General features: G+C 37.0%; 4 protein-coding genes and 1 non-coding gene across 6 annotated transcripts; 2 read left to right on the forward strand and 3 right to left on the reverse strand.

Moving 5' to 3' along the window:
- Positions 1–2694: 2694 nt before the first annotated feature.
- LOC140160353 (uncharacterized) lies at positions 2695–7074 on the forward strand. The gene is made up of 3 exons (XM_072183600.1): positions 2695–2768; positions 4223–5007; positions 6135–7074. The coding sequence occupies exons 1-3, from the start codon at positions 2752–2754 to the stop codon at positions 6935–6937; spliced, it is 1605 nt and encodes a 534-aa protein (XP_072039701.1). The 5' UTR covers positions 2695–2751; the 3' UTR covers positions 6938–7074.
- A 3567-nt stretch (positions 7075–10641) lies between these two features.
- LOC140161121 (uncharacterized) lies at positions 10642–24642 on the reverse strand. Its single transcript, XM_072184529.1, has 6 exons — positions 24250–24642; positions 22400–22625; positions 20293–20510; positions 14994–15164; positions 12193–12338; positions 10642–11080 (listed from the first exon to the last, which is right to left on the reverse strand). Exons 1-6 carry the CDS (start codon positions 24511–24513, stop codon positions 10726–10728), a joined length of 1380 nt encoding a protein of 459 aa, XP_072040630.1. The 5' UTR covers positions 24514–24642; the 3' UTR covers positions 10642–10725.
- Positions 24643–25748: 1106 nt separating this feature from the next.
- On the reverse strand, positions 25749–65283 carry LOC140161122 (uncharacterized). Of its 2 annotated transcripts, none has more exons than XM_072184530.1 (5): positions 64060–65283; positions 43200–43395; positions 36282–36520; positions 32379–32656; positions 25749–31816 (listed from the first exon to the last, which is right to left on the reverse strand). In XM_072184530.1, the coding sequence occupies exons 1-5, from the start codon at positions 64558–64560 to the stop codon at positions 31726–31728; spliced, it is 1305 nt and encodes a 434-aa protein (XP_072040631.1). In that variant the 5' UTR covers positions 64561–65283; the 3' UTR covers positions 25749–31725. The 2 variants fall into 2 exon arrangements, with proteins under 2 accessions (XP_072040631.1, XP_072040632.1); XM_072184531.1 differs by having other exon boundaries at positions 43209–43395; positions 64060–65281.
- Positions 65284–77088: 11805 nt separating this feature from the next.
- On the forward strand, positions 77089–77162 carry Trnaa-cgc (transfer RNA alanine (anticodon CGC)). Its single transcript has one exon. It is a non-coding gene; the product is annotated as a tRNA-Ala (tRNA).
- A 39697-nt stretch (positions 77163–116859) lies between these two features.
- On the reverse strand, positions 116860–117651 carry LOC140160130 (uncharacterized). Its single transcript, XM_072183408.1, has one exon. The coding sequence runs from the start codon at positions 117649–117651 to the stop codon at positions 116860–116862; it is 792 nt and encodes a 263-aa protein (XP_072039509.1).
- Between the last annotated feature and the right edge of the window lie 26528 nt (positions 117652–144179).

The raw sequence follows: 144179 nt of genomic DNA on the forward strand, positions 1-144179 counted from the left end.
GATCTTAAGGTGGTTCTGGGCCATTATTGGCATAACCACAACCGTATTAATCAACCTTCTTTTGATCTTCTTCTGTTATGACTTTCGGAACATCATGTAATGTTTTGAACTTTTGAATTCATAGTATGGCCGTCACATCTCTAATTTGTTTTGGTTTTTTTTTCATTTCTTCGATAATTTTTTTCATTTCTTCATTCATCGATAAAGAAGAAATGTTTTTATCTAGGCCTAGGTGCAATTTTTTTCGTTTTAACGAATAACCGCGGAACGACATTGACATGTAAAACAGACGTAGGCCTATCATGTAAACATTAATCATGATGATGGGGGCATAATTATGCGCATTATTATAGCATATAACATTCAGCGGACACTAATGAAATGTTCTCAATAAGTGCAAATACTACCCTGTCAGCTTTTAAATAGAAAAATTAATTATGCAAAGTAGAGCAGCTAACTAATTAATTATCTGGAAGTCATTAGGAACACGTTGACCAAGTTTGAAACCAGTATTCTATTAAAGAAAAATGTTATTGAATATTAATGAGCACTTTCGAGTCAGTCATATTGGTTCATTGATTATTGATAAAAATAATACAATGCAAAGAAATAATTGTGTGTATTATAAAAACCGTCCATACACTGTACAGTCTCATTGCAAGGTCATTATGATCGATGCGAATTATAGAAACAGTTCAAACAATAAAATTACTACACCTTTATCTTGACACTTCCTCATTTGCTCGCCCTGTTCCTTTTTAAAGGAATTTTTATTTTAAACCTCATTGGCATGGAAATATTTAAAAATGGAGCACTCAAAATGTTATTGCCCTTGGTCTTGTTTAAGGGATCTAAAATGAGCGTTTATTGCGTTTCGACAGTATTTTTGTGGGACATGAGAGAGCACCTCAGACCTATCGAATTGCATTCTGAATACGAAGCATGTCTTTCTGATATCAAATAATTTTCATTTTTTAAAATCACAATATAATACAAATTTTATGACAAATTATAAAAATTTGATATTTTCAAATTTTGATATATAACAGTCCTCGAAGTAAATTATATAAATCTAATGATATATTCTTAAAGTGTATGTAGCAGGGAGGAAAAGCCGACGGTCAATTGAAAATGTTGACCTTTCATATTGAAGATATGGATTTTTTTCCCAAAAGACCTAATTTTTTTGGTGTTTTGGGGAAAAATCCATATCTTCAATACGAAAGGTCAAAATTTTCAATTGAACGTCGGCTATTCCTCCCAGCTATATACACTTTAAGTATAAATCATCAGATTTATAAAGTTTACTTCAAGTACTGTTAAATATCAAAATATCAATTTTAATCATTTGCCATAAAATGTGTATTAAATTGCGAATTTCAAAAATCAAAATTATTTGATATCAGAATGACATTCTTCGAATTCAGAATGCAATTCGATATGTCTGATGTGCTCTAATGTCCCAAAATAAATACTGTCCAAACGTTCATACCCCAGCCCTTAAGGAGAAGAAACATTATTTGTTGTTATTTTCATTTCCCCTTTACTTTAAAGATGTTTATTCTCTATCAAAAACACTGATATAAATTTGTAGGCGGGTTGAAATGAAATGCGCGCAAAGTGGAGTGAATTACAAAATATCCAGTAAGTTGGACATATTGGGATTAAAAAAACTGGAGTTGGAGTCGACTGTATGAAGGACTTAAAGTAATGTTAGAAAGTTTGTTTGAACAGAAAAAAGAGATTAAAATAACGCAAATATCAACCTTATTTAAGTTAAAGTCAGTTTCAGAACTGGTGCCTTTATCGTGCATTGTGTGCGCTCATTCATGTCATTCAAAATACATGGTACCTCGCACAGTGTCATCGACCCTATATCTTCATGGGAGGAATCGCCATGGTAGGTTGAATCCACAGCCACGATTAGCCATTTGGTTCAAACCTTTAAAGCTCTTTAGAACTAATAATTAGTCGAGGGACATAACTAAGGCTACTCAAATAGCCGGGTAATTGATCTTGGTTGTGCGTGAATAAGCTTGTATACCCCATTGAGGTCAATGGTCATCGACTTTTATACTGCCTACAGTGAGTGCAGCTGTACTACACGCTGTAGTCCATACATGGTATTACAGGACCAACGCAATATAAAATGGTCAGATTTTGAATTCAAAGCGCACGGCCAATTTTCAAAGCGCATTCTAGCGACTATCATATCTGTTCAACATGTATTTTCAAGTTTATGAGACTACATCTGGTTTCTTGAGAAAAATTCATTTGCGGGAGATATTCATCAATTTCTAACCCAGTATTCGAAGATTTTCGTCTGATATCAAAATCGTGCATAGCAATTCACGTGTATCGATCCCGTGTATTCATTTTAGTGACCCTGCTCCACCAAATAATTATTAGCCAGGCGGTGTCGGTGTGCCTCGTGGACAAATAATGAAATTGGGCATCGCAGCAAAAGGACTCATAAAAATTAAACGGTTGTAGCGAGTCACTTCATTTTTTCACAGAAGGTGACTATTGAGTGTGGCATTTATAGAAACTTTCAATAATGGGAAAGCTTAACTTGGTTCTTACATAAATATCGATTCTTTGCACTATTGCACTTTTTTGACTCACCCTGTATGTAGAGATGATCTATTTTTAGCAGCATGGTTTTTCAAATAGCGGAAACATTCACCGCCATATACTGAATACAATGTAGAGCATATGAACAGGTAGATAATTATTAACAGAGTCAGCACCATGGCTACGAGTAGTCGGTAAGTATAATTATATTGTCAACAATTGTGATTTGTGTGGGGTGCAAATTATGTGCCTAATGAATAAAATGTCGTTGAGGCGCACGTTGAGGTATTAATGTTGTTGCGATAAATTAATTTCAGAATTATACCTGTTTAGAAAGATGGCGGATAACATGAACAAGCACATTAATTAAAACATCGTGTGTAGACAGATGTACAATTGATTCAATACAATGCCGAAGCTGTATAGAATTATGGTGCTTTATGGAAAATGATGATACATAAATCGCACATGGTAACCCGTACGGCCAGTATTTTCAAGCCTGATGAAAATAGACTGAAAATGATGTGCGAATATATGCGTGTATCCATTTCGTATATCATGCAATGTGGTCTTTTATTTGTTTTAATTATGAAAACGACACCGAGACAGTAGAGCACAGGAAACAATCTCTTTTCCTATTAATGTATCATTGTATCATCGTAACCGCCGCATCTTTAATATGCACTTTTCAGCAAATAGATTATTTCAAATGTACATGGACGCATACTTTATGAAAATATTATCACAGCTTTAGGATTTATTCTGAAAGGCATTACATTTTAAGCTGTTTACAATCCGGGTGAAAGACATCCACCTGTGTGAGGGTCACGGTGATTGATTTTGGTAATATTGATGATGATGATGATGATACCGTGATGATAATGATGATAATGATGATAATGATGATATTGATGATGATGATGATGATGATGATACCGTGATGATAATGATGATATTGATGATAATGATGATGATGATGATGATGATGATGATGATGATGATAATAATAATAATGAAAAACATGATCTTGGTACTATAATACTCCTCTTTTCGCCAAACGCCAAGAGTTTCTAGAGTAGAATGCTGTTAAAATACGAAAATTTTAATGCTAATTTATTGCACATTCTAGGGAAGCGTGGTTACCTTTTTTAAAATAGCCGAGTGAGAGGGTTTTCAATTAAATGTTTTTTTTGGCAAAAGCATCCTCTGTATAAAAGAAAAATGAATATTAACTGCACATCATAATACACATTAATGTTTTTAAGCAAATAAAATTCCAAAATATGGTACGTTTTCTGTCTTTGCTTGTCGTAAGCCTATGTTGAAGTTGCGATTATATGTTCAAATAAGTTCCAAGATGGAAACCAACAACTCAGGTGGCCGAGTGGTCTAAGGCGCTAGGCTAATTCAGAATCCATGATAGCGGTGCGGCGTAGGTTCGAACCCCAACTCTGCCGATCTTAATTTACTTTTTTTTTAATTTTTAAATTACGATTATTTATAGGGAAAATGTGGCTGGGAGAATTTATGTATGGCGTAGAGAGGAGTGATCTTGGTAGTTGATCAAGATTACAACGATAATAATGAAATTGACGATGGCACCATCATTATAAACATTTATTATGATTTATTTATTGTTCTAAACAAGGTACTCTTCACCAATCCATGATCTCAAGTTTGCGGACTTAAATTTCCACGAAACAATTGGTGAGGGAGGCTGTTCAACAGTATCAAGGGTCACGTTCAAAAAGAAATACCACGGAATCAAAGAAGCAGCTGCTAAAAACGTTCTCAATTTACGTAAAGACGAAGTACTAATATTTGAGCAATTAAATCACGAAAACATTGTAAAACTGCTAGCATTCATTGAAGAAGGGCCGATACATTTAATTCTCCTGGAATATACTCCATTTGGATCGCTTTATGATTATTTTTCAAAAGATCCTTCTAAGGCTATTTCAAAGAAGCTGGCAAAGAAGTGGGCAACAGAGGCTGGTCTTGCGCTTCATTATCTCCACCAACGAAACGTAATCCACAGGGATATCAAATCCTCCAACTGTCTGATATTCCCTGTTGATTTACTGAAAATATCTGACTTTGGTCTTGCAAGAGAGATAGAAGGATCGCATGCAACATCTAGCGAGAAGGGAACGTGGAGATACATGGCACCAGAGATTCATAACGCATCTAGGTTTTCAAAACCATCAGATATATATGCCTTTGGAATGTTGCTTTTGGAAATTCAATCTAGAGAGTTACCGTTTGGAGAAAAAAACGAATGGCAGTTTATTGTATACAAAGTTGTGAGTGAAGGACTCCGACCTGATATTCCACATTCTTGCCCCAAACGACTGGCTCGTCTTATTCATCTGTGTTGGAAGGCAGATCCGAAAAAGAGACCAGACATTGAAACAGTGTTGATGCATATTGAAGGTAATGAAAATAAAGCAATAGTAAGTTTCAGTTTTGGTTTAATATCACCAACTTTTAGTTATATATACTGCGCCAAAAAGTAATGGAAAAAATCCTAATTTTAAAACTAAACCATATTTGGGTAAATTTATTTATTTTTAAATAGATGCACTTTTTATATAGATGCACTGTCTAATCATGCACATTATGACACCCCCATTGAATCCAATGTGACCTCAAGAATTAAGGTTACACGCACTTGATTAGGCGAAAGTCCACTTTTAAGCTATAAGCTTATCAAGCTTTATCTGAAGCAGTACGTTTTTATTTCAATTCTTTCATCTCTGTAATTTTCACAACTTCTTTTGTTTTAAATTTAAATTTAACCAGGGTGTGCATAAATTAGCCATCCACCACTCTCAAACCAGAAGTCTATATGCCGTGGATATTTGAATTCGCCTAATCATATGCTTGTAACTTTACTTCTTGATGTCACATTGGATTCAATGGTGTCATAATGTGCAGGATTAGATAGTGCATCTATTTAAAACAATAAATTTACCCAAATATGGTTTAGTTTAAAAATTGAACCAATTCTAGTTTTATTATTTGAGATGCAAGGACATTGGTACCACACTATGTTAAGAAACACACACCATAATAAGTGTTTGTGATATCTATCATACGATATGAGTATGCTTTCCGAATTAGACTGGCTTTGAGTTGAATACGTCCAGCCAGTGGCGTAGATTTATTTTTGACATTGGGGGGATGGAGTTGGAAAAAAAATTCTTGAAGTAAAGTGAATCCAGCAGCTTTTGGCGAAAGAATTAGTTTATTGTACAAATGCGCGTGAAGCTATTTTGCTATTGCTATTTTGAAGGTAAACTGATGAAATATGGTGCAAAAGTGGAATAAATTTGCACTTTTGGACCTAAAATGGACAAATATGATGTTAATTTGGTCAGAAACCCATATTTCAGGCGTCAACATGGGGGAATGCTTGTATGGGCCATCCCCCTGGCAAAATATTGGGGGGGGGGGGATAAATTCCCCATCCCCCCGGGATCTACGCCTATGCGTCCAGCGTTCCGCTTCAATGTAGGTTGACAAGACACTAACGAATATTATTCTTTCTTCATTTTTAGGAACATTTCCTCTGCATATCAAACCTGATCAGAGGCCGCAAGCCTTGTGTGCATTGGATCACTATCTTGCTGTTTGCATGAAACATAACGTAGCCGTCTACGACACCCAAAAAGAAGATCTGTCTCGTCCCGAATTTCTTCTACAATCACCAAATTGGATAGATCACAACCCACGCGATATAGCATCTGTGTTAAACACTTTTTGCGTCGTAGCTACGAGCACATGTGGCCGTTATCTGTATCAGTTTCCATGTGCGATGTCCACCCAGGAGACTCGGCGAATTCCTATCCAAGACTGCTGGACAGACGCATACTGCGTAACGGCAAATGACAAAGTTGTAGTTGTAGGAACCGTTGATAAAGAGCTCATCATCTTAAACCTGCCGGATTTCACTTTTCTGAATAAGATCAAACTTCAGTCATGGCTGCAAGGCATTGATATGGGTCCACACTTCTGTCTTCTCAATGATCAGGATAAGCTTATCCTACGGCATCAAAGTGATCTTAACAAAACTGTGACAGAGGTGCCACTGCCTACTGGCTGGTACTGTCGTGCGGTGTTATTTCAACCCACTTCAAATGACGAGGAGATGTTTGCACCAATTGTTGCAGTCTGTGGGAAGTACGATGCTGAGGAAGGTCGTATCGATAAGTATGAATGGGATGATAAGAAGAATATGTACATTCTGTCAGAGTGTATACAGGATGGCTTTCCTGACCCTGCATACAGAGGCTTAGCGATAACATCAGATGGATGCATTGCAATTTCATTTGATGTCGATTCAGTCATTAGACTGTACTGAGGTGCTACTTTGGGGTCGTCCGCTTTATCAGTGTACTTCGGTTTATCTATAAATGCGCTTTTATAAATACGCACGTGACCCATGGGCACGACATACCAAGACCAGCAAGCGTGATCAAATCCTCATGCATTGACCACTACATAGAAAGGGATAGGAACTCTGTAGATAAATATCATTTAAGTATTAATTGAATTGCAAAATTATTACACATTTTGCAATTCCGAATTTGTAATATGTTATCAAAACTCACGTTTTGAAAGTATTTTGACGACGGAAAAAATATTCAACGACGGAAACGTTTACACTATAATCACAAAGTTGACCAAAATAGACAATTTTGCTGCACAGCAGTCTCATGTTGTTCCGCCTTTGCATTCAAATGTATAGAAAGACCACGTGCTATGTAGAAGGTCACTTCGAGACTTACTGTCTATAAGCTGTTATGGCAGCGCGGAGGTGGCCACGTGACTTTTATAAAAGCGCATTTATATATAACCGAAGTACACTGTTTATGTGTGTGTGAATGAATGTGTGTGAAAAGATAAATGGGTCTTATTCGATGTCATGCAGTGTTTTGTGTGGGGTGGGTGTGTGGGTGTGTTTTACGGCATAGTCCAAATATCATGTGAAAACCTCTATTCAACAATGTTATGATGTTTATGATCATGATGTGGATAAAACCTATTACCAAGTCTTGTTAGGCATGTTAGGGATGAAATAAAAACTAGACCAGTGGGCGGTGCCGTCCGGTTGGAGCCGGTTTCTATTGTTCTAAAAATGGAACGCGGTTCAACAGCCGATAACCACCGGCCAACCGACGGTCGAGTTTTGATTCATCCCTCAAATGGTACAGAGTATTTTAAGTCTTGAATACCGCCACAATATGCGACATGATTTCATCCAATCAGACCAAAAGAAGCCATTTTGAACAATTGTTATCAAAAATCACTTGTTATCACTTTAAATACTGACATCCATAAGTTATATGGTTGCCAAGATAAGATTTGATTCTGGGCTATTGGTAATTTTGTGGTTTGTTGTTGCTCCGTATTTTTGCCTGTATTTCATATTCATAATTGCCACTATTTGGTCTGATTGGTCACATATCATCACCCTGCTACAACAATTACCTATAAGTATTTTTTGTAATTTTGAGAACAAACCACAAAATATAGTTCAAGCATGCATCAGTTACGTAATCACCCTAATTATTTCTGATTATTCCCTTTAATTTGTCTCATTATCATTTTTTCTTGTGCAATAAATAGGTGTATAAATAGGTTTAAATGCATGCTTGAACCATATTTTGTACTTTGTTCTCAAAATTACAAAAAAAATGACTTGGGCAATTATCGTAACAGGCTGACGATATTCTGTTTCTTCACATGCTCTCTCAAGACAACTTTCTGTTAACTGTGCAAATACACGTTGCGGTCTTCTGAGTGTCTAACCCTCATTCCAAATACAAGACTAACATTTTCAGTTCAAAATATTTCTTTAATCGCATTCGCATTTGTAATGACATCACTGATTATACACGGGCAATGGTCAACATAATTTCTTTACGTGTGCAATAATATCAATCCAGGGAAAAAATAGTTGGCACACTTGCACTAAACAATGGAAATGTGTGCCCTATCAAAATTGGAGAGGCGAGTGAAACATGCATGCAATATAATTATGTGAAGTACAGACTCCCCCCTATATCTCACCCTTCCCCACTCCCCATCTTTCAATGTTGGAGGGTCTCACGGACCTGTTGACAACATGGCTTGGTCCAACATTGAATGGGGGAGCGGGGGAAGAGATATACCAAAAGACAGGCTAAGTGTGCCAACCTTTTTTTCCTGGATTGTAGTCTATTCTTTGGGACCCTCAAAATACCCACCTACAATGCCTGCTACAGAAAATAGGTTGAGGAGATTGGTAGCGGTGACTTCATGTCATTGTGACCATTTTCATCAGCCTGCCATTCACCTGTGTCGAAGGAAAGGTGGGCTATGCTGCCATTGGCATGTGGAAAGTTAAATAAATTAATCAACTGGATCAGCTTGAATTTTATTGGGAAATAGGACATGGCGTATATAGACATATAGTTAGTGAGGCAAGATGCAAAGGGGGATCCTTTAACCCACATAGTAGACTACCCCGTAGTCCACTTGCCCATTGTGCCCCGGGCATTGTGCATACTCTGGATATTGTATTTAAGCTTAAAACTCTGATTTAATTAATGTGTGCACAATTGATAGATTTTCACATCTGATCTTTTCAGTCACCCTACTCCCTCTGTTTGTTAGCTTCCCAAGTGGACTACAGACTTTGACTTGCGGTTAAAATTCCTAACACGGGACTCTATGGAGAGTTAGGCCAATTTCTGGCCTAACCTAGAATTTCGCGATTAATAAACTGGCAGATTCTAAAATCAGAATTGTTCAGTATTGAAGTGCCAATACAATTATGACATTATGATATGTTGCATTCAATAATATAAGCCTACGTACACTTTATTTTTACTGTCACTAATATAATTATATAAATTTTTCATAACAATTTTATATTATAGTATTTTGATGTAATAAATATCAGTATAATTTCGAGTTCAACTGAATGCTTTCATCATGATTAACATTAATAACATAAAATCGACTATGGCATAGTCTACCCACATAGCAGCATAACTGTAATCCACTCTGGTAAAGTAAAGAATATGGAAAGAATGAAAATGGAATCAGAAGTAAAGCACATTATACACTTTATGCCTACACACCAGTATTGGGTTGTTGTGGTTACGCTCCCACATCATTTCATGAGGAGGACACCATGAACAATCCCATGACCAGCTACAGAAAACAAGGACAAAGGTTTAGAAATAAATATTATACGATCTGTATCTTTTCCATAATTATGTTAATAATTTTAAATACTTTTGTGATTGGAGTTCCAATTTATATGATAAAACTATGAAAAGATGTTGTTTCTTACTTTTAACATGCTTGATATATTTACATAATATTTGATGTATACACATTATTAATATGTGGGGTACACATACCCATCAAACACACACACATGGTATATATTTCCATTTTGTGTCCAATTCGAAACAAGTATAATTTGTACACATCATGTCAGTCGATATTTTAAGTGTGACTTTCCAACATAAATAACTATAATAATCTTACAAATAATGCACATGTAGACAAATAAACTGCCCATTTATAGGCAGTTTATTTAAAAATCTCTTCATACAAAGTTTAAAATAAGATACAGTAGCAAAGTTATATTAAATAATGTAGCTGAGAAAAGCAATCGCATACAGCTGTCTTATATGTCTTTTATACATATGATACAAACATTGGGCTATTCCAGAAAATAGGTGCACACCCCCTATAGAGGAGTAAATTTTCAATCAAAGAAATGTCCGGATTTCCAAGTTTTCTTTCTGAAAACGACTGGATTTCCAGTTGCCAATGTTACTGGAAAAAGCTTGGAAATCCAATCAAATGAAGGAAAAATCACGGAAATGTTGAAAATGAGCTCTCATATTGAGGATTTCTGATTTTAAACTATTTTTCTGCCGGATTTTTTTGCCCTTTGGGCATTTTAAAAGTCTGGATTTCCAACAGTCACGACTGTACAAAAAGTCCGGATATCCGAACTCCTCTATAGGGGGTGTGCATCTATTTTCTGGAATAGCCCATTACCGACCAAAGTTCAAAATGGATACACAGAATTGCTACAATACGTTTCTCCAAATATAAACAGAAATTCCTTATTCATTGTAAGGTTCACGGAATCTTCCCACTCGCTTCATTCTTATCCTCATCGGAATCATGTTCCAGTGCATCCGTTAGTGCCCCTAAGCTTTCATCCTTACATGATATATCAGTCCTAACAACGCTTTCAACACTACTACCGTCTGGCAGTTCCTCTAGGGTTTCAGTATCACACTTAAGGCCAATGTAATCCGTCGTTTCTTCGCTATCTGCCAGGTCTCTGCTGTTGGATGTTTTTCCTGTTGTTGTTCCATGGTTGTTTCTGCCTTCATTCTGTCGACTCTTCAAATCACATCGACACAAGTGTTCATGGAAGACGTACCCTTTCTTACACGGTGGTGTATAACACTTACCCCTGGTAACACAACTGTAGATGGAAACAGGAATAAAAGTGAAACTCTTTGATATTAAATGTCAGCCTTGATAATACAGACTTGATAATGATGCCAATGGCGAAAGTGAACAAACTCGTTTTCTTCACGAGTCAAGTGTAATTTTGGATATGGATATAACTTTAAATTGATGCGCTCGTTAATCTATATAAAAAGAAAAGTCTGTCTGGTTAGGGTTCTGCGCCTGTATATCTTCAGAGTTACATCCCTCAATGATCCTAAATGGTTTATAAGGTGTGTGGTCAGCGATTTCTGTAAAGCGAAATGGTGTAATTGCGCTATATAAATCTGTGACTTACAACGGGAATAAACATAACAAACATATGTGACGTGGTATATCAAAAAGAGACACTTTTGGGCAGGTTATCAATTTTGAGTGTTTTACATATCTTAAATATAGGCCTAGAGATATTTTGCTCCACATGCCGTTTTCCACAATGAAATCAGACATTCCTAAGCGAAGATATTGAGTTTGTAAGTTATGGTATTATAAAATTGGAAATTGAGATATCGGCCTTTAAAAATATTATTGACAATGTTGAGAGTAGGAATGACCTTGACAAATGTCTGAAAAATACAAGATGCCAGTTATATTCCGGTCTGAAACTATCAGACAATATTTCAAACATTGTTAACACACAGATTCTCAACATCACAAATTTGCAACAAACTCAAATTGTGAAAAAAATCACCCCGGGCAGATTTTTTACTATCTCTCCGTTTACGATCCTGTCCAAAAGTGTCTCCTTTCGATATAGACGAATCCAACGAGCCAAGTCATGGTCAGGATTTGGTGGTCGGCCATGACGGGTCCCCGCATGCACCAAACTGGTGTAGTGACTGCCCAATTGGGTAGATTAAAGCCGCTTAAAAATCGATGTTAGATTCTTTTGTGTTGTACACTGTCATTATTCTTTTGTCTACGTGTAACACAGGTGATAGAATGCAGTTTAAAATACCCTCCAAGGCCGCATCATTTCACATTTTAGGTGAGATGGAGCCGACGGGGACCCAACTTTGGCAGCCATTGAGGAGTATGTGTGAAATTGGATTCGTCATACCACGTCACATTTATACAAGTGCTTACCTGCAGTCTGTGTCAGAGAGAGACTTTTTTCCTCTTTTCGTCTTTTTGCAAGTCATATCATCGTCATGACAGTCACATGCACACGTATCGTCATCTTGTACAAAAGGATATGGGCACTTCTTGACACATTCACAACGGCAGTATCTCTGCATGGTCAAAACATTCCATGATTAGAAGTTGTTATTCCCGTTTTTGTTTGGGAAACAGATATTTTGAATCGGCAACAAATGACAGAATATGTCATTAGGATTTAATCATAAGGATTCAGTACTTCAATCACATAATAAAGTACGTCACGGCGTCTCAAGCTAGTCCTCAAAAATAAAATTACATTCAAGAAGTAAGCTTCGAGACGCACTGGTATATACGGAGATATTAATTAATGAAGATATTAACAGGCAGTGTGTTTTTCAATCAGTGTTGTCACATAATTTTTGTTTGTCTCATATCCCTGGTAAGACTAGGTTCCTGTGACTAGTCATTGTCCTTAATGACATTGCACATCCCAGTTCCAGCAGTGCAAACTCTGCTCAGCCGACTCTAGCCCAAGGGTCTGCTGGGTAACATGGGGCATTGACTTGGAACATCTGGTTTACGCCATTCATACCAGCTGTTCCTAGCCTGAAAGTAGGATGGAGTGCCCAATCTCTGATGATGATTTAATTACATCTATATCTGAGGGAAGCGAGACGGTTGGGATCCCTTAAAACCAGTTTAACCCACCAGAGGCTGGTCCTAAGTCCAGAGAGCTCAGAGAATTGTTTGATGCCTACCCAAGACACGGAGATATGCAGTTCAAGAAATACTTCCCAAGACACCTTCAAAGAGGCATTATAATGGAGTGCTCATCTATAGAAGGGTGAAATAAGGCTCCGAAGGTGACTGCGCAGGTGCTCTACCAATGAATTACTTCTCTTATCCATTTTTCATTCATGTATCGCTAGTTATTTATTTATTAATTCATCTTCATCTTAAATGTCCATTTGCAATTAATTGCCGTCAAATTGTAACAGAAACGATCCACTTTTTATTATTGTATACGTGTTGAAAATGTCACAGATTGGAAAACAGTCTGCCTGTTATCTTCAAGTTAAAGGCTCATTCAGTGATTTTCTCATCGGGAGGATCGTAATAATCATGAAAATTCAGGTTTTGGCACCTTTGTTACTGTCATAGATATGCTAACATAACCTGCTAGTGACAACAGAGCACATTTTATACGAATTTCTCTACTTACTTAGAGAAATTAGCTACATGTATTTGAATGGGGTTTCAACTTTTTCAATACTGCTGTTTTCTTGGTTTTTTGCCTTTCAAAAATACGTAATGACAATTTGAATGAATTTCCTTACCTTTTAGACAATTTATAAATAATTACATGAATGGGCCTTTAAACTCCCTATATACCAGTGCGTCTCGGAGCTACATCCTGAATGTAATTTTATTTTTGAGGACTAGCTTGAGACGCCGAGACGTACTTAATTCTCTTGATTAAATCCAAAGTATATGCTGTATGAATTATTCTTAAACACTTGAGAATGTTCCTGCAATCTTATTGGTTCTTACCCGTGTGATATGACACGATATCACACCCTTTAGCGCGTGCGTGTCGACGCGATACTCGGACTCGCTATTTGAACCAATCGGAGGTGCATAGTAACAACCGGACTGATCGATTCTAAGCCCTAGGTAATTCCTTGTAAATTTAGGATTTAATTTGATTGAAATTTGGTATATTTATGATTAATATATTATTTTATTTGAATTGAAGTGTTTAAGAATGAGAATAAAGGTATTGTTTTAGCCGCTGTCGTGCATCTATCGTCTCATATAACACGCGACATCATTATTTTCGGCGTGAAACAACTCGGCTTCGCCTCGTTATTTTACTTAAAATAATGATATCACCCGTGTTATATGAGACGATAAATGCACTCCAGTGGCTACAAACAATACCTTTATTCTCTAAATGACAGATACTGTCATTTACTGCCGATTCGAACTTTCTGTTGTTGACTGCATTTTACTAAGGGAGTAGAAAGATTCAAACACACCCAAGACAGATACTGTGTTTTTCCTTACTTGGGAAGGTGGAATTATAATGAGCAATATTGGGCTTTCCACTTGAAATTCATACACCCTCCACCTATGTTTCTGATGGACATTTTATTTTGAATACCAGTGACATAGGCCTACAGCCCTACAATACACTAAAAATATATCGTATAGCCTCCTCTCGAAAACTTGTGCATTGCATTACGTACTTGCTCAATTAGCATTTTTGTGCAAATTTGGTTACACAATTTGATGCCATTCTTTTTTATGGACCTTATGGAGATTAACATTAGTGAAGGCTGGAAAGGGCACTCATTTTAGGTACTAAAGCCCCCAGCATACTTTCTTGCCGCTGCCGCAAACGGCAGGGCGTTTCAACCAATGACAAGCCTTGATTGTGTCCGTTTGTCTGCAATGCGCGTGCACCACGCCGCTCAGCGGCAAGCGGCAGGGTAGTATGAAACCAGCATTAAATGCTCATAAAAGAGAACCGCATCGAATTGTGTAACAAAAATTCGCATCGAATGCTACTTGAGCAAGTACAAATATAATTGAATACTTCTGGACAGGGGGCTATAGCTAAACCAAAAAATGTCCTATACCTTAGTGGCTATGAAACAAAGGTGCTTTTTAATTTCCCCACACAGGGGTTTAGATTTCAAATGGAGTCATCCGTTTTGGAGTCACTCGTGCATGTCTTCCATAGGGTGTGTATGGATTTAAACTGGAATATTTCATTGTTTTACCTGGTTTAGTCTTTTATTGTCATCCTCATCACATGTAATATCACAAATTGGTAGTCGTGGTGGACCTAAACAGTCACAAATCGTGTCTTCTTCAAATGTGTAATTGAGGAGTCGTATACTTGGTGATGGCTCCAACACATCGTTATAACTGAAGAGCTCAGTTATCAAGAACTGTAAAAAATTCAGGATTAACATATTTATTGCATAGCTCTAAACACGATGATTCTTGCACCATTCCAAAAGAAAGGAAAACTTCCAATTCTTGGGAGTGGTGGGTGGGACAATTTGACGGTCGTTTTGGACCGCTTTCTGACTGTGCTATTTACAACCTAGCATCTGTACGAGATTCAAGTTGGAAGTCATCTAGGGTGGCCTTATGCATGTTATGTGCGTAGATTATTCAAGAGCTCGCTTTCCTTTTGGCAGTAGCTATGTGTTGTAACTTCAAGTCTGACTACTAACAGTTCTACACCGTTGCAGTCTTAGTGGTCTGGCAATATTTCCTGGAAAAGCAGCCCTCAGATTGTATTTCCTCACAGGGCCTCAAAGTAGAGTACTAGTAAGCTTTTCTGGCGTCCTTTGCTGCCTTGTGGTAGCAGGAAATGGTAACCTGGTTGGTTCAGTCAGATGCTTCAGGCATGCACTCTGCTCGTTGTCTCTATAGCAGCTGCACAGATTTCGTTGAAGCAGGCGGTAATAATAATAATAATAATAATAACAAGAATTTATATAGCGCATAAAGCATGGCATCGATGCGCTTTACATATTAAAATCTAAAGAACATTAACAACATCTTAAAATACAAACTACATATAAGCAGAATCAAACGTTATAAAAACCATACAGCAAGCCTGCAAAAGCAGAATATCAAATAAACACAAGCTAAAAAAGACCCTATTATACAACCACATATCATATAAGGTAAAATTTACAAAATAGTATACACAATCAATTTCAGATAAAAACAGTTTAAAATTCCGATGAGCAAATGTACAGAACACGGAACATGAGAATGCTCAGTTGTTAAATGCTTCATTAAAAAGATGTGTTTTTAGACGCGATTTGAATTGAGATGTTGTCTGCGAATTGCGAATGGCAAGAGGAAGCCGGTTCCAAAGTCTTGGTGCAGCCACTGAGAAACTCCTGCCGTATGTTTTTGATTTCGCGGGAGCTTCCTGAAGTAAGTATTGTGAGGCCGATCTGAGAGTCCGAGATGGCTGATATGTTGTTATAAGGTCCGAAATGTAAACAGGGGCCTCGCCGTTCAATGCCTTGTATGTTAAAAGCATGAGCTTGAAAACGATCCTCTGTCGGATCGGCAGCCAGTGTAATTGAACCATTACAGGTGTGATATGATCGCGCTTTCTGCTTAAGGTGACAACTCTAGCAGCGGTGTTTTGGATTCTTTGCAGTTTATTGAGTTCTTTGTCAGGGAGTCTATATAGGATGCTATTGCAATTATCAATCCTGGATGTGACAAACGAGTGAATGAGTTTCTCAGTGTTCTCCGCGTCCAAGTAGCGTCTCAATTTGCCGATTCTATAGATGGCATAAGAAGCATTTTTGCAAACAGCGTTAATATGAGCACTCATTGTAAGACCTTTGTCGAGTATTACACCGAGGTCGCGGACTTCCTTAGAAGGAGTGATGGTGCTATTACCAATAGTGATGCCAACATTGGGGACATTCCTTGCAAACCTTGAGGTGACATGTAATAGCTCAGTCTTTGAGTTGTTTAACATCAACTTGTTCTCGGTCATCCATAGTCGTATGTCCTCGATACAGTTCGCGAGCTTATCAAGTGCACTGTCACGATTGGAAGGCTTAATCAACACATAAAGCTGCGTGTCGTCAGCATAAGATATACTTGACAGGCCATGTTCTTTTATTATGTCCTCGATAGGAGCAGAGTAGATAACAAACATCTCTGGTCCCACGACGGAACCTTGCGGCAAGCCCCAGTCGAGATCAGTCGGATTAGATCTCTCACTTTCAATGACCACAGACTGTTGTCGTTTCTCCAAATATGATGCGAACCATTGATGAGCTGTTCCTTTGACACCGTACCGCGTTTTTAGTCTATGGAGCAAGATGTTATGGTCCACGGTGTCAAACGCCGCGGACAAATCCAGTAGAATCAAGATTGCTTCACCATGGGCGTCGACGGCATTAAGAAGATCATTGGTTACACGAACAATAGCGGTTTCAACACTGTGGAATTGACGATATGCCGATTGCGTTTGATTGTACAAGTTGTTATTCTTGATGTAACCTTGAAGTTGGGATACGGCAGCACGCTCTATAGTCTTTCCGAGAAAAGGGAGGTTAGAGACGGGACGAAAGTTCTTCAAGTCCTCAACATCAAGGTTTGCCTTTTTTCGGCAGGGGGGTAACAAGAGCTTGCTTCAAAGGAGTTGGAAACGTCCCTGAATTCAGAGAAGCATTCACTATGGCCGTGATTGACGGTAACAAACACTGCAAGTGATCTTTAATGAGACATGCTGGCAAGGGGTCAAGCGGACATGTTTTCACACGAGATTTCTTGATTATGTCCAGGACATCATCACAAGTCAATAGATTGAAGCTGTCAAAACTGCTGTCGCACGATTTTTCAGTTCTCTGGGATGTTTCAATAGTCGTACCGACAGACAAGTCCAGCGCGACGCGAATGTTGCGAATTTTCTCATCAAAATACTTGCTGAAACGGTTTGCCAGATCCTGCTTAGAATTATGAGAAGGAAGAACCTTACATGGCTTATGGACAGAAAGTTTATTGACCAGTTGGAACATTTGCCGTGTATCACATGCTGCAATTTGAGCGCAGTGGTATTCAGTCTTTGAAGTGTCTAATGCGTTCTTGTATTCACGACAATGATCACGAAATGAGTCTTCATCAACAGCAAGTTTAGACTTTTTCCATTTGCGTTCTGCTTTCCTTTTAGCTCTTTTTGATGCTCGAACGGCTTCAGTATACCAAGGAGCTTGTGGTCTGAGCGAAATCTCCCGGGATTTAATTGGAGCATGTTCGTTGATAATACTGCTCAGGGTAGAGTTAAATGACTCCACCATACCATTAACTTCGTCACAGTCATCCACTTTCAGATGGCTAATAAGGTCCTCAGAGAAAGCACTTGAGTCAATGGTACGTAGTTGTCGTGATCTAATAAGACGTTTCGTAGGTTGAGGACGAGATATCAACACACTACATTCGACTGCAAAATGATCTGATGGAAGACCGTGAACTACAGAGATGTTGGAGACGAAGTCATGGGATTCACGCGTAATCAATAAATCCAACGTGTGACCACGTATGTGGGTGGGTTCATTAATATGCTGTTTTATGCCAGCAGAGGACAAGATGTCTAACATTGTCTTTCTTCCGCTGTCATCTAAGACATCCATATGTATATTGAAATCACCTGTTATCAATAATTGTCCTGTAGCAAGTGTAGCTGATTCAAGCAGACGAGAAAATTCGTCGAAAAATTGCCTGTTAAGTGTTAATGAGCTGGGTCTATAAACAACAAACAGCTGCAGAATATCTCTTTGACTACTAGATATGGAGAGTTCCAAGCATTCATAGGTATTGAACTTGTGAGTAACATACTTGACATCGTATCCTTTCCTCAAAATAACACAGATACCACCTCCTCTTTTCCCTACCCTAGGTAGTTGATGAATGACAAAGTCAGGGAGGGTAGTGGATATATCGGCTAGCACATGATCATCGCGGACATCGCCTTTAAACCATGCCTCGGTAATTGCTAAGATATCTAAATTGTGATCAACAATATAGTCGCATATATCCGCAGATTTGGTCGACATAGATTGTGCGTTCCATGCTGCAATTTTGCTCTTTAAAATAACTTTATCGGTAGAAGCGTCTTTATGAAGTTTGATATTAATCAAGTTTTTTGAAAGTTTTTGTTTTTCAGTCGCAATGTTGGATTGACTACGATTTGATACACAAACTTGTATAGGCCGGCGTTTGTTTTTGCCAGCTCTACATCCTCTACGAGTCTTTTTTGCTATACTTAATTCTTTCAACTGCTGATGTTTTGACGGCTGTAACTTATAGTTTTTGTTCTTAATCACTTTGTTACGCAACAGATATAACGATTCTCTTCCATATAGAAAAGGTCGCATGATAGCAATTGACGACTAATGGTTCGATATAGCGGATTATAGGTTTACATGGGCACCAATTGCCGTTATACAGTACGTGATGCATAGAGTCTAGTACGAAGAGAGTTATTCCGTAAAAAAATCACCAAAACAGCTAACGATTACAAATTATTCTCAGTTCATCAGCTTCTGTGTGTACTTACAGTTCATGTACAAAGCAGTTCAAACAAGTATAAATATCCAGAACACATAAAATTAATGACGAAAAGATAGACGATGTAAACAAGCCTGCAGCACTTTATGAGGGCGCTTCGGTAGTGATTACAGATGTTTTTGTCAGCATGATGGAGGATATTATCATTGATGGAGTCCCATGCTGTGAAGACATCACCTGTTGCGATCTTGGTGACCAAGGTCCTCTTGCAGTTGGTAATGCATGGTTCCAAACAGCTTTGCCATACATGTAGATAGTGCGTCTCGGTAAAGGGTATCTTAAGGCAAAAATGGAGACGTGGTCTGTTTTTTCTATGCCACTGGTAACTTTGACTGAGTTTATCAGATGCGAACAGTTGTGCACATGAAATTAATCACTGACACTAGCCTTGGATGTCCGAGAGTTGCTGATAAGTAGTACGAGTCCGTTAGTGGTTACTTATTGTGCCGCACTTTGTCCAAGACTGTCCGTACAATCGTCCTTCCAATCTGCGAGGTATATGTTTTGAAGTCACCTTGGAATACAAAAAACAGCAAACGGATGCATTTGTTGAAAATGGGTGATGGTCTATGAAGACCATCACCCGAGGGACCATAACCCATGTATTTGCAAGCCAAATGGAATTTGTACATTTTCTAACCTGTAGAAAAAACCAGTCCGTTGTCTTAAACTTATCAAGTCAAAGTATTTTGGGAGGGGTATTCTCTCCTTTAACAATGGTGAATAAGAGTATTTATCTGTCTTTCGATGGGCATCTTCATTTCTTCAGCAGTGTTGGTATATGCCTGATCTGCAAATAAGATGGCCATACTTTGATAAAAATCACTAGCATGTAACTCATTAATAATGATGAGGCTCATTTGGGGGGGAAGTTGGTTTGGAGATGCCTTTTTAGATTAAGCATGCACATACAAAACAAAATGGTTCTAGGACCCTCATGTTATTGGCATTGATACTTACTGTTTTTGTTACTGTTTCCCTGGTTCCTTCTCTCGGAATACAAGGCTTAACTCGGGCACAGCAATCATCATTTTGGCACCTCAACACCGTTGTACATTCAGGTACGATGTAGACTGGACGACTGCGGGTAATATTAAGTTCATCATACATGTCAATTGTGACATGTTTGGGACGACTACATGACATTTGTTGCATGTGGTTCGTTAGTTCTTCTTTTACTGCAGACGAGGAAGAGAATGAAACAACGGGAAAAGTACATTGTATTTCTGGCTTACAATAAACATTTACGACTATAACCAAAACGAATGACAACATGAACAACACAAATACTATGTATCATGAGTAGCCTATACAGAAAATGCTTTTTCCATGGGGGGATGCCACTCCCTCCCCCTAAAATTTATAATAAGAGAAAAAATAAAACAATAATTGCCTCATGTATCTTCCTCTTTAGCCCAAAAAACACCGCATTATCCAACATGGTCTCTCTAATAATCAGTCTATATCGCACTGAACCCACATTCATAATCAGTCTATGAAACTGAATATTGAGTCGAAATTACCCCCTCTGCTGGTCAATGTTACATTAAGGTTACTGTTGGTCAATGTTACATTAAGGTTACCATTGGTCAATGTCACATTAAGGTTACTGTTGGTCAATGTTACATTAAGGTTACAGTTGGTCAATGTTACATTAAGGTTACTGTTGGTCAATGTTACATTAAGGTTACTGTTGGTCAATGTTACATTAAGGTTACCATTGGTCAATGTTACATTAAGGTTACTGTTGGTCAATGTTACATTAAGGTTACTGTTGGTCAATGTTACATTAAGGTTAGGCCTACTGTTGGTCAATGTCACATTAAGGTTACTGTTGGTCAATGTTACATTAAGGTTACAGTTGGTCAATGTTACATTAAGGTTACTGTTGGTCAATGTTACATTAAGGTTACAGTTGGTCAATGTTACATTAAGGTTACCATTGGTCAATGTCACATTAAGGTTACTGTTGGTCAATGTTACATTAAGGTTACTGTTGGTCAATGTTACATTAAGGTTACTGTTGGTCAATGTTACATTAAGGTTACTGTTGGTCAATGTTACATTAAGGTTACTGTTGGTCAATGTTACATTAAGGTTACTGTTGGTCAATGTTACATTAAGGTTACTGTTGGTCAATGTTACATTAAAGTTACTGTTGGTCAATGTTACATTAAGGTTGTTGTTGGTCAATGTTACATTAAGGTTACTGTTGGTCAATGTTACATTAAGGTTACTGTTGGTCAATGTTACATTAAGGTTACTGTTGGTCAATGTTACATTAAGGTTACTGTTGGTCAATATTACATTAAGGTTACCATGGGTCAATGTTACATTAAGGTTACTGTTGATCAATATTACATTAAGGTTCCTGTTGGTCAATGTTACATTACGGTTCCTGTTGGTCAATGTTACATTAAGGTTACTCTTGCTTTCTTGCCCTGCGTGGTCATTATTATATTGGTACTCCATTAGTTGCAAGTCCTTACTATGGGACTTTCCGGCCTCAGCCCTGCCGGGCTTGCGGCCTTGATGTTTATTTTTGATACTTGGAAAGCAAGGTGAATGCGTAACCTTAAGTTATTGTTTTTGTGCAATATTGGATTTTACGGGGCGAAATAAGTGACATCAATAAGGCAGGTTATAATAACAGAATTCTCACGTATAAACACACTGCATATGTAGATTTTCCTTTTCTGGGTGAACAAGGACCGTGGAGCTTATCTACATAGCTGTGTTTGCACTCAAACATTGAGACAAATAAAGCTGATTCACAAAATGGAATGGTATGGGTTCTATATAAAAGGAAGCAAACACGCAAATCTTTTTAACACGTTATAAACGGTCAAACGTTTTATGAAAAACGTATAAAAGGCCATGAAAACCCCTTTAAAACCTTTTAATATGAAATAATTACTACAATATGATTTTTAAAATGTTGTCAAAATATTATTGTAATATATATTTTAAAAAGGTTTTGCAATTGAAAGTTATTAAAACGTTTTATACCGTTTATATATAACCCGACATGTAAACGTTTTCTATGTGCTTGTCATTGTTCACTTACTTTGAGCATTAACTTTGATCTGTAGATCTGCGTATTGTGTTTGTCCTCTGGCTCTGTCTATCTGTATACGTTGATCAGATGGTCGCTGATTAAAGGATGAGTTGACGATGTTCTTCCATACCGTGTCGACATCACCATGCGGAAAGAATATCTCCAGGTAATCATCTGGGTTATCTACCGTCTGTATTTTGGTTTCAATTTCAGATCGATAAGCCTGCGAATAAGCCTTTAAAAAACACCATCAACGTGATCAACGTATTTCTAAATACAATACAATTGCCATACAATTTTGTATTATACCGCGAATTTAAACAAAAATCTAAATTATTTGATATCATCAGGACATTCCTCGTATTCAGAATGCAATTTCACGTATCTGATGTGCTCTTATGTCCCACAAAAAATACTGTACAGACGTTGCTATCCGATCCCTTAAGGGAGTTTCAGACCGGGGGCACTCAACTTAAATTTTGGTATATGGTGTGCAGCGCGGAGCGCCGAATTTGGGGGATCAAGAACTGATTTTGGGGCAAAATGGGGGCTTGATGAACTGACATTTCAACATAGGGGGTATCGAGTGAACTAAAATTGGGCAAATTATAGGCTGTAGTAGTGGAAGCTAAAAATTCCAAATTTAAAATGCTAGTACAATTGAGTTTGAGGCTCAAAGAACTGCAGTCAGGAATTGTTAAAATATGTGCTGTAAAAATAATGGAATAGCCCCCTCATCATGCTCATGTAAAGCATGAGCCAATATGCTTAACAAGTTTTAAATGAATGCTTTAGAAACTTAAAAAATCTCCAAGTTTTATGGTGGAGAATTAAAGGGACCGTTCAATATTTACCCGGTGGTGGGAATAGGAGATTTGAGGGGGGATCCGAACAATTTTGGTCAGACGTCTTGAGGGGGGAATCTAAATTTTGTATTTCAATGAGCCAAGGAGGGAATAAATCCGAAAATTTTGAGCAGACGCGAGGGGTGAACACGAAATTTGTTATCGATCTTTTTAAATTTCTATCATCCCCCTGGTGTAGATATTGACACGGTCCCTAGACAAGATGAAGACCAAAAAATATCTGAAATTAAGGCAGGATTTGTAGTAGTTCACGTGCGCATTGATAAACTACTGGATATCAACAGTGGTAGATAAGAGCATTGATAAACTACTGATATCAGCAGTAGATGTAGGCATTGATAAACTACCCGATGCTGCCGCGCGGATGTACAGTGTAGTGAGCACTGATAAAATACCTGATATCAGCAGTAGATATGCAAGCACTAGATACACTCTTAAAACGACCTACACATTCATAGAAACTTATTAAATTTGATAAGGGAAACTATTCTGATACAGATAACAGATTTTCTCTTCAAAATGACTAGGATTAATCAGATGCCTTGTCAATTATTATGGAATGAATAGATTCTTGTCAAAAATGACCCAACTTATCAAATTTAAATAGCTTGTCTTGTCATGCTTGTCAGAGGGAGACTTAACAGAATCTGGTCCAAATGAAATGGATAATCTTGTCAAATAATGAGTTGGCGATCTTGTCAGTTAGGCCTACTTGTTAAAATAAAACGGAAACTATTCATTTTGATCAAAATGTTGGTTCAAAATGGTAATTAACCTAATCAACCTGGGGAATCTAATAACCAGTTATAAATCTGGGCATTTATAAACTACCGAGGCTTCCCCGCGTAGGCCGCGTTTAAGGCTGACGAATTTGGGAACCATGATTAACCTACGTAGGTTATGATATTTTGCCGATATGCAATTTATTGGTGCAGTTAGATATTAATATCTAATTGCACAGAAAATAAATATGATCCATATGCCTATTCCTACCTCATAACGTCCCATCGTCCTTCTTATTCCTATAGCATCCCTCAGCAGAGCCGACAATCCAGCAGTGCCACTAGCTTCTGTATCTGCTCCACTAGTAATACTGCTATCATCGTCACTCCTGCCATCACCACTAATGTCGCTAGCAGGTACGGGATCGAAGGCTCGATATCTTGGGAATATTGCACCAAGTCTGTTACCCCCAGCAAAATTAACAATAACCACAGATATTGAAGAGAAAGTTAACCAAAAATTGATCCAATTCATGTTGTTTAATTCAACCACAAATATCCAACCAAGGCCTATAGGTCGTCAGAATAACAGAACTCACTGCGTGTTTCTTTATGTACATACGTGAACATTCACCAACTGTTCACCTAACACTTGTGTCCCGGAATTGCCAGTGCGAACTAGCCAAAAGATAATAGAAGGAGGAAATAAAAGTATCACCAACGGATAGCATTGGTATTAAATAGTTCCTACCATCATCGTTTCAATAACAAACATAAATTCCCCACTTAAAATAGGAACGGATTTTGTTTTTTCATTTGATATAGATATGCTTATAAAAAAAGATCGCGTCAACATTCGGTGCTATGCAATAAGTTGGCATGGTTGGTCCAGGCATGTAAGATGCTTTTGGGTGTTTATTGTGGAAATAAACAAACTTGTCTTCGTTAGCTATTCTTGAACTTGCCTCCGGTTTAGCAAGAATTCGTGACATCAGGCAGACATTAGAATGTTATTTGAATTCACTATGATATTCAATCACAAACTAAATGTATGAGATTATGAGGGCCCGATTGAGGGGGGAGGGGTCATAAGGCAACATTAATTTCAGAGATCCTGAATTCGCAAAACAATGCCTTAGTAATGCCTTAGTCCAAATGGGGCAAATAAATATGTAGCGTCTTTTGTTTTGTTTGTTTTTATAATTACTGGAGCAAGGGGGGAAACCTTGGAGAAAATCAATCCTCTCGTGTCCAATTTCGGCTGTCGTTAAAGGAAAGGGCTTCCTTTTGCAGGCCAATTTTTTTCATGCGAGAGAAGAAGAGAAAGACCTTTTCAGCTGCTGTATGAAAACACGTCTTTTGAGACTTTACAACATTTGAACGCTAAAATAGACACACAGTACAACCATAATTATTTCCAATTCATTGTGATGTTATATTTGTATTTTATTGAGAAACATAATAAGTTCAGACAGCATCGCTTCACAGTATACATAAATAAGATTTAACTCAAATTATAGCAGAAACTTTGTTTTTCATAATTTATCTTGCAAGATGAAGTAACTATTTTAACATTGAGATCGCGATTGTGAAAATATGTGCAGATTATTTGAGATACGAGTATATCTATGACGCAATCAAAGACGCAATCAAACATATTTTGTCTCCTATATTTTCACCCACAATCCAAGACAGAACTTCACGCTGTATGTAGAACACGAAAAAGATTCTAAAAATATCTTAACGAACCTTTTTGTCTTCTATATAGCCTATAGAACCCTCAAGAAAAAGGTTATTAAAACTGAAAGAACCTTTTAGGTTCTATAAAGTGTTTTTAACCCTTTGTAGAACAATTTTGGGCCTTTGTAGAACCTTTTTGGTTCTTTACAGAACCATTGAGGGTTCCATATAGGGACATATTTAGAACCATTTTTGCTGAGAGTGTGTTCAGAATCCATACGAAAGTATCCAGTACGTTGGAGAATATAACCCCTTATCCTGCTCCTGAACCATATTCGCAGCTATTCAATTTCTTATGGTCCAGGAGCCGGTTAAGGGCCAGAATCTCCAATTAGCAAAGTATATATCTTCCCGTATTCCCTAAATAACTGTTAGATTGTTAATATGCGTGTGATTCTGTACTCCAAAAGACATAATAACCAGCATCTCGTGTTTATTACCATGTGATATATTGTATCAGGTCATTCAGGTGCAAGAGCAATTCTATACTGTATATAGCAATTTTCAAAACGAAACAGACTCGGAAATGACATCATTAAAATGTGATGTAATTCAAAGAGCTTCTGATTAACGTGAAAAAAGTTCGCAAAGCTTATCGTTATGAAAAGTCTTTGCTAAGCTTTGGAGTTAAAACAACAAAGTAAACATAAAACGATTCTCTCCTGACGGAACAGTAACTTTGGACTTCCGAAGAATATACGGAGAACCGTATATATTTAGCTCTACAAATAATCATGCACATATTTTTGTAAATTCGCGAACAAATTATGAGATTTTAAATTTTATTTGAGCAAACTTGCAAGAATCTTCCCCTTATATAAGTTGAAACAATACAACAACAAATTATTTTATATTTTGTAGATCGTTTAAGAATATGAAATATATTATTATATTAAAATAAGGTCCTATTAGATGTAGCAGTTACAGCAATGTTGAAACATTGCAACATAGGCATAATCATATATACCTTATGCCCTCCTTACATGCCTTAGTAACAAACAAAAATATCTGATTTGTTAAGTACTAACATTCAAACATGTATCTTACACTCTCAGAAAAAAGTTCTGCAAAGACCAGAAAGAACCATTTTAGATATGAAAAATGTTTAGGCTTATGTAAAAGCCAAAAAGAACCATGATGGTGGTTCTTGCAATTGCATAGAACCATGTTTATTGAGCTGTCTTGTATGTAGAAGCCCTAGAACCTTTTTTCTAAGAGTGCAGTAAAAGGCCAGTACCTGCTACATATTAAACGTATTTAAGGATTCGGCTTTTTAAATTTCAGGAGTGCTACTGAATTTATATAAAAAAAATACATCCAAATTCAAAAGGCAGCTTAGTTTTATTATACTGCATTTTGACTTCGGAGATCAACTCTATAATAGATGGGTGCCTTAATCTCCCACACAGGGGGTGTAGATTTCAAATGGAGTCACCCAATCAGGTAACCCCATTTGAAATTAACGCTCCTGTGTGGACGATTAAGGCCAAGTTTTCCATAGGTTGTGTATGGATTTTAACTGGAATGCCCCAATACAGCCATGTACCACCTGAATAAAAAGCAGTGTCTTCATCGGAACACGCATATGCATACTTCATTATAATTACTTGTCTTTTTATAATTTTATTGTAGGGTTTTCATTTTTATACGGTTACAATTGAACTAAGTCAGTAAAATAAAACAAGATACGTCCAGTTTAATAATTTTCTTCCACCGTAAATGTATTATAGTGTACCGAATACACACCGTCGATATAAAACCAAAATTGTTTCTAATAGATATGGAAAGAAGAAATCGTAGAACTAAATAGGTGTAAGATAACATCTTGTTTCGTAACTACATCATATCGTCTTGGTTTTCACATAATGACGAAACCAGTATAACTATCTGCCGTCACCATCGTATTATACTAACCGGAGAGAGCGACTTTCAATACAAAGTCGTTTTGCCATGGTCGCTATCCCGCTAGGTACAATCTTCTAAAAGGAACTTTTTCCCTCTGATGAGAAACCTGGAAGGTTCTTAGGAGAACTATAAAAGGCGCCGAGGACACTCTGAAGAAGCAATAAAATTTCTATAGTTTTCGGAAAACTAAAAAAATGTTATTCAGAGTGTCCTAAGATCATTTTATGGTTCTTTTAAGAGCCATCAAGGGTGCTTTTGAGAGGATAAATTAAGTTCATGTTGGAGCTTTCTTTTCTACGAATGTGATAGATCGTACATAGACACTTCACCATGTCACGGTTTTAATGTATAAGGCCAGTTTATGGTAGCCTAATCTGGTTTAGGTCAGCATGCGGAAATCGTGGCGATTCTTCTTGTCTGTCAAAGTTCAAATGTTACCACATTAAATAAATTCACGATAATGTAGCAATATCTATATAGCTTGCAAAAGAGTCGTAGACCTGTTACACAGTATACTTTGATTACGCTAATTTCTATACTTTTTTCAAACAAGAATGCCAAAGACCTTGCCAAAACCAGTGCGTCAAACATGCAATTTGCATTTAGGTAACTACAAGTATGAAATTTACCCAAGGAACCGTTCAATATTTACGCCAGGGGGAGGGAGTGAGAGTTTTAAATTTTTTTGGGGGTGGGGGTGGGCTTTGAGGGGAATCTGATTTTTTTTACTTGAACCATGAGGGTGAATGTTAAGTTTTGGAGACAAAGGGGGAATCAAGAGGGAAATCCGAAAGTTTTGAGCGAGGGGGAGGGGACGTGATTTTTTGTCAGAACTCCCACTCCCCCTTGGCGTAAATATTGAGCGGTTCCCCGAAAGTATGAGTAGAGTAATCAAACTATCGAGACAAACTTTCAATACAAGACCAAAACGAACATCAGTTATCAATGTCAACTAAGGTGATATCAGTGTTAAGGCTATAGTTCCTACCCTAACCGTGATATCACCTGAGGTGATATTTTGGATGAGCATTTCCAAATCTGCATAATACATATTCTCACATCCAAGTATTTCGGTAGGATCTTTGACTTATTTTAAGACAGAAATAGATAAATAAATAACATATATAACACTTAACCGATGCACATATTGAAAAGTTATTCTTTTAAACTTACACAGTTATAAGGTAAATGCTTATTTGTTTGCGCAAAACAATTTGGACAGTTCAGTGATATGCAAATGCTAAAAATTTTAGGCCATTTTCTTATCACAAATTGAAACACTTTCCATATAATTGACACAATTCTATTGTTATATGATAACACCAAAATTGTTCATACAAAAGTAAATAAAGACAAACATACCATTTAAAATATCACATTTTTGTACTCATCATATTCATATAATATCATAATAGCCGGGCATTAATATTTCTTCTAATATACAGTATATACAGGCTACAATACAATAATAGTAATAATAATAATAATTAATAATAATAACGACTCACATGTTGTGATGCCCTATATACATTGTAATAAAACGTTTTTGTACTGTTCGCATTAAACATTACTGCTTCTTTGCAAATAAAAATTACAATCATTATCGTCATTAAATTCTAATTACAATTATTTATATCTTTTGTTGATGATAAATATTATAATTCATCCAGACCTTCACCTTCAAAGCTAGGTCATTGAATACAATAAGGTATAGAGAATTCAGTGTAGACATACCCGGTAATAATCGTTCATTTTGTGTAAATTAATGTTAACATGTATAATGTCAATGGAAGATTTTGTTATACCATTTAGTAATTCATAAAGTCAGAAATGTGAGTCCTGAAGGAACAGAATTTCATGATAATTCAAACTTAAAATTCAAAAAAAATATTGAAATTTTGGTAAACTTTTTCCCCCTTTAAAAGTATAGGTTTAATCGTGTGTTTGGCATTGCCATGCAGTAAGCAGGCGATATAGGTTTGATGGTGCATGTATTTGACATTTCCATGTAGTAGCAGGTGATCTCTACATTTCCGTATACCGACGAACTGCCATATCTATAAATCGTCCCTTTGTATTCAACTGATTCTAGAGGGCGATATTATCCAAATGAAAAGCCGGTTTTACCATGGCCAGATAGTCACTACCCGCGTAAGATAGGCTACATAACCGGTTATATTAACTAAGGATGGTTTATAATTATTAGACCTGGTATTCGCTGCATGCCATAATTATCACATTACCTGGATCATTGATATATTAGATACCTTTCGGGTTATGGACCAAAGGAAACTTGTTTAATATCTAAAATATTACTTTAATATCTAAAATGCTAACATTTTATAACATAAACATTAAAACTTCTCACCGCATAACAGTAAGGCAGAAAAAAGTATACCACCGATCGAATTGGGTTTATATGTAATCCTCGGTTTACTTGGCTGGTGCGCTGTACAGCAAATGAGCCAATTGAATACAATTTTCCCTTGGTATTATGTAGTGAGAACGAAATTTGTTTACTTAATTAATGTGTTTAGTTGTACATTCCACACTCAAGTGTATACTTTATCCAATCAGATAATGTTTTACTGTATAAAACTATATCTAAAAGGACTTAAAAAAGGGTCCGCTGGTATTTTTCCATATGTTGCTATTTTGAAATACGAATAATGGTCCGGATCTGCACGTAATCTCGTGTCATTTTCGGAAAAGCGGACACCTGAATAAGCCTTTTTGAAATATAGCGGACACAAAAGGAGAGGGCGTACTTCGAAGTGAGTAATCTTTTGTATGCTGAGCATACAAAAGATTACTCACTTCAAAGTACGCCCTCTCCTTTTATGCCCGCCATAATTCAAGAAGGCTTATGTGGATGTTGTCAAATATATCCTTATTTTTGTCATGATAGTTTTTAAAATACGTTATTCGACTTAAAAAATATGTAAAAGTCACAATCTTTGGAATACATGTAAAATAATGGAATCCATATTTAGTTGAATACTGTTGAATTTAAATTGTCTGAATTGAGTGGCTCTACTCATGACAAAGCATTTTGAATCAAATGCTAAGCACGAATATAGGTCAACATTATAATGATACACCAATGTGAATAATGATTATTAGAATTGTTGATTCACAATGCTTTATCATAAATACAGATTCTTTGCAAGGCCCCTGTTCTGGGCAATTAATGAAGCAATTAATGTTGAATCAACATTTTCCATAATCAACATCATAATAGATTATCATTTCAATGATTTTATAAATAATAGCAAAATAAACCTATTTATTACACATTAATACACATAATATTTTATCAGTTCCCGGATTTTATTTTTTTTTAAATTGGGATTTCGGGAAATATAAAGCAATTATTTGCTACGTTTTTACTAAACATAATTGTCTAGCATAACGCTTAGTCAAGATTATGATACTACATTAAGAGTCATTTCTTATACAAAAATGACGTTGCAATAAAGTTCAGTACAAGGCTGACATTGAGGTATAGTATGACAGTTTTCAATGTAAAATATGGTATGTACATAAGCATTTATGAGTACCAATAGTGAACAGTAATCTTTAAAAAATATATTGTTATTGATTAGAATGGATACGGGATTAAGGATGAACCTCCATCACCAACTTAAAATGGATCCACCTATTTGAGTATAGTACTTGTGATCCCAGTACATTGTATAGGATAAAAATATCGGAAGAGTTTTGCTTGGCTCGGCACTCTTGAATCCTGCCTGCATCCACCGTCTTGTCCACTGATAGTGCGCCATCTAGAGTTCAGTTTCCACTCCAATCTTCTACAATACCATAAATAAGTCTAGTTCTTTTCAGTTGCTTGTTTTAAATACAAAATACAATATTGCCGATTAAGACACATTATTCCCTTTCAGTCTCATGTTTGCAGTCTCGTTCGTTCTCAATAAATAATACAAAATAACAAAATTTGTTGTGTATTTCAATTGTTGTTGCCACTGAAGTTAACATATATCGTTCTCTCATTGTCTCACAACGAGCCTTAATTGCCTTTGCCATGATGTTTCTGCAGCAGTCTCTTGGAAAAGTATAAAATGATTGTAATGTGCGGGTATCAACTCCATGATTGTACGCATGTGCAGGCACTAATTGAAAACCGTCCGTTTAGGCATGGTGGTGTGGCACAAAGTCCTCTTCGTACGCAACTGAAAACGAAACAAGAAGGAAAAGAAAACTGATTAAAACAAAACGCTTTTTAACTGGTCATTTTTATTTGTCATTTCCATATTAACAACAATAATTTCTATTAACATGATTAAACAAACCTGGTATGTGAATAACTGAAGTTTTACCTAAATAAACCAAATCGTACAATTATATAATAGTTTGACAAGTTTTGCGTGCGTTATCCGTTGCAATAAATAGAGCTGGCCGTTATCCGCTGTGATTTTCCGATCAAAATGTTTGTTTGGGCTTTTGTTCTTTTTCTCAGCATTGCAGCATTGGCTGCGGCACTTTGCACACTGCAACACTTTTGCGATTGTGACAGACGTCACCTTCTTTCTTTTTGTTCTATCCGCTCAAATGATGAACTTTGTTCGAGACTTTGTTCATCTTGTCGACAATGGGCGACATCTTGTCGATATCTTGTCGACAATGGTCGATATCTTGTCGACAATTGTCGATATCTTGTCGACAATGGTCGTTATCTTGTCGACAATGTTTTAAGTTTGAGACACTTATGTAGACAAGGGAACGTGTACTTACTCGCACTCCTCGTTTGATAGTTTCCTGTTTTTGCGCCCTCTGCTGATGTTTTTGCATTCTCTGTTGGACATGAGGCAATCGCACTCACAACTGTCTTCGTCTTGTAGGAAAGGTTTGGGACATCGATATCTGCATGTACATTTGCATTCCGAGTAGCTCCATACTTTGCCATTGGGACAGTCGACTTGAGGTGGTGGACAGAAGGCTGGTTTCGGTCGACATTCGCACGCTGTGTCTTGAATGATCGTCTTCTCGATTGCAACTTGGTTGATCAAGAACTGCAAAATGTCAAACAAATACAAGAAATGTATTTACAACTAGTTTTCTAAATTATAAATAAATTGTATGAGCGTTTGCAAGAACTTCTTGACAAGATATATCCTATCAAAATATGAGGGCGCTCATTCTGTATGCCACGTAAATTTTGGGTATAATCCACCACTATCGACCATATACAATTCCAGTACCAATCTTATTAACCAAACATTAATTTTATATTCTAGTCTTTTTGGATGAAACAAATTTGCTAGCAGACAACCATAGCTCATGAACAATGCATGCAGCCAACAAAGTCAAATACTGGAATGCCATCCAAACGTGACGGTTTTAGGTCAATTTTTGACAAAAGACATTCTCTCTTTCTTTCTTTACTGGCAGATTTTCACTTGAGGCGAAACTCCCCAAATATTAGTTCCATGGAGTGTCATCTTCGTCCGGCCATCAACCTCAACCTAGGAAACCCCAGATTACATTCGATACATATTCAGTCGCTCCAAGTACCTGGGATGACCGCCCAGTAAAACAAAACTAACAATACACACAAACTATTGCACCCCTCGGTTTGCCACGGTCATATCGGTAATACAATAGAAAAATACAGTACCATTTTCTGTCTGGTATTTCATGAATTTATCTTTGACAAAACTTTTTTCAGTTAATATTGTTATATGCTAACGAACTAGAACCACTATTGACGTTCACCATATCAAACTCTTTATAGGTTCATAAAGCAACTTTTTTGCATAAAGGATGATTCTGACGTCTACTGACCTAGGTAATATTTTTTAGAAAATTAATTGCACCGAATATTGTCACCGTTTGGTGGGTGCACAAAAGCAAATCTAAAGAAAAGGCCCGGTAAAAGGAGGGTCCTTTTTGCACGATATGTGTTAAAGGCTCTCTTCTGGTATGTTTGTTGTCGGCGAGTGGTCTAAATAAGTACCGTGAAAGTACCGTAGTCAATTAACCAGTTAAGATGGTTAAACGCACGCGTACGACCCAATGGGTCTTGGAGTGATGAGATTCAACTGCGTCAAACGCTTTCCAAAAACCAGTATAATTTCCATGATAAGGGCTCTGTGCAACAATTAATAAACATTATTTATGATTGTGCATCAATGCTGAGGCTGGTATTTACAAGTAAATTTAAATTATCTTACTCTTGCACGTTTTACATGATCAACTTTGACAACTATACTCATCTTGATCAGGTTATATAGATTCAATGTACTAGTACTGAAATCGCATGGGTACACGTTTTAATATACATGATATACATGTATATCATGTATATTAAAACGTGTACCCATGCGATTTCGTTTACCCTCGGAATGCCTTCTACTATAATGCGGCCATGACAAAATAGAAAGCGCATTATAAATAGCTCATATACTGTATCAAATATTTATATCTTAATTGAGATAAAAAAATATATATCCATATTTCCTAGAATATGGATATTATATGCCAACTTTTGTATAGAAGACTTATCAAAATAATGTTTAATTTTAAGCCATGTAATTTGGAACGTGGTCTAGATTTCTCACATTAAAGGCCCAATCATTGATTTGTTCATCCGGAGGATCGTAAAAATCATCAAAATTCAGATTTTGGCACCTTTATTAATGTGTTAACATAGCCTGCTAGTGGTTAACACGAAAGTCGTGTAGCCATTAGCCTATACAAACTAAGACAATTAAAATTCATCTGTAATTTCTCTAAGTAGAGAAATAAGCTACATGTATTTCAATGGGGCTTCAACTACTAAGTATGTCAATAATGTTGTTTACTTGTTGTTGTTGTTGGGTTTTTTGGTTTTTGGTGGGGTTTTTTGGGCCAAATTTTTCATTGCAGAAATACCTCATGACATCCAACTGACCTATCCTTCACTATTCACTTTTAAATAATTTATACACAATTTTTAATTTTTACATGCACTTAATTTCGCTGGGATAACTGAATGGGACTTTAATACACATGAGAAGATTACATCTCCGATTATACACTGTCACACGTCCTATTGTACAATGATGCAATATTAGCATTATGGCCATGATTACAATCGAGTCATTCAATTTTGTCTATGCATAAATGGCCGACGATAGACCATGAAAGAATAGATAAATCGAGGTCCATGAAGAAATGTATTTTAATAAGTTTTCTGATACTTTATCCTTTCAAAGAGGATTTTCCGATCATTCGAGCAAAAGCATAATGATGGTTTGCAACAAAGAAGTTGTACGTGCAGATTGTTGAAATGGTTCAGTTATAAATTCAGCGTATTAAACGTGCTAATATCAGTTATAAGAATCATACGCATTCCAGTCCGCAAAAATAATTGAGTTGTCCAACTTGAGTTTATAAAAGTTAACATTACGAATTTGGTCTGTGTTTTTTATTTTATTTTTTGCTTTACAAATGTGCATGTATAGTATGTACCATTTTTCCTATCAATACATGTATCTCATCATTAGTGATTAGGTTCGACAAATTCCCTTACAGCACACAGATCAAGGATCTGTGCTTGCAGTACGACTCTGCGCGCTGCAAGTAAACCACACATAAGTCTTGGTGCATTGGTAGCTGCAAACAACATGAACAAGAGATAACTTGCCCACATGATAATGATCACAGTAATCTGCATCATCTTAACCATGTTAACCACAGCCTGTATGCCACCATCACCTATCAGATTAGAAACACTCCACCACCTTCGTTAGTTCTATAACATTAAAGACATATTTGACATTGGACATGCATGGCTCGTATACCACCTTAATCAGTTCCTGTCCTACAAAATTTCATTGCATCCCTTATCACCTTCACCAAGCAGTAGGCCTATAAGCTATAACCATCCAACCTCTACCATCTTTGCCAGCAATGAGACCCATTTTAATACCACACCACCTAAAGCCGTCCCTTCACCACGGCGCAAACAGATTGCACACAGCAGAGACACGACAGACAGAACAACGTCCTCAGATACGGCTGAATGTCCTCACAATACCTTCTCCATACCACAACAAAACGTGTTGCCTTATAACCATCCACAGTGGCATTGTGTTTCTATACGAACTGAACATCTTGACAAATTTGTGATTAATTCAATGGAACCGTCAACAAATTCATATTAAGATATTATCCAGACCGTTGTTTCGAAGCGGACGAGGAGACAGCTACATCGGAATTTCCAGAATAAAAGTCATCTTCACTGGACTTCGCAGGAGAAATGGTAAAGCCCCTCTACCATTGCTTGAGAATGCCAGATGTTCTTGCCGCAAACATGTGTTACGAACACCTTTGTTTACATGGTTAAGCAGTGATTTCCAGCAGCATCGCCAGAATCCCGAAAGCAAGCATGCCACCAAGGCGACATGCAACAGGCATGACGTCAATATGATAGGAATAAATGAAAGACAACGCGAGTGATCCAGGAGTGATAAGAATCGATTGGAGCACATTGCGGGATAACCATAAATCCACCGTTTCTTGCGTGCAATGCCTGTATGGTTTGTTCTCAGCTTTCTGTACTCGCCAAACGAATTCTTGTCAGGTATTTAAGCTTAGATCACCATCGTTGCTTCATTGAACGTCTGATCTGACTGAAGAGCCTTAAATACTTACCAGCATGGAGACTTCTTCTCTGGTGTGTTCTGCTGCTACACATTCCTCGTCGTCTCGACAACACCCTCCGTTTTTACACCTCTTCACCACGACACAATCGGGAAAGATGAACGTACTGTAACCTTTAGGTATGCCAATTTCTTCGTAAGCGTCTAACACTGTGTCTCTGGGCTGACACTCCGCGGCTTCTCTTTCTGCGTTGATTCTCTTCATGACTTCCGCTGAAGAAAATGCTAGTGCTGCAAAGATGAATGAAAAAAAAGAAGCGAAATATGTTACTCGTATAATAATGAAACAAAGAGGTTTATAGTGCGTACAAACAACATGAGTAAAGTTGGCTGGTATAGGCCTTTTCAGAATGATCATGGTGATTTTTATTTAACCAGCAATAGCTCTGCATTAGATGAGAAAATTAAACGGCGATGGTGCATACTTTCGTCCTCAGGAAGATCCTTCTGTTCACGATGTCCTATGGTCTTGTGGTATTATCATCAGGGAAGTGCACTTCCCCGATACAATGTAGTATGCATTCAGGATCTCCGAGCAGCATACCGCTACCATAAGCAAATAGTTTACAAGCTGGGATTTCACCATGCACCATCGCCACACCACCCACAGGCAGCCCCATCACCAATTTGTACACAGAAAGCAACCACTTTCACCATGCACCATCAACACCATTAATACCATCACCATCAAAGATCATGAAAATGGAGAAAGTGATCACATTACTATTCGTTTTACATTTAACATTTTGTTTTACTCTTATGCGTTAACTAATTGTCATCATTGTTTTAAAGATTCCCAAATCTCTTTACACATGCGAGAAGAAATAATGAATTTGGACATGTTGGATATATTGGTTGAATGTCTTATATACGAACATTTTATTTATCATTTCATGATTATAAATTAGAGGTACCAAAACAACAACATAAACAATACAACTGTTACAGATTGGCACTCTCAAAACAAATTACGGTTGCCTATCAATAGATATAAATGTCTAAAAACAGACCAACATAGATTTAAAGCGTTGACACTTTGTGTTCACCAGCCACCCATTCAATTAGCAAACATAATGAGCCGGGTATTCCTGTAATTATATCGTTATCTCCACGATTAATTCTGTACATTCACTTAATTTTTCCACTTGGTTGTTCTTTCTTCTTTTAATTTTTCCTCATTATTTTTGAAAACTTCTGAAATTGTTGACTATTGGTGCCCTACAGTCTGCTAATTTAGCAATCATGATCCTAGTGACCAATTAAGGAATAAGTCCACGAGGTGTGAAGTCGACCTCAAACCATTATATTTTACCCGCCATTGGATGTGTTCAAATCAGGCGACCCCACCCTCTTGTCACACTCACACTATACTGTAAGGTGTTTGCAGTTGTCTTGGGATATGATGCTTGTACCAAATAACCACCGTGTTCCTGGAATGAGGCTAGCTCCTTGGCATATAGTAAAACACACTGAGCTACACATAGAGCTAACCATGCTAACAGCCCTTTAAATCAAGGTGCCACAAATCCCTTTAAGACGTTTTAAGACAAAACCTGTGATTTCAAACAACATGGTTTGAACGGCGTAACGCTGTGCTGTTTGGCACAGCGGAACTAGAGATACATCCAAACCTCGCTCACCTCATCTCGTTCAGCACGACCCAACCCCGAGGACTTTCTTCAAATACTATTACCAACACATTATATAATACGCCCAATTGTGCTACATTTTTACAATATTTGCCATGAATTCTACGAACTTGAAGTTGGCCACAAAGGAAACGTGCTTAATTTGAAAGTCAAGTTGAGATGCATTGTTGCCATTATACATGCTGTATCAAAATGATTGGTACCCATCAGTTTCATTGTCTGACACAAAAATTCAACATGAAATCCAACTAATTTGTATGGATTTATTGTATAACACGGCATACTAAGTCAAACTGGGCGCTTTGTGTCGCCAGAGCCAACGCTTTTGAATTGTAGGTGTTAGCAACACCTGAAAACAGTATAGATGTCACCCACCAGTGAGAGATTCACTTCGGGGCTGACACTGGCAAATTCTTCTGGAAATCCACACTGCCCCACCTATTATCACATTGTCCACGACATAAATTCCATTGTAGGGGAGAAGTGCTTCCAATTCCTTTCGGTATCATCTATCTATCCATTATGATTGAGGTGATCTGTTTATCTAGAAGTTTAGTTTGCCGGTGGGAACGAAAGAAATAAGCCTGAAATATCAAAAGGGCGATTGACCTACACCCGATGACTAAACTTCCATGGGTAACGTTTTAACTTTGACATTATTGACCTGATTATAAATACGATTACTTTACAAACATTGATCAGAACATTGCTATTGAATGCTCTATAGAGTCTCTATTACATATTTTCTCATATGCAATCAAAGATAGGCACTCGAGATCCAACCATTTATACAATTAAGTTTTGAGAACCGAATCTTTGTGAAACGCTCAAACTATCTAAACTGCGTCCATTAGCTTACGCATTGAACCGTCAATCTGTGAACTCAAAGGCAGGCCGCCATTGGTTTGTCGCCCGTGTTGACAATAAGATGCTACGCTAATCTTTGAAAACTGACAATTTTTTGGACCTTCTTTAGGTACAGGTCGGGTATGGGGGTCAGGTCAGGTCACATTCCATTCCCAAAATGCTTTTGTTTTCTAGTCAGATGTTTTTTTCCTTATCAGCTTAATTTGAATTAATTTGTTCATATTCATTATTGTTTTGTGTAACTCTGAGAGTGATATTGTAATCATTACTCGCTCGGTTCTCAGAGATCTTTCCATGACCAAACAAATTGTACAATTTCCCGAAATCGCATACAAATGTTGATAAATCGGGGAAATATCCTTAGCCCATACATTTTTGACAAAATAATGAGAAAACTGAAAGGATGTGTTTGAGATCGCACCCACTATTGGATTTGTCCGGAATTGCTTAATGCCTGATGGGCATAACACATACAATATAATTATGGTTACTGCATTTAACCATAAAAATCGTTAACTGCACAAGAAATGACATGCACGGGGAACAGTGTAGATTGGGATTGGCAGATTTCTGAATGTAACTAAATAAATGTTGCAATTTCATATACATGTACACGTTTCTAATTCATTTTTGAAATTTTCATATAACCGTGTTTCCTCTCTAACGTGGGAACATGGTAAATCACATGGAGGACAGCAAGATAGATGGTCTGTCATGACAACCATGGTCCAATCGTTCAACCTTCCATCGTGTTATATCAAAAGCCTTACTTTTATCCAATTAAATTCCAATATATAATTCTGATATTATTATCAATTATAGGGAGAGGAAATGTCTATTGACCATAACCACCCATAATCAACCATTGGTAGATGACTTCTGTAACAAATACATCGTAACTTTGTCCCTGATTCAATAACTGATGATAATTATCTGTCAAATTCAACACATTTTGAAGCTCAAAATTATGGGTAAAACGGAAATTTGAAAATATTTGTCAAAAACAATCCTTGAGCATATACAATTAAATAACAGTTAAAATTGTTACAATATGTGGGAACAGAATACAACGCAAGTAAATTCTAGTTTGCACAATAACATAATTTCATCTTTATTTCACGATTTAAAAATGCATAATCTTATGACCAGTTTCGGGATGCAATCATAAAAATAATTTTATCTTTATTTTAAGATTTAAAAATGCATACTCTTATGGCCAGTTTCGAGATGACAAAGTTAATGCTCAAATTTCAATTTTGACAATTTGTTGCACTTTTACACAGAATGTAGGGCAAATAAACCATGCACATTTTTTTAATTTGAGGGTCATTCTCATTTCTGTCACAATTATGTGGCCCTGTGCATTATGAGAACTTTAATTACCAGGTCAGTTTTTTTAGGTAATTACGGTTCCTTTGTACTCCTGATTTCTTGAAGCAAATAGAACTTCGGAAAAACTTATTTTATGTGATAATTATTAAAATCACAGGGCTTGTCGTTCGTTATTACCCAAATGACCACACACGCTTATTATCTCAAAATAGGGTGTTTTTCTGTTAGAATAGATGGAGTTGAAATTGACAGAAAAAGAGTTGGGCAATGCCATTGATGCAAGAAATCAAACAATTCCATTCAGAATCAGAATTGGAAGTCACATCATTGATATGTTCTCATAGCTTGTGATTATTATCATCTTGACATAATGCATATACCGTTATTGTCAATATCACAGAAAAACATTCCAGCGTAAACCAACAAATTTTGAACTTCACATTTACATCGAACAAAATTCTTTTACTATCCGTGTTTTCAAATAGCCAGATTTTACTATTATATGCATATTTGTGGATAAAATGTGATTGTGAACTATGATTTCCGTCAAAAGTTTCAGTCATGAATCGTTCAACAATAATTGTATCATTGATATATATACATATTCAACAAGGTACGCGTATGATTGTTCAATAATTAGATATATCATAGTGTACAAACCGGATTTATCAGACATGTTGTATGCAAAAACCCGTAACATATCTTGTAGATAAGATTCCCGGGAACATTTTGACCTACCATGATCTTTGTCATGCTTCTACGCGTATATTCCTTAGACCATGTCTAACAAGGAGAAGGCCAGCAAGGTTACACATGCTATGACAACGATACATATAGAATTGTATTCATAAAGCATGTCAAGTAGTGTTTCTTATTATTAATTGAACATGACGATGATAGCGACAACAGCAATAATTGGCCTCAGTTAACAATACTTTTGGTACACTTCTTTCTTACTTCCCATAACATAATATTTATCATAATCCCGCGCGAGAACTGAGATATATAACTACGGAATGCGTTTTTACTGCATTTCCAATTCCAGTGTACGTTTTCCGTTACCCGGACCGCCATGCACAAGCGTCCGTCTTATCTACTATTTCCATGGTTCAAGTCAAATCTTTATGTCCTTTACATGATTTATGGTACTGTATGCTTGGTTTAGAGGTGCTTATTAAAACTGTAGTGTTTGTCAACTTATTTGTCGGTTTGCTTACTTGCTGTTTCGCATTTTGGCTATGCATTTATGCAGTATATGCAATACATGTAATTCTTCAAGTTTAATTAATCTTCTCCAAACCGACATTCTGACCCATGCCAGAAATAACTTGGTATGGTAATTACTATATCATAATGCAACTGTAATAACTGTTGAAAATTTTCACTCATACTGACCGGTCAGTGACATTTAAAAGATAATATTTCTTACTTCAATCAACTAAAAAGAAAGACCATTATATAGCCTACAAAGAAAAGAATAACCCACCGGTATCACGCTTACAATAAATTTATATAGGCCTACATAAAAAAACACCATATTATCTTTTTTGTTGAACTCCATATAATCAGGTCAATATAATTACAAACAGGCATTATTAATTTTCTATAAAAAAACTGAGCTCACTGAATTATATTAACGCACTGTTCCAAAGGTATGCTCGTGTCAGGTCAATTAAGTACCAACATTTCTCAACAAACATATACAAGTATTTTTGGTGTTGACGAGTGTTCAACTTCACCAGCAGTGCATGCATATTATGTGAAGAAGTCCAGGCACGCCAATATGCACCAGTCAAATATAAACGTTGAAAAACAATGGACAAATATCAAAGTTGGCATTCTGCGCCAAATTAGAAGTACTGGCCTAATATTTTTCGCACCATTTCTTTTAATAACTTGACTGGTTTCTTTGAAATGCTTGTAATTGTGTGCATATCGCTATTTTTGTCTTATTTTGCGCTACTTCATTGCACATCAGCCAAGAAAACAAATTTTTACTTACGTCATAGATAGGGAATTATTGGTACTATAATTATATATACATACACTTATATGGCTATAAAAATAACTAAAAATCCAAAACAATCTGATTTCATAGTCAAACAACCGTTATAAATAGGCTCGATTATTTTATAAAATTTGGAATACAACAAAATCATACATTTATTTAATCAGTAAATTGTTATTATTATTCACTTGTTTTGGTATATTATTTGCTATCCGCCTGTGAACGGACGTGAGTCAGTGACCAGTTAGATTAAAGAAAACCAACCAGTGGAAATATTTGCTTTGTCGCTATATTAACGCTACTTTGTGTCTTTTTCTACGTTTTGTTTTATTTTTTCCGCGTGTATGCATAAGTTAAATTCTTTATAGAACAATAAATCAACATTTGTGTTGAATATGAATAAATCCTACAAAATGTTGAAATGACCGGCAAGTTGTTGACCTCTGTGGTAGGTATTCATTTGCAACTTGATAATTAATAATTCCTAATTAATGATACGGAATGGTTGGATAGGCTGTCGGGAAATATATTGGTGGGAAAGCTGATCAAATTGAAGGGAGTTCTTTATCAAACTTTCACCACACAATATTAAGCCAAAATAATAAGACATTTCAACATTTAGGCCTATTCCATATTATGTACAATGTATGTACACTCTAGTCTAGGTTATGTAAATTGGATTTGGCTTAGCAACAAACATAAACATATCCCATTCCAGAATAATTTAATCCAGAATTACTCAAATTTGATCCATTTCAGATCAAATCTGGAATCAGATATTTGAACTGGATCCGAGCAAACCATTTTGAATCGGGCTATTTTTCATGATTAATCTTGATTTCAGAATTGAAAAACAAAATATTAAAAAATAGTGTTAGTCACAGGGGGTGCTTTGAGCACCATTTACATCAGCAGCGTCAAAGAGTAAGTCCTTATTCATTTGATAGAATTAGTGTTTCGTACGTAGATAATGACGTCACGTGATCATGTACCACGTCCTCGTACGAATATCTAATCCTGTCAACTGTTTTCTAGACACCATCCCATCACCTACCATGCCTACCTGATCTTGATTTACCGCTGGCTCTTCTGCCCGTTCTCTTTTTGCCTGTGTTGAGATATGAACTATTCCGGACTATTTTGGACCACACTCTGTTTGTATCATTTTGAGAAGGATATAAGAATCTTAAATATTCGTCGACTCGATGAAAATTCGTATTGCCTGCATCGTCTTCAGTTGTGGATGATATCTGTAAAATAAGGGGAAAAATAAATGGTAAACACATGAGCTAAAAAACACCCCAACATATATAGCAAAAATGGATTTATATAGTGAAAGCCGTTGAAAATAGTGACACATCTTAATATAGATAATTATTATAGCAACAACATTTCTATACAAGGGTAGTACCCTATTCAACCTATACAAAATAGAATAACCATCGAAGCCAGGACCAAAATACCGCATTGGGGCTTACATGCACATATTGCACAAGATTTCGGAACTACGGTATAATTATGGTATAAATGAGTTCTCTATCACTCATGCTCTCTTACACCATGGATTTACTAGGCCTATATTCTTTATGTGTTTATGATTTCGTGGTGTTTGCTATAGCATCTAAAATATAATGGATGATTAAACTTATCACAGTGTGCATGTGGCAAACTGGCTAAGAACTGTCAGCTGCCGTTGATTCAAGTACGTGATGAGGTTAAAACTAGGGATTTTGACGAGCCATTAAAACTGAGACAAAATACATTATCCCTGCAGTAGCAAATTAAGTGCAAATTGAACCAATAAAAAACATCAGAAGGTAACACACTTAACATGTTTCCGGAATGCACTGCAGCAAATTTTGCACTTGTCCACACCTCTGCAAATGGATTGAACAACCCTATTTAGACACTTTCAGTCGTGATTTTGAGGAGGTACACAAATGACGGGTCCTACCCTCCGCGATGCTATTAAAACTCCATAGCAAATATTTCGCTTGGGGACAAGTTGTTGGAAAGCTTAACACGAATTTGTTCTCCAAAATACACTGTATCAATCGTTTGTGGGTGTTGTGCCATACATTTGCACTGACCCTGAAATATGGGCAATACATGATATAGGCAGCTAACTCATGGGTGACAGATATTTCAATTACCGTCTATACTGTGTCTAGCAATATATAGTGCCAAAAGCTGGGTTAGTTTAGGTCGCTACTCCAGTTTACGACTACATGTATATATATATACCATTCAAAAAGTCAATAAAAAATTGTTAATTTGATAATTATCATTTCCATGAGAAGTAATATTTATTTTAAATACGATGCTTCGTCGTCAATTCCTGTTTATCCCCCTCTTTGTATTTACAATTAGCGTCTAAAGAAATAGATTGTTCAACGTTTAGTATTTGGGTGGAAGTAACAAGAAATATTAATGCAGGCAGACATCGTTGCCACATTACGTAACGTGCACATGGCGAAAAATACCGACAATGTAGTGAAATTGTGCTATCTACTGAAGATAGCACAGCCTTAACAATTGACGCAGACCGTACCTGCGCTGCAGACCCAACCCGTGGACCCAATAAACATCAGTCTGACAATTATCAAAGGTAATAAGCAGTGATGGCGATTCAAATTATAAAATTAATGCCTTAGAGTCCATACTATATACCAAACCACCAAACTTTAAGTCAAAATCACTAAACTCTGTCAAAAAATCAAGTGTCCTGATTGGGATTTTAATTAAAGCAATTATACGTATACAGAGACAACACTAGTCTCATTTGTTGCTCCCCAATACTTATTGGTTTTCACGCGCCACGGTATATGCCTATCACTCTAAGGGAAAAAAGTAACAAAAACAATTTAGAAAATATGGTTTTGACAATTTGGATATTTTCAATAGTCCACGTAAACCACAGAATATTGATTTTTTTTATATTTCCTGTGTCTCTAATTATTCGAATCCATTGCTTATTAGGTGTTTTGGCTAAACTTTCCGGTGTCTGCGGATTGCTGCCATACAATGGGATGGTCAACACCTGCTGATATTATGGTGAAGAAAATCCACATAAAACAAATGTTTGGTCACCGATCCTTTTTACTGAATTCTGATATGTTGAGCATACAGAAACTTTGAAATTCATTGCATGCGATTATGAGAAGAAACCACACCCAACTGATAACAACGCTGTCAAAAGCATTGCGTTCTATAAGGCATATTCTTATAATTTTAAGATTTTTTACTTTCTCAATGATTGCCACTTTGTATGATTAATTTTTTATCGATGCAAATTATGATCAACTGAGCAAGTGATTCGGCAATTTTGACCAAGTGTTAAATCACAATATCTGTACTGAGTGTAGTGAAAAAAAGTTCAAAATCTTTGATAATATAAAACTAATGACGTGTCACGTGTGCATTCATTTAAAATGAATATTTATAGTTTAAAAGTCGTAAAACCGTACCAGATTCGCTGATCAATGATATCAATTCATTGACTCAAAAATTAACAATTATATAGGCCTACAATGTACGATGAACAAAGTTAACGTGGAGAAATATCCGGTTTGAGGTTTGGAAACTTTCATTGACAAGATCATAAGATAAGTTTTTAACGTATACGAAGATGGTGATTTTCGCTTAAGCACAAATTATTCTTTAATTTAGTTGTGGGCTTAAATTGAGAATTGGTGGACGATTGTCATCGGTGGCTTCACTGGATTGACAGATAAGCAAAATAGTTTAAAATGAAAACATTTGTTACTAGGTGCTTGAGCAACAGTTCTCAAGCTTTATACTGATTATCGTTGCACTTTTAGTTCGAAAATGGAAAACATGGCTCTGTTAGTTGTTTCAAGATGCCAAATGTAATGAAATGCTATTTTAATGGTGAACGCACTATGTTGAATTGAACATTGAACCAGAATAGCATATTGTTTTAATAGTTCAAGAGACAATGCAATGTTATTGTTAATTTAGTAGTAATAAAATGGAAGCTATGTTCTGTCTAATGATGTTGTTTGTACGACTCGATGCTTTTTTTGCTATGGGGTGTGATGCCTGACGATTGCAATCAAGATTTGAATCACAAGCTTAAAGAGCACATTCGTGTGGTTGTTACGCTTGCTGATAACTTGTGTAACTTGTTTGTGAAAATAATTTGTCAACATTGTGACTACCACGCCCGCGGCCGTGGAAGTAACTAGCCCTATTTTCTTATTGCTTAAACAGAAGTACTATATTTAAACAGTAGAACAGTCAAAGATCAAAATGTCATACCGAAAAAAACAGCGAAGTAGGAAATCCCACCAGGGCATACTTTCCACAAATCGGAATATACAAGCTTGGGATTGTTATAAACTATGTAATTAAGCAACGGGAGATGAATAAATATCTTCCAAAAATATCTAAAAGGAATGAAATGCTGTTTTCAGAAACAACATGATGGTCTATTCAGCATCTATTATCTGGGTTGTAAATCGCAGCCGTTTTATATAATAATTGTTATTGCTATGTCAATTTCAATACATTAAAATATGTATTTTATCGTAATGTTTTCATGGTTGAATAGAACGACGGCTGAAATATGATATATTTTAAACTGGCAAAAATAAAGAACCCATAATCATCAATCATTTTTCATGCTTTGAAACATTTCTTTTATCGTGTTTACCCAGCTAAAGTGGATTCAATAACTTCAATTGTTTACTCTTTCCCAACATTTTTGTTGTCATTATTACAAAAATTACAACCATTGTGTGTGGCGTCAAAAATATCGTCTGCAAAAAACGACACTGTTTGATGAGAAAATTTGCCACAAAACTCGTTGCAAAAAGCCCATTCAAACCTCAAAATTCTTGTTGCTCAACCAGTAAAAGCGATAGCCAAAATAGTACTAATTAGAAACAACGAATAACTAAGCAATTGTCCAATTTGAATGCTGAATTTATTGATTCCTTTTAATTTAGGAGATCGGCAATTAAAGTTAGAACAAAAGCGGTGAGCAAGTTCAAAGTACAGCGTCAGAAATCAAAACGTCTCACTGTCTCCCCTTCTGACGATTAAAAAGTTTAATTGCGGGAAAAATTGGACGGACATTGTAGCGGTGTGGACTTATTAGAGAGTGGGGGTAGTGGTCAGTAAATCGGAAAGACAAAAACAAGTCTGGACAATGCGTAGGATTCTTGAATATAGGCGCTGACTGGACAATGGACTTTGGCGACATATACCTGAGTGACTATCAAGTAAGTGAAATTGATACTGAATAGTGATTTTTAGCGAAGGGTTTTTGAATGTTTTATCCGATAATTTGATTATCATAAAATCTATGGTAGTTTTATGTCTAGAGTTTAGAACTTAGGCTAAATCAAACAACACAATATGACGTATAACTTAGGGAATTGATTTATTTATATTTCAGACCATAATATTAGAATGGGGTTTGCCGCTTGCTTTGGCAAGGCATTGGCAAAGCATTGACAATGCATTGGCAAGGCATTGGCAAGACATTGACAAGGAATTAGCAAGGCATTGGTGAGGCATTGGAAAGGCATTGGCAAGGCATTGACAAGGCATTGGCGAGGCATTGGCGGGGCATTGGCAAGGCATTGGTGAGGCATTGGCAAGGCATTGGTGAAGCATTGGTGAGGCATTGGTGAGGCATTGGAAAGGCATTGGCAAGGCATTGGCAAGGTTGGAGTGGAGTATATCTGAGGAAGCTGTCATATTTGTGGTAACAAAAGAAACAATTTACATGGTGTTGATGTCCATTTAGTGCTTTACATGCAACAAGTGAAATAATTTACGCACCGTGAACCAAAAAGGAGCTACACCTTTATACAGACAATTTGAGTTGTTTACACAACAACTCCGTCGTGTAACCAATAAACAACTTTAATTTAATTAATCTTTTCATACCGTAATTGGCATATGTTTAAAAAAAAATTAAAAATGCAATTAAAAGTGTATTTTAAAATGCTGCAAAAATAAATGCATAAAACATATTTCATATCACGTATCGTCAATGTGAACATGGTGAAATTTAATATAAACCTTAGAAAACTCATCATATTTTGACAGCGTTCGTTTCATGCACGAATGCAATAACAATTATCCATGACATAATTGCGTTATTTTTTTACCAAATTTGAAATTATTGTATTGTATACGGAGGATACGCATGGTTATATATATATATTCCTGAGAAAACCGCGGTCCATAACAACAAAAGTATACAAGAATTTATTTTGTAAACACGCTTTTGAATTTCGATATACTTGTTTTATCGTTCTGACCGACCACCAAAGTCAGTCGACCGGCGGTGTATTGGCAGGACAAGTACAAGTCATCGGCCTTGTCTACTGAAGATAGCAGAATACAATATACCATGATACGCGTATAATAATTCCCGGCAATTTCTCGCATTTAGGCCTACACGACTTCAGTATCCAGCCCTTCTACTTATTTTGTCATAACAAAACTGACAGGTATCATCACAATTACAACAAAAATTGGTTGTCAATGATTTAAAACAGCTGAAAAAACTCTCTTGTCAAGAATATAGCTATATTGTATTGTATACACTAAAATGACACCATGACCATGATATTGAATCCCATGAAACAATAGTCAATAATATTCTATTGTTGTATCTGGCAACATGATATTTAACTTAGATGTTAAGATAAATTATGTACCCATACCTGAGACGAATAAACAAGTCTACATTCGTCTCAGCCCATACTTTCAAAAACCTGAAATATACAAGGGGTGCATGGATTTCATTTTTAGAACATCTGATCAATTTCATATAACCCTGATATAAACAGATTGTTTACATTAGCCTAAATATGTTGTTGTTCGTGTTAACTAAACGCAGTGATTTTCTTGGGATTTTTTTGTTTCGAACGTAAATGTGTGCATCAGTCAATCAGTAGGATAGCGTCTATGACGAAGGCATAACAATTACGTTTAAAATTTCACCCGCTGAAAGGGAATTGCACAATACATTAATGAGTATGATATGGTCATGATCATAGAGTATGTGTTCTATTTCATTTTTCACATTTTGAAAATTGCAATATGAAGAGTCAACAAGCAAGTGTAGACTTGAGAAATCAATAGAATTAACGGCGATTTGGGTGGGTGGGTCTGTATAACAAAAGCCTGGGTTAGATTATGTTCACCTAGGCATGAGAAAAAGAAGCGAATGGAATAGGACAAAATACTGATCGACTTGCAGGTTGAGCTGTGATTTTCCTCGGGGCATTTTTAGACCAGAAAGTGTCAAATTTTGCAACCTTCGAGGCAGGGTATTAAATACTATAAATAATGGTCATTGCCATGATATTCTATTTTGTACTCCTTACAAGGGTTTTATAAAAGATCTTTTTTATTCTATAGCATATAACATTCCATATTCCATATTCTTAAATTAATCTCTTCATTAATCCATATAGCCTCGATTTTACAAAGAATATTTCCAACTAATTCACAAATATAGGCGGCAAAGTAACGCTCATGTTTTAAAGGCTCAATCGTAAATTCGCGTATTATCAGCGATTATTGTATGTTGTAAGCCTATCTATAATCATGGTAATCATGGTAATCGCAAGAATAGTAATTTTAAGCAAAATTATGAAAGGATTTTATAATTTAATACGCCCTGTAAAAGGTATGATTAAAATATGAGCTTTATTGGGATTTTTAAACCAAATTTCTTCTTTGAAATAGCTACATTGCATAATGCGCTGTATGCATTTTATTATGGACTGTTCGAAGAAACACGTACTTCACAGCGAATAGCAATTTTGGCAAATAAAAAAAAAATACAATAATCATACATTACCGGTACAATGCACATTCCATTATTGAGATATGTATCAAAAAGTTGGTGTTTTTTTGTGTGTGTCAACATTTCTGTTCAAAAATAACAATACAAAACAACAACTGAAAGAAAAAAAAATCGCATTCTTGCAGATTGTAGGCCTAATCGATAAAATAATAATCTGTGTTTCCTACTATTATCATGTGTGGAAAAAAACCCATAAGAGACCATATATGTAATATGTTTGTTCCATTTATCTAAGGTTCATGAACTATATTTTGCCCCTGTAAACTACTTACATGACACTGTTAACTATTTCATGTACTTAGTACAATATTTTTCTTGTGATTATAGTACTTTTGTCACCATAAACTACATGTTCTCCAGATTGCTAAGTCTTTTAGTGTGGAGTGATTGGCGCTTTTAACGCTGATTTGTACCATTCGTCGTATTTTAATGACAGTTCGTGCGACTTTCGTCACTTTGTGAGTATACTTTTCATATCAAAGACCCTTGTATAGCACGCCACACCGGACATTAACGCCGAGTTTTAAAAAATAACGTCCAGTTTAAAAAAAAAAATGACGCCGAAAATGAATAAAATATCATTTTATTCTCGACGTTATTTGTTCAATCTCGGTGTCATTTTTTTTTCAAACGGGACATTATTTTTTAAAACTCGGTGTTTAATGTCCAGTATGGCGTACCATACCCTTGCTCATGCTTCCAATATATTTGCGTGTCTCTCGTCGGGAGAACTGAGCTAATAATTATGTATAGGCCAAGTTGATGAGCGGACTTGATTTCAGTAATGGCGTAGACAGCAGGAGGCGAGGGGGGCAGAGTGCACTCCCTGAAAAAATCAAAAGAGAAAATCGGGAACGCAAAGAAAAAGACACTGGAAAAATGAAAAAGAAGGGGAAGGAAAAGAAAAGGACAGAAGCGCTCATAAACTACCCGGCGGTGCCATGTATCTTCTGTTTTTCTCGTTTGGCGCCAATGATGGACCAAACTTCGTGTCAAATCTCACATTTTCGAGAGCTACGCGCGACATTTTTAGGCTATTTTTCCCAATAAGGCCCTTTTGGGAAGCACTAGGAAGGCTTCTTTTTACAAAGTCTTTGTAAAATGATACCCGGTATATATATATATTGCAGTACCGGTACTGTTTGCATCGGAAATAAACATATCAAGTGCATAATAAGCCTATACGTGATGTGATTTAAGGTGATACGATGAACCAAAATAATGTATCTTTCCTCATGCTTGCATATCCCATTATCATGAATAAATTTGTATGTTTTTTTTATGCTTCTTGGTGGTCTCATACCAGTCAGTAATAATGCCGTGATTTTATGGTTTGCCATTCAGGTTCAGTGATCTTCGAAACCTCTTCGCATATTTTTGAACATTATGTTTTCAAAGAATGCGAACTGATGATAGACCTAGAAACATTTAATGTACAGAAATAATGAAAAATAGGCAAATATTTGTATTTAATGGGTATTGTAAAAGACCCCCTTTTTTTTTTTTTTTTAATTAAAGGTTAGGACTGCGGGTTACGGGGGTACGTGCATATTAAGGCTTCATGGGCTAGGATCTATAGCAATCCTGCATCATAGTTCTTTTATTTCTATATATGAGCCATAAAGCTCTCATCTCCATGGCATAGTTCAATAACCTCCCGCTCCGTCAAACATAGCTCAAACTCTGACCTCATTCAAATGTCATTCTCTGGGTATACTAACATATGGGGTTAACATGGTTAAGACCTGCTGTCCTGATGAGAATGCTGGAGATCCCTGTCAGAGGTTGTGGTGTGAATGGGTCAGGGGTGTTATAGAATCCAAACTACTATGCCAGGCACTACACAACATATATTCAGTGGGACATTGGAAACGATTTCAATTGTGTGATTTACATTTAAACATGTTTAAAGCAAAACGTTTCATCGCGAGATATGTAAATAATGTCGGCATACTTTGTGTTGTGGTCATCTCTCATTCACTTCCCTACTTGAACTTCAATAGCTCTGTATTGATACTCAAAGTTTATCTGTGAAGTTCATCGTCACTTTGTGGTCCTATTTAAACTATACATACGGCCTACTACCAAGTTTCGCCTCATGCAACCCCAAGGGCATTCGCTGTCCCTTCATTGACCGCAAACCTCACGTTAATTGAACTTGCCAAATAGCCGACTGGCCGCCCAGGCGATCAGAGTAGCACAGTAGCAATATAGCATGGTCAAGTTGAAGAACTTCAGACAGGCTATGGCTCTGGCTTGGTACATTGATTTCTGTAGTAAATTGTCACATCAGCGACATTTAGGCAGCCATGAAGTTTAAGAACAGCATAATATAAATAGCAAACAACTCAATATTGGCTTCAACATGATCAACAACCACGTTGGTATGCTGAAAGGTTTTAACTTGACTAACTTCATTAATTTGGAATGCTATTTTCCCTCTCCTTGCATGTACATGTATGTATAGGGGTATAGTTAGTAAGTTTGTTCTAGGTTCAAAAAATTGTTAGTGTATATATTGCATAAATTTCTGTAATGTGCGTAGCAAGGCGCAAAATATAGTTTTTGTAAAATACTTTGCTTTGGTTTTAAAAGCATAGGCCTATATGCTACAACTTGAAGTGCATAATTATCCCTGCTGCTGCTGAAACTGTTTCATATACTATGCAAACAAAATATACCCTAAAGGATAAGGAGCTATCACGGTCAATCACATTGGTAATTACAAGGGCATTAGTGTGTATGGCGAAAATCATTTAGTCTCAGGCCACCATATCCTAACCACGTTTGAAACTCTTTAAGACGTACACCAAAGCAAATCACTTCAAGCTATATTAAAACGGGCTTCTTTGCTATAATATTGCACACAACAAGCAAATGCCCACGTGTTCTTCGTATTAAAAGATTTTGGACTATACCAGAAAAAAGATCTTTTTCAGAGTAAACAGCTTAACCAAAAGTATCCTTATCTGACCTGGCAGCTATGTGCTTAACATCAAAAAGGCGAAATATCAAACAATGGCACCACCATGAAAAACTTCTGTGGTTTTTGTAGTTCAAAGGCAAAAGAAGAATAAAACTACATATTCTATTGAGTCTAATCCGCCAAAGTTTGGCTTCGTCCCGTGTAGCAATTCTTTAACACACGTACCAAGTCAATTCCTAGGTTCATATAGGCGGGCTATTTACCTTTCGATACACTATCTACTTTTGCAGCCTCGGGCTAGGGTTCCATTTTCAAAAGTATGCTTTCAAAGTTTATTTTCTTTATTTGATTACTAAAATTCGTCTACTGATGATAGTGTTGTGTATTTAAACGATACATGAACGGCATAGCCCTCTGACTGAGCCTGTATACTTGTGGCATATACTTTAAAAATTTGTTTTAAAAATATATACATGCTGTGGTTCATGTATCGTATGGTATTTTAAAAGGAATTGGTAGTTAACAAATTCCGTTAGCTTTCTTCTCCATGTATTATACACTAATGCTGTGGGTCGCTGGGCGGAGAAAATATCAAATATAGGCATTTTCATTTTTGTTTAGGTCCTAACTATTTTGGCAAATAAATAGGCAACACTAACAGTGACAAATTGCAGTGGACACAAAAACTGCATGTTCAACAATAGTGGGTTTTTTAGATAAATATTAGTATGTTTTATGTCCCTGCAACAAATAAACATAGGACCTATCGTCTGATCGGGCTTTGTTTGGTTGGTTGGATATCCCGCCTTTTATCAGGCGCACCGCATAAATAATATTATAATAGACCCTAGCAGAATTCATACATTAAGTCCCTCCACTGATGTATACAAAACAATCACCATTAGAGTTCCACACGTAATATCATACATCAAAAAAAATATTGCTGTTACTTTGTAGGTAATAGTGAAAAGACAGGAAGTTTTTCTAGCGACGATATAATTCAACCACTTTGAAAGTCATGTACCTGTGACGCGTAACGTTCAGCTCAAATCACGATATGTTGATGATATCATGCCAGAAATATTTCAAATGCAGGACACCCTATCATAAGATGACACATACATGCATAATTGAAACGTATCGATTTATTAAAGTGTTGCTCATCTGAACTGACAAAACCCACCAAAGATAAATTACAAATTGCACAATCATTTAAAAAAAACGATTTGAGAGTGGGAAAATAGATGATTTCCGGCTTCACTTCGTCATATTTGAAAACATGGGTATAAGACAATTGGACTATATCTGATGACACATGTTACGTGGGTAGTACATGTAGTACCGTATCATCCGAACAAGAAAGTTGTGCATGGATTTCATCATATTTCAGATAGAAAATGCCATGAGCTTTATTTCGTTAATTGTTTATTTTCTGATCGTGCATGCTGAGATTATTGTTGCTATGTTGTTTTACTAAACTAACAAAAACAATGGTCGAGAAATTTGGGTGTGGTTCGAGTCAAGCCTCAGAAATATAAGAATCCTATATTGAAAGCATAGTACATTATATTTGAAATTTGTATGTACATGTAGGCCTATTGTAAGAGTAAGAGTACCTCTTACCAAGCTTAATGCCTGGTATATCAACTAATACCGTACGTCAAGCATATGGATGTAAGATGTTATTAGAACAGTAACCTGTCCATCCCTAGGATGGCATCATCATCATCATCATTATCCAGGCATCATCAGGGACAGCGCCCTGGAGGGCTGCTCGGTTGACTAATCGCTTGAAATCGCGCGCGCGTTATGCATTAGTCAATGCAGCGTCAACATCTTCTGAAGTTTTAGTGTCAAACATTTATTATATAGGGTGGTGGTACATGGGGCTAGGATTTCTTCTCGTTAGATTTTGAAAAAGCTGAAAATAATGTGCATGGTGTGCTGAATTACATCATCTTTCATAATGTATAGGCCTATGTATAATATTATTATGTAATGAATATAACTAGGTCACTATATTTCTTCATTTTTCATTTTTCACAAACAGTTTGCTATCTACTGAAGATAACAACATTCTCAATATCAGAAAATATACTAAAATGTCAAATGAATTTTCACAGGAAAGTAAAGAAATAAGAACTTGCACATTCAAGTGACCTGAACTACTTTCTACGCCTTTAAAACTATCCGTCCCATCAACATGTCCTAAAGTTCGTTTGGGTTTTTAAAACATGTTTAGACCTATATATTAGGCATAGAATATCCCTTTAAATGACCGTGCTCAGCTGATTTAGAATTTGCGACTATGAAATCACCCTGTACAATTACTTAACTCCAGAAAAATCCCACCCACCCCCTCGCAGGTCACCTTTCTCCCCTCCAGCGTATACCAGCGTAACGACTCGATACAACACCAAGGTATAGAATTATGCCGAATCAGAAATGGCAATCAGATTCAAAAGCGCATGGATATAAAAGGCACGCGATGATGATACGTGTTTGGTCTGTTTGTATGTATGTATGTATGTCCGTCTGTCTGTGTGTTTGTTAGTTATCTGCTCAAGTTGTTCGCTTTTACCAAGTTTTGTTTTAATAATTATGTAAGAATATTAATGACTTGATACGGCTACTGCATATTTGGTGTGTTTCCACAAATTCACATTTTCAGCGGTATAGTCTCAGGATGGAGCTTTACAAAAAATAATCTATACGGCGTACAACGTGATATTGCAATATTTATTATTATCAGTGAATATCACCTTCGACAAATCAAATATGCTTTATTCTGTTATGAAAGCTTAATATGCAAGAATTCACGACATCAGAAATATTTTAATAGAGACGTTACTTATTGATTCGTCTGAAGAGGCAAGATGTGACCTACATGTACATACGTGATAATAAAACCCTTACTGTAGGCATGGTAGGCCTACCCTGGGAGCTTACCAAGAAAAGGACACTGATCTTTTATTCTTGTCGTCTCAAATTTAATTGTAAGGCATCTAATTTAAGTTTTGTTGATACCCTTGCTTTAATAGATGCACAATATAGCAATAATCATGATAAAGTCGTGGTCGTACATCTTGCATTAAATATTATCCTTGAATTGATGCATCTTAAAATCCATGTTAAGGTTAAAGGTCATGCAGGGTGTACCAAAGGTTGCATGTAAGCCTGCATTTAAGGTCGGTATTAATTATGCTTCATCTTACCCAAAAGATCATCCTAGACATAGGCCTTCATGTATATCATTCTTAATTCCTGGAAATACCTTAATAATACTATACATATCTTAAGGCGGGTCGGAGGGAAGCATGACCTAAATAGCGGTTTTCTCTCAAATAATTGGGACAAATAAAGCTGATACACAAACGAATGGTGGGCTCTATATGTAATCCAAGTTTGATATATATGAGGTTATATCATTTCCACCCAATGTGCATGATTTTTCTCGGTTTTTTTTTCTTCTTCGTTTTGATGTATTATTGGCCTCGAACCGCCAAATCTATATGGAAATATCGCTCTCAGTAAGAGTTATTTGAGGAGTAACATGAATGAATTCATCTTATCCTAAAAAAAGAAAGGATCTATGTGAAGCGTAACAGAAATTAAAGAATTTGCGTTCAGCTATGTGATCCTTTTATATCGGTTATGGAACTCTTGCTATATCCAATAGGGCTAATCCTCGTGTGATGTTACACTGTAAAAACTGTGTTTAGCGATCAATTTTTAAACATATGCATGCATGTGTTGCTGTTGCTGAACACTTTATGAATGTTATGCATAATACATGCATGAAGCATTTTATCGGGATTACGAGTAACATGTTAAGTTGCGGCATTACATGTAGTACAGTATTGTGGACATTTGTGGCGAAGTTGACGCAACCCGTTCCAAAACAATAAACATTAAAAAAAAAAAAAAAAAGGTTTACTGAAATCTAATAAACCATGATTTTAAAAAATGATACCAAGCACTGAACATTCGATTCTTGTTCGCCGGGTCTCTAATCATTTTTGATCGAAGGTATGACAAAGGAGTCAGTTAACCACCCAAATCGAACGCACTAACAAACAGGTCGAAACAACCGGTAAAGTGGATAAACAAGTTAAATGGCCTTCGATTATTTTGCACCTCTAACTACAATAAAGTTACAGTAACAAACACAAGTTGTGTCGCAAAACACACCAAAAGGTATGCCTTGTAAAACCAAACGCATATAACTCTATTTCACAGCACGTTAAACTATAAAAATGGAAAAATTGACAGGCATTGTACTTACTCTACGGCGTGTTTCAATGCAAAAAAGAATATAACTTTGAATATTATACTTATTTAATCGAATCACAAAAGTTTGATGTCGGCATGTGTTTGACAGTTTTGCCTATTATTACAGTCACGTACAGCACCAAAATGGTGTCATTTAACATAAGACTCTTTTATTATATATTTTTAACTTTATGCGTACATAATTGTCTAGACAAGGCGATTTTAATTGAATTTTAATTTAGTCTAAGTGAAAAATGGTAGACTTTAGTTATAGCCCAAATTGTGCTGTTTGAATCGGAATGACATTGTTACATTAGCACAAAAGATCACAACTTACATGACAGAAAGTGAAATCATTTATGGATCGGAGAGAATGTTACATAATCATGTGTACGAAGGGAATGATTTCAACTTCACAAAACGACTGTACGTTTTTGTGTTATTGAGTATTTTATGATCCGTTGCTGCCCACCCTATGAAGGATGAATGTGTCTCATATCATAGTAAAATACAGGTATTTCCTTTTCACATTTATTACGGTACTTGAGCAAGAAATGTGATATTTTTTTCCTCACACGCGATAAGGTTTACAATGTATTGTTAACCAAATATATTTAACTAAATTGTAAAAGCACTTTTGGTCGTCTAAATGCATGATAGGCCTACTACCGGTTTACTTCAATTTTTCTGCATTTTTTTTCTTTTCTTTGCTGGAGGTCATTACAATTGATTTTGTCTTCTGAATGATGTTCAAATATTCATCACAACGTTCTTGAATACATTTTAATGCACCGCCCAACCGTGAATAATCTACATGTACTTCAGTGTTAATATAATGACATGAATGAAAGTGTCATTTCTTTTTAATCTTCTATCTTTTGTTTGCGATTATGATATTTAAACGAAAGTGACGGGTTCCCTTTCAGAATCAATCAAATGTAATGAATAACACTTATACACTCAGTATATTATAATAATGTTTGGGTTAGTGTATGGAACGGGGACCTTTTTGTGAGACATATTGTACAATCTGTTTTACATTAATTTAAATGGACAATACTAGGCCTAATTTTGATGTCGCAAACAGTAACGTTTAAATCTACTGGTAGAAATTTTATTTGATTCATTGTCTACATTGTGAGAAGACTATTTGATTGACCGCCAAGAATGTAAACCTTCTCGTCACAAAATAGTAATAAGTCGGCATATCGAGGGTTGAGAACCAAAAAGCCGTAACTCACAATGAAAACCATTTTGAGTTAAGGCTTTCTGGTTCTCAACCCTCTATATGGAAAATGGCGCGTTGTTTAAACTTAAATATTGAGGCATGTTCTGAATCGATAAACATGTATATAAATGGGATCATAACCCTTTTAAAAATCATTAACCTTTCCAAAAAAGAATCTGCGATTTGATTTACATAAACTGAACCTGTATCTGTAGGTCCGAGGCCTGTGTGTATCATGAGGGCTAGGCCTGATAGAAAATTCGTCAATGTCTTTGGGTTGGTTGATAGCTTTGAAGGCATATGATATAGGAACACTTGGTAAACTTACGAATCGTCAGCGACAGCGATTATGTCGCATGGCGAAAGTAATAATGGACGAATCATGAACTTGCAGTATAGACCGTCACCAAACTCGTCCGTCTAAACCAGGGTTAAGGTGGTGCAGAGTGCATGTTATTTGTCTTGAACATTCAACATATTTTTATGCATTGATGCTATAGCTTCTTGATGGGGGGCTCCAACATTGATTTTTGATATTTATAAGTTATCGATCCGTGGACGAGAAAAGTCAACACATGCATTGTTGATTATGAAATAATATGTATTTTATGGTTTTTGATCCGGTGACAGTTATTTTATTTATTTGTTACAAAATCTTTGTCATATTAATAGATTGGGCATACGTCTGAACTCTGAATAAAATTTTGTGATGGACAATTCCTGAGGGACAATGTCATCGTCTTCCAAAATATTTTAGGCACGTGAATATCTTTTTATCCGAATAGGGCCTACCTACCATCAGCGTTCCCGCCGAGACAAGACACGGAATGACACGAAGAATGTGTTGAAAATTAAGATAAGAATAGCACAAAAATCCTTTGAATTTGGTCACTGGGCCGAAATATTTTTGCTCAATTGTCTCAAGTACATCTTTATCTTATTTATAGAGGGAACATTGCGTAATGATACCATACTATTTTAAAAGACAGGAAATTTTAACTTGCGAATTATGGAATATAACCTGACTCTGCATGGCTCTGACATCATTTTTACTATAAGAGGAACACTCAAATCATATAATAATAATAATTAAATACTCATCAAGTATCTAAAATAGAAAATGTCAAACATGTTTTGATTGCATTCTTATTCCAAATCTATATCAACATTGATTTCGCACATTCTCAAATTGAATATAAAATATGCTTCCGTGGTTTTGTAAAATAAAGAACATCCTCTTTTCATTGATTCTGGTTTGAAGCTATGCAAAACCAGACTACGGCATGTTATTGGCCCCATATTATTATAATCACTTAGACATTTTTATAGTTCAATCAATGCGAAATAAAGACAGATGAACCAAAACAGATAGTTGTGATGTTGAAAACAACATTTTAAGTGTTTCATCACATAGCTGTGGTTAATTCACTTGTAACATATTTGTTGCAGAAAAATGTTGTGGTGACCATGTTCTTTAACACGACAGTTGACCAATAAGTAGCTGTCATACACTGATTTCTTAATTTTATTTAAAAAAATCTATATTCAAGTACTTTTTACATGGTAAAATGTCCGCACTAAAATACATTTTAGTATCATTTTGGTAGCATGACCTCTTTTGTAAAGCATTTCCAACGCCCTCTTTTTTGTGCGAATATATAAAAAGTGATGACAGTTATGTGCCTCTGGCGCTGGTTTGTAATGGGCACTGAAAATCCTCCTGCAAGAGGGAAACCCGTCAAAGCAATTTCAATTTTGGGATAACAAGAACCTGCGATTTCTTTTTATCGCCAAAATCACCTAAGCTAGTTAAGTGGTTTTTGAAAGTATTCAAATTGCCTTTACGTACTTGACAACGGTAGGTTTATTTTATTAATATGTCTCTACTTAATTACCCATATAACCAATCCAATATTGTCGAAATGTGCTAATTTGCGCTCCATTTATATGAGAAGCTCTGAGACTAGAATACCAAAACCCAAGAACGTGACAAGACGATTTGAAGACAAGTGCGTGTTTATAGTAAACTGTAACTTCACCTAACGCGTTACACAAAACATGTAACTCTAGATGAAGGTGTAAAATACCAAAATGTACTGGCAACGTCGTGGTCAATGACTTCGGTAGCTCTTCTCCCATATCAGGTGGGAACTTGATGTTGAAATTTCTCGCTTTGAGCAGTAAAGTAAGCCATGATTTTGGCATACTGAACTAGAATCACCACCACACTCATTGCCAAGAGTGGACAGGCGTATTTAATGTCTTAACAAAATAAAATATATATTTGTATTTGACTTTTGATTTGTAGATTAAATCGCCTTTGGTGCTTTTGGCGTACAAGCTGCTGTGGGTTTTATACAGACCTCTAGGTTTATTTGACGAGTCCGATGCGTCCTGTGTGCGTCAACATGGTCAAATGCTTTATCAAGTGCAGGATCCTTGGAACATGTGGAAGGGGCATACCTGTATTAGAGTCTTGTTTATATGTTTTTAACCCGGAATTGAACCCGGGGGTTACCGTCTACTTGCATAATACTAAATGATTCATGCTGTTCAAACCATTACGTGAATGCATGATGTATTAGATTTTTCGGGCGATTTATAGGTAAACCAGGGTACAATTGCCCCTGTCAATGACCCCATAACTTCAGTGACCGTTTTCTCCAGTTAATGGAAAATATCGCTTGATGTAGAACGTAGAAATTCGTTCCTTTGAGCAAGTCACTTCAATTGAAGCATTTCTGACCAAAACATGTTGAGTGATTATGTTAGTTGTTACCGAATGGTGTGGTGCAATGCCCGAGTTTATAAGTTAGACTAGGGTATTTTATAATAAGCCTAGACATAACGATTCTATTATGTCCATTCTGTTTATTAATAAAGCAAAATTGATATCTAATCATGTAATGTACAGTATCACATGGAATGGTAAGAACGCAGGTTTTCAGAATGGAGACAGGGAAAGTTGAGTCCTCGTTCGATCCCTGTAAATGTTATATTTAATCATGTCTGCGAGTTATCAGTTCCATGGATAGAATAGATCTTTTTACAACTATACAATATGCAATATTTACTTAATTCTATTCATAATCATGGGAATTCTTTATTGGTGTAACTATAGAAATGACAAGACTGACAAAGACAGAAAGGGCGTCCGCGAGGCCATGTTAGCTTAATATATCGTAATCCAGGATTACCATCATGATGTAGATACATTGTATAACATTCGCAAGATTGATCATTATTATATTAAATTAAAAGGCAATAAATCTGATCAAAAATATTTAACACAAATTTTAAATGCGAGAACCATTCAAAAGAAACGTGTGAACGATTTAGAAGTCATTTGAAAATTACTTATCGCTGAATTTGCATTATAAACCATGATATAACTGACTCTAATTTTGTATGCTATTGCAAGACGTAATGTCAGAAATAAATGACCCATAGTACAGTAGTACCAAATAATTTAGCATTCCCAAATTCATGATATCGAGCTACAGGATCGTATATAAGAGATTTACATACCTCCCACGAAATACATGTACATGTAAATGCATGAAAACTATATAGACTTACAATGCAACAAACAAAACAATTACCGTAAAGTTTCGCATTACGAGGTTTAACCTCTACCGGTGCCACATTCGAGACTCAAAAATGTACCTGGCCTTGTCCTCAAAGCTTCTAATATCCCCCGTGCATTCAGGCACAAAATAAATACAATTATCCGCATCATTCTGAATGATATGGAATCATTAAAATGTTGATATATTGGCTGAACGACTGACCGGTGAAATTATTTGATACACTAACTTTTCCATTTTTAGACCCTCCTCCCACATATCAGATCAAGGATCTGAAATACAATTAGAGAATTAAAGCGCACTATTCATGCTCTTGTGAATAGCCCGCTTACATGGCTCTTGACATATTCTATTTATTCCTATACCATAGATCTATGTGTGCTTATACTTCTGAATATCTGCTACAGTGCTACATAACAATTGCATTAAGCAAACACATATTGACTGGGTTTTGAACAACCACTTAACATGACTAACATTTACTTTGATGCTTTAAGCCTCTTCATCCTTCAAAAGTCACAAGAGTGACCACTGAATTACTGATCAACTTTTTCTCAAGGTAGTTTTAGTTATCGTATGCATAGGAGGCGTGGAAGCCAGGAAATAAATACATTTTTTTCTTCCGAAATTGACGATTAATAGGCTTTTAAAAATTTGTCTCATGTTGGCCTACGTACAAATATGTCGGGCTTAGATGAAAGCGTGTCTGGATTTCTTTGTACCGTTGCACACCTTTTGCAAGAAACCAGAAACATAGCTGAGCATAAGTAGTGCAGAAGAGAAAGTTTTAGGAGGTGACAATGAAGGTTTAAAATACTTTTATGAAGATCATTTCTTGAAGGCAGGTGAAAACTGTCTGTCTACAACTCTTAGTTGAGTTGATTTATTGGTAAGGTATGTTTTACGCACCTATCGAATCCTCAACCTATCAATTCAACCTTGCTGAGACGTATTCCCTAAGCTTACATCCCGAGGACCAACACAAAATGTCAAAGTCAACAACTTCATGTACCTACTACTTTTCATTGTCATAAATCTTGCAAGGTAATAATATAAATGTGGTTAAGCCATAATGTTATTTATGAAAACACATCATATTTCGCTTGTGTGTGTGGCCCACTGGCCGACCCGTTCGTTAAACCGTGTTTAGTGTGTGGTGGAATGCTATTACAACTTGCAAGAGACATCTTTAGCACATGTGGTACATAGCTAGGGCTCAGGATGACATTGACTAAGGTCATCTGAGGTAAAACCCAGTCTGCTCCATGCAATGCAGGAGATATATGGCACTAGGAAGTAGTGTTATGTCACAGTGTTTTTGTAGTATGCTAATCGCGTTAATGATATCTGCAGAACAAGCAGCAGTCAAGGAGAATACCAACATGACCTTAGTAAGGTCATGTCCTCCCCTGTCATTATTGGTATTATTAGGAAAAGTCCCCTTCTTGTATTTGATCATATTGCTTGGTTGCATGGGAAGGATGTGCTACACTTGAACTAAAATACAAGAAGTGATTATTAATTCATGTAGATCTGAAACAAACATAGTCCTTCATTTTGCAGTTACGAAAATGTAGAACCTGCATGCCTCATAAATGATGTGGTCAAAGTATTAACATGGTCAAAAAATCATATTCCCAGGGATCATAATTCCAGCTTGGGTAATCATAATCTGACATGGTCTACCATGCCGTGTAATGCTAAATTTGCATGCGTCTCTCAACTGATGACACAGTAAATAGGCCTAGATAGGTCATATATAATTAATACAAAGGTGAAAGGTCTTCCGATTCGGAAGACCTTTCACCAAGTTCCGATGACAATGGATGAGATGAGCCCTTGCCGAATTTTCAGACTAGAAATTATCCTGCTCTAAATGAGGCAACACTCCGCTGAAAACAAAATGGCTATTATCATTGGACATGTAATGCTAGTGGCCTGCCATGCCATATGCTAACTTTGGCGAAGTTGGACGAAAGATTAGGCTATAATTGCTAGACCAAGTCCATCGTCCGACAGACAATAAAGAATATGTTTTATACTTACTCTTTCTGGTGGATTTATTGCGAGTGCACTGCAAGGACTCCAATTCAAACTAAGAAGAAGAATGTAAATAAAGAGAAAAATACTCCAATGATACATAGAATATGTTCCACACAAGTTCTTAAGCTGACGAAGACAATGTCCCGAAATGTTTAAGATTCCGTATGAGTCCGTCGTCGTCGTCGTTGTCGCTGTCGACGTAGATCGATGCGGATGTCCTGTTGCAGACGTATTTCTTCTATGTGGTCCCAATGCTCCACTCTGTACAACACCTTCGCCGTCAGCAGGAAGCCTCTGACTAGTTGACTCATTTATCTGATGATGGTAATGGTGGCTGAATTCGGCGGTGCGGCGCTTGACGCTTTGCGTTCTACAGACGCACTTACACACCGTGCCACGACTATTGGTGTCTTGTGAAGTTGACGAATACATTTGCTGGTATTTCTCAGGATTTGCTAAAGAATATTTGGTCCTCAAATGATCTGAATTTAACGTTTGGTCCATCGTGCTGAAAAAATGTCACCTCATCCGCTCAAAGTCAGCACTAAAACTGAATTCTGCAGCCCCTTAGACAAAAGTAGCAATGGTAGAAATAGCCCCTGGATTTTTATGACTTTTCTTTTCTTTCAAAGTATAGGATTCGGTTGGCTGGGCGCAATGCAAATCTACATAACCCGACAAACGGTAAATCCTAGGCATAAGGCAGTGAAAATTCTGGAACGACGACCATTTTCTTTATTATAAAGGGTAAAACAGTTGTTTCCGTGTCTTCCTGTTCCTTCTATTCGGTGGAAATAAACATTGAAGAATTATTTATACATCCACAAAGTTGAGCAATTTTGGTAACATGGCAAACCATACGTGGCAGTAAACACGGAAGTTGTAGAAACAAATAATCTCCAATGAATATATAAAATGGTATGTATTATTCCAACTAGTGAAGAAGCGTTTTGATCAACAACGATCCTAAGCAGTATTACATGTAGAAACCAAGGCAAACTCCAACGCTTTTCATACGGTGAAATGTTGACGGTATTAATGTTCTACCACTGATGTTATCAGCACCCGAATTATCCGCTACCGTAACCTTTATCCTTTTTTCCTTTTATTTCAGCTAAACGAATAACCAGGGATAATATCACGAAGAGTTTGCCCTCTCTGCACTGCTCTGTAGACATGAGCGGAATGGAAAGTAACTTTCCGATACCAGATGCTGAAAAACACTCCTTCTGCTGAACCTTTATTCATGCCATTGTACCGTAAGCGAAGCCAATAGGTTGGACGAGCGGTGGGCGTGACCTAAAATGGTGGTGACACGGTGAAATTGAGAACTAATAGACCGGTAACATTTTAAGCAACACTCGCTATTGAAATATGATTGGTTGACTGAATTCTCATCAAATTCAATATTCATAAATTATCGTTAAATATTCATACATCTATAGATTATCAGCCATCTATTTTGATTCGATTCATCAATCATTCTACATACCAAAAGTGTGCACGAGTTTAACACTTGAAAAAATTGAAATACAAGTTCATACTTTTTCAGGGACACACAGTATTTAGCACTGCAATTTACAAAATAGATATTGGAGAGCTCTCGGACACATAGTTTTTAGCAATGCAATTTACAAAATAATCTATTGCAGAGCTCAAAGTGTAAGTTAAATTATAATGTGTAATTTGTTTTTAATACAATCTTGATTTCCAAGGAAAAGTATATTTCATTTTAATAACGACCTATTTAACGAAATATTTACATATAATCACACCCACGTCAAAATAAGTCTAAATGGCATAGAAATAGGAATGTTTGAAATGATAATTTTGTATTTTCAATTTGGAGCCACAGATCTGATTTTATGTGTCTCCAAATGAAAAACGTATCTTTACAGAATGACCCAGCACGTCATTTACCCATGTAAATATACATGTATGATACAAGCCAATACAATTTAATTTTGTTCACAAATCCATTTGGACTTGTATAATTCGAAAGTAATTCCACAATCGATGACAATTATCTACAATATCTACTGTGTGATTACCTATGAATATTTCTCATATGTCAATACCAAACATTGTGAATTGCATTTACCCACGTGGATTATTCAATTTCAGCGGCTGGGATTGGGTGGGGGGGTGAAGAGAAGACGCCCGGATATTTTAATAGTACAGCTAAAACAAAAAAATATAAATGTGTTGATAAGACTATATAGCCTGTGCAGAACATGTCCAAGGGTCCACATATCATTGTCCCTGGGGTCATCACAGGGGGGGGGGGCACCGACCATGATGGGGGGGGCACCGGATCTGATTAGGGGCACAAGCCGTTTTTCGGCAATTTTCCTGTGTGATTTTTTGAAATTTCAGATCGATTGGGGCCCCCCCCCCGTACCCCTATGACGCTACGCCACTACCTGGCGCGGCATTCAAATCAAAAAGTATCTGTGTGACATTTCTCAACAAGTTAAGACTATACAGTGCCTTACAGAACATGCCCAAATACTTTTTGATCCAAATTAAACTGTAATTTTCAAATATGTCAACAGTCACAAGACAAACTTTGCTGACTGTGCATGTGGCTGAACATGTCCAAATATCTTATCATGATCTCTTTTCATCCCATCCCCAGGCGAGAGAAAAGGCAGCACATCCCATTTAACTAAACCTCTCATTGGCTGTGAATGACAAATTCAATCCATTAGGCCTCATTGTCTTACTATTTATTCCTCATTACATGACTACCCCAGGCTATCATGTCAATTTCAAGTACGGCGATACAACATCAACTTCACCAACAGACCTATGGTTTTTAAACCCGCATGATGACATAGCTATCTCTTACAAGAACATAATACATGTAATAGGCACCAGGTATTGTAAATAGGTTTTAATAAATGGCACATGTGATTGAAGTACTTTGACCTAAGCAAATGGGCAGGCAGGTAAACTTTAAGTGTTGCCACGTGCTATACATGTTTACTCTAACAACTTTTAACCAATAAACTTTCAAGTTGAGGGGTAATCAGCCGTACTTGACGTTGCCAACCCACAAACATGATGGTCTGAAACATTCGAAGACTGATGACGATGTCTTGGAGAGTGCGGTTACTATAGCGGAATTGTAATAGGTAGCATATAATGGATATAAATGTTTTTAATAATTTAAATATATGAAAGTACATGCATTCTCTCCTCTCCTGATTACAAGACTGAAAATTTTATAATTGGACATTGGGTTACCAAAATATGGCCTGTCAAAATGGCACGAAACTAAGAAGTTGATAACAACGTTCTTCTGAAATATCAAGTAAGTCAAATATTTGTTGAGAGAACTGTTTAAAATCTCTGTTTATCAACTTTCTTCTTATTTTCTATATTTTTAGCGTTATGCATGAATTATTCGAAGTAAAGTTTTTTTAGAAGAGGTATGTGGTACTGAGAGGGAGAGGACATGACCTTACTAAGGTCATGTTGGTATTCTCCTTGACTGCTGCTTGTTCTGCAGATATCATTAACGCGATTAGCATATACTACAAAAACACTGTGACATAATACTACTTCCTAGTGCCATATATCTCCCGCATTACATGAGTAGTACACATCATAAAATGCATGCAACACTACGGTTGCGTTTGGAAAATTCTCATTTGCATAATTAGGGCCCTAATCCACGTTTCTAATTACTGGCACAAATTAATTATGCCAATTGAAATTTTTCCAAACACAGCCGTGATTTTGCATGTATGATCCTACCCATGTACCATGCTTTGCATAATTATTACTTTGCAAAATTCGTGCATGAATATTAGAAAAATTACCTAGCAGCTGGACTTGTCAAAAATCTTATTTTTTGCCTTAAAAGATATTGAGCTTTAACATTAGGCCTATGTATTACTCTAATTTTTAGATGAGAACATTTCTATAATACGGTTAGAAAAAATGGTGCATTATAAAACTGCTCCACGAAAATACAATCAATGAATACTCCTGTAATCACAATACTAATGCAATTATGGACCTTTCTCATCAATTTTGTTGAACTTTGACCGAAGAAGTTTACGGTTAATGTATAAAGAACTGAACAACGTTTTACAGCGTTCGTTTGATATTTATTGCCATATGAAAGATAACTTGATAATTATATTGGTAAAATAAGAGTGTAAGAAAGCACAGATCCTCAAGAAAGACATTCAGCTATAATATTGCAGACAATAACAGCATGTTTATCACCCAACTTGGAACTATTGTAACAGATTTTTTTACAGAGCATTCCAATGAGGTTCCCAGAACACCATACTAAAAGTCCTACAAAATACCTACGGACATGGAAGAGCGGGAAAGAAGTCTAATTTGCAAAACCAAAATGGCCGTTTTGCAGCTAGATAATATCCTTGGGTAAATGTCAAAGTCCAGAAAAAAACATAAAGTTTAACCCAACAGTTAGGGCCTAGTAAATAGGTAAAAGATAAACGGTCAATTTTGGGGTTCCATAGTTAGGGGTCAAACTATACTATTTCTAAAATTTGAAATTTGACCCCCAGATGCATAAGCGGCCATCTTGGTTTTATGCATATTCCACTTTTGCACCTGCATATTTCATCAGTTTAGCTTCATTTAATATGGCAAATTTTTCACGCGCTTCGCGCGCATTTGTACCGTATACTTATTTTGTCCCCAAAAGGTGCTGGATTCACTATACTTCAACAAATTTTTACATTCTTACTTTGCCAATAATTATACAAAGTTATCAATCACGTGACAATAAATATAAAAACAAACACAATAAAACCCCTGTTCAGTAATTAATTTTAAACAACTTTAAAACGTCTTCGGTCAATGTTGAACAAAACAACATTAGCTCCTTGCCTATATAGTTATAGAATACAAGTCTTTTCCATTATTTGTATAAGGGAACTCCGATTCCTTTTTGTTGACATGGTTGGTGCGAGATCATTTTCTGCATGCATATTTTCTTGCATTAGAAGTTTTTTATGAAAATAACCATTCTGCATATTATTTTGCTAAGCGAGAGGTGGTTAAGTTTGTTGCAAATTCGACCAGTTTAAGGGGGTACTACACCCCTGACCAATTTTGTGCCTATTTTTGCATTTTCCTCAAAAGTTATAGTAGGGCCCTACATTGGTGACAAGTAAGATATGTATATTATAGGGGCAATGACTATAACTACTGTACTGAAAATTCAGCAACTCAAAGCAAGTAGTTATTGATTTATTGATCAAATATTGGTTTTCCCTCATTTTTGACTGTAACTCCACAACTGTTGTCTGTGCTGAAATAAATTTTCCAGTCAGTAGTTGTAGTCCTTGCCCCTATAATATACATATCTTACTTGTCCCCAATACGCTATAATTTTCAAGAAAAATGCAAAATTAGGCACAAATTTGGGCAGGGTTGTAGTACCCCCTTAACTTAATCACATCTGTTGATTTTGCTTTATATTGTATGCTACCAACATAAAGGCATACTGTTCATTGCCCCCTACACATACAAATTAACCATTCTGTAATCAATAATTCAACATGAATAACACGAAGGTTAGAAAAGAAACACATATCAAAGAAAATATCAATCTATTTAAACTGGTCAACAGAAAAGGAATCAAATCGAACAAAAAAAGACGTCATAATGTTTCAATGCCCATGCGGTCATTAGCTTTAAATGCGTTCTGTATTGCAATTATTTCAACAGCTAAACCCCCAAACAGGTCCGCTTCTAAAAGCCCCCTTGTTGGTATATGATTACAAGCCATCTTATTCAGTTCTGTTTAAAAAATCCATCTGGATTTAATACAAAAATGCAATATTTTATTAATCGATATCAAAAAGGGTAATACCATTATTACCTAAGTCCATATTTTCTCAGCTAAAAGCCAATACCGCAAATTGTAACTTGCATTAAGTGGTTCGGCATTTTACTTATACATGTGGATTATCCGCAAATGAAGGGAAATTAAAGTGATAACAAAAAAATGAACAAGGTATTAATAGTAAGAAGAATAGTAAGAAGAACAAGATTATCCTGGCTGGTTTTTGCCCACCCTGAACGTGTTAAACAATATGACAAAGGGCGTTGGTAAAAATCAAAAATGTCATCTCAACTACGGTATAAGTTGTTGTCTTGTCAATGAGCGTATCGCTATCTTTGAAATGATTTACCGGTATGAGTAAACACATGAAAATTTGAATTAAACATCGATTTCTACTCTCTAAATGTACTGAACAGTACAAATGACTACATTTAAAAGAGTCATATTTGGAGTGCGTTTTTATCGGAGTGGAAATATTCAAAGTCAATTGGTCAAATAAGGTTCTCTATTAGAGTGATTTAGGGAGTATAGGCATGTATATGATAAAACTCAACTAAATAACAATCAAATTTGATTGATATTTACACCCCACTATCTATATTTTCAATTTCGGTGTTAATTTAATAATAGTCTCAGAAGTCAATAATAGTGATTCTATCAATATAAAGTCAGTTTGCTGTTAATTTTATTGCCTTATGAAAGTCGATAGGACTGATTTAGGGACAATAAAAGCGCATTGCTTTAACAACGCCACAAATATTTCTCATCACCTTCTCCGTGTTCTCATCACCCTGATAATTTGATGAACATTTTGAATGAAGAAATAGATAATAATTTAATATGGTGAGCTGGACTAATCGTTACAATTATTCATAAGGTATTTTATTTAGCCAAACATCATGTGTGGCACATCGACCCGATTGGAGCAAATAAGACAACCAAGTCAAAAATGTCTGTAGATTAAGATTGATTCAAAATGATCATTTCCGATTGAACAAACAAAATTACCTGTCGCATTGACCCACTTTCACCATTAGTAATAACCAGTATTTTTACCACATTGAATCCTATATACTTTTCGGTTCTTTTTTTAGTGTCAAAACGGTATATAAATACAATCCTATTTGCTCCGAGTTAACCAAATCCTTTTGGGCACATTGAAACCATTTTTATTCCATTTGATTGTGGTTGTTATTTCAATATTTATATTTGTGTTTATTACGGTGATTATTGGCTCTGATCTTATCTTATTACTCAAGATGTCAAAGTTCTGAAGCATCGTGTTTTTTTAATACCGTAAAACCTCGTCTACAAGCATAGTGCTTTTGGTGAAAGCTAAAGTAATCAGGCGCCATCCATCAACAGAATTATAACATTATGGAGTTTGAGCAAATAAATACTAAGTAACCGATACAAGCTTATACAAACAAGTATTACTGTAAGACCAATCTATTGTATTGGCATATTTTCGGATGTGTCGTAACGTTTTCATTAACAACACACTACTAGTATATGCTTGTAGACGAGATTTTACGGTATGTGACTGAAAATTAGATTTTTGACGACCTGTATACCAATAGAAATTGGGGACAGAGCCCTTCAATGATATGCTAGGACATAATCAGTTAACTGAGGTCCCGATTTCCGAAAGACATTTGGTAGCAGCACCGCCCATTAGCAATGATTAGTTCCGAACTATAAAAATTATGGGAAGAGAAATGGCTTTATATTGTTCATTTATTTTGTCATTTTGAGATGAGTTATAATTTGTTTATCGTCTCATGATTATGAAGCTTTATACATGAACTTGAGCAAAACCAAGCATCCTTGAAAGTGACATTAATCTGCATTTCAAGTCCTTCACCAGGTCACCTCGGAAACATTATAGATTCTGTCGGAAGTCATTCCATGAACGCACTTCGTAGCGCGGTACACCATAAGGGTTTATACAGCTATATAGCATGCATAATGTTTACCACCATTTACATCACGATTTGATGACAGTCATTTGAAAACCTGCTGTAATTAGGAAAGCAAAACAATTCATTCATTTAGTTTAAGGACATGTATAAATATAGTTATAATGAAGGTTATGTGACTTTAAATCCATGTTATAGTTGAATGTATTTCCTTAAACGTTTCCGCATGCTATATATAGTACCTTTGCTATAGTATTACTGAGGACCCGATTGTTCAGAGGAAACAAATGGTCAATACAGTATAGAATGTTATTTCCACATCTTGTGAAGTTAATCAATTGATGCAGCATTCAAAAATGTTCAAACAAGAATACGATCCACAGTGTCATCGCCCCGATATCTTCATGGCAGAAATCGCCATGGTAGGTTGAATCCACAGCCACGCATGGCCATTTTGTTCCGACCTGTTTAATAGTTTTGAGACGCATAATGGGCTGAGGGACATCCGACTAAGGCTATATTGACAATAGCCTGGTGACTGACCTCTGTACGCTCAGTGAGCATGGTATAGGCCTACGCCATGAGGTCATCAGCTTTTAGACTGCCTCCACGAGTGGCCTACGCTGCGCTATAGTTCGGCACATATAAAATCAGAATTTTTGTCAGTTTTTGAGCTCAATACGCAAGCTAACGACTAGCATATCTTTTCAACACATAGGCTATATTCAAGTGCAAGCATAAAAATGTGGCTTCTTTAGAATAAAAAATACGGGAGATATTCGTACCCCAGTATCCAAAGATTTATCGTCTGAATATCAAATCGTGCATAGCACATTCACGTGTATCGATCCCGGGTATTCATTTTAGTGTCTCTGCTGTACAATGTAATTATTAACCAGGCGATGTCGGTGTGCGATCAAGCTGTTATAAGATATCCAAATCGAGAGGTTATAATTACATGGATTTGAACCTCTATGGTACAAGAACAAGGCATATATGTATAAGTAGAATGCTACTGAAGCAATAGCAGTCTGCTATCATAAAGTGAGAGTGTCGTATCTGCAGATAGCATAACATAATACCGTAAAGGTTCGCCTAATGGCGCTATGGGCTTTCTTGACTTAACTGGAATTTTAGGGACAAACTAAAAGTGCCCTGCCGTAAAATCTCACCAGCAAATAAGGGCACCGACGCTTAATTCTTGTGATTTTCAGGAAGGGACTCTCTGTTTGTATGTGAAATTTACCCTAAAACAAAGGAACCCATATGCGCCACTAGTCGAATATTTACGGTATACTGCGTTAGGTAAGTATGTGGTGCTATTGAGAATCTTGCCCTGCATGCATACTATACTTTTATATCATTTCGTGTACACATCGCGTTTAAATAGCGTACGTTTTCCAGAGTCCGGTTAACCTTGCACTAATGTCGCTTTATATCGCTTGTCAAGTCAAGCCAATTTATCATGTCATATAAAGAAATTTACTAAGTTGCAACAAACCAATGTTAACTTGGGACTTGGTTATCATGGTTATCACGCCATTAATCGGGTCCAACCGATCTCATCATCTGAATTACAACGGTGTTTGCATTCGCAGAATCACACCTGGTTGAGCTAATGCAGGAGTCAAATGTAATCTTGTCCTACCCTCCTCAAGACATATCACTGGTGAAAATGCGTCTATAATCTTAACCTTGCTGGACAAAACCATTGTGGTGAATCTTGACCCAATGAGTTTTCAGATTCAGATGCGGTGAATCTGCAACCAAAGCAGATGACCTCGTGGCGTATACCATGCTCACTCACACACAGAGAGGTCAGTCACCAGGCTATTGTCAATAGCCTATTGTCAATAGCCTTTGTCGGATGTCCCTCGGCACATTATGCGTGTCAAAACTATTAAACAGGTCGGAACAAAATGGCCATGCGTGGCTGTGGATTCAACCTGCCTATATATACCATGGCGATTTCTGCCATGAAGATATCGGGGCGATGACACTGTGTCTCGGTGACAACAAACCTCATGACCAGGGGAACATTATTGAACATCTTGCAGGGGTCATGTCAAAGGTCGTCTTGGGTCAAATCTTAGAATTGCGTGACAACAAACTTGATGACCAGGGGAACATTTTTGGAACATTTTGCAGGGGTCAGGTCAGAGGTCATCTGGGGTCAAATCTTAGAATTGCATTTCTGGACATCTGTAAGGAGTACGGGACTCAAACTCGGCGACAACAAACCTCATGACCAGGGAAATATTTTGGAACATTTTGCAGGGGTCAGATACCTCCAAAACACCAACAAGCCCCGGCTAGGTTTGTGGTCTATGACCACCATTTGCCACTAGTTTGACTTGCTTTTTACCTGACGAGTAATTTGAGACCATTTTTGTTGAAATCGGGGTATTTTTCATTTTTGTGTGGGTGAGTGTGGGTGTCTGATACCCTGTTTCCGTGGGTTAAGGATTCTTTGATTGTAGCCTAGTATAATCGAGATATTTGAGTTAAAATGAGAAAAAATTGCTTTTTGATCAGGTTTTGTCTCAATAACATTGTTTTTCAGAGACGCTAGATTGAAATGCCGCGAACAATGTTTTTAAACGCTAAAATGCAATTAACCATTAGCCCCGATATATCTTGGCCACCATAAATCAGTCAATTTAGGATTCCTGACATAAATGATCATAATTATCATGACCTAGATATTAACTAATAGTATATATAGTTCTGGCCTACTTTCAACTTACTTTATACTTATTTACAAGTCATGGTATATACCTCCAGTGGCGTTATCAATTTGGGACTATAATATCAGATCATAATACATTTTATTATACGGTATATTTTATATCAGTAAATTATATATAGGTCACAAATATGTCATATTCTCAACTGAAGACCAGACATTGTTTCACTTAAATTTCAATTAAAAAATGAGATTCCATTTCACCAAATAAACAACCCAATACAATTCATATGAATTATAATTTCAACTTTTATTTACCCAATTATTTCGATTGCCAAGTTACCTTGCAAATGCCAGACACCTGGAATTCCATCAGGTTATAGTCAATTCAGTCATGATTATACAACGATTCATTTCAGGATCATGAGGATAGGGGTATACGAAAACCGGCATAATCTTTTTTTAAAAACACCTCACGATCATGAAAATAAGTATTTCAAAACACAGCAGCTGAAGGGGGAGTACTTTAGTATACAAAAAAAGTAAGCGCCACTTTTATAGATAAGAATATTCACACTTTTCCATAACATTTAATTTATTTAACCTTTTTTTCCTACAAGTTTGGAGTATGACAAAAAGGGTGATTATTCAGCATTCATGGCATTTGTACTTTTTTCGTACTGTTTTTGTCCAATTTGGAAACAATGTATTTGGAATATAATTCGATTACTATTCGAAAAAGAACTTTCCCCAAGTTATCATCGCGTTATACATGTACGTTCTCAATGCAAGCTTGCACTTTCACTATCAAAGTCATCTGGTTGATGTGGTTGCTATAATGTGTGAGTGGGAAGTTTTAATGTGGTTTAATCGTGCATGCCCCCTCCCTCATTGCAAGGATGATGATGATGATGCTAAACACAAGCCCAAACAAAACCAAAGGTTAATACTGAAAAAACCCGAAAATGCGCATCCCCCTCCTATCGAGGAATCTGGGAAAACATTAATATCAGATCAGTGGTGATGTGGGTAGGGGATTTACAGGAATCTTTTAGCATTCATATTGGTTTGAAAACCTGCCAACATTTATCGAGGATGGCCAGCTAGGCCTATTATGATCTTGTTTATACCATATACCCTCTCGTTAGTTATCACCCTTAGTTCAAGACTAAATCTTTGGTGATCAGCCCAAGCTTGGTGGGCAAGTTTCGTCTTTTCGTACACCCACTCCTTGCCATAATCATCGACATCAATTAATCCCCCATCAAAGTCATTATCGTCACCAGTGGCGGCGGAAGCATTATATTGGGGGTGGGGTATAAATACAATTGAATACCTATGTGGAAGAAGGGCCCAATTCCAATTTTTTACAAAAATGAGTTAGACCCAGCATTTTATTGCCAGCAGACTGTTCTTCCTTGTATGTGAAAGATGAGCCAAAATCCATTCTCTAAATAGTCTTCCACGTACACTTAATCATGGTTTTCATGGAAGAAAGGCCCATGGAGTTGGGCCCTTCTTCCACAAATATTGGGTTAAAGAGGAATTTTGCTCATCCATGAAATCTGCTTTTCATTACAATAAACTTTCTTGCTAACATATTACATGCTTCTACTTGTGCCATTTATGGACAATTATCAAATTTCTGTAGCTATTTATAACACATCTGCTTACGGAACTGACATTTGCAGTATATTAGTGGAAGAAGGGCCCAACTCCAGCTCGTATTAAGACCTGTACCGTTGCCATGGAAACATCATATATAATTTCGAATGTATGCAATATTGTATAATGTATTAAAGGTCCCCTGAAAACGAAAACTTGTCCAAATATTAAGTTTTTTCTTAATATCTCAAAAACAGTTTTGATGGAGTTGGGCCCTTCTTCCACTCAGGTATTCAATTCTTAAACACTTGAGAACGTTCCTGCAATCTTATTGGTTCTTACCCGTGTTATATGACACGATATCACACGGGTCAGCGCGTGTGCATCAACGCGGTACGCGTGTTCGTTATTTGAACCAATCGGAGGCGCATAGCAACAACGGGACTGATCGATTTTAAGCCCTAGGTAATTCCTTGTAAATTGTAGGATTTAGTTTGATTAAAATTTGTAATACTTATGATATTTTTATTTGAATTGAAGTGTTTAAGAATGAGAATAAAGGTATTGTTTTTAGCCGCTGTCGCGCATTATATCGTCTCATATAACACGGGCGACATCATTATTTTTGGCGTAAAACAACTCGGCTTCGCCTCGTTGTTTTACTTAAAATAATGATGTCGCCCGTGTTATATGAGACGATAGATGCACTCCAGTGGCTAAAACCAATACCTTTATTCTCTAATTTTATCATACCAAGGTACAAACAAGTTTAATTGTGTGTGCGATGCATAATTCTTCTTTCCCCTGTATATTGATATATTTATTAAGAATAATTAAGCATCATTAATTTGATCTCGTGCGCTAGTTTGTAACGTTTGAATGTTTCCATGTTCCAGTGTATGATGCGTAAGCCTCTTCCCTTGTTTGTATGATTATATTAAGGCTGCAGGTGGGTAAGCATCATTAATTGATATGGTATGTCATTTGTACTGTGTAGCTCAGTGGTTAGAGCACTCGCCCCGCAAGCGAGAGGTCTGGCGTTCAAGTCCCCGCACAGGCAGGTATGTCCGGAGTTTTTACTCTGTATATCTGCCTATGCATGCCATTGTAATTTCATGTTTAATTGTGCTAGTGTGCTATGGGTAATTCTTCTTTCCCCACAACGTAAAGTGAACCAGGCCACTGGTTTGGTACAGGGTCATCATGTGACCTGCTTTCTACGCTCGCGTGTATAATCTATTAAATTTAAGTAAAATCAGATATTTTTAATAGGTCTGTTTCAAGATTTTGAATTCTAGAAAGAGACTAAAACAACCATGCTCTTTTAAAAAACCTATGTCTAGACATATAGACATTAGAATTTTAATAGACGTTGGACTCCTAAATTGTTGACTTGTTTTCCTCTTTAATTTTGGCGTCATTTGTGTAATTTTCACAATGTCAAGTTATTAATGAACAATTACCAAAAAAGTGATAATTTTGAAATTCATTTTCGATATAAACGTAAAATGATAAATTGGTTATGAGATTGGGTTATGCAGCCATCATTGAAGTTGCCGAATTTGGAGATTTTTAAAACCATTTATTTTGACATGGCGAGCTATAATAAATGAACATTGTGTACCACTTGTTCGCAGACTAGATGACGGTCACGTAAAGATTACAAAGGGGGGAATTAAATCTCACTCTTAAGGGGGTACTATACCCCTCAATAAATGTGTGTCTATTTTTGCATCTTTCTCAAAAACTAATAACACAGTGGTATATTATAGGGGCAAGGAATCCAAGTACCATACTGGAATTTCAGTAACCCAAGACAAGCGGTTCGTTATTTATGATAAGAAATAAGGTACCGCTACGATGTACCTCATTTCCTATCATATATACTGAACCGCTTGTCTTGAGTCACTGAAATTTCAGTGTAGTAATTGGATTCCTTGCCCCAATAATATACATAACTTTTGTTACCAGTGTGTTATTATTTTTTGAGAAAAATGCAAAAATAGTCACAAATTGACCACAGGGGTGTAGTACCCCCTTAATGAGAAGGGGTGACATTCACCCTCACTTGCTGTATAGGCACATTTTTTTTCATAATTTTCACACATTTAGGCTAGTCAAAATATGAAAACACCCACCACTAAGCTGCAACAGAATCCATTTCATATCCCATTACTCGTTGACTGCCGATAAAACGCCCAATAAAGACTTAGTCACCTTAGTCAGTTAAAGTACATGCCCTATCACACCACTCCACACCATACATAAATTCTCCCAGTCACATTTCCCAAATATGAAATTTAAAAAAGTCAAATTTTAATTTACTTCTTTTAAAGTTTGGCAGAGGCGGGGTTCGAACTCACGGCGCAACGCTTAGTACTCTATGAGCCTAGCGCCTTAGACCACTCGGCCACTTGTCTTGTTGTTATTCATTTGAAACTTATTTAAAAATATAATCGCTACCACGTGACAAGCAAAGACAGAAAACGTATTATATTTTGGAATTTTATCATTAATGTGTATTATAATAGAGCTACCATTATTTATATTGTTGAATTCTCAAGCGCATCATTTCGAATTGGGTTTTTATTCCTAAAGCCCGATACTGACTCCACCTGTACATTTTAATTTCATCGCGGGATGCTGAGATGTTTGAAAAGCATCGCATACCGCTGCGAAGTGGAGTCAGGATCGGGCTTAATTCGAACCACCAGCATCCATGGTTCGATGTAGAGAGTCTTTCCTATTCAGAGGAAATATTGCAATTACACACCTTATTGCCTTTTAACAATAACCAATGACACTAGCACGTAATTCCAGTCAAGCACCAATCTTTAATCCTATTGTTGAAGAGGATAATAAGCTTATACTTATGTATAGCATTCGTAAAAAAGCTTAAAGGGGCATTTCGTGATCCACAGCCTCATCCCCCCACTTTTCTCAAAAAAGGTTGAGATTTTTATATCACTGGAAACCTCTGGCTACATAATGTTTATGTACAAAATATTTCTTGCAGATAAATTCGTTTTGCAAAGATATCGTGAAATTTTGGGAATAGGCTTTTTTCGTGGATATGTACTGAAAAATGTCATAAAAAGAGGATGCTAGGATCACGAAACACTCCTTTAAGTCTTTGTTTGCTTTGGTTACGTCCTGTTCAAGTGGTGGATTAACCAACAATTAACAATGAGAGTACATTCCTGAACCTCGTTCAGTTGGCGATGATTTGAAGTGACCGCCAATTATGACCATTTGATATTTAATAGGGGCCTACCAGCAATGTGGAAAAAAAGACATAATGTAGTGCCAAAATAATGTACCCTTTTACGGAAGGAGCAAAGTTTAACAAGTTACAACTCACCCCCGCTTCTGCAGTACGAATGTCAGCGGCGAATGTCAGGTTATTATTTCCCAGTCTTGAAAAAAAATTGCAGGCAGAGGTGGGAATCGATCTCGGTACCTCCCGGTTAAAAAGCACTGTGCAAAACCACTAAGCCAACTAAATATCTGTCGTGAGATGCTTGACATTAATCTTTGATATTGCTGAATGGAACAAATCGCGGAATAAAATCAGTAATAAAAGAAGTAGATTCTTATTTAGCGGCCAAATTGGATAAAAGGGGAAATATTTGTCCCTGCTCTAAAGAAATATAGGTTAGAAAATTATCAAATAAATTTAAATTACAAATTGAGACTTTATATTTATTTATTTCACAAGGCGGCATTTTCACAGACAAACACTGTATACGCTAAAAAATCGACCCTCATTACTAGATGATGGCATAGCTCAGTGTTAATTTAGAGCATCAGACTGGTAATGTCAATATCGTTGGTTCGAATCCGCCTGCCAGCAATGGTTATTATGATTTTAATGCTACGCTACAATTTGTTCAATTTTTTTTCATTTATTTATTCATTCATTCATTCATTCATTCATTCATTCATTCATTCATTCATTCATTCATTCATTCATTCATTCATTTATTTAAATAATTTGATATATTTGAAAGGGGTATTTGAGCAATTTGAAATTTTTACCCCGTATAATCCTATGGGGTCATTTTGAACCCACCCCCTCCCAAATTGCCAAAACCTATGAGTTTAAATCATACATAATGATCAGTACGTCAATCATGAGTGAACACCGGTTGGTCACTGCATTTATTTGGGAATGGGTAGGCGCTGCACAGTGTCTTCGACCCTATATCTTCATGGCAGGAATCGCCATGGTAGGTTAAATCCACAGCCACGATTAGCCATTTGGTTCAAACCTTTAAAGCTCTTTTCAACTAATAATTAGTCGAGGGACATAACTAAGGCTACTCACAATAGCCGGGTAATCGATCTTGGTTGTGCGTGATTAAGCTTGTATACCCCATTGAGGTCAATGGTCATCGACTTTTATACTGCCTACAGTGAGTGCAGCTGTACTACACGCTGCACGCTGTAGTCCATAACAGGACCAACGCAATATAAAATGGTCAAATTTTGAGTTCAAAGCGCACGGCCAATTTTCAAAGCGCATTCTAGCGACTATCATATCTGTTCAACACGTATTTCCAAGTTTATGAGACCAAATCTGGTTTCTTGAGAAAAAAATCATGACGGGAGATATTCATCATTTTCTAACCCGGTATCAGAAGATTTTCGTCTGATATCAAAATCGGGCATAGCAATTCACGTGTATCGATCCCGTGTATTCATTTTAGTGTCCCTTCTGCACCAAATAATTATTAGCCAGGCGGTGTCGGTGTGCGCTGCAGCTTGATTCACCATCCACAACATGATAATGTGTGCACATGCTACATTATATACACTTGTAGGCCTATTTTGTTGGTGGTGTATAAGTAATGGGCCTTGCAATTGAAATGCCTCAAGCTTTTAATCCGATATGCAGATTAGCTATTTGTTTTCATGAATTGGAAGACATTCTTTGATGTATTACTGAGCTCAATGATCTGAAATTACTGGAGTGTGAGGTCAGCATAGTATTTTATTAACAGAAAGTATGGAGGCCCTGCATGAAATTATCGATTGGCTCCAAACAAAGGATTTGAGCCGGTGTCCTTCACCGTAGTTATGGCGGAGTGCAGTCCATTCAATCAAATGTTGTCATCAACCTATTTGATTGCAATCATGCTTTTGTTGAATGCATTTGAGTAGTCCGCCATATTTACGGGATGATATGTCACATGCAAGGCCTCTATTCTCCAAATTCATTTCCTAATGTATGTGAGAATGATACAATAATGACATGATGAACATAGTCATTGATGCATCAGTTTTAAAATAGACTAGGCGGTTACCATATTTGGCGGTTCTCGGCTGGGCGCGATTACCAGGCTGATGGTGACATGTCCATATGACAGTTTTTACTAATTTGACCTCAGATGACCCCTGGCGTCCCCAAAATGACCTTCCAAAAATTGGGCTCTAAATGTTGACTGTACCAACCAAGTTTCATGCCCATACAACAGTTTTTTAGTAATTTGACCTCAGATGACCCCTGGGTGACCTTGGATGACCCCAAAATGATCTAAACTTATAACTCTAAATGTTGACTGTACCCACCAAGTTTCATGCCCATATATGAGTTTTTACTAATTTGACCTCAGATGACCCGTGGTGACCTTGGATGACCCCAAAATGACCTTCAAAAATGTTGTTTTAAATGTTGACTGTACCTACCAAGTTTCATGCCCATACGACACTTTTTAGTAATTTGACCTCAGATGACCCCTGGGAGCGGACCCCGGTGTCAGATGACTTTAAAACGAACATAAACATCTTCTTGACAGGACAGAACTACACCCACCCACCGAGTTTGAGCCCCGTACGACCTAGTTTCATGCCCATATGACAGTTTTTAGTCATTTTACCTCAAATGACCCCTGGGAGGGGGCCCGGGGTCGGATGACTTAACGAACATGAACATCTTCTTGCCAGGACAGAACTACACCCACCCACCGAGTTTGAGTCCGTAGGACCTAGTTTCATGCCCATATGGCAGTTTTTAGTCATTTGACCTCAAATGACCCCTTGGAGGGGGCCCCGGGGTCGGATGACTTAACGAACATAAACTTCTTCTTGCCAGGACAGAACTACACCCACCCACCGAGTTTGAGCCCCGTACGACCTACGACGGCCTCACATTAGCAGTCACAGACAAAACCTAAATCTACAGAATATATCCATTACTCGTCTCGAAAGAGCTCAAAATAAATAACTTAAATTTTCTTGATGTCCTTTAAGGGCTGGGGTATGAACGTTTGGACAGTATTTATTGTGGGACATTAGAGCACATCAGACATATCGAATTGCATTCTGAATACGAAGAATGTCATTTTGATATCAAATAATTTTGTTTTTTTGAAATTCACAATTTAATACACATTTTATGGCAAATCATTAAAAATTGATATTTTTGATATTTAACAGTACTTGAAGTAAACTTTATAAATCTGATGAGTTATACTTAAAGTGTATTAAGGTGGGATGAAAAGCCGACGATCAATTGAAAATTTTGACCTTTCGTATTGAAGATATGGATTTTTTCCCAAAACACCAAAAAAATAAGGTCTTTTTGGGAAAAAATCCATATCTTCAATATGAAAGGTCAAAATTTTCAATTGACCGTCGGCTTTTCCTCCTGCTACATACACTTTAAGAATATGTCATTAGATTTATATAATTTACTTCGAGGATTGTTATATATCAAAATTTGAAAAATATCAAATTTTTATAATTTGTCATAAAATTTGTATTATATTGTGATTTTCAAAAATGAAAATTATTTGATATCAGAAAGACATGCTTCGTATTCAGAATGCAATTGATAGGTCTGAGGTGCTCTCATGTCCCACAAACAATACTGTCGAAACGCAATAAATGCTCATTTTAGATCCCTTAACATGTTTCCATAGTTAACCATCGTTAGCCATGGATATCTATGCTGTAGAACTGACCGGTGACTAAGTCCGATTTATTGGGACGTTTATCGACCATCAACGAGTAATGCCAAAATCTCACACAAAAACATATCAAATCCAAGAAGTGGAACAGTGCCTAATTTGCATAAATCCAAAATGGTCGATTATGCAGGGGGTGAAATTTCAGACTAAACCATTGTATTCCTCTCGTCATGTAAAGGATTAGAAAAAGTGTAGTTTGACCTATCTCTGACTGATGTACAGTTCTTGGGTAATACCGTAGAGGAAAAGGTCAAAATGTCAAAATGTCAACAATGGAAAAAATCTGATTTTAATAAAAATGGTCTCAGATTGCTCCGCTTGCAAAAACATTTTAAAAAGAGAATAGTTTGCCATATCTCAGGTGGTTTGTTATCTTGATGACATAGCCAAAAAGATCAAAATCCATTGAGCCTTGTTGACCTTGACCTTACCTATGTAACAAAACATCCAAAACAATGCAACTGTTCTCATTTTAAATCATTTTTGCCAAAGGAACAATTTGAGACCGATCGCGATTGGATGAAAATTGGGGCTTTTTTTAAATTGTGGACACCACACATATGGACCCTACTGACATGTGACCTTTGACCTTTATGCCTATAACTCAATAATTGTTTGTCGGAGACAGGTTAAACTATATACTTTTCCTGAATCCTTATGATTTATATGGTTTTTAACAAGATTTGACCAAAGATTTTGGAATATCTGTGATTTGCCCAACTTTTAAATTCCACCCCAGCGGCCATTTTTGGATTGATTTAAATTAGGCACTGTTCCACTACTTGGAATTTCAGGTACTTTTGATGTGTTATTTAATATACTTTTCTGAAATTTATGGTTATTAAATGGATTCTGTTGCAATTAGAGGTGGCTTAACGCCTATTTATTCTTAATTTGGCTGGCCTGTTTTACACCCTCTGGCAATCACAACATTATGCCTTATATGTTAGCAAAACAATTATCAAGAACGAATCATGGTTTTACTTTAAAATTAACCATAAAAACGATTAAAAACAGCCGTCTCTCACCACACGATATTCAAATTTCCCGGGCACCGAAATTGCCTGTGGCAATGACGTCCCAGTAACACAATGAAGGCTGACGACAATTGAGCACAAATAAACATGACGTCATTGCCACAGGCAATTTCGGCGCGGGAATTTTGAATATTGCGTGATGGCAGAACATAGGGATAAGGCATAATGTTGTGATTGCTGGAGTGTTCCTATATTATAATTTAACAATGACTATTTTTGTCGTAATTTAATACTAAAGATATATTCAGATTTCATTTGGGCTTCTAATAATATTTAAAGCATTTAAAACGGAGTCCACTTATTTCAATGAAAAAGACCCAAAAAATATCCTTCTCGGGGTTGTGGTGAGTTCACGTCATGTTAAATGTACAAGCGGATTTTTCCAAAAGAGGTCCACATTTTGGAAGACCCCAATAAATCCTGGCTACGGGCCTGGGCGTTTTAATTAATTACTCATATGATTTCAATGAATCGACGCTTGAAGAAAACCATCCCAAATACCGATGAAAACAGAGCAAATTCGCCATGTGTGGCGATGTTTTTGCTGTGGAACTCAATAGGTCTGTGAAAACCGGAACCGAACGCTACTGTAAACTGACCTATCCTCTCTACGCTAAGCACGGGAAAGTAGATTGACAGCGTATTGGCCGCCCGATTCCTGAGATCAATGTCAACTTTATATTAGGACATATCTTGCTGTTAGGCAAGTTTAAAGGATCTTCTTTTTTCAAAATCGTGTACTTACTGCTCGCACCAACTTATATTTATGTATATTTTTCTTGATTGGGTATACTGATGCATTTTGGTCAATACGCCCATAACGCACAACATGTTCCAAAGACTCTGGTATGAAATGAAAGCAGTTTTACACTCTAACAAATTGACTTTCTCATCTTAAATACATCATCACCACATTTAGTTAACTTATCTTGTAGAAACATTCTTAATCAAAATGAAACGTGTTTTCTACGAATCGAATCTTAATTGTGTATGTTACCATGGTTACCTGTGGTTTGTAGGCTTTGAGCAGTCCTATTTTCTGGCATATTAGAGATAGGTTTTGCCAAAAACCACCGGCAAAGTTTTCAAGCCTTTTGGGATAACCCATTTGGTGTCAATTTACGGCGGATTGGACATGAACTTGATGGTCAATTTGAATACTAAGAATTTGATGTCACCCACATAAACAAGAGTCATGACAGTTCTTGTGTGGCAGAATCGCGGTCTTACAGACGCGTGTGAGAATGTGCGAGATCAGTTGGAAGGAGCATCAGAGTCATTTCACTTTTGTGGAACATGGATCATAATCAATATGACACCGATGCATGGCCGCATGTATTCTCATAGGGCTCAATCAGACCCGCATTTGTTCAGGTCGTGAGTATTTACAGCAGCACGTATATTTGCGGCGGAATTGGGCTGCGACATTTTTTAGGCTCTCCAATGGATCGGAATCAACTGATAAAACAATGTGTACTACTCTACGATTTGCCGGCTGATGCGTGGACGTCGTACCTCCCAATTATGCGTTATTAAAAACCAATAGGGTACATGTATGATGCAAAACGATATACAAATGCACTGCATACGGGTAAATCGCAGAATCGGCAATTTTCACGCAGGAATGTGCGGAATATTTTGAGGCGCAGAAAACGCGGAATTGGCGAAAATCGGGGACAAAAAACGCAACTGAATTATCTCGGCCTTCTTGTTTTGTTTGTTGTTTGTTTGTTTGTTTGTTTGTTTGTTTGTTTGTTTTGGGGTGGCATCTTTTCTAATTCTCTTGATTCTGTCTTAAAAAGTGGTGTTCCCCTGGAGACCAGACTTCTGCCTGAATTTCCATAGCGTTATACATGAGCCATATTCATTGATGTGAATCCGTATGCCGAAATTGATTTGAGTCCCCTCACAGACCCTGGAATATGGTCCCATATAGATAGCCCCACTATAGATTTGCAGAAATTCCGACTGGAAATGACTACTGCGATCTCGCCCAAGTCTCTATTCTATGGAGACGCTCGCTGAGAGGTCAATGCTCCAAGTTGTGTAGGGTAGCTACTTGATATGTCTCGATTCCCTTCGCACAGCAAATTTGCTATTCATCTATCACCTTACATTTTAACCTCGACTGTACAACATATGTAAAACATGTGCCAATGACGCTTTGCCACTATACTATGACTATGTTTCCATGATTTGTCGGCTTTCAGATCATAGCATCAAGTGCCAAGTGAAAATGTGCTGATGATATGTTAACTCTTTCATTGGCAAATTGTCTCCGAATAATGAGACGGTTAATCTGGGCTAAGTGTTCTTCTAATTCACCCCAGGAGTTTTAAATGAAATCCCGTCTGCCTAAATGGATAAAGAATTACTTTATGCCACACTAGCAATCATTTAACTCAACATTTAATGAATATTAAGGCGCAAATGTTGTTTAATGATTCAATTTCATGACGCGCATGTGAAGTATTAAACACCCGACGGAGCGTCGTGGAGATCTGTGTATGAGTTAGAAGGGTCTGACATGAGGCCTAGATGTGTCTCTCGTGGGAGTTCGATTCACTTTTTACACACCTTTGTGAGTGATGCAAAACTAGGCGGTACTTGTGACCTGGTTAGATCCAGAAGCAAGACTGCAGGCACACTGATGGATGGATTGAATAACGGTTTGGGTGTCGTAAAGAAACACATAATATCAGCACCCATGGTTTGTATGCAGGATCAATGCCCAAGCAGTATGTTCGGCAGTACGTGGGTGTCCATTGCTCCTCGATTTCGTATACATATGTGTATTTACAGGGGTTAGGTCTAGTAAATCATTACCTGATATAAATAGATATCCAAAAACTACTATTGCTGGTAATTGTTGTTGTGAGTCAATCGGTTTTGAAATCTTGAGCCAGTGCCGAATTAAGACGCTACTGCGTCAAAATTCGGCATTTGTAATTTTCGAACATATTGCCCGTTTTCATATTGGCTACCTTACCTGAGCTGAACCAACGACATCGTTTGTCGGATATAATACACGTTTAGGTCTACTTAGGGGTGAAATCAAAACTCAACCGGCGGTCAACCGCGGGTTCCAGGCGGTTCCGTCCGGTTTCCATTGTTTAGAACGCCGGTCGAGTTTTTATTTCGTCCCTATAAGGTGCACATATGGTGTGGATGTCCTGTGCTAATGACGTCACATGCTTTTGTTCCGCTACTGGACTCGCGTGTGATGTCCACACAGGTTTAATTTACAACACCATGCGCTCTATTACAACCACATTCACCCGTTAACTAAAGGTCGTAATTAATAGGGGAGCGGAAGATCCTTCTATTAATTACGTCACTATGCTGATTGCAATTCCCAATATCTTAATGAATAGTGATGAACGATGTCTAAAAAGATATACATTCTGTCGTAACCTTCTTCATCTCTTCCGCAACTCTTCTATAAACTTCTACGTATAGAGGCCTACAGGTGTTAAGCCTTGAACTACTTTTCTCAGCCTCTCACGCGTCTTAGAAATGATTACAAATGCATTCAACCAACACGTTGGAGGTGGATATAGCATAACAAGTTTGAAATGCGTTAATCATGCAATAGTAAAACGTTCAAGCTGAAAAATCAACGTGGCATCATTTCAAACTAAAATATTGTCATATCTACTTATAGCTGCTCTTTGCGTAACTCACCAAGTGAAAAGCTTATCATTAGAAAAACGCGACAGGTCTGCTGGATGCAAACGATATAGGTAAAATACATGTAGGTCATCGATGAACCACACTTTTGCAAATCAAAGTGAAAACACAGAATCTGACATGCTTTGTTTTACCATTATTACACTAGCAGATACTGCTCATTTTAATACTTCGGTTACAGATTGTTTAAAAAAATTAAAATGTCTGCTTTGCGCTTGCCTAACTTAAAACACGGTGTCTTTTGCTTTTTACTGATTTGTGCATCTATATACATTGGGATTCATTCACTGCTTCCCATTCACTCCTAGAAAAAGGTTCTACGAGAACCTAAAAAGGTTGTCCTGTATAGAACCTTAAATGGTTCCTCAAATAACCGAAAGGGTTCTGGAAAGGCAAAAAAGAACAACTTTAGACCTGAAAATGTTCTGTAAACCAGAAAGAACACATTTTCAATAACCCTTTACTCTTAAGGCTCTCCATACAGGACTGCCAAGTAGTAGTCATAGCCAATAGTAAAAAGACAGTTGTGTTATTTTTTTTAAATAAAATTATACAGATATAGCGTTTTGCTATGACAGAAAGACTGCTTCTTTATGGCCCTACATGAGATAGTTTCATAAGGATGTCTGATTTGGAGCACTAGGATTGAGCCTTGTGAATCCCGAAATTGAACAAAATACATTTTGACATTTTGAACAATTATTGACAAGAGATATTTTCTTTTTCTTATACCCCCTCCCCCCCAAAAAAATTGGTCATTATTTTATTTGTGCAGATGGCAGCTTTGTAACAGAAAGCTACATGTACGTACCCAAACCACTATCTTCAATGCGGCTCGACCCGACCCTCTTATCCTGGATCAAAACTCAATCAAAGTAAGTGTAGATTTGAGTGCACTGTTCCCATTTTCACCTCATATAGTCGATTTACCCACAAAATGTTGAGGTCATCGCCCCTACGGCTACTAACAGACGAGATCGGTGCAATAAGATCACCGGGTTACCCAGAGTCCCAGACCCAATCGGAAAATACCCCTTTTTCTATGTCCCCATCAGCCTTTTCTATTGGGGTCGTATACTCACCTTCACTACCCATGATATGAGGTTCAATCACAGTGGGTTCAATAATAACTCTGGAGACATTTGAACTCAGACTTCGCTGGCGGAAGACCGTATACATGTATAGTAGTGAATTGTGGGATTGTAGAGAAACAAAAAGACCAATCATACTTCGTCGTTTTTATGTGATCGTACAGATTTCAAGAAAACATGTCCATTTGACAGTTCAAAAACCTTAATTTGCTGGCCGAAAAGCTCGTTCGTTTCCATGACAACGGATAACACCCCGGGATAACACCCTCTCATTGTCAAGCATCTAACAATCATGACAATAGACTTGAATTCTACATCGTCGTTCATCACTTGATACAGTTTTTACCCCTAAATGAGTTGTAGAATGGGGCTAGGAGTTCCGCAGATTTACTGAGTGGAATGCGTGGGACTGGCTAGGGACCAGAGGCAGAAATGCAGAAGTGAGCCTGTAAATTTCATGTGGTTACCTGAGGTCTTCAGTGCTTATCGAAAAGACCCTATTCAATTTTCTATGATTTCATTTTATGACTTATTCATGTTATTCTGTAAGTTATTGTTCCCCAGTAGCTCTTAACACGGTCATCGACTTAATGGTGTCTCAAACTGGGTCTGTATTATTATAAAATTAATTTCATATGAATAAATCATAAATCTTTGATCTTTTTATCTGTTTGTTAATTTTGTAATGCCAAATTTTCCCCCATTCCCAGGAACTACACGCATTATAATGTTAGAAAAGTTTTGAGGTTGAAGAAAACGTAATATATATACTATAAATGATGATTTAAGACATGATCCCGGCAAAATGTGTGTCATTATATTGGCTCAATGTCATCCTACCGTCGTCATGTCTCATAGCAGCCTGATTAAAGGCTTCAAGATTCCATGTCGACCAAATGAATGTTGAACAATACTTTTCTCAAACCATCCTGAATGTCAAAGAACGGCGATATTCGCTAAATTTCGTTTTACACATCCTTTACCATTTACTCCTTAAACTTAGTTATTTTTGTCAATGCACCGTTGAGCAGAAGATCCCTCCAGTTCCCATCCTTCATCGATTCACTTTTTTTAGTTTTAGGCATTCAACAATGAATGACGTATCTCTCCCATTTCGTCACCCCACTTACCACTAAGTTGGTTAAGGTACCATTGGAAATGACCCGAACATGGGTCTTTGATCTGCCCTAGGCTACCACCAACTGTATAGCGTTTCCATGGTTACATATCTATCTCAAACACACTCATCTGGTCAGGAAACATTACCATAAGCATGATCATGATAATAGGTCCTACCATACAAAGTGCACCGCAAAAATTGGACAATGTTGGAAAAATGAATCAGTTTTAGTTAGGAATATTCTTCGAGGTACCGATTATATGGGAGAAGCGCGGACGTTGTGATGAGTCTTCAAAGTCAGTGAAGCCAGATTCACCTCATGATTGACATTTTCCCTTCAACAAGCAGTGCTAAATAACTAATGCCACAGAATAATTTGCATGAAATTTAAAATTCATTCACATTACTCATAAGAATTTTACAACCGATTGGAAGAAACACAGATAAGTAGAATACATGGACCGACATTCCATCCATTAGCGGTGAATTAGCAAGTGTCGTGCATTTTGTATTATCTTGTGCTATTTTATCGACACTGACGGAACTGTAGACCCATGTATCCATTTTATTTCAATTTCTTATCACTGTTTCCAAAATTCTGGCGGCGAATTGAAACAAAATTATGAATATTTTTCACCAGCATCATTATAATTCAAGTTGCAAAAGGTCTGCATGACATCAACATGCCAGATTTTCCATTATAATAGAGATACATTATCAAAATCAAAAGGATTGAACAACAAACTACCAAATCATCTTGTTGTAATTGTGTTATTGTCGATGTTTTTTGACTGGCAAATGCTACTATTACCAATGTAGGGTATAGAAAGATATCCCAATTAAGGTTATACAATGTCATGCATCATCTTGAGAGCAATCTTTTGGTATTGCACACAATGTGCAATACCAAAATTGAAATCAAGATATGTGTTTTGTGGTATCAAGTATGAGCTTTGTACCGAAACATCACTTCATTCTACACGTGGTGGGGCTGTATATCCAACCACAAACATTAATGTATCGGATTCCATGCCAACTAGGCCTACCTGGACCCAACTCACTTAGTGAACCAGTTTATAGTGTACCTATATGGAATAATGTTCATTCTGTAATGACAATATCAATTATTATTTAGTGTTTCGAGACCCAAATGTCATTCAAGCTTAATTTGTTCATTTGTCTTCGCCAAACCATAACCAAAACCATCATATCGAGATCCTCGTGAGATTTAAAAAGTAATGACTGGGAAAAACTTGTGGGTGTAGCCTAATGTACATGAATGTTTATACTTCACTATGAGTACATGTTCATTTGACTGAACGTACAGCAATAATGGACAAAGGGACTATTTTTATGTTCATATTTTTAGTACCTTCTACAATCAATGTTCTATTAAAACGGTTTGCCTGAAATGGACCCCATTTGATTCACAAGCCCAGCAAACACACAACCTTACCATGGAAGTGTCTCTTACTTATGGTTTTTCAGAAAAGGTTCAAATGTCGGATTTAAAAGCGTAGAAAAACGTTTAAGTAACATTCATAAAACATTTTTGAAAACGTAATGCAAAACAATCTAACAAAATGTTATTTAACCATGTTAACTGTTGACAAAATATGTTGCAAAAATGTTTGCCCAAAATATTTTACAATAACGTTTTAAAATGTATGCATGATCTTTATATGACCCGACATTTAAATATTATTAATACGTTTTGAATAAACATTTTAAGAACATTTGTGTGTTTGCTTGGGATAATGGCAAGTGTCTTTCCTTGATGAGGATTATATAATGTACGTGTGCCACATTAAAGTATATCCAAGGACCAGATATTATCTAGGACTTTCTGGTTATATTTTGGAGACTTATGTTCCAAAATAGCGAATCAAATAAAGCCATTACCGCGCATCTTAGAACTAGAGCCGGAATAGAGTAGGAACTGGGATGAAGAAATGCGGCTATCACGTGACTTTTCAGTCCAGTAGAGTCATCGGACAAACATGGGACATGAGTATTGCATAATCATGATAATCATACCCTCCTTGGACAATGGCTGCACTGGGTTAATCTTATTATCGCCCCATGCGGTCGGTTTGGTTGGACAAGTAAGTCAGTCAAGGTATGCACATGTATGACAACAGAGCGCTCTATCCTTTACGTTGGGAGATGACATTCTGGTTCTTGTTTAAATGAAATGGATACGGTAAAAATGACAAAGACAAATCACGGAGACCAACTCTATAGTCATTTATGCGGATCCCATGCTGCTGTATTCTCGCAGCGGCGAACTTGACGTTACTTGAGATGCATAAATACGGAGCCTCATGGTTGACATACATGTAACAATTTTTTTTTAATTATCCCGATAATCATGATTATCTCGGGATCTCGGGATAATACAGCTCATGATTCCCAAGCAAATAACCATGAATCGTAACGTTTAAAGCTCTTTTGAGTTGATCTTGCAGCATACGACGAATATCTGAAACTTGCGGAGTATGGCGTATCAGTTTGTCGTGGAGTAGATGTTCAAATACGCAATTTTTAAGTGAAGGTCGCGTCAAACCACTGCCATTTTCATTCATTCAGGTAATTTCAAATATTTGTCATTCATTATACTTGAAAAACACCACTGACTCCCATGCCCTAATTGGCATATAATACAGTATTCAAATAAAGCTAATTAATTCATTACTATTCAAAGAAACATGATAAATGTTTATTGAATACTCGAGGTTAATAGCTGCATACTAATGACCATTTTTCCCTGGAGATGACCGAATCAATTATGCAAAAATTTACACATTTCCTTGACCAACGATGACCGGATTAATACAGTAGCTGAAACTTTAAACAAAATATGCGTCCATCAATTTCAAAAACATCAGCATTGAGTCCTGGTATAAACTACAGCAGATTTGTACAAAATATCCTTTTTATTTAAGTTCACCTTGTACCGGTATGTTATCCATCCCTGACATGCTACTCCCGCTTATAGCCATCCCAGCAAACACAAAAACGTTTTTAAAACGTTTTAAATAAGTTATATTTTGGGTTTTGGTTTAGGTAAAACGTTTTAATAACATTAAAATGTCGGGTTATATAAAGGTCATGAAATCGTTTTAAAACGTTTTGTATGAAAACACACTACAACAATATTTTTAAATGTTTTCGAAATGTCATTGTAAACTATTTTTGCAAACATTTTTGGCCAAATATTTTGTCAACACTTAAATAACATTATATTAAAATATTTGCACCCAGCAAACACAGAAATGTTCTTAAAATGTTTCTGGAATGTTATTAAAACGTTTTTATACCCTTTATATAACCCGACATTTAAATGTTTTCTGTAAAACATTTGTGTTTGCTGTGCAGTAAATTACCAACAAATGTTATTTAATGTTATGAAAACGTTTTATACCATTAATGTACCCTTTATATAACCCGACATTTAAACGTTTTCTGACAACCTTTTATAACCTTTTGCGAATGATGTCGAAAACGTTTTGTGTTTGCTGGGATAGTGTACTATCTTTTCAAATGAGTAGAAATACTTCCAAAAAGCACATAGTTTGCTTGATGTTAACTTTCTTCTATTTGTTTGTCAAAGGTCTGCTAGTTTGTTGTACTATTATGTACCCTTTTTTGCTATTGATAAGATGTTATTGTTGTTGTTGTTACCCCAAATATTAACGGTATCCATAGGAACCAGGTCAGATCAACAAATATCTATAGAGAAAACAATATCTTGAAAGGATACAGTAAAGGAACAAATACAAATGAGTGATTGTATAATTAAACGATTTACAACAAACAATCCAACCATGCAGTTGTGTGTTTTAAACTTACAACCTATATGCACCTGACCATACACTGTTAAAAGGACATTTCGTGATCCATAGCCTCGTCCTCCCACTTTTCTCAAAAAAGTTGCGATTTCTATATCACTGGAAACCTCTAATGTTTATGTACAACAAATTTCTTGCAGATTAATTCGTTTAGCAAAATTGTCAAATTTGAATTACGTTCTGGTGACTAAGTGGTGTATCAGAACGAAATTACAACATTGACCTTGATGCATAAATCGGAATGAACTGAAATTTTGGGAATAAGCTTTTTTCGTTGATATCTACTGAAATATTTAAAAAAAAAGAGGATGCTAGGCTTAAATATTGTTCAAGAATTTTAAACAAGTTGTTTAATTATTTTTAAGCAATTGGCTGTTCAGTTTACCCGTTAATCAGCGCTGTTTAAACTCTTAAACAGCGTTTTAACAGTGTACACTGTTAAAATTGAAGACTTGAGATGCAAAATACGCATGCGCCATTTTCAAACTCTTGCTTCAAGGTCACCAACATCTTCCTTATAATGATATAGCTTTCAATTGACGTCTATACAGTCTACTTTAAAAAATATATATATTTAAACTACGACCAAGCACATATTTTTATTATGTTCTTATTATTTGTCTACATTTCAAATCGAGAAAAATGGATTTATCGCTTTTTGCATCTGAACTCCCCAATTGTTGTTTGAAATTGTATATACATTAATAGTGTGTATGAACCTAGCAACCGATGTATAAAAAAAATACCCAAGTTGAGTAATACAGACCCATTCAATTTTTGTAAGTATTGAGAGTTGGAAAACTTGTAAACAATTTACCCAATTTAGTTGCGTACCTTTTTTAAACATCTGTCAAGTTCATGTAAAATCATCATTTTAACAGTGTAAGAATACTGCAGTCTGAGAAATAAAGTATTGAACTGAAGGCCTATAGATAATAATATCACTGCTCTTCTCCATCTGACTTATTAGCTCAGTTGGTAGAGCATCGGTCCGGTGATCCGAAGGTCCCAGGTTCAAATCCTGGATAATCAGTGAATTTTTTTCACTGGCTGTCATTTATGTATGTGTTGACATGTGTTAAAAACCTTTCTCAATACTGCAGTCTGCAACTAAATTTATGCAAGCCCTGCATGGGTGGATTCCAAATATCTGCGTTACTGCAAAATTCACCCGATATCTGTGATGGATGGCTGAATAATCGACAGAGTTTCGAGCAAAATATGACTGCAATCGACCAAGAAAGATCAGACAATAGTAAAATTAAAGAATCTATGTAATTTTAAACCGATTACACTATTTGCCTTTTCAAGGAACTATAGAGGAGGCTTATGTTCTAATTTTAGCCTCATTTATTTCTCAAAGGCATGCCAATTCAGCCCTAGTTGGAAATCATCATCTCACGGAACGAAATCAATTCCTACCTTTCCAATGATGTTGTGTCCGTGATGATGCTGAAATGGAAGAAAGAAGTGTCTAATTTGGTATAAAGAATTCTAAGTTCAGATTATTTTCTTCAGGCAGATGTATATTAGAATACACGTATTCGTTATATGGCAGCTATTATCATTTTGGTTAATCATTATCAGTGTAATGAATGCATGTTTTGTGATAATCACTGATTATATTCATGTTTACAAAATGGTTTCCTATGCACTGCACTTGGTGTGCTATCTTCAGAAGATAGCAATTTACTGTGAACGTAATTCTGATACAAAGTGCATGTATGATGTATGAACATTGGAAATCATAGTGCTGCCCTATATTACGAAGCTTCATTTACCAGTGGCGTAGCCAGAATGGGAGGGGTAATGTGACTTCGGAATGGGTAGGGGGTGGGGGATTTATAACGAAAATGGTCCGAGAAGGTATAATTTGAAAGCTAAAATATTGCAGCCATTCAAAGGACCATTTTGGTATTATTTTATTAATAATTAAATGAACAGATGAAGCTATTCCTGGACAAGTTCTCATCATTTTTTAATTGCATTATTATTGCTTTAAACATTAAGTGCTGGGTACAGTGTGTTCAAAGCAAAAACAAAAAGGCAACCGTGTTTATGCTTATACGTATAGAGTGTCTGAATTGAAGCTATTTGGTGGAATATTTTGACACTATTAGTGTACAATTTTAGTTTGAAAAATTTGAAAACGGGTTAAATGAAGGCCCAACTTGAAGCCATTCACGGACAAGTTTCACTATGTATAAATTATTACTTTAAACATAATAGTGTTGGGTGTCAAAAGCAGAAGCGAAAAGGGGGATTTGTTTATCCATACACAGGGTATTGGAAAAATTCGCATAATGAAAGTACAATTGACATGATTGAAGCCACACGGTGCATGCATCATTTTTACACTTTCTTTCAGGGTCTATATAGAATAGAGGTTCTTGATTATTGACATACAACACATTATCATGACTATGGGTTTGATTAAAGTGACACTGTCCCCTGCCCCCAGCCCCCCCCCCCCGGAACCCGGCAGTACAGTATGTAGTTCACTCCTGAATCCAGAAAAATACAGCAATGATATAAAATCATGGGATTAAAAAATATTGTCCTGTTTTGCCGAATAAAACACAACCTAAATATTAATCTTTATTTGAAACTGACTTGGTGGGTGAGTGGATCTTGGACTAACAAACAAAAGTTTCCACGGTGACCTTTTCATCAGACCTACGGTTAAGAGGTCATATGTCAAAAAAGGTAGAAATTTCAAATTGCTCCTATGGAGCTCAAACTTGGTGGGTGGGTGGATCTTGGACTAAGTTTCCACGGTGACCTTTTTGTCAGACCTACCGTTAAGAGGTCATAGGTTAAGGCAAAAAAGTAGAAATTTCACAGACCTACGGTTAAGAGGTCATAGGTCAAAAAAGGTAGAAATTTCAAATTGTCTCCATGGAGCTCAAACTTGGTGGGTGGGTGAGTGGACATTGGACTAACAAACAAAAGTTTCCGTGTGGCCTTTTTGTCACACGTACGGTTAAGAGATAATAGGTCATAGGTCAAAAAACATAAAAATTTCAAATTGCTCATATAATGGAGCTCAAACTTTGGGGTGGGTGTAACTTTGCCCAAGAAAGCTCAGGTTTGCGTTTGTTAGGTCATCCGTGGTTAAAGGTCAGGTCAAATTTCAAATTGAGGGTGAAAGTCAAATTGCAAAAAGCTGCAATTGAGCTCAGCTGTGAGGAAAGTGATCCCAGCCAAAGGACACACCCTGATTTTGAGATCTGCAAAAGCCAATAACCATGATAGCCGAAAACCGCGAAATACGGGTAACCGACTAGTGTTAATAATTTGCCACTTTTGGGGAATAAGGGCCATAAAGCATGCGTTTTCGCCAGCCCATAGGGCTGGTACCTAATTCTGAGATGGGGTTTGTGTACACTAAAGATTAGCTAAGATTATAGCCTTCTTCTATTGGTATGAATTATTTTTTTACTTCTCGTGGTGGAAATGTTTTTGATGTCTGCTAATTCGATTTGCAAGGAAAAGAAAGTATGTTTTGCCGTTTCAACGAACGAAAACGATTGAGTATTGCCAAAGTTATGTTTGAATTAATTATGACTTAAAAAGTTATCATAGGTTAGGCCTACACATATAAACATAAACTTGCTCAGCAATCAGCATATCAAAAAAATGACATGGTCAAAGCGGGGGAATGATCACGAGGTCATATCAGTGGACTACTGAGCATAGCATGATGTTTGGTTGCCTGTGAGTGCATAATTGATATGTTGATAACAGATCTAATAATGTTGTAGAATCAAAATCTTCATTATATGGACCACATTGAAGTCAAAGTAATTATCTATCCTATCCTGTATCGTTTTATGGATAAAATTGACTCAAAATGTTATTGATGATATTATTGCTATCTTTAACATCAGTTTTGTCTTTTCAACCGGAAAATCCGATTGAAAATAAAGTTTTTAGGGCTAGCTATAATATTGAACAATATATCCCATATTTTGACATGCACTTATAGAAAATAAATAAATTATTGTCTTACTTTATAAATTATAAATACTGTAAAATGACACATAACTAAAGTGAGGCCAATTTCTATCTTTTTTATTTGATTCATAAAATTACATTCAACAAAATGATTGAAGACTGAGAAAACACACAATGCAGACTATTACAGAATGGAGTAGGTAAGATGCCATGTCCATAGCTTTGCAGGAGTTTCGGACTAACAATCAACACATTCAAAAAATACAGTTTAAAAGTGAAGATTGTAGTGAATGATCAGTCCTTTATCATGTGCTTGCCACTATCTACTTTATAGTAAACTATACATTGCGAAATAATATAAAATTATTTTAAAATAAAATGTGCATGTAAGTTGAGTTAACTAGCGAATTAACTAACAACTGCAGTGTATTTCTTGATTTTAATAATAAGCATGGGTAAAAAGCAGTAAAGACAAAAATACAGAACAATTTGGAGTAATGAATTAAAGAGTTGACAGGAGTTATAGGAGTTAATGTTTTTGCTGTTTCAGTGTGCATGTTCTCACCATTGATGGTTTGGTGAACTGTCATGTAACATGGATGTAAGCGTGATCCTAAAAAATGCCTTTCACGGTGACCCAAACTATTTACAAGACCTCTTCTGCATTGAGGCTGGCCTTCCTTTTAAAGGAATTTTTATTAGATGATGTGACATTCAAACCTAAATAAAGACTTGTAAAAAGTCTAATAAGTATAAGTAATAGTACTAATACCAGTCTAAGCATTCTACTGTTTTACAGCAAAAACATTTTTTATTCTATTTTATAACAATTATTAAAAATTAACAATCAAAATTCTAAGAGCTTATAGACTTGTCGAGTCTGATTGCAATTGTAGGAAAACATGCAAAATTGAATATTTCTGCACCGGTGCTAACTTCTGGAATGAAGTTTTTAGATCCAGATAATGGTTTACGCCGCCCCCAAAACCAATCATGATCAGTCCCCAAGATGCAAGTCTGTCTGATATACACGTACACAAAAACATTTTGGGAACATTGTCAAGAAAACGTGCAGTCGTATTAGCAAAAGTTCATCCATGAAATCACTCTTCATTTATCATCGATTTGAAATCATTATTTATAGACATTCATCTGGCACCAGAGATTTGGAGGCAATATTTGAGTTCACCAACCCAATTTGTTGTGCCACTAGTTCACATACAAAAGATAAGGGTCATCTACATGGCACATTCTGATCTGAATTGATCTGGGTTGAGCGGCCCATCTGATTTGTTGTGAAATGATATAATTGATAAGGCCTTTATATACAAATGATATATGTAGTATATGATCTTGAAAACTGATCCGATTTTGAGCACTAACACAGATTAAAAGTAGGCCTATTATTCGAGCGTTGAGAGCCAAAAAGCCTTAACTCACAAAGGATGAGTTAATTAAGGGGAGACAAGGTACTGTTGGTCGAAGCAGCCAAAAAATATCGAATTTCATTATGTAAATCAATATATTATTGAAAAATAGCTGAAAAATAATACTTTGATGTTTTGCAAAAGTTCATTCTACAAACCCACATACTTTCAAACCTTGCTTGATTTATCGTTGTTAATGAGTTATGTACGTTTATGTAAGTGTTGCAGGTGTTTCAGCCCTCCTACAACATAACTCAAGAACCACAGGACCTACAAAAGTATATCTGTGATATTTGAATTCTTCTACACACTCGCTATGAAATGGGCAATACAATTTTTGCCAAAGCTGACTATCATTCTCAAGATACTGCGAACTACCAAATCGCAACACTTTAAACTAGTGTCAAACCTCTGGTTCTCAATTGGGTGTAGGAATGTTCGGCTGTGGATTATTCCTAGTCAAGTTCATACTTCATACTTACATGTATAGAATGTAAACCATTAACCATGTAAACTGCATGTAGGCTATGTGAACAAAATCTCGGTCTCATACAAATGTTATTCAAAACATGCCATATTCAATGATCTCTGTCGCCAGGACACGCACATTTAACCTAGAGTCCGCGCCCACTCATCCAAATGTCTGCAACCTGCTCCATACCAACCATGACCAGTGGCTACAATATTTATTATAAAGAGATGTTTTCTGTTCTTAAACATGTTTCATGCATATATAGTTATATATAAACATGAAAATGAATTCGGTTCTGCCATGCCACGGCCACAAGTACCTCCCTGCACTGACTTTCCATATTAAATTTACACGTTTTCACATCTACATCCTCTACTCATGCTTCCATTGGGTGAACGTAAGTTTTTGATAACAAAACAACTAATCACCGATTTTGAAAGCAGGAGGAAACCGGAGATCCCGGAGAAAACCCGCAAGCATGGATCGGGATAAGTGTACACATGCCTTGGGCACGGCTGAGGCTTGAACACGGGACCTCAGTGGTGCAAGGCGAGGGAACAACCGCTGCGTCAACTCGCTCTCCCATATATGTACCCCGTAGGTACCTGTCAAAAAGGCTGGCCCCTTTTGACATACCCATCAAAAATAGGTTAATGTCAATAGGCCTCAATGGTACTTGACATATTTTGCTGTTATTTGTGCAATGATCCTATCTTTATTTGAATTGTAATAACAAAACTAATATTTTGACAATTCTTTTGCCATAATCGGAGCATTTATATATTTTGTCCCCTAGAGCCAAAAAGTGACATTTGACCTTTTTGGAAATAACCCAAGAACGGGACATCCTAGATAGGTCAAACTGTACATTTTCTGAATTCTAGAGGATTGCATTGGTATGGTTTTACATGCACTCTCATGGTGCATCTTTGCCCCCCAGGCATGATAGGTACCAAACCTTTGGCTCATACTTGCACTATTAGGCACCAATCTATATATCACAAGTATGATGTGCCCTGAGTAATTTGATTATTTGTCTTTGTTTACAATATAAAGCTACTGCCATGAGAGGTGGGAAACCCCCTTTGCAAGAGTTGTTTGCGAAACCCCTTTGTGATGTAATCACTGTAAACAGAGTCAGGACTATTTATGGATGGGGAATCCCCAAGATTGTAAAGTGGATATGACATCATTTTGGGAAAACCCACAGGAAGTGATAATGTGTTAATATAAGGGAATTTTTTTGTTTGGTATATAAGCAAATTTAAAGACAATTCTACACAGTACATTGTTGTTGCAGTCCACTTCCTTCAAAAAAAGGAAATTGCGAACCAGAAATATTTTATATAGTCAAGGTATACTAGCCAGTGATATCGGAGAAGATCTAGCGTACGTCAAAGTGCGTATACCTCTTCTTGAAAGGAATATACTCTTTTGTTGACTTACTGAAGTCTGATTTATGAAACTTATCTGTCAATGTATAAGTGGAAACAGGGGGACAACTGCAATGCAAGCCTGTTTTCCATTAGAAATTGTGTGGAAGGTGAAAAGAGCACCATTTTAGAGATAGTCAACTGTGTGAGGATTTTATGCAAAGGATAAAAGTCAGTGGGCCTCGCTGAACACTGATCTTCGCAGGACAAGTGAATCAGGATATAACATCGACATCCGAACTCTAAAATAAACAAGAAGAAGACGGCTGACAGAGATGTATTTGATTGCATGTATTTTTGTTTATGTATATCAAATCATTATAAATCACATCTTAGTTTTGATTAAGAAGATTCAGGTATTGTTAACTTTATTTAAACAGTGTGTTTTGTTGTGCATTCTGAAATAAATTTCGGAAAATGGTGTTTTGTACCTTGAGTCATTAACGACTCGTAACACAGGTATACGAACCCATGGCATTTGTTAGAAATACACATAAATCATCGTGCCGGATAAAAAAATTACAGGCAAGCAAGCAAGCAACCAGCAAGCAAGCAGGCAAACAGTAAGCAAGCAATCAAGCAAGCAATCAAACAGTAAGCAGCAAGCAAATAAACAAGCACGCAAGCAAGTAAGCAATGAACAACCAACCATGCATATATCCATCAACCATCTGAACCAACCAACCAACTATCTACTATACTAAAATAACCAGCGAAGTGTGTGTGTCTGTGTGTCTGTCTGTCCGGCTATGCGTTTCGCCGCGCTAAGACGCATCGATCCGATATTTCGGATATGGATAGGTATCGGAAAAAGCATGTTGACCGTGTGGTTTTCGAGGTCATCGGAGGTCAAGGTCAAAGGTCAAAATTTTGAACTTTGTCCGATCGGGCCCAAACTTGGTGGGTGGAATCCTTGATACGAGGGGAATGTATGCGCGAAATAAAATCCGAGGTCAACCGAGGTCAAAGGTCATTACGGAGGGTTCAAATTTCAAACTTTGCCCGATCGGGCTCAAACTTGGTGGGTGGAATCCTTGATACCAGGGGAATATATGCGCGAAATAAAATGTGAGATCAACCGAGGTCAAAGGTCATTACGGAGGGTTCAAATTTCAAACTTTGTCCGATCGGGCTCAAACTTGGTGGGTGAAATCCTTGATACCAGGGGAATATATGCGCGAAATAAAATCAGAGGTCAACCGAGGTCAAAGGTCATCACGAAGGGTTCAAATTTCAAACTTTGTCCGATCGGGCTCAAACTTGGCAGGTGGAATCCTTGATACCAGGGGAATATATGCGCGAAATAAAATGCGAGGTCAACCGAGGTCAAAGGTCATTACGGAGGGTTCAAATTTCAAACTTTGTCCGATTGGGCTCAAACTTGGTGGGTGGAATCCTTGATACCAGGGGATTATATGCGCGAATTAAAATCAGAGGTCAACCGAGGTCAAAGGTCATTACGGAGGGTTCAAATTTCAAACTTTGTCCGATCGGGCTCAAACTTGGTGGGTGGAATCCTTGATATGAGGGGAACACGTAAAAATATAATAGAGGTCATTCGAGGTCAAAGGTCATCCAGGGGCTGCATTTTAAACTTCGCCTGATTTCGGGTAAAACTTGGTGAAAGTAATTCTCCATATCACGGGAGCATGAACAAAATCAAACCGAGGTCACTCGAGGGCAAGGTCATATGGGGTCAGTATGCCCAACTGGGCTTAAAAGTGGTAGAAAGAATCCTCGAGATGAGGAGAACGTGTCAAAAAGTCATCAGGGGTCAAATAGCATTGCCATCAGTTACTCTCACAGCAACGGGTGAACTAGTCTACTATACTAAAATAACCAGCGAAGTGTGTGTGTCCGTGTGTCTGTCTGTCCGGCTATGCGTTTCGCCGCGCTGCGACGCATCGATCCGATATTTCGGATATGGATAGGTGTCGGAAAAAGCCTGTTGACCATGTGGTTTTGAAGGTTATCGGAGGTCAAGGTCAAAGGTCAAAATTTCAAACTTTGTCCGATCGGGACCAAACTTGGTGGGTGGAATCCTTGATACTTGGGGAATATATGGTCGAATCCAACGAAAAGTGTACACGGCATGTTCAGGGCCATAACGTAAAAGTATTAATCAATTGGCATTCGTTTTTGTATTGTGTTTATTCGCCTTGATCATACGCTTCGCGCCATATATAATAAGACCCCCTTCTGTGAAAAACATAGACACAGAGACCCCAAAACATGCTATTTTTACCCATTTTTCAAAATATTTCTTAAAGTATTTTTAAAACATCTAAATCAGTTATGAAAAGAAGTCATTGGATTGAATCTAAATTGATTTCCTGAAAGGTGTGTATTCAAAGATTGCCTGTTCAATTTTTCACATATATGTACATAATTATGAATTTTTTGTGATAATTTTTTGAGTGGTATTTTTTTACATTACCTACGAATACAATTTTTCATAGCACTAGATATATCTTAAAAAAATGGAAATCATTAATAAATTCGCAATTGATACAAGCTTTGATATGTCCAATACTGAAATGCATTGCATTCGGACATCTTTATTATTGTGTTTAGCTGCCAGAAATTCTAAATGGCACAAAGGTAGGTTTGGTAAAAATATGCATTACCTCCGAATACATGTTAAAAGCTGTGCCATTTCCACAAAGTGAGAGAATAGTAAACAATAGTTAAGCAATAGGTGCAGGGTAATACACTCTTTATTTCTACCAAGTTTCAATAACCTGCGTTTAAATATTTCTGAGATGTCAACAATAAAAGCAAGTATTCGTAGGTAAATTTCGGTAACTGAATGTTACCTACGAATACACTTTGACATCATGACAGTATTGTGAAACACCGCCATTCATGCCAATGCCCATATTGGTACATAACGAAGGCCTGTATGTTTGCTATCAAATCATATGTCAATGAAAGTTGCGAATTCACATACATGCCCACCATGCAAAACTGAATACGGCTTAATTGGTGAAAAATATGTACTGAAATAGACGACGGTCTGCTCATTTGAAAGAAAAATCAGATTCAAAGAAGATTAGAAGGGGATAAATACTTGGATTTGTCAACTGTCATGTGTGCTTCATTTTAAATGTTTACCGACCTTCTGGTTTCTTAGTAATTTGTGTCCAAATTGATTTATTCGAAGGTAACTTTTGACGTTTTCGCTAAGGTTACCTACGAATACCATGGAAAAAACGACTGTTCTCATTGTCTCATGATCTAGACAACACATTGATGGACCATGGTATAAAGCTAATTGTAGTTGCCCTCAAACGAAAGGCCACAAGACGTAACTGACTCCAAGATGGACTTCACAAGTCTGCAATAACGGTTTTAAGCGATTTGTGTGCAATAAAGCAAATTAAAGTCACTTTAGTGCCTTTGTTTCTTACTTCAATCCTCTTTCAACCGTTGTGAACCGACATTATTAATACATGATAGGGTCTAAAGTATCAATAAACGCACATAAAGAAAATAATACATTCAAAGTGCTTTATAAAATGAAGTTTTGATTGCGATATCCACCAAAAGTCTAATTCTTACCTACAAATACTAAAATGTTACTTACGAATACAGCATAATACATGACATGTGTAATGAAGTGTCCCTACCAATGGAAATTAATTGTCAAAACTTTAAGCGGTACCCCAGGACACTATTATTACCCATATACGGATTCATTCAACAATTATTTATTATGTAAAATTGCTGATTAACTACTTGTATATCAAAATGAAGTGGTCAAAATCTTGCTAAAAGCATCCACAATTTTTTGATCTAAGGTAATAGCATTTATTCATTTGGACGTACCATCTGAAAGGGATCTAAAAACTACCATTTTATTAATTCATTACCATAATAGCAAAATTTAAACCTATAAACTCAATATAGATATTGTTAAATTGCTCATGTTACCTACGAATACCCGGGTTTCTTCACCTTTTCATTGTATAAAGCGTTAGGTGTATGCGTATAATTCCTAATATTCTTGAAAACATATATCATACTCGTTCTTATACAATGTGTAAATTGATTCATACTCATTTGATAAATAAAATACAGAAACTGACCTAAACTTCATTTTCAAAAATAAACTAGCATAAATTGACTAAGATCATATTGATCGCGTTATAAAAATAAAAACAAATATTTTCTGGTTGAGTTAGCATTTTCCTGACACCCTGTGGTCTACATTATACGAAAAAAGCGTTAATGGGAATATTCCATTTGTTTTAGGTTGATTAGTATTGCGATAGTGAAAGCATCCTAGTGGTATTCGTAGGTAACATTGGGTTTTGATATCACATTTACTATCACACGTCCTGGATTTATTTTTCAAGATTAGTAATGGCACTTTTGGTTCCTATAAGGCCAATATGTCATCAATCAATGGGCAAAAGGAAAAAATTGTGGAGACATTTTTATTTCGGACTTTTATTTTTGGCCCGTGGACACTTTTGATTGGATTCGACCATATGCGCGAAATAAAATCGAGGTAAAACCGAGGTCAAAGGTCATTACGGAGGGGTCAAATTTCAAACTTTGTCCCATCGGGCTCAAATTTGGTGGGTGGAATCCTTGATACGAGGGGAATATATGCCCGAAATAAAATTGAGGTCAACCGAGGTCAAAGGTCATCACGGAGGGTTCAAATTTCAAACTTTGTCCGATCGGGCTCAAACATGGTGGGTGGAATCCTTGATACGAGGGGAATATATGCGCAAAATAAAATCACGGTCAACCGAGGTCAAAGGTCATCACGGAGGGTTCAAATTTCAATTTTTGTCCGATCGGGCTCAAATTTGGTGGGCCGGAATCTTTGATATGAGGGGAACACGTAAAACATATAATCGAGGTCAACCGAGGTCAAAGGTCAACCAAGGACTACATTTTAATATCACGGGAGCATGAACAAAATCAAACCGAGGTCACTCGAGGGCGAAGGTCAAATGGGGTCAGTATGCCCAATTGGGCTTAAAAGTAGTAAAAAGAATGACGGGAACATGTCAAAAAGTCACAAAGGGGTCTTCTCATCAAGGGTCAAATAGCATCGCTATCAGTAACTCTCACAGCAACGGGTGAACTAGTCTACTATACTAAAATAACCAGCGAAGTGTGTGTGTCTGTGTGTCTGTCTGTCCGGCTATGCGTTTCGCCGTGCTGCGACGCATCGATCCGATATTTCGGTTATGGATAGGTATTGGAAAAAGCATATTGACCGCGTTGTTTTCGAGGTCATCGGAGGTCAAGGTCAAAGGTCAAAATTTCAAACTTTGTCCGATTGGGCTCAAACTTGGTGAGTGGGATCCTAGATACGAGGGGAATATATGCCCGAAATAAAATCAAGGTCAGCCGAGATCAAAGGTCATTACGGAGGGGTCAAATTTCAAACTTTGTCCGATCGGGCTCAATCTTGGTGGGTGGGATCCTAGATACGAGGGGAATATATGCCCGAAATAAAATCGAGATCAGCCGAGGTCAAAGGTCATTACGGAGGGGTCAAATTTCAAACTTTGTCCGATCAGGCTCAAACTTGGTGGGTGGAATCCTTGATACGAGAGGAATATATGCCCAAAATAAGATTGAGGTCAACCGAGGTCAAAGGTCATTACGGAGGGGTCAAATTTAAATTTTTGTCCGATTGGGCTCAAACTTAGTGGATGGAATCTTCGATATGAGGGGAACATGTAAAAAATATAATCGAGGTCATCCGAGGTCAAAGGTCATCCAGGGGCTACATTTTAATATCACGGGAGCATGAACAAAATCAACCCGAGGTCACTCGAGGGTGAAGGTCAAATGGGGTCAGTATGCCCAATTGGGCTTAAAAGTAGTAAAAAGAATGACGGGAACATGTCAAAAAGTCAAAAGGGGTCATTAGGGGTCAAATAGCTTCGCTATCAGTAACTCTCACAGCAACGGGTGAACTAGTAACCAAAATAATAATTATGATAAAATTCGGGGAAATCTACCTAGCTGAAAATGTTTAAAATAGGCACCATGTAATCGGAATTTGTATGTGATATCATGCTCAAGTGAAGAATTTTCTCCAACGTGCCCTTTACATTATCTCTAGAGGTATCCCCCAGAACTTACGCGTTGGTAGGTAGGGGTGAACGGGTCGTGTCATGTTATCGTCAATGTCAATAAGAATTAAGGAAATAAACTAGAAATCTTGCTTGCTCTCTTGTATTTAATGCTCTGGGAGTTCCCTATAGTTATCAGTCAACAAGTACATGCCGAAGATAACTCTTATTCTAAATAGCTTATACATGTTGGGTTACTTTGTCTTTTGAAATATTCTTCAGTTTGGGCTATATTCACAATTTGAAAATTAAATTTAGAATGAGCGTGTACAACTACAAATCTGTTTCGATATGTAGATGACTACTCCAAATTCCATAGAAAACACCAAACGAAACCAAGGGAAAACTACTTTCAAAAGTGGAAAGATTTGAGAAAAACATGCCAACAAAGCTTATACGTTACCGCAAAATCGATCTTATGGTGAGGGGTGAAAATACACCTGTAAGACCCTTAACTTGGTTCAATCTTAATTGGTATAAAACGGTTGAAAAAGGTTAAAAATGTTAAGTTGTTTCGGCCAGAAATATAGTCAAGTAATACTAACAAATGAAATTCTTAACGGGAATTTAGTGTAACAAGGCCAAGGGTTGAAGTTTGCAGCGGGCTATTCCAGTTGAAATCCCGTTACACCCTATGGCTTGACTGATAGACATGACTATAATCTCCCACATTCAAATAAGGTTACGTTAATGGGTGAATCCGTTTGAAATCTACACCCCATATTTTTTTAAGCTGACCCCTTTCAAAAGAGGAATTCACTGTTTTTTTAAAAACAATATTGGCATCTTTTGTGTCAGTGAAAAAAGTTTAGGAACTGATATTTCTGCTCTGTACATTTGCCTTTTTAATACGAAAAATTCCACGTTTTGAAACTAGGGTAGACTTGCAAAAAATAAAATAGTAAAACACTGACCTCATTTGGGGTTAAAATGGTCTGAAATTGAAATTTTGTGCGCGCTTCGCCCGCGCAAAAAACGTCACAGTAAAACTGGAACAAAGTACGCTCGTCCCCCGACCCCCCCCCCCCCTAAATTTTAATGCTTCAGCAGTTCAGCTGCCACTGACCTATTCACGTTAAACCTCATCAAAGTATCGGGACCTAAGCTCACCGTTTGCTAAGCATGCTAATATACATGGTCAAGATTATTACTTAGTATTTTTAGCAACATATAGTTCGCAAATATTTTACTTTTCATGATACATAAATTGGCGGACATGCATTATTATATGTCTACATTCCTACTGTGCATGAAATTGCATGCATTACATCGGTTCAAACCCTGCGTGCATCATATTTGCATGTCACCTTAGGCCATCATTTTGCCGTTGTTTCATATTTTCAACATTGTATTTGGTTAAACATATAGTTTTTTTAAAAAATATCTATAGTCCTTTTCTAGGCTAATCAAGTTACGAAAGAAACTCACATAGAAACCTTATCTAATATATGCCTTCTGAAGTAAACGCCGGGGAATGTAAGTTGAAAATCGACTCTACATGACAGGTCAGACTAAGGGGGGTGGGGGTAACGGAGTGATGAGATAGGGGTCAATACCCGTGATAATGTGATTCAATAGAAAGATATTATGGTATCAGCGTCGTCAAGATCTTGGGGGAATCCCCTTCAACTTGATTCGGATCCCAAAAGTCCCTTAGCTTACAACACTTACTCAACACACGGGAGTCAGTATTCAAACAGAGTCACTATAAAACTTGATGTTACTTAACAGAACGTATGATTGGTATACGTGATGCGATGTGAGATGCTACGGGTCTTGGTTTTCCAAGATGAAGTTGCTATAGCTGAATTGGATTTGAAAGACATGTGGTAGGCCACCGCAGAAAACTGTGAAAAGAGGTTAACCCAGTGTATAACTTGTCAATTCCTATCATCAAAGAAGGGTCTTGATGCTGGCACGTCGTTTTTTGTTTTTGCTTATGCTGATAATGCTCTCGTGAATAAGGGCCTGGACCTATATAATGCATTGTTTTCAGGTTAGAGTAAAACGATTTAGAGTTGAAACTAAGTTGTGGTTGAATTTAAGTTCATCTGCATTGTTTGTCTTACGTCTAGGCGCAACTAACTCCCATGCCGGTTCGAGCCCACTTGTCTTGAAGTGCTCTGTGATGGATGCGAAGAAAATTCTCTGGAGCAAAGTTGTGCCCAATCTCATAAAAATATATTCATCGATGTGTTAAAAAGCTGCTATAAGATGAATGACATCCGTCTGAGTAAACTGATATCGTGAAATCCTACATCCCTGCAGCCTATACCGAATGGACCATCAGTTGCTAGTCCAACCCTTTGGTCTATAAATGCGTCCGCTTCAATGGACACCATGCACCAATAACGGGAGGGCAGCGTCCAAACGTACCCACGTGTAACATGTATGTGGGTACTTTTGGACTCCGCCCTTATATTACTGGTGCATGGTGTCCATTGAATCGAGTGCATTGATATCCCAATGGTAGAAAATCATCGGTATCAGGAACAAAGGATCACCATCTCTTGCTAATTTTACATCAGTCGTCCCTGGTCTCTATCAATGATAGAAATAACATTATTCGTTTGTATGTCCTGTCTTAATTTATAATGATAAAAAATAAAATTGAACTGCAGTGACAATCAATTATTAACAAAGATATGCTCAAAACTACATCCCAATCCAGTCGCATATATTGTTTTTTATTCACCATAATTATATAGGCTACTTGAAGAACAACGGGAGGACACAAGACCAGAATCTCTGACAAGTTGATGATTATTTTATTTGGCAACCACGTTTAAACCATTTGATAATACTGCAGACCTGTTTCCTTTCAATTTTGCGGGTTTGTTTTCGAATTTGTTCTTGAAACCATCAGGTCATTCAAAGTATATTTAACGTATATCGCTATCATCATCTTGTTACGGTGTGCCGGGCATTCAGCAGCCGTTTCGTGTCACTTTAGAAGACATTTGGTGTTTGCACATGAAAAGTCAAGCCAAAATATATCGATTTCATGCATGCGCATGTTACGGCTGTCCTCGCGGCCTGTATGTATAAATGCCCGGTCTGCACACGATTGAGCGACCGTCGTAAGCTTTATACAGTGGATTGTGATTGGTGGAAAGTTGTACTGCCTAATACCACATAGTCCGCCGAGATGTGCTCTTGACAACGCCCTACCGAGACCCAACCTGTGATGCCATATTCCTTGGGCATGTTATAGGGGCTCGATTTGGTGGGCTGGCGAGAATGTTTCTGGACGAACTATACGCTGGACCAACATGACCCAAGAACCGGACCCAAGCTTACCTTGGCGTTTACTCAGACTGTGCTGAAGTAAAATTAACCTGGATATTATTATAAATTTGGCTTTGAAAGACAGATTTTGTGCTATTATAATTTGTCGAAATCAAAACGCTTGAAAAATTGTCAGCAAAAAATGTAAAAGGAAAATTTGAATTAACGTTGCAATCCGGGGTTGCGATATCTAGGCCTATTATTTTTTCCGAATTCCACGCATGAGTGATCTTGATGTTTGTAGAGGACTTTTTTCTCAAATAAGCTGTCTTTCCTCCGAAGATCTACTCTGTCTTTAGTAGATCTAACACTGAGTTACAGTATTTCAAGTGCTGAGGTCTTACGCACGATCGCGCATCTACCTATTCCTCGAGCAATGGTTCAATCTTATTTGAACCTACCCCCACCAGTGTATAAACCCTTTTGGTGTTGTTATTGTCATTCATTGGTTAATGAGACCTATAGACACCCGCTAACCAGCTTACCAACATGGTCTATAAAAGTAACAAATAAAAGATGCAATATGCATTATACAGGGTGTATCAAAATACTCATCACTTTAGTACTAGACAAGAATGTCACATAAAAATGCACGATTAAGATTCACCTAATTAGAAAATTAATGTTATTAAATGCCATAGGCCTACACCTAATATAATGTTCGTCTGATGTGTTTTAGGCATCCCTTAAATTATAATGGCTCCTGATCCTCTACTGGGTTTTACCTGCCCAAGTTCGGTCGAATGTATCATTACAGGAGAATCCGTATTATTTTGGAAGAAGCAGTATATTCAACGATCTTCATCAAAACCGACGGCTGGCTCTGAGCCTGTCTGGAGATGCAACCGGCAGATGCACATTTTTTTCTATGGCTGATATGACATCCTTGTCCATGCTGACAATTCAGGAAATAGACTTTTATTCAATCTCCAATGTGGTGAAGGAACCTTTAACACCAACATTTGTATCAAATTATCACCAATCACCAAAAGCTTTGCTGATGGGACAACTGTTGACTGAAAATGGTAGTGAGCTTCTTCCCTCGTCATTGGGTCGACGAAAAGGTGAAACGGAGGCCAGAAAGTGCTGACGGCCATTTTGGATTTGACACTACAGGGTGCATAATTGGTCACTTTTTTGTCATTAACATTACGTTATTATCGTCTTAGCTTATCTGCTTAATTCATCCTCCTTTTACCCTCTTAAACGTTTCATACAAATGATTTGTCATTTTCAAGAAACCTAATATCTTTCCTTTAAATTCATTTTCTTTTTCAACCCGATCTCTTCATGCAAAATGCACGTACACCACACTGATATTACATATTTACACATCTTATAGAGATGCTCGGGGTGCTGTTCAAGTAAATTGAGAAAATGTGTTATATTGACGACTCCGAATCCTTTTTGCCCACTAGGATTTTGTAATAAATTCAAACCAAATTTTCAATTTGTATATAAACAGGGGTTCCATGGATAGAGTTACCCTGCGAGACGCTTAACAAAATAATCACTCCGCGATATTATTGTCTTTTATAAGGTGTTCATTGGTACAATCCGCCGCCGCAGTATGGGAAAGTGGCAAAAATAATATTATGAATTATTGTAAAATAGATAATGGGCCTATCGTAATCGTCATAAAATTGCATGATAATAAATGAAATCACAACCTTTCTTGAATGAAATGATAGATGATGATCATGATGATGATGTTGTTCTTGATGATGATGATGACGACGACGACACTAGGCGACGGCAGCGACGGTGATGATGATGTTAGTTGTTACGACGACGATGATTTCCTTACGATTACAGTTTTCATGATTTGACGTAACAACCAATAATTATAAATCATAACCATTCAATAATTCCAATAAATATCAAGTGAATCAATAATATTATAAAACATTTTGATAAAGATCATTATTATATCATGTCACGTATTTGTAAACAAGATATATGAGAATAATGAGTTAAGGGCTCTGTAACCCACCTTTGTATAGTATTTTTGTGAGATCTGAGAGCACACCAGACACACCAAATTGCATTCTGAATATGAGGAAATTCCTTCTGATATCAACTTTTTTTTATTCGTAATATAATTCCAATTTTATGGCAAATTAGTAAAAATCGAGGACAGTAATTGTCAAAAATATCATTTTTTTATATAAATTGCCATGAAATTTGCACTATATCGTGAATGAAACAAATACCAAAATGATTTGATATCAGAAGGATATTCCTCACATTCAGAATGTAATTTGGTGTGGTCCTAGGTCCCACACAAATACTATATAAAATTATGCAAAGGTAGATTATAGAGCCCTTAAACAAATCTATCAATCAATTTTGGAGGGAATGTCGCAATCAAGCAGAATTTGAGGCACATCACCTAGAAATTAAACATCGATTGGGCGGTTTTTAGTAATAAGTGTCTAGTAATCCACCAATTGATTAGGTAATCGACAAATACCAAGAAGACGATACACAAGTTTTCATATTATTAAGTAATTTCTTCTAGATGATTAATTCTCAATTTCGCTTCATCGGAAGTCAATTTTGTGGCGAAAATATTTTTGTTCCCTAAAACTTGTTAATAACGGGATTAGTAACATAATTGAATGCAATTAGTACTTCTGTGACACAATGTAGGAATGTTTTGTATTTTTTTCAATGATTGACCACTGTTGCTGTCATGACGTTCATGTTCCGGAAGTGGATTAAAACTTCCGGTGTGAAAGATCTATGTGACCTTTACATTTTTACTCATGTTACTAAAGATGGAAATAATCGAATTGGAATTCTGCAAAATAATTATAGAAATTATAGTATTCACACTTTTCGTTTCTTGACCACGAACATCATTGGCAAGAAGCGTTACATAAACACGCCAAATGAAGGTCCAAATCACAGCATCAGTATACGACAAAATGAAATTGTTTCTAGAATGTTTTTAGAATAAAATGTATTTAATGCTAATTTATTGCACAGGCTAAGAAAGTTGGGAAGGTTTTCAATGAAATATTTTTGTGTGTGAAAACTGAAGCAGAGTGGGTCCAGAATGAAGTATCAATTGGGCTATTCCAGAAAATAGGTGTACACCCCCTATAGAGGAGTAACTTTTCAATAAAAGAAATGTCCGGATTTCCCGGTCTGCTTTCTGAAAACGACTAGAAGGAAAAATCACGGAAATGTCCAAAATGAGCTCTCAAAGTTGGGGATTTTTTATTTTGAACTATTTTTCTGCTGGATTTTTTCGCTTTTGGACACTTTAAAAGTCTGGATTTCCAACAGTCACGAATGGGCAAAAAGTCCGGCGGATATCCGAACTCCTCTATAGGGGGTGTGCATCTATTTTCTGGAATAGCCCATTGGACGTTGAAGTTTCCCGACCGATTTCAGACAGGCCGGTTATGGTCCCGGGTTATGGTGCGACTGACTAACGACCGATTTCAGACAGGCCGGTTATGGTCCCGGGTTATGGTGCGACTGACTAACGACCGATTTCAGACAGGCCGGTTATGGTCCCGGGTTATGGTGCGACTGACTAACGACCGATTTCAGACAGGCCGGTTATGGTCCCGGGTTATGGTGCGACTGACTAACGACCGATTTCAGACAGGCCGGTTATGGTCCCGGGTTATGGTGCGACTGACTAACAGTCGAATGAATTTCATATATTTTCCGTTGATATTTGAAACAAAAGACTTAAATAGAGAAAATGAGGGAGAGCGGAGATGTGGTGGTGGGGATATGATTGAGAAACAGACAGAAAGGACACAAGACTAAGACCGCAGACAGTGAGATGTTGGCCATGCGAAATATCATATAGTGATCGTCATCGTCATTATTGTCATCGTCATCATCATTATCATCATCATCAGCATCATCATCATCGTCGTCATCGTCAACATCATCATCACCATCATCGACAACATTATCATCGTCATCATCATGGTCATCATCATCATCACCATCATCGTCAACATCATCATCGTCAAGATCATCATCATCGTTATCATCATCATCATCATCATCATCATCTTCGTCATTATAATCAGGTTCGGCACCATGAGTCGTCGTCATCGTCATCGTCATCCTCCTACTCATCATCATCATCTATCCTCCTCATTATCCTCATCCGTAATCATCATCGCCGCAGCAGCAGGCCAGCAACAGCAGCAGAAGCATCAGCTTATGACTCACAACAAATTAACTTGCAGTCACTTTTCAAAATGTCAAAGACTTGCATATCAAGTCAATGAAGATACAAATGTTGCGAGCAATGCCATCAGCCTGTAGGATACAGGGCATGGTACGACACACACGGTGATATCACTTACAATAATTCAATCGGATCTGAAACTGAATATTTTCATATTATTATAGCATTGATGTCGACTTTTGAGGTCAAACTTTACACAATAAACACCCTCAAATGTTTTGAACACACAAACCGATTGATCTTCTGTTATTTTATTTTCATTATTCAATTAAATATAATTATTCTATGCGCATGTGCAAGATTTTTTTTAGCCTGCAATCAATCTCAAAGGTAAGGTATGTATAATTATGAATGCGAGTTTGTATTGACGATACGAATTACGATGGAGCATACAAAATAATCGTATTGTATTAGAAATCAGTAACAATTAAGGGATCTAAAATGAGCGTTTATTGCGTTTCGACAGTATTTTTTGTGGGACATGAGAGCACCTCGGACCTATCGAATTGCATTCTGAATACGAAGCATGTCTTTCTGATATCAAATAATTTTCATTTTTTGAAAATCACAATATAATACTAATTTTATGACAAATTATAAAAATTTGATATTTTTCAAATTTTTGATATGAACAGTCCTCGAAGTAAATTATATAAATCTAATGATATATTCTTAAAGTGTATGTAGCAGGGAGGAAAAGCCGACGGTCAATTGAAAATTTTGACCTTTCATATTGAAGATATGGATTTTTCCCAAAAAGACCTAATTTTTTTTTGGTGTTTTGGGAAAAAAATCCATATCTTCAATACGAAAGGTCAAAATTTTCAATTGATCGTCGGCTTTTCATCCCACCTACATACACTTTAAAGTATAAATCATCAGATTTATAAAGTTTACTTCAAGTACTGTTAAATATCAAAAATATCAATTTTTAATGATTTGCCATTATACAAATATTAACTGTCTATGAGTGTGATGGTCGAAATATAATCACGAGGTGAAAGATGGATTGTTCCATTCCACGAGCCGGAACGGCGAGTGGAATGGAACAATACATCTTTCACCGAGTGATTATATTTCGACCATTACACGAATTTAAGACAGTTAATATTTGTTTTATATCACTCATACATAAATTCTATTACTAAAATACTATTTAAGGTAGGAAATACATTTTTCATCAACATAACACCATGTTTTGCCGTGATATACTTCACATTTTGGGATCCACCCCATAACTAAATCGGCGAGTCTAAGAGTCCGCGCACGGCTTGGCGCAGGCGCACTACGGCAGGCACTGTGATGGTAAAGACTATCACACGGAGAGGGTGATAGTAAAAATGGCAAATGGTAATCAACCAATGAACTGTCTAGAATGTATGTATGAGTGATATAAAAATGTGTATTAAATTGCGAATTTCAAAAAATCAAAATTATTTGATATCAGAATGACATTCTTCGTATTCAGAATGCAATTCGATATGTCTTATGTGCTCTGATGTCCCAAAATAAATACTGTCCAAACGTTCATACCCCAGCCCTTAAGGTGGTGTAGCAGATGAAAGTTTAGAAAATAATGTTAAGTCAATTTAGATCTTTCTATTTGAAATTTTAATTATCTCACAACCTGTGGAGCTTTGAATGATATTTTGGTATAAATTCCTACATATCAAGACACACCATTTCACAACACCATGACTTTGATGTGAATAACTTCGCCAATCACAGACTTTAAGCGCACCCATAGGCCTACCATGCTTTTTGTACCCGGACAGAAGACGTTGACCCCATGTGATAATTTGACGAAATTAAATTCGAATTTTCTCTGGTAAATATAGGAATCATTAGTCTTAATTGCATCAATTTTAACTTTCTGTTTGTTTGGCTGCTGCTAGGCTATCTCGAATTTCATCAACGTAATTGATTGCCATGGAAATAATTATTTGTTTTGCAGATTGTAATAGTAATAATTACTGTTGTAAGTATAATACTGGCTGGGTTGAAAACTAGGCACTTCCAGAGGATCCAAAATGTTTCCTGACAAAAATTGTATCCAAACCTGCTGCTGCTGCTGCTGCGTTGCCATAGTCCTCATAGAACCGTCGGCATTCTCTTGCGTGCTTTCTCTCTTGCCACAGCCATTCCACCATTAGTCCACATTCTGATGTTATCAATCCATCCTGTTTTCCTTCGACCTGGCCTGGCTTTTCCTTCTACTTCTCCTTCTATCGTTATCTGAACAATGCTATCTGGACGTCGCTTCCAATGACCATACAGGGATATCTTTCTTTTCTTCAGCTGACTGAGCAGACCTTGTTTCTCTGTTATGCCCACTTTCTGACGAATCCATGCATTGGTTTTCCTATCTTTCCAGCTGACCTGAAGCATTCTGCGCCATACCCACAGCTCAAACGACTCTATCTTCTTGATATCGCTTTGTTTTAGAGTCCAACTTTCTGCACCATACAGGGCTATACTCCAGACAAGGGATCTCACCAGTTGTTTCTTCAGCTTCAGGCTGATCGCTTTAGCCTTCCATAATCCTAATAATTGGCTGGTGGCATCTCTGGCAATTGCTAGTCGAGGATTGATCTCCGGTGTAGAGTCTGCATCACACCCTACCATTGAGCCAAGGTATTTGAACCTTTCGACCTGCTTGATTGGCTTTCCACCCAGGGAGATTGTCTCTTTGCTACCATGGGTCATAACATGGGTTTTGGCTGCGTTGATATGGAGACCAAAGGTGTGACTGCACCTCTCCAACTCGACTGCTTGCTTCTCAAGTTCTGCCTTCGTGCATGCTATGAGTGTGGTCTGTGGTATCATCTGCATAGCGAATATTCCATATTGCTCTTCCACCAACAATGCTGCCTGATCTCTCATCTACAACCTCATTCACCTGTCGCATGATCGATTCACATGGGGGATATAATACAGCCCTGCCGAACTCCTTGTTCAAATGGAAATGGGTCTGTGTGGCCATCTGCTACACGAATAACACCAGTCGCTTTTGAGTACAGCCTCTTTAGCAGCCAGACTAGGTGATTTGGTGTGCCGAAGTCCAAGAGAGTTTTCCACAGGACATCATGGTTGACTATTACAAGCAAAGATGACAGAAAAAACACCCCAACAATAATGATGTTCATAACAACGTAGGCTGCAAGATCGTTTAGGATTCTTCAATATTTATGTAATTATCATTAGCACACCTTTTTTAGTGTAAAATAGCTGTAATATGTTTGTGTTTGTAAGTTAATTGTTGATGCAACTCTGGAATACGCGTGACTGGTTTAAAAGTGCATTGTTGACAACCCGGCTGGGATTCTTGCACTATTCTGTTAAAAGACACTGTTCAATACAAAAATATCTGCTACAGAATACAGATGTCGCATTGTTGTCAATGTTATAATTTCAAAATAGCTTACTTTGCCTGCATGTTATAATAATAACCTTCAGCAACAGTAAACATGTCATTTTCCATAAAATTCATTGTACTTAAGTCATGACAAACAAGTCAATGTGAAGGCCAACGTATTTCAGTGAAGGTCTATTTTCTTCCGATCCTGCTAACCTGACATTGACACCGATCCCCACCACATAACCTACTGACCAAAACAGACGGAACCCGAGACTAGTACAATGTATACCTGGTAGGTATATAGTCTCAGGATGGGACGAGAGACCATATGCATGATATGCAGGAACCAAGTCCGAAACACTTTTCTTCTCTGTGGAAACACGCTAAAGTCCAACATTATACACTGAATTCCACAGTATAACACAGACTGCGTGGAGACTAGACTCGCTGTGCTGGAAATATCTGCGTACTCGGGTGTATCGAGGTGGAAACTGATAAGAGAATCGTTTTTGTAGTCAAACCGTTTCATATGTTCATTTCGGACAAATCCGTGATTTTTTACACATTTTATTGTATTTAAAAGTTCAAGTTTCTAGAATAGCCCATCTGTAGAACCAGAGTGGCAGAACTCACACAGCACATGACAGCAATAATTACGATCATAATACGAATCATTTTCTTCCCAGCTTGTTTTGGGGCCTCTAATGACTTGCCAAGTAGCCACCCACCTGATCAATTAAGCATTATTGTTTTACCAAATTACGGTTGATTATATTATAATGCTAAATTGTTATCTTATACCAACTCATATCAAACTTACTAAATGCTCATTAGGCCTATTATCAAGTCATGCAAAATATCAAAATCGTTGATGCTATACATAACATACCAAAATCACGTTAGCCTTATCCTAATCGTTCTGTTTTTCATGAGTAGCCAAAATATTTCCCTTTTGAACTTTTGAACTTCATTTATACCTGTTTTGGTCTAAATTAGATTAATTCGCCTTTCGTTACTATATTTCACATGCACCATACAAAAGTATGCAGCCTCAATTAGGAACCAATGTATAGGTTTACCTGCTGACCAGTCCATGAAAGGTCACGAGATGTCAGGATTCAATTTCAATCATTTCTATGAAAATATAGATGCAAAGTTTATCAAACCTGTGCAAAAGTTTCAAATAATTAAAGTGGGTATACACCAAAATTGACGGTTGAAGAAAATATAATTTTCTTTCTAATGTCGCGGTGTTTAGAAATTTTACTACAATGTGTTATTATAGAAGTGTTCATTTATAGACGTTAAGGCGTTACATTACACTCGTGTATATTGGTGTGTGGATATGCTGGTTCGAGCCCCGGCGCATTCCCTGTTTGTTCTCATGAAATTATTGTACAATCAAACTTGAAATTCCCTACAAGGAACTAACTGCTCTTGTCTTGGGTATCCGTACGAGAACTCGGGGAGATGATCATGGCTGCGATGGTGATTCTAGACGTAGGCTGATATAGGGTACTGTGCATTATATAGAGCAGCATCACTGAATGATACAGACTGAATTGTCTTGGCCATCATGGCTATAGTGATCATCGAATTCCTGTAAAACTGTACTCAGCCTTGTGGGTTTATACCTGTAATTAGCACACTATTAATCACTGGTACGTGCACTCAACGGAATGCAGCATCTATTCATCTGTTGTTTCCGTTTGGAGCGCTGACATATTGGAAAATGTTGCCAACTTATAATCATGAGAGTGTACATTCAACGTCTAATTTTCGAAATTGGGTAACTTGGGTGACTTGTGCTGAATTTATTTTACGTGATGAAAAACTAATTCATCACGTTGGAGAAACGAATTCATCGCAGTGATGGAGAAATTAATGCGCCATGTTGGAGAAATTATTTTGAATTGGAGGAATTATGTTGCACTGGGGAAATTATTTTACATTCATCGCGTGCCAACAACTGTTTAAGTTATTCCAACCCCGGGTCCTAACTGGAGAAATTATTTAATCTTTGGAGAAATTGGCGACGGTCATCACCGTACCACTGTAAATGATCACACTATACATGTACCATCCTATCACGCCACACCGGGAGTTCAAACGCATGATTCCACATGATGAAATCAAAACGTAACAATTCAGTTGAGAGGTCCTTTATGGTTCAACTTGGTTGTAATAAAAGAACCCAATCATTATGACCAAAATCATTTTCAAATGAAACGTTCAATAAGTTTTGACAACAAAATCAGTGAATATGGTATCGATGACGAAATAGGAGAGCTGAATAATCGTATTTTGACACATTTCTTATAAATGGATCGAAAGGTCTGCGCATCGAGCGTGTTTTTGAAATCGTCATAAAAGATGTGATTATAGGCTTTTACTGGAAACCATGCTGGTTTTTTTCTACATCATTTATCACAGTTCATTTGCAGTATTTTCTGGTCGATGTTTAATGCGTATTGCGTAAACATGGGTCCAGACACTCTTATTGAATCACGTCGTGAATATCGGCACTTCATTGCAATGATGTTAGTCTAATATGTAAAATATTCCTAGTCCCAGTCTCACGGTAAATCCCCTTTTTGATAAGATTTCCCCAGTCTCACGGAAGGACACCCTTTTTTGACCTTTTCAATGACCCCTTTTTTTGTGTCAAAGCTCTCACCGAACATTCTGAAAGACCCCTAGTTTCGAACTGGTGTCCGCACATCGCCCGACACTTAACTTCCAAAGTCACATGCCCCCGGGTCGGACTGAAGTGGTCGCCATCATCCGCAACCAATAATCCTGACCGACGGACCCTTCATCCTAAAACCTTACGTCAACCCTAACCATGCTAACCCTTAAACCAAACCCTGATACTAATAATATTGAAATGCAGTGGCGACACCAGGATTTTTTTTCGGGGGCATTAGGGGTGGGCAAAGTGAATTTCAGCGGGAGGGCAAAATCAACCAATTTTGCACAATTTGCCGAAAAAAGTGGAAATATGTGTGATTTGGGGGGTTTAGCCTCAAAGGTGGGTGAGCAAATGGGGGGGGGGTCAAGAAATATCTTTGAGTGAAAATACCCACTTGCCCCCGTGCCGCCACTGTTGAAATGTTATGCAGTCGGATAATAAGTCTATACCTACTTACCTTTTGTTAGTATTTGCTCCAACGTTTGATTTCAGTTTAAGTGAGCCTCTAAGGCTCATCTTTCACGATAAATCTCAGCGCATCTTCAATGATTCACCATGCATCCCAACCAATAAAGTAACGTTTTACAAAAGAGTCTGGCTCTAATGTATCTGTTTGTTTTATAATTTCCAACATTCTTTTCATATTAAAGGCAGCTTGCAAATCTTATTTTGGGCGTGAGAAAGGTTATAAAAGGGTAGAAAATAACGAACCTCTTTCGTTCGAAACAAAATACCTATACTTCTAAACCCGTGTCATAGCTCCAAGCACAAATATTATAGCAACCAATGAAAATGTTACCTTGTTTCCTTTGCCTTGCTATTATTGTTTGAAATAATGAAAATTGAGAAGACGACACCTAAAGCCATGATTAAACCCACTTCCCATTGATTCTGATATTCCCAATGGAAGAAACAAGTGGTTTGAGTTCTAGCCGATGTAATGTTTGAGCTATAAATAGGGGATGGCCGCACGGGTGCGCTGTTTTGGATGCGTCGATGGTCGGAAAGCTTTTAAATTTATAACTACTTTTTTTTCTAAAACTGGTTATTTCAAATCAGTGGCGTAGCCAAATGGGACAAGCCGCCCCCCTCTCCTGTGAGAAGTCTTGCCCCTCCCATGAGGGATTCTGACCGCACTGATATGTAAGACTTGTGGGCCAATTTTGTATACTCTTTAGCCATTGTTAGCCGTTTGACAATTTTCGTCAAACTTTGACGCCTAAATTTGCCTTGGTTCTCCCTCCTCAGGCTAAAAAGTCGTGGCTATTATACGCACTGTTTCCCGATACACCGTTATTAGTCTTGAATCATTGATGTTCCTAAGTAATGCCGCCGCACCAGTTGTGAAGCCAGGACTTTTTCAGATGGGGGAAGATTTCCAGGGGGGCAAACTTTGACGAAAATGGTCAAAAATGGACTAAAATTACAAAAAAGTCCTCCCACAGGAGGGGGAAGACTTCTCACAGGGGGGAAGCTGCATCCCCCTTGTCCCTCCCCCTTGGATACGCCACTGCGCCGCACAAAATTATGCGATCCAATTCAATCACAACATACCCTTTTGAACTTCGCTGCAATGAGTTTGTTTCAAAAGGACCGGGACGGGAATCAGTGTGCCATGGAGGAGAGAAATATATTTTTCAACTGCTCACTTTTTAAATCATGGTGAAATCATGGCTCGTCCTTTCCTATCATTTTGAGGAATTTGTTAATTTCTTCATTGAATATGTTAGCATATTTGCCTCTTATTTAAGCGTAGCAATACATTTTGCGCGACTAAATAAAAAGCAAAATCGTGCAAGATTTGTTTGTAAAAAATATTCGTGTATAGTTTCCCACGACAACTGCACTTTCCAAAATTCGATTGAACTTCTTGAGCGCTGAACAGTCATCCCAGGTCTCAACTTGACAGAAAATAGTATCTTTTTGCTGGAAATATAGGTCGTGCAAATTTAAATACTTAAAGAAAGTAAACATAAATAATATATAAGAACATAGGCGGTAAACTGGTAACGCACCATTTTAACACCAACACGCGCCATGTCCATCAATCAAGAAAAAGGTCCAAAAAAGAACTGGCGTTGTGTGACGGTATGCGTGCAATTCCTACGCGGGGAATTTATTCAAACCGTAAATTGGAAATTGATTCAAGAGCCACTAGACTGGTACTACCATGACTACATACATAATTGTATACATGCACATGATGTATTTTTGTGCACTAGAAATCGCAGGTTTATATAGAACATGAGAAAATGGTTCTGGAAAATTAAAAGAACTCCCAAATCATGCTTAAACTTTACTTGCCAACTGCAAAAATATAAATGGTTTTCAGATATTTTCAGATCTAAAAATGCTTCTTTCTGGCCTTTCAGAACCCTTTTGTGTTCTTTGTAAAACCATTTAAACTCGCACATTGAAAATCATCACAGGAAAACAGAAGACAGACCATGACTAGATAACAGGTTCATTTCACCTTTCTTAGGTTCTACTTGGAACATTTCTCAGAGAGTGTGTAGGTCCCAAATATGGTTTATGAAATGCTGTACATTCTGAACTTTTAAAATTATGCCGATCAACGATTTGTCAACAGAAACAAGGATGGCATATTATGCAAATGCTGCGAAAACAATTATTTTATTCATTATTTACTTGTAAGCTGTATAGATTCTTTTTTTACATGTTTTACATCGAAATAAAAATATATATTGGAACCGGATACTGAAGTCCAATATTCGATAAAATAAAGTTACGGCTTAAGGAATCGGATAGCAACGTTTGCACAGTATGTTTTGCTGAGACGAATATAATTTTTTGTGGGATGGACCTGAGAGCACATCAGACTTATCGAATTGCATTCTGAATTTCTGAATACGAGGAATGTCCTTCTGATATCAAATAATTTGGTTTTGATTTTTGAAATTCGCGATATAATACAAATTTTATGGCAAATTATTAAAATTTAATATTTTTGATAGTATTTAACATTCCTCGAAGTATAAACTTCATAACTTGTATAATGATATGTACTCATATGTAACTGGGATGAAAAGCCGACCATCAATTGGAGATTGACCTTTCATATTGAAGATATACATCCCCCCGGACCTACATTTTTTGGTGTTTTTTATCTTCAATACTAAAGGTCAAAATTGTCATTATGATGGACTGCTTTTCATCCCAGCAACATACACTAAAGTACTTATCATTAGATTTATACGTTTTACATCGAGGACTATCAAATTTCAAAAAATATTACTTTTTAATCAATTGTCATAAAATGTGTATTATATCGCGAATTTCAAAAAATTAAAATTATTTGATATCAAAATGCAATTCGATATGTCTCATGTGCTCTCAGGTCCCACAAAAATACGTGAAAACGTCGCTGCCATATAAAATAAATTTTCTTGCTCGACTTAGCGGTCTTAAACTATTTGTCGGAGAATCAAGCAGTCATGGATGACCATCATGCATAGCCATGGTGGATTGATTTTGTCTCGTCACCAAGACCCCCATCTGCAACTCTTTATATACGCGTATAGGTCTAGATGGTAAAATGCCTATGACATTGGGTATCGACATATATCATCGGATAGTTGGTTCAGTGCAGTTTAGTACAGACTACATATTCCGTGAAAAGTTAAAAAAAAATTTCACACGTCATGGGAATTTAGGCACGATGCTTGCATACCCACTCACCATAGCCTACATTGTTACGCAATAACGGGACTTTTTTGCCCTGACACAAAATGTCACGTGTTTCGGTCCGCGCAAAATATGTGCTATCTTCTGAAGATAGCTATAGAGCACCAACGGCTACAATATTACTGTCAGGTGTTTGTATATGCGCAAAATATGTGCTATCTTCTGAAGATAGCTATAGAGCACCAACGGCTATAATATTACTGTCAGGTGTTTGTATATGCGCAAAATATGTGCTATCTTCTGAAGATAGCTATAGAGCACCAACGGCTACAATATTACTGTCAGGTGTTTGTATATGCGCAAAATATGTGAAATCTATTTAAGATAGCTATAGAACGTCAGAGGCGACAAATATTTTGGGTTGAAGTTTGTCTATCAAATTTGTGTTTGTAAATTATTTGAACATTTTCCATTAACACTGAGTGATACGAGTATGTAAATTTGTTAAATATGTTTATAGTGAAATTAAAAGATGCAGGGGATGCCAGCTTAGATTCTTTTACCATGTTCACACCATTTACACCACAAATCTGTGCTACGGGTCTTTATTGGTTCTTTGCTTAGAAGGAAAAGTGTCGATATCGATAAGAAAAGACAATAAAATAAAATAAAATAAAAAAGGAAAGGAAAAAAAGAAAAGAAATGCGAATGGTATCGACAAAGCAATTTGGTACGACTGACACTCCATGATTTAAACACAATGAGCTGACTGACCGCTATTACCAGCAACCGTAAAGTGACCATAACACAAAACGTGACACATACAAAAACGTTCGGTTGCAATTTGACATCAATTTTGTAACCATTTCAAAGGTGTCTTTTAGAGCAAAAGCCCAATCTTGAACAAAATAGAAAATTAAGTATCGCTTTAATTCATTATTAAAAAATTAATTAAACTTCTTTTAATAGACATTGTGATGAAAGTTAAGGTTTAGGTTTAATCTTAGACGTGGAATTTCAGATGATAAATATATACTTCAGGCCAGGCGACGAAAAAAGAAACCCTGTTCTACGGGCGGACGGACCTTTCAACTAGGGTCGATCGTCGGCCTTTTTTTCTTTTTTTTTTTAATGACCCAAAAAAATCACCAAAATCTGTAAATAATTTGCAATTTGAGAAAATACAAAAAAAAAATTGTTCCTGAAATTTCCGAAATTTGGGTCGGCATTCATTTGTACAGGAATTTTTTTTCCCAATTTGTTCAAAATCTGGGTCGGTCGGTCCCGTAGAACAGGGTTTTCTTTTTTGTCGCCTTAAGGATCACTATACCAGTTTTGAAATTCTGGTTTATAATAATTGTATTTTTGCTTGTTTATTTTGGCCTAATACCTTGTTGTTGTTGTTTTTTATTCGCAAGGTAACGCTTGCAAAAGTGTTCCTCGCCTTTGTGCAGTTTATGTATTAGCATCATGTGCTATCTTGTTTGGAAGACTGATTCATCAAATAGAGCTCTGAACAAGCAAACCGAAGAATCGGGTTCAGACAATTCGATTTTTATGTCGGGATATAAGTTCAATATCTTATGTAACATTGCTATATAGATCACGCTTACGCTTAATGCAAAGATATTGTAATACTTGTTGTTATATAAAATAGCTAACAGATGAGGCCATTTCCATTTCAAATATGGTCAAAAATGAACAAAAAATATGGATTTAACGAGAGAGTTCATACCAGGGGCGACGGAAGCCTGTAATCATTTGTTATGGCTGACTAATGATAAATTGACTAATCGCAGAGCCTGACATGACAAGAAAAGTTACACACAAACACCAGTACAGTTCAATATGCAACTACATGTATTATTATTGACTTTTGGGGCTAAGTCCTGACTCAAAGGTGAAATTTTGGTTTTTCAAAATTCTAATCCCAGAATGCACGGTAAAACTGTAGGTTACAAAATGCAGATGATGCCAAAACGCAACAGTTTCTTATGTGACGCATGATATTCCGCAAAGTATGCCGGGAAGAGCTGAATATATTGGGAAATTAATCAGAGCGTATCCTCAAATCATTATTACAAAGTTAAAAACTACTGTATTTGGTTGTGAAATCCGATATATTGAAATTATACCATCGTCTAAAAACTAAAGCATGGGCAAGGACTTTGAATATAATATCACATAAATGTATTAATTTTGTGTTGAACTATAAAAATTATGGGGGCCTCGAGTGTATAATTATCAGGCGCATGATGGACAAGGTTTTACAGCTTTTGCGAAGTGCCACAGGCTGAGCTTATAATTTACTTTAAATAGAAAAACAATGCACCACGTTACCTTGTTCGAAATCATTCCACATATAATATGCTATCTACTGAAGATATGTGCGGAGATTTAAAAAAAATAAAATTCAACTAGAACTAGAACTATACAAAACACTATACGTAAGGGGTTGTTGTTGTTTGGGGTTTTGGACATGAACTTGTACGTTATAGATAAAATGTGACATACCCTTACAAGATTCCTGCTTTGGTCCATGCCTTATAGGTTTTTTTTTATTGGCGATATCAGGTAAATTGTGCTATCTACTGAAGCGGTGTGCTATCTACTGAAGATAGCGGTGTGCTATATTACTAAAGATAGCGGTGTGCTATCTACTGAAGATAGCGGTGTGCTATATTACTGAAGATAGCGGTGTGCTATCTACTGAAGATAGCGGTGTGCTATCTACTGAAGATAGCGGTGTGCTATCTACTGAAGATAGCGGTGTGCTATCTACTGAAGATAGCGGTGTGCTATCTACTGAAGATAGCGGTGTGCTATATTACTAAATATAGCGGGGTGCTATCTACTGAAGATAGCGGTGTGCTATCTACTGAAGATAGCGGTGTGCTATCTACTGAAGATAGCGGTGTGCTATCTACTGAAGATAGCGGTGTGCTATCTACTGAAGATAGCGGTGTGCTATCTACTGAAGATAGCGGTGTGCTATCTACTGAAGATAGCGGTGTGCTATCTACTGAAGATAGCGGTGTGCTATATTACTAAAGATAGCGGTGTGCTATCTACTGAAGATAGCGGTGTGCTATCTACTGGAGATAGCGGTGTGCTATCTACTGAAGATAGCGGTGTGCTATATTGCTCAAGATAGCGGTGTGCTATCTACTGAAGATAGCGGTGTGCTATCTACTGAAGATAGCGGTGTGCTCTCTACTGAAGATAGCGGTGTGCTATCTACTGAAGATAGCGGTGTGCTATCTACTGAAGATAGCGGTGTGCTATATTGCTCAAGATAGCGGTGTGCTATCTACTGAAGATAGCGGTGTGCTATCTACTGAAGATAGCGGTGTGCTATCTACTAAAGATAGCGGTGTGATATCTACTGAAGATAGCGGTGTGCTATATTACTAAAGATAGCGGTGTGCTATCTACTGAAGATAGCGGTGTGCTATCTACTGAAGATTGCGGTGTGCTATCTACTGAAGATAGCGGTGTGCTATCTACTGAAGATAGCGGTGTGCTATCTACTGAAGATAGCGGTTTGCTATCTACTAAAGGTAGCGGTATGCTATCTACTGAAGATAGCGGTGTGTTATCTACTGAAGACAGCGGTGTGCTATCTACTAAAGATAGCGGTGTGCTATCTACTAATAATATAGCGGTGTGCTATCTACCGAAGATAGTGGTGTGCTATCTACTGAAGATAGCGGTGTGCTATCTACTAGATAGTGGTGACTTAATATATAACTACATTAATGGATTGTGCTTTTGTTATTAATATTTAAGGTCTATTTATATGATTTTTCTTACCTTGCCCTAGCCCTAATATTATCTCAATCATTATGTATTTGTCTGATATCCCTGGTATTTCAGTCATTCATTATGTATTTCGCTGTGAGTTCGGCAGTGGTATTTACATGTAATAAATCATCAATTCCCATTAAAAGTGAATATTATTTCCAGTAATGAACTGTTTTGAACATTCGATGCAACTTTTGTTTTCAATACATTCGTGCATTTAACACCTATGGTGTTTTCCATTACAACAAACATCGACATTCCATTATTTTAATGTATAGCAAAATAAAATAAGGAAGCTGTCAAAAGTGTATGATCACGGGTTGTTTTTCCTGTATACCTTCATTCCATTTCACTGTATATAATTGTTTCTTTTTTCACAAGTGACAGAGCGCAACCGGGTGACAGCGAGGCGAAACCTTCGTTAACTTAACAAAAAAGGCGACATCACAAAGTAAAATCACTTTCTCCGCACTCCATTAAGGGAACCAATATTACACAACAAATTCAATTGTTCAGGAACAATGATCATCACCATGATAGTTGTCTTTTGTGTTAAAATAATTTGATCCTCTATAGATATTTTTCCGGACGACAAAGCATAGAGAAGTCTTCAAATATCTTTGTTTATAACTCAGGCAATTAACTTTTCTTCAGAGAAATAATTTTTGGTCCCTTCATAACTCCCGAGGTATTTTTCAAGGTATTTTAGACCGCTTCGTATCCTTTGGACCAGCAACGGCATCGCAAGAACACAACATAAAAAGATTTTAGTACGCTAAAGTCCGACGACAGTTGCGAATCAGAAACGGATAGGCCTACGCAACGGGCTGCCCCTCCGAAAACCATTGTATATCTTTCATTTTAAATCAAATAATGTCATCCAAAGGACTTGATTAGCATGTTTCATGGTCCAAATATATATAAAACCGTCAAAATTATAATTACATTTCAAGCATATTCTGCTACAGGTGGTGGAGATTGTTTCAAAATCAAATTTGGGCAAGCCAATAAAAATATGCATACTAAGCTTATCAACTGCTATTTTGCAGCTCAATTTGCTATAAATCTTTTTTAGGGCGCCGGGGCAAATCATCTACAGACATTTGTCCCAAAATCAATTGATACTAAGTAACAAATAACACTATGATTTTCCCAATCCAAGTATTAGTATTTTTATGTTTTCTTTCAAAATTATCATAATCATGGCCTATGCTGCACAGCCTATATTGTGCATATTATAGGACAATCGTAGTGTCAAGCGGGACTCAAGCAGCGATTTTTCAAATACACTTCAACAAAAGGTTTCAGTATTTTACTTTTATTTGATTTATTTATTTATTTCACCGAGTAAAGATATAGTGCGGTTGTTATCATGGTGATCTTTGATAGTTGACCCATGACAATAATGCCGTAATACCTGTCAGAAAGAACAATACATGTTTAAAATACTAAAAAAGGTCAAATTAATGATGCTGGGACCTTAAACAAATAGGCTTCATAAAAAGAGATGAAACGCACGAAAAGAATTTAATGGATGTGTAAGATAATCTTCATAATAATTAAATAGGGGGCCTATTCCATAAGGGGGGCCAATTTCATATCGCGACCCAGACCCAAAAAGTTAGTGCAGTGCAGTTAATTTGTCGGGACCGACTTAACCATGTTAACAAAGAAGATGATGAAACGGAAGCAGAAGAAGACGATGAAGAAGAAAGTATTCCTTTTATTTGAAAAATATTCACACGAAAGTCCGCATCTTACAAAATGTAAATGCATAAAAAACAACAATCAAAAGACAAAAACAAGTTCCGGTGTGATTATGACGTGAATGTTACCATTTGGGCTCGGTCACCCACACCATGCCCACACAATGTTTTTTGTGGGACCCGAGAACATACCAGGCACACCAAATTGCATTCTGAATACGAGGAATGTCCTTCTAATATCAAATAATTTTCTCGAAGTTAACTAGGTATACTTTATAAATCTAATTTACTTATAAAGTGTATGTAGCCGGGATGAAAAGTCGACCATCGTATGAAAATGTTGACATTTCGTATTGAAGATATAGCCTAATTGATGTTTCCCAAAGACACAAAAATGGTTGGAAACGCCATGTTTATCTTCAATACGAAAGGTCCAAATACACTTTATGTACATATCATTAGATTTATAAGTTAATGAGGACTGTTTAATGTCAATTTAAAAAAATAATTGCCATAAAATTTGTATTCTATCGCGAATTTCAAAAAATTCAAACTAAAGGACATTCCTCGTATTCATAATGCAATTTGATATGTCGGATCTCAGGTCCCACACAAATACTGTGCAAAGGTGGGTGACCGAGCCCTTAATTAACATTTTAAACATTATTACCAAAAAAATGGTATCAGACTTGCGCAATAGTTGTGCAACAAACAAACTTTAAGACTCGATCTTATTTTTTAAATGTTTAAGTATACACAAATAATTAAGCAACACATACATAAATAATCAAGCAACGCACGCAGAACATGCAATTAAAACAAGCAAACAAAACAAGCAATTAAAAACATACACGCAAACACCCAAACAAACACCATACGTCAATTTAATCACCGTTATATGCCAAAAAATCAATTGTTTTTATATTTGTTGTTTGTTTTTCTGTCTGATGTTATTTCATATAGATTCCATGCTGTAGGCCTTGTTTGTACATCCATATTAACACATACGCTTCGATACACACTTTGATCTTAAAGCAGAGTGGCCCCCTCTTAAGATAAAAATAATAGGTCGATGAAACCTTCATAATCCATCAAAGGCACACTTCGTATAAATAATAACAAGCGAAAATAAAATCGAAGAACGGTTTTACGTGTTTCGTGTTAAATGACTTATGGATGTACCACCGTTAATTCAATCATGAATGCAAACCACTTGTAACTTGATTGGACCATGTGAATTACCTTTTAAGTGACACGAACACCACTAAAGTGTGTCCAATAAAGCACAACAAGGGATTTTGATCGAACCCTCCCTAAAAATTAAATACATGGATCGAACATTTTGAAGAGGATATACCAATAGGAACCCTATGGAGAATCTTATGCCGAAACGAAATTGGGAGACACCGTGTCGCCCAAGAAACAATCAAAAAATTGACTCAAGATATGGACGCTTCTCATCGGTTGTATGAGCCTCTAATTCGGCAATTACACGTTGTTTTGCGGCTTCAATTATTACTATAATCCAATTCAACTGGAAAACTTTGCTTGTTTTCTACAAAATTTAAAGCAATTGAGTTCAGCTTCAAAATTTGATCGGGGTTTTGTTTCTTAAAAAGGTTATTCGCGGTTATCCGATATTCGCGTGGATACACTGCATGATTCTCAATAAAATCATTTTCTTTCTTTTATTTTCTATGCTTCTTAATTGGCGTCAATTATATCACAAAAGAGTTTAACCGATGTTAATAAGACGATTATTACAAATATGCAGGATTATTAAAAAGGCAAATTTCCAAGGAAAAAGTGCTATATAATGATAAACCACGAGCATGACGAAGTCGTCTGCAAATTTTTATTAAGACAGGAACCCCAGTGGAAATAAGCCTCTAAAAAGCGGCTTTTTTGGGTTATCCTTGGTAAAGGTTACCGTAAAATGGGGTAACTTTGGGCACTTTTCAGAGTTTTTAAACCACTGCTTCCAAACAAAACCAATAATATTTCTAATTAACTCTTTTTATGACATATAAGGTAAGGTTAAATCGAATTCTTTTTTTATGACATTAGGGTTCCCTTCTACACCTTTAAGTTGAAAAAGATTTTAAAATAATTTTGTAAGGGTGCCATAGGGGTTTAAAATAGCCTGACCAAAGTTACCCCGCATTTGGGGAAACTTTGGTCAGAGTATTACATTCCATGAACATGATGAAGGAACATTTTTTTTAAAATTGATCTTCGCTCTATATGGGCAAGTTGTTGTTTTTTGTGAATAAAAGCATCCGTCTCTCAGCACGCGATATTCAAAATTCCCGCGCCGAAATTTCGTCAGGCTTCATTGAATTATTAGGACGTCATTGCTCTAGACCAGGCTTCCTCAAATAGATTTGTTGAAGCGCCACACGAAATAAAAAGAAAACTGCAAAGCGCCACTCAGTGGTTGCGAAGGAGCCATCGCGGTGCTTCACCGCCGGGGGAGTCAGAGGGGGTGACCCCTGTGAAGCTATCGATTTTTTGAAATTTGAGGTGCAAATGACGCCATTTGGTGCAACATTTTGTACTATTTTAGCCTGTCTTTACAAGGAGAACATGGGAATTTATTAATTTATTTATTTTGTTTTTTTAAATCTAAACGGCGCCGCGCGCCACTCGGGAAAGCCACGGCGCGCCACAAGTGGCGCGCGCGCCGCTATTTGCGTACCCCTGCTCTAGACAATTTCGGCGCGGGAATTTTGAATACCGCGTGTTGAGAGATGGCTGTTTTTATGGTTGATATGACTTTGTTTTAAATAAAACCATGTGATTCGTGCTTGATAATTATTTTTCTAACATATAAGACATAATGTTGTGATTGCCGGACACTTCCTTTAAGCCGAAAGCCATGACCATTAAAGACAAAATTGCAGGACAATAGTACATGAAACTACTACTTAGAGAAAATGTACATTTTGAATTTCACAAACACCCAATGACAATTTTAATGACTTGTCAAAATTAAGTAATTTATACACAATTTTATTTTTTTTGTACACTTTCGCCGGGATCACCGAATGCACCTTCCGGGTCCCTGGTTTGTCGGCTGTCTACCTTCAAACCTTTCATAATGTAATGTCCATACAGTATAACCAACAAGGGAAAATCCATCAGCTATTCATGAGCTGCGCTGATGCAGGTATTGACATTGACGGAATTCAAAAACATCGTCTCATTACACGTACACCCACACCAACTGATGAACTTTGGTCAGACGATAGGAATTGGGTTTTAAATATTCAAATCTGCTATCAACCCGGGCTATCAACCAAAGGCACGGAGGCGTGGGTCTGGTCATCTGAGCTGGTCATGTCCGATCACATTCACAGATGTCTTAAGAGTGTTAGCTGTTTCCGAGGGGATACTATTCCATGCTAACCCTTAGCTATGCATCACTGTTGTATAACAGTGTTATGAAAAGGACTGGAGGAATTCTATTCATCTCCCTGACGAAAGCTTGACAGTTCTAAACTTGTCCAACAGCGAACCCGCTAAAAACCCACTAATTGCTATGATAGGGTGTGGCATGTTGCGCTTTGGGCCACTATGAGAATATTAACCCAATACTAGTCAGTATACATGGGGCAGTCTTCAGTAAACGGCTCTTTTCAGAGCCACCAAACCTTTAAATTGAGCAGATAGGCGAGGTCTGCTTGTTTTATGTAGACAAGGGGCAGTCTTCAGCGAACGGTTCTTTTCAGAGCCACCAAACCTTTAAATTTAGCAGATAGGCGAGGTCTGCTTGTTTTATGTAGACAAGGGGCAGTCTTCAGCGAACGGCTCTTTTCAGAGCCACCAAACCTTTAAAATTAGCAGATAGGCGAGGTCTGCTTGTTTTCTGTAGACAAGGGGCAGTCTCCAGTGAACGGATCTTTTCAGAGCCACCAAAACCTTTAAAATAGGCGAGATCTGCTTGTTCTCTGTTGACAAGGGACAGTCTTCAGTGAACGGCTCTTTTCAGAGCCATCAGTAGGCAAGGGATAGCCTATATGTCTCATTCTTAGGTATTTTGTCATGAAGTCAGAGCTACTCCTGATGAAAGCTTGACAGCTCTAAATTTGTCCAATGGCGAACCCGCTAAAACCCACTAATTGTTATGAATTCCTGTTGTATCCCACAACTAGTCAGTACCATCGAACAGCTGTACAGTCGTGCCATGAGTGCAAAGCTGGCAAATGGAAACATTGGTGAATAGTTTCAAACAACCGTCGGATTAGAAAAAGGTTGCCCACTATCACCAACACTATTCAACTTATTCCTTAACAGAATTATGGCTGATGTGCTAGAGAGCCATAGTACCACCATGATTAAGGAACAGTCAGCATTTGAGGTAGAGGTGTATCCAATCTTTGCTTCGCTGATGATGTAGATGATTTAGCTGGCAGTGTGCAAGTCCCTGATTAATAACCTCCATCAAGCATCACAGAGGTATAGAATGGAAATAAATGCAGTAAAGACTATAAAGCTGAAGACCAACAATCCAACAGGATATCATTGAAACAGTGGAAATAAGTGAAAAAGTTTTCTTTCCAGAATATGTGGGTACAGTAACCAGCTTCAAATATCTTGGTGCGATCCTGATCAGATGAAGGGTCAAAACCTGAAGTGCTTTCCAGGATCGCACAAATAACCAGTGCCGTGCCATGGCAAAACTTAAGCCATTATGACGTGACAAGAACATCTCACTGGGATCAAAATAATATTTTTAAACATTTTAGGCACACTATTTGTTTTATTATTATCTTTGCATGTCCCATCAAAATCTTTGATGCAAAGTAACAAAGCCGTCGTTAACACCCTGAATCTGAGTGAACTTGAGAGGCACTGAAACATTAAAACACTGACTCAAAAAATTACCAAACATTATGTCACCTTATTTCTTCTTACCATTTTATTGTACAGATTTATTCTTTTACACTGATTTGTCCAGTTTACTTGGGGAATAAGTGCATAATAATCTTATGTACATTACATACCGTAATAAATTAAGAATAAGCATATGTGCCTATTAACCCTAACCCTACCGTGGTTTTTTTGCTATCGGAAGGGAAAGAAGAAACGAAAAAGGAGGGAAGATGAGGAGAAAAGTCACTTGGCACCCCGGGATTTGAGCCTGGGACCCCTCGCATGCCACACAGAAGATCCCCAGCATGCAGCCACACAGGTGACGTTGGCCCGGCCAACGATTCCCTGGGTATATATGACTTGGGCTGATTGCATCATCAAGTCACGTGGAATGCATGCACACAGAGTGGTTTTAATAGTGAGCTTTGGTGAGACCTAGTTGGGTTAGGGTTAAGGAGGCATAAGTCTAGGAAAAACATGCATATTAACCCTAACCCTACCTGTGTTTTTTTTTTCTATCGGACGGGAAAGAAGAAACGAAAAAGGAAAAAGGAGGGAAGATGAAGAGAAAGTCACTTGGCACCCCCGGGATTCGAGCCTGGGACCCCTCGCATGCCACGCAGAAGATCCCCAGCATGTAGCCACACAGGTGACGTTGGCCCGGCCAACGATTCCCTGGGTATATATGACTTGGGCTGATTGCGTCATCAAGTCACATGCATGCACGCAGAGTGGTTTTAATAGCTTTAGTGAGACCTAGTTGGGTTAGGGTTAACGAGTTCCTGGAACAAATTTTTAGGGTAGTTTCTTCAACTTTTTCATACATGCTTATAATAATATTTTTACGGTAGTGTATCTCAATGCCTAAAAGTACATGAAACATTATTAGATTAATACAAATTGATACAAATGTTGTCAAACTTTCCTAGAAAAGGTAACATTGTTAATTAGCATAATTATGCATTTCACAGATACTAGTAGTTTTCATGTAAACATGTGTCTAGGAGAGACTCCTCACAGTGTAGATTGATATACAATGTACACACATGACTTGATCATAAGGTGAATACCTGAAATGCTAGAGTTCCACTCAAGTGGGACCACTCATGCCTCCCCTAAACAAGGGGCTTGTAGCTACCTGCAAAAATACTCACTAAAACAAGAAGGCTTATTACCCTCACCTCTGTGGCGCAGCCATGTGATCACATTTTGACATACTTTTAACCAAGAACTATGTCAAATATGCATTAAATTTTTTTTCAACAACTCTTCCTATACCTTTGTACAGGAGCCAACCGTTGTTAATCCGTGATGAATCCATAGTCCAGTAGGCGTATACGCGAACGCAAGGTTACGCGCCGCGTTACGCATGAGCGCGAAAAATTTGTCATGCCTGGAACGGATTCGTAAAATGAAATCTCTTATGTTGGCGGTTGCAGCTAAATATTACCGCTTTATTCTTTAGTTTTATTGCTGATATCAACAGAGAAATACCGCAATCTTCTTGTAAGGTTGAGTGGCAATGGCAAACGGACATTCCTAATGAAAGAATCATGTGAATTAGACATCTTTAGCTTGTTTCGTTGTTGAAAGGGATTCAATCATTCAATCATGTTTCACCGTTGTTCATCACCGATTAACAACTCGTGTCTGCATGGTTTACTTCGCTCGGGCAGCTAAAGCTGCCCTCGTGAGTAAACCACTCAGACAACGCGGATGCATCGTTGTTAATCGGTGATGAACAACGGTGAAACATGATTGAATCCCTAAATCAAAGGTATGTCAAATTACATTGTATGATCCTGTTTGATACAATTTTAGCCAAATCTGAATATATGGTGACATTTTGTGCCCTCAAAAGCGAAATTTTCAATAACTTTTGGTTCTGACTGGGAGCCGTGCATGCAGCTGTGCAACAGGGTGGAAAAAGATTCCCCATGCTGGCTCACCTCACAACAGTATATCAAAAGTGTGTAAAATATGATCACGTTTTGATACACTTTTGACATAACCAATTGAGAACTTTGTCAGATATGTATCAAATATAATTTTACTGTTTGACATAATTTTGACACAAAATGGAATTTGACATGATTTTGACACAAATGGGATTTGACACATTTTGACATAATCTTAAGCTAGAAAATGTCAAATTTGACATAATCAAATTTGTGTCAAATCACAGTCCCAATTCTTATCCTTTTTGTTTGACATGATTTTGACATATGTATTTGCCTGGTTACAAAAAACAAAACAAAAACAACAACAACAAAACACTACCCTCGCTTTTGTTACAAATAATTATTTCTAGAGTCCCCATCAGTATGATACACGTGGTATCATCATCATGATTATAATAATACAACTTCATACTCCTCAATACCATATCTTTCACATAGTACATGAGCATTTAATTAATTAAAATCATATTTAAGTTCATAATAAATGTAAAACACACCAATGTCGGATCACTTTTAGTTCAAGGTAAGCATTCCAAACATTCCTTCATTTCACACCTTCGTTAATATTCAAAGCGAATTAATTAATAGACCATAACCCTTTCTTTCAGTCTTTTATACGGATTAATTCACATTCAGACAGGTTGTAATTAACTTTCATAAAATATGAGCATCAAACCGGAAAATTAACCTAAATTATATCAAAATCAGGTAGTTAAATATAATTTCTTTATAGCTCCAGGCCTAACTATTCTGGTGTAGTATGTTTTAGCTTTATGAGGTCATGGTGACAACTTGTTACTCTATTCCACTCTTCTTTAGATAACTTTATTACAGGGATATACAGGTATTTTGTGAGCAACATAGATTTCAATTTTGGCATCATTAAAGGAGTATTTTTTGATCCTAGCATCTTTTTATGACATTTTTCAGTAAATATCCATGAAAAAAGCCCATTCCCAAAATTTCAGTTGAATCCGATTTTGCATTTGCGAGTTATGCATGATTATGTGCATCATATACACTGCTCTATAGGCCACTGTGTTGTAATTACGTTCTGGTATACCAAAACTCAATTTTAAGCCGGGGTCACTCCCATTGTGGCCTGTACACCATCCGCGATAATGAAAACGCGTAAAAGGGTAGTTTTTCGTCGGTAAGCACGATACTGCAGCGTAACGCGTTTAGGGTGTCAAAAACATGAAATATTGGAAAAAGGGTAGCAAAATTGCAATTGCTAATACGCGGAAATGAAATTTAGGGTATGAAATTTGATGCAAGGAATAAAATCCTTGTTTAGGGTGTGAAAACACCTGTTTAGGGTATTGTTTTAGCCAAGGGTTAAATCCTTGTTTAGGGTGCTTTTGAGTTGATTATCGCGGATGGTGTACAGGCCACAATGGGAGTGACCCCCGGATTTTAAGTTGACAATGTTTTTGCTAAACAAATTAATCTGCAAGAATTTTGTTGCCAGAGGTCTCCAGTGGTATAAAAATCAGTATATAAATTAGCTACAGTCCAACTTCTTTTATCCGGCCATGATGGGACCAAGCAAAATTGTCCGGATAAGTGAAAAATCCAGTTAAGTGAATTACATGTAATTATGCATTGACAAAAGATTGTTTTAACATGGGGTAAACACTAAAACTAAAAGATGGCTTTAGAGTGCTTTATGCACACTGTCATTCTAAGCATGGAATTAAGGTGTAAAATCATCCAAAATATGTTTTCCTGTGAAGATTTCACAGCCGGATAACAGAGAGATCCATATAAAAGAGGTCCGGATAAGAGAGGGGGTTGGACTGTACATGTATTTGAATGGGGCTGTCAATACTGCCATTTTCTTTGTTTTTTGCCAAATTTGTCATTTTAAAAATACCAAATGACAATTTGCATGACTTATCCTTCACTTTTAAGCAAATTATTAAGAATTGAAATATTATTACACTTTTGCTGGGATCACTGAATGGGTCTTACTCTTTAATACTGTTGCGGGCTATTGGCAGATATCGGGAGCACCCAATCAGCTGCACTATATAATTACTCGCTGGCTGCTTAAAGTATATATGCATATTTTGTAAAAGGAATCCACTTCATTTTTTCCCGGGTCTTTTTTATATGAGCCATGAGCTTCCTGGCTTCTTTGCTGACACACATGATGTTAATGCAAGTTGATACTTTTACACTTTTTCAGTGAATAATAACAACAGAATTATCAAATGTCATGGCCACTGTTTATTACTTTTTTCTTTAAAAATGTGTAATGGTTGGTGATTTGCCCAAGGCAGACAGTTCAAAGGTGTAAATAATTGTGTTACAATCAGACAATAAGGATCTTCCCCCGCTCAATAAATATGGATTTGGCCAACATACCAAGCAGGCAGGTGTGCTTGAAGGCGCTTCCCGATCCTGCATGCTGCGTGCACCATCCTCATGGGCGAGGAACTGGAACCAGTGATATTGCTATATGGCATACTATCTAGCATTATTATGTAGGAAATGGCAGGTGGGTTGCAGGGGGAATTTGAGGAGGGGGGGTACTCAAGTTTGATTTTGGTAAGGGTGTGCGCTGAGAATTTGAAAGTGGACCCATAAATATACCAAATTTTCAAGAAATTTGGACCCATTGATATCCCGGCCAAATTTAACCCAAATTGTCTTAGTTTTTACAAATTTTTCCAAAATTTTTTGGAAAATTTCAAAATTTTGGCTAGATTGAGGCAAAATTGGGCTATTTTTCAAAAAATTAAAAATTAAAAAAAAAGGACCCATTCATATACCAAAATTGGCTTAGGGACCGTTCACAAACACTTGTAAGGGGGGGCTGATGCAAAAAAACTTCATCACAAAAAATTTTCACGGCCCCCCTATACAGACCTCAAAAATTTCAGGGCCCCCTATTTGACATGAAAATTATGGGTCAAAAGCATATAAACTTAATTTTTCCAGGAAAATTTGTGGTCATTTTTCAGGGCCCCCCCCTTAGGAGGGTCAAAATTTTTCAGGGCCCCCCTTTTTGCATCAGCCCCCCCCTTACAAGTGTTTGTGAACGGTCCCTTAGAACAAGGGGTCACTGATATACCAAGAGACCGAAAATGCTACCCATATTTGTGACACGTCCCCGTATGGTCATTTGTACTAAGTACCCCCCTGGATTTAAGGACCTTACCTCACCAATAGTATGCAATATGTACGGAAAATCACAATTCATATATTGATAATATTGTACAAGGATGGCTACCCCAGGGGCTAGCTTTGAGTGCACCCGGGCCGGGAGTGTGGCCAAACATAAGCTAACATAGGCTGCATGATTTTTATGGTAACTGGGGGCTACTATAGCCGCCAAAGTCAATACTCTGCAGGCACTCTGGATGCGCCACTGGAATCAGAACTGCCATACCTTTATATTGATCCACAATCTTTCTCACGTGCCTGCAACGTGCACTGATTTGTGATGGTATATAGGGTCAATAATCAAGGTCTTGTACCCTTGTGGTAACCTGGTAACAACCACAGGACTTTACTCCAGATATCCAGTCAATTGGAACTAGGCCTAGGATTAGAAGCAAATGACAAGTTTCTTCATGCATGGTTTCAGCGGGGTTTCCAGCCATCATAGGCATACATTCCTGACAGTTAAATGGCAGAATTTCAAAGAGAAAATGAAAAATTTGTCGGAAATATGAGGAAACCTAAACCTTCATGGCATGTTAACTTTGAAGTTTGATCAGTTCCAATACAGTAGGAAAGCCTCATAACATCACATAGGCCCATGTAGCCAAGCCAAGGACTTCCAAATGTGGATCTTTTTCAGAAAAAAAACAACACAAAAACTATACTTGAATGTAAGTTCATACGTGCTGGTAATAAACAATTTCTAAAAGTTTAAACAGTTCAACCAAATCTACTTACATCTAAAAGGCAGACTTTTAAAACTTTTGGAATAATATTTGATAATTTTCACTCAAAATGGTGGGCCTTATGTAAATTTTTCTTTCAAAATGATAACTTCTTTTAACATAAAAAAGTGAATCTATTGGAATAAACAAACATACAGACTTGTAACAGTCCTAAGCATGTGCAGGAATGTCCTTCAAATACATCCTATATAGAAAACCGACCAAAACATTGATGAAACTCTATAAACATTACAAGATCTGGAGTCAGGGTGACTCTAAAAGCACAGTCCAGTCCACTCTGCGACTCTATGTCTAAAATGACTTCATATTGGGAGTCATCTGACTCCCTTGAAGAGTCATAATGTGTTGACTCTGCTAAAGAGTCACCATTGATGACTCTACACAGGAGTCATTTGACTCCCAATATGGAGTAGTTTTAGACATAGAGTCACGCAGTGGCTGGACTCTGCTTCTAGAGTAACTCAAACTCCATTTATAGAGTCACCCGGTTCCATTACAGGGTCACTTCGACAGTCCGACTCCAGGTAGGAAAGCTTACTATTATTAGCTTTACCTCATCATCAGGTTAAAATTTTCCTGTGGAATCCAGCTCAAAACCAACTTAGCACAGCATGAAAATCCAGGGATGAAAATACCACATCACAATGTCCAAACACCAACACATGATACACCGTGCGAATGACCAGCATGCTGAACGGCAGCAAACAGCAGAGCATAATACAAAATGGCCCCTACCACAGCAATACACATGTACAGCGTCGGTGACTCTGAATGTAGAGTCAACTGATCCATGGGCAGAGTCAGAACTCAGAAGGCCTGCCCTAATTATGTCGACATCCTATTAGGCCAGACACTGGACTGTAGACTTTGAGACAGCCATGCAAGACAGGCAGGTATGAGGGGCCATTGAGGACACCACTCTAAATAAGCAAGGAAGCAACACCTAAACTACAGGGTTCAGTACACTTCTACTCAATTGCTGATCACTATGGCTCAAGGAAGACAAACCAAAGGGATGGGAGAGAGGCAATATACAACAAGCATCAACTCTACATGCATGCACTATTTCAAACAATAATAATAATATATATTATTATTGGTTATATTATAACATTTCTATAAAAAATTGATTAGTATTTCTTTTCCATTTAATGTTACCTTTTACTGTCAGATATGTCCCCTTTTAATTTTGAGCCGAACAACTAATGTGTGTTAATTACTCTGTTGGTTGTGCTCTGGTACGATCCTTTGATGTGTGTGCACAACCCTCCCGCACGCCGTATTTGTACTGTGTTATGAACATCGCATACGTGTTCAACCAATATTTCTATCGTAATAATAAACCGTCTTAATAAGACTGTTTATTAAAAATCTTGGATTTTGATGAAACTACAGCACCTAAAGGGTGCACACCGGAAAATAGTCTCCATTGACTTTCTGTACAAACATGGTCCAGGTAACATCATTTTCTTGACTTCAGAGTGACTCAGCTATTCAAAACTTGCACTTTCTGCAAGTTGAAGGTCAGATAAAAACATCCAGTGGAGTCCAGTGACTTTTGCTGACTAGATCACCCTTTAACCCATACAGCTCACAAATAGCTTGGTGTTTCTGAAATGTAACACATTTTGAAAGCTTTGCCAAATCTTCATAAAAATTGGATCTTGCTCATTTTTCATGGACAATCTATTACCCATGCCTAAATGAGGAATAAATATGAATCAGGGCACAATTGTTTGTTTTGAAGCCTTTCCTAATGCATTACATTAAGTTCCATGGCACTTTTCCTCATTTGAAACACTGATATTTCCAACAAGGGTATAGGAGATTCCTATTTACTGGTGTGCACTCTCTAAAGTCTTGATTTTTGCAGGGTATCTTCGTTTATTAATAAAGTATATTACATTTACAATAATTGTGTAAAAACCAGAATTTGAAAAAAATATTGAGGGTGTCCTCCACAGCATATGTTACAATTTGGCTTTTAAGTGGGCTGTGACATTCCACTTGCAAGACAACAAACAGGGCATTCTATTCAGGTAGCCTTTTGCTCAGTTTGCATGAGGTGAGGGGATTCTGCTGACAATCTACAGAATGCCTTTACACAATTATATTATATTAGGCTATAATTTTGGCAGTCCATCATGACACACTATATTAAGGGATGGGAGCATAAACACATTTTATTGACAACCAAGTATCAATCCATGTATTACTTCACATGAATTATTATAATAAATGTGTATCACTTGTTGAGATTGAAATTGTCCAAAATAATGCACACGTACTGAGATGTTGATGCATCTAAATGCACGAGCCCCGAATGGGGGAGTGCATTAGATGTATCAACATCTCAGTACAAGTGCATTATTTTATACAATTTCTCGAGCAACAAGTGATATGCATTTATTAACCGATTTAATACATGAAAAAAGTCCCGTAATGTAAGCAAATATAAATGCATCCACCCACAAGAAAAATGAATATGTCCAAAAGCGAGTACTACACGGAGTGCATGCCCATGCAATTATACAATATTTATGCATGGCTAGTAATTATTTACTAATGTTTGCTCTGATTGGTTCGCACTATCTAGAAGTGTATGAATTGGTCATTAAGTGGGCTGACAAGACAGACAGCAAACTAGGCGTTGCATTCAGGTAGCCTTTGTTTTCCCTAGTTCGGGTCAATCTAAATTCTAGTTTGATGCATATAATTTGTTTTCTAGTGTGGGCTGTTCAGTCATGGATTGGTTACTACTAATCACACCTACTTCCTATACTTCCATTATTGGGTTTGTTTTTGCTGCAATCTGGGTGCCTTGATTAGTGTGTCAGATTAACTAGGATTCCCAAAGTCAGTCAATTGGATATGTTTTTGACCAATTTCCATCATTAGATCGTCTATTTTCCACAAATCAATGAGGTAAAAGCCACAGTGTTTTAAAAAGTATAATTAGAATTATATAACAATTCAATTGTATAAAACAATTAACACAATTTGTAAAACCCAACTTCTGGTTGTAGGGGTAATAACAAATCCAGGTTTCTATTGGGGAAAGCTTTCTGGGTGAAGCAGTTTGGTTTGTTATACAGAGTGTAAGAAACATGATAAAACAAAAAGGCATAAAATAACCGAGAAAAACATAAGTAATTCATTCATTCATTTCATTTTATGAATGAATGAAATGAATGAGTAATTGCAAGTATAGCAAAAGAAGTCCCATCCCACATCAATTTCGCCCAAATTAATGACACTTAACCAAATCCATAACCCATAAGCCCACCGGTAAAGCCCATTCCTTAAAATAAAGTTGTTATTTTATAAAGTTATCATCGAGGAATGTTTTATATTCATGCATGATATATGCACTTTTCAATCTTTGAAGTAGCCAAACCTCCTCCGTGGACAGAGTGAAAAACGGATACATTTCTTTAAAAGGGCATATCTTCA

The sequence above is a fragment of the Amphiura filiformis genome, chromosome 9 (genome assembly GCF_039555335.1).
Source record: "Amphiura filiformis chromosome 9, Afil_fr2py, whole genome shotgun sequence".
Taxonomy (NCBI): domain Eukaryota; kingdom Metazoa; phylum Echinodermata; class Ophiuroidea; order Amphilepidida; family Amphiuridae; genus Amphiura; species Amphiura filiformis.

Coding starts and splice junctions, on each gene's coding strand:
- LOC140160353 (XM_072183600.1), top strand. Junction 5,008..6,134: donor AGTGTTGATGCATATTGAAG/GTAATGAAAATA, acceptor CTTCATTTTTAG/GAACATTTCCTCTGCATATC.
- LOC140161121 (XM_072184529.1), bottom strand. CDS start 24,513: ATGAATTGGATCAATTTTTGGTTAACTTTCTCTTCAATATCTGTGGTT. Junction 20,511..22,399: donor GATCAAAGTTAATGCTCAAA/GTAAGTGAACAA, acceptor CCTCGTCTGCAG/TAAAAGAAGAACTAACGAAC. Junction 11,081..12,192: donor CTCTCTGACACAGACTGCAG/GTAAGCACTTGT, acceptor TTCCATCTACAG/TTGTGTTACCAGGGGTAAGT.
- LOC140161122 (XM_072184530.1), bottom strand. CDS start 64,560: ATGGACCAAACGTTAAATTCAGATCATTTGAGGACCAAATATTCTTTA. Junction 43,396..64,059: donor CAATAAATCCACCAGAAAGA/GTAAGTATAAAA, acceptor CTTATTTTACAG/ATATCATCCACAACTGAAGA. Junction 31,817..32,378: donor CTATCAAACGAGGAGTGCGA/GTAAGTACACGT, acceptor TTTCGTTTTCAG/TTGCGTACGAAGAGGACTTT.
- LOC140160130 (XM_072183408.1), bottom strand. CDS start 117,651: ATGAGAGATCAGGCAGCATTGTTGGTGGAAGAGCAATATGGAATATTC.